Raw genomic sequence first — 144,179 nt, forward strand, 5'->3', positions numbered from 1 at the left:
AATCCAATAAAAAGTTACTTTTAAAAAAGCACCTGAAACTGTCATCAACGCCGGCAGCAGGTTGTGTCACCGTTCCGTTTTCTTCCAAAACAACTCTGATTCTGTGAACTCTCAAAAGGAATGTAGCACAAAGACCAGAGGACGATGACGAACAGCGGCGATTCCAATGAATTGAAAAAAATGTTGAAATATACATTTATCAAGAAACCAGAGGCCTTTCTTCTTGAATTAACAGGATTGGAAATGCCCAAGAAAGATGTTAGATTATTTTTGTATGCCACAATGGCTGCTCGAATTTTAATAGCCAAGAATTGGAAAACACAAGAAATACCAACAGTGGAAGATTGGCAGATGAAGATGATGGACTTCTCCGAGCTAGCTGACCTGACTGGAAGAATCCGTGACCAGAAAGAAGAGGAATACCAAGAAGACTGGAAGAAATTTAAGGACTATTTGAATAAATATTGTAATATAAATAATTAGAAATTACTTGAAAGTACCAAATTGGCTTAGGATCAAATTAGGATTTAATTTAATAAATGGGATTTACAACAGTAAGAAAAGTGAATAAGTTAGAGGACAATTGGAAGTATTTTTGCTTAATAATGATATTGGAAAGCTGTTACATCCAGATACAAGGAAACTCAGAAGGAAGGGACTAGGGGAAGTCAATAATATGTTTATAAGGTTGGATCTTTAAAGAACTAAGTTTGTTTTTATTGTTTATTTGTGTATTGTTTTCTTCCTTGATGTACTTTGTTGTCTTTTGTTTCTGTTTCTGTTTTTGTTTGTTAGTTTGTTTTTAGAAGATATTTGTTATAATTGTGGAAAACTTAAATTTATTTATTTTAAAAAAAGAGCGGCGATTCCAGACTAAACCCCTTGTGTGGAAGCACCCGGTTTAAAACACGAACTTGCAACCACAAAGCAGACAGGGTAGTTGCAGAAATAAAACAGGGGAAGCATATTCAAGGGACCACCACCAAAACCAAGATAAAGGTTGCCCTTTCGGAGGTCTGGGGGAGAAGCAGGCAGCGTGCTTGGACAGCACCAGTTTGGGATGGAAAATATCCTTGCCAAAAAGCTAGAAGATCTGCTACAGGCAGAGGAGACAATACAGTGGTACCTCTGGTTAAGAACTTAAATTCGTTCCGGAGGTCCGTTCTTAACCTGAAACTGTTCTTTACCTGAAGCACCACTTTAGCTAATGAGGCCTCCCGCTGCTGCTGCGCCGCCACACCGTGATTTCTGTTCTCATCCTGAAGCAAAGTTCTTAACCCGAGGTACTATTTCTGGGTTAGCGGAGTCTGTAACCTGAAGCATCTGTAACCTGAAGCGTCTGTAACCCGAGGTACCACTGTACTAAGCTAGGCAGATTTAAGAGACCACTTTTCGCCTCCAAAATGAGTAGCTCCTCTGCCCCACGGCACTTTAGTATTGTGTTCACCAACGGCACTTTTCTTATTTTGCTTTTTCAGACAGATGTGGTCTAGCTTAAAAAAAGGTAAAGGACCCCCGGACAGTTAAGTCAAAGGCGACTATGGGGTTGCAGCACTCAACTCGCTTTCAGGCCAAGGGATCTGGCATTTGTCCACAGACAGCTTTCCAGGTCATGTGGCCAGCATGACTAAACCGCTTCTGGCGCAACGGGACACTGTGATGGAAACCAGGGCGCACGGAAATGCCATTTACCTTCCCACCGCAGTGGTACCTATTTATCTACTTGCAGTGGCATGCTTTCGAACTGCTAGGTTGGCAGGAGCTGGGACAGAGCAACAGAAGCTCACTCCGTCACAAGGATTTGAACTGCCAACCTTCCGATCGGCAAGCCCAAGAGGCTCAGTGGTTTAGACCACAGCGCCACCTGCATCTACATTGTACAGTGGTACCACGGGTTAAGTACTTAATTCGTTCCGGGTGTCTGTTCTTAACCTGAAACTGTTCTTAACCTGAAGTACCACTTTAGCTAATGGGGCCTCCTGCTGCTGCCGTGCTGCCGGAGCCCAATTTCTGTTCTTATCCTGAAGCAAAGTTCTTAACCTGAAGCACTATTTCTAGGTTAGTGGAGTGTGTAACCTGAAGCATATGTAACCCGAGGTACCACTGTATATAGACTATATGGGTCAGTCACTGTCTCAGCCTCACCTACAACACAGAAATGTTGTGAGTATAAAGTGATTTGGGAGAACCACATGCACAACTATGAAATTCTTGGAGGTATGGACAAAAATAATGCAGTGAAGGCTTAGGATTTATTTTTAAATGGCCATGTATCAGGTGACATACTCTTTGACAGGGGTGGCTGGGTGGATGGAGAGGAAAGGGTGTTAAAAACAACTGCAAAGCCATTGCTTGCAACACAAGGCATGTAATCATCTAGCTCTTCTCAGCTAATAAAGCCAGTAATATCGTGTGGTTACCTCGCAATAAGCCCATTATCACCATTTTATTCATTAACAATAATGGAAGCCTGCCATTCACGACCAAAATCGAGTTTCTCCCGCATAGCAGGGAAGGGAATAAATTATGAAATGAAAATAAAAGCAGTAACAATGACCCCAGGGTACTTTTGTGCACTTTGCACAAAACCTCGATTTTTGTTAAGCGCAATGGGGAAATAGTATGTTAAGATAGCTAATATTTGAGAAAGGCTACACTTCAGTTTCACAGAATTTTAAAAGGATAAAAGCCACGATGATTTATGCAGCTGAACAGGATAAATACGCCTCCCTGCCTCCACGTTCCATAAAATGTTAGGTGCATTATTTTTTAGCATGAAAATGGCTTACCGTATTAGAGCTGGTGTAGAAAAGGGAGCATTTCGAGCTAGGAATTCTCCCAGAGTTTGCTCCAGCCACATAAGCGGCAAACAGGATAAAACAAGCTACTCTTGAAATAATACTGGCCTATATTTAAAGGTTATTAATAGGATTAGTAAAGGTAAAGGGACCCCTGACCATTAGGTCCAGTCGTGGCCGACTCTGGGGTTGCGGCGCTCATCTTGCTTTATTGGCCGGGGGGGCCGGCGTATAGCTTCCGGGTCATGTGGCCAGCATGACTAAGCCACTTCTGGCGAACCAGAGCAGTGCACGGAAACGCCGTTTACCTTCCCACTGGAGCGGTACCTATTTATCTACTTGCACTTTGGCGTGCTTTCAAACTGCTAGGTTGGCAGGAGCAGGGACCCAGCAACGGGAGCTCACCCCGTCGCGGGGATTCAAACCGCCGACCTTCAGATTGGCAAGTCCTAGGCTCTGTGGTTTAACCCACAGCGTCACCCGGTCCCTGCATTACTAGGTGAAAAATACATATGAATTGCTTTGATCACTTTAAAGTACTCTATAAATGTGTGTTATTCTAACATCACATTCACTGACTTCTCTGACCCCCCTTAGAAATATGAACATAGTGCCTTAAGATGCTGTTTAAAACATGTACCGTATATAGCCAAGAAAACTTAAGTGTAACTGTAGTGTATCAAGAATTCATGAGTACAATCACAGGCTGCTGGTGCCTATGTACTTTGTTGGCAAGACTATTACAAATGTGGCTTTGAACACATGGAATACCCACATGCTTTGAAATGTTTAAACCAGAAGAGAAACCCCACTGCCTGACCATTGATGGTTCTAGCAAGAAAAGACCAAAGTACAGTGGTACCTCGGGTTACATACGCTTCAGGTTACAGACTCTGCTAACCCAGAAATAGTGCTTCAGGTTAAGAACTTTGCTTCAGGATAAGAACAGAAATTGTGCTCCGGCAGCGTGGCAGCAGCAGGAGGCCCCATTAGCTAAAGTGATGCTTCAGGTCAAGAACAGTTTCAGGTTAAGAACGGACCTCCGGAATGAATTAAGTACTTAACCCGAGGTACCACTGTATTAGCAATGGCCAATGTTCCTCTGAGCAGCAGTAGCTAAGGTGCAAGATAGTTGTCATTTGCAGATGGAATTTGAATTATAAACTCTATTTAAACATTTAAAAAATGCTGAAAATAACTGTTTCTAAAAAAACACACCACCTGAAGCCTTTCTTTTAGGAATTTTAGGTGCCGAAATCACAATGGAGCAGAAAAGACTATTTTTGTGTGTGGCAACAGCTGTGTGGGTGTTATTGGCCCAGAGATATAAAGAAGACAAAGTCCCGACCGGAGAAGAATGGCAGATTAAATTGATGGATTATGCCGAAATGGCAAAAATGACTTGAAGAATTTTAATTCTTCTTATTAAATTTTAATAAGGAATGGGGAAATTTTTATAATTTACCTTGAAAACCATTGTAAACAGTTCAAATTGTTATCAGGATTGGAATAGCACTTGCAGTTTAATGGTGAATTTTGGATATAATGGAGATGTAAAAGATTTGGATTAGTATTAAAGATGCAGGAGGAAATGACTAACAATAGGACCCATAAAGGGTAGGAGGCAAGGCCAGGAGATTCTATGGAAGCTTGTTTTCATGTTGGATGTGTGACTGTCAAATTCTAATTTGAAACACCAAATAAATAAATAAATAAATACTCTTTAAAACATGGGTAAGGCAAACTAAGGCCCGGGGGCCGGATCTGGCCCAATCACCTTCTAAATCTGGCCCACAGACGGTCTGGGAATCAGTGTGTTTTTACATGAGTAGATTGTGTCCCTTTATTTAAAATGCATCTCTGGGTTATTTTTGGGACCTGCCTGGTGTTTTTACATGAGTAGAATGTGTGCTTTTATTTAAAATGCATCTCTGGGTTATTTGTGGGGCACAGGAATTCATTCATATTTTTTTCCTTTTCAAAATATAGTCCGCCCCCCCACAAGGCCTGAGAGACAGTAGATTGGCCCCCTGTTGAAAAAGTTTGCTGACCCCTGCTTTAAACTCTATGACCTAAAAGTGTGCATTTTACTCCTGCTATGCAAGCATGCCTAGAAAAAAACGTGTGTGTGTCAGGTGCTGATGGCTCAATTCCATCTTCAAGCAATCAAGTCTGACTGACAGGGAGCAAAGTGGAATGCAGTATTAATTGCATGTAAAAAGGTCAGGACTGACAGATTTCTGTACAGTGGTGCCCCGCAAGACGGAAAACCCGCTAGACGAAAGGGTTTTCCGTTTTTGAGCTGCTTCGCAAGACGATTTTCCCTATGGGCTTGCTTTGCAAGACGAAAACGTCTTGCGAGTGTTCCGATTTTTTTTCGCTCCCCCCCTTTTTCTAAGCCGCTAATCCGCTAAGCCTTTAATAGCCGCTAAGCCTTTAATAGCGCTAATCCGCTAATAGGGTTGCTTCGCAAGACGAAAAAACCGCTAGACGAAGAGACTCGCGGAACGGATTAATTTCGTCTTGCGAGGCACCACTGTATTATGTACCCAAGTGATTCTGTATAAAACACCAGAGGTCCCACAGTTCCTTTTCTAATTCCAGATCTTCATGCTGCCTTAGTTACAAATATGGACCCCCTTAAAAAAAGAAAAGAAAAAAAGCCAACCTTTTGAGAACAGGTTTCTGGGGTTTTAAAATCCCCCACAGTATGCAGACACAGCTGTTTGTATCCCAGCCACATGTTCAGAAAAAAATAGTTCCTTCAGGTTAATGATTGCACAGTGATACCTCTAGTTAATGAACTTAATTCGTTCTGGAGGTCTGTTCTTAACCTGAAACTGTTCTTAACTAGAGGCGTGCTTTTGCTCACGGGGCCTCTTGCTGCCGCTGTGCCACCGGCGCACAATTTCCGTTCTCATCCTGGGGCAAAGTTCTCAACTCCAGGTAACTGTTCCAGGTTAGCGGAGTTTGTAACCTGAAGCGTTTGTAACTCGAGGTACCACTGTATTCATTTCATAAATTACATTCCAAGGGGTTGATTAATTTCCCTTTCTGCATTATATCCGAACCAGAATTTCAAATGCAGTTGTTTTTTTAAAGTTACCATCTAAACCCAGACCAGAATTAAACCCAAGTTTTCTATGTTTCAACTATCTAAAGCCAACTTAATTAGCTATTAATTTAAATGAAATTAAACAGTTTGTTTTTTCCTTATTTAATAAATAATATCAAAAAGTGAACTAGTTCATATTTACAGTATTTGAATAAAAAAACAGTCTTGTCTAACTTCTGCAATTTTTTACAAGCTGTATGAAAAGAGATTCCATATCCAGTTTGAGTGGAGTCCAGAGTGCAGTTCCTCACAGAGTTGACTTCTTGCATGGGTATGTTCTGCTCTTCTGGTCACACAGATGACTTCACTGTCAACCAATCCCTTGTGTGCAGAAGCGCACCCAAATTTTAACAAGTTTGCAATCATCTCAGTGTCATACATTTTTTTTGATTAATTAGTCACAGGAAGAGTAACAGAACATTAAATTTAATCTTGACACAGTTGAGTGAAACGTTTTAAAATCAAATATTGAACAAGCTAATTACACACTCTGTACATGTGACAACACACTTGATGTGGCATACATTTCACTTTTATTTATTCCTGGAAACTGCTGATTATTTGCAGGCTTTAACTGATGAATTATAAAATCTGAGCAGATTCGTTTTCCTACAAAAGGTATAGCAAAGACTTGATCAGCCTTCTATCTTATTGCTACCAAGTTTTACAGGTGCACGGTTTGCAAAATAAAACCCTTTTGAGGACTGAATGGGCACATACATACACACATACAGATAAACATCACCACAAGAGGCCTGCAACCAATGTTTCGTCTCGGGAATTCCCCATTCCCTCAATCATATGCAATCTTACTCAGAAGTCTTATCAACAGGGGCTTTACTGCTGATGCGTGCTTGCAGCCCAAACTGTTTACTTTAAGACTGCATTCCCCGTCTAGGGAAAACTGTGCTCTTCCTGTCTACTGATGTATCTGGTCCTCAGCCGTACAAAAACTCTTTAACAGCAGCCAACATCAAGAGATTGCTGCCAGAAGAAATGGCTTCTTAGCAGAGAGCCACAAACAAGCACCAGAGAAGTTCTGACATTCTACACATAACGTTGAAAGAACATGAAGGGCATTGCGGGGAATGCACCGATGCCTTCAGCCAGAGGATGGAGGAGTTTGACACATGGAGTGTTTGGCTGCAGTGCAGGTCAGTAGGAAGCTGGGAGAGGGTTATCTACGGGGCTTTGACTGAGGAAGGGTGCACAAAATGCCAATTTCATTCACAGCGAGAAGAAACTCCCAACTCACTTCTAAATGCACACGTGTATAAACAGATTTCCAAGTAGACATGAGCTGTGAACAAATCTCTCTCCTTCCAGGATGCTGAATGTCCTGTTTGTGGTGATGCTCTAATTCCAAAAGCACAATACAACATAAGAAGAGTATCATATAAAGCTCCACAAAACAGAACAGAATATTGCGGGGGGGGGGGGGGCACACATTCACGATGTTGGAACAGCTACTCAGTACTGCAGTTTCCACAGAGAGAGAAAAACCTCAGTCCCAAAGGCGTTTAGGGAAACCCAAATTTTGCTTCTAACGCCAAGCTGCCACCCAGCCCCACATTTACAGTGTTTGAAAACAAGTTAAAACACCTGGCACAGGAAAAGTACAGACGCTCTACACTCACATAAACCAGTTTTCTAAAGAAAAAATAAATGCCACGATTCATAAGTTAAGTGTTTTGTTTCAGAATGGAAGCCGCTATGAAGCTATTTGGTCTGAAACGGGTTGCGCTAGTGTCAGAGGTGCAATCAAACACATTCTACTTAAGAGATGTATTGAGAGATTTGCAGACGACTTGTACAACCCCTCGAGACTGACCTGTAGCAAATATGTTCCGGAAGGTTTAATGGTGACCTAACATGTAACAGCAGCACTGAGCTGCTTTTTCCATACAAAACAGAGCATACTGCTTGTTCTCTCACATTGTTCGGAAAGCAATTTAAAGCAATTCAAAAAGTGGTCTGAATCAACTCAAAAATGTTACTTATCCTCCCCAAAGATGCAAGAATAAGGACCAGGTTAGAAAACCAAGTCATATTTCTGCGATGTTCCACTACAAGAGGGAAGGACTGCATGTCTGAATGCTGCCACAGAGGGTGGAGAACTCCTTGAATGCAGAAATTTAGTATGAGCATGGGAAAAGGCTGAACCCTCTCCCCTCCATAAGCTGGTTTTATAGGGACTTAAGGTATTTAAAAGCCAAAACAGTCCCTTCCACCTATAGTAGTGCAGTCTCAGAAAAATTATATTCTGATTGTATAACATGGCCCTTAACAGGGTTCAAAGACTATAGCATAACACTCTTATGCCAGCTATGATCATTTTGACCGGTTATTCTGAGGTAGCCCTGTTTAGGCCAGTGACCTTATTCCGAAAGCATTTTGTAGACCGCAGTTTCATTCCACCCCCCCCCCCAAAGTACTGCACATTAGCAGGCAAATTTAGCTCACTACGTTATGGAAGTTGAACAGCCAAACCCATTTATGAAAAAATAAGGATCCATCCATCAGCTGAAGAGATTTAGAAAATAAAATGTACTCAGAGCAATGAAAGATTATTTCTAATTTTAGTCTGGAAGACTATTTCCAATATACCAATTTTCCTACCTGAAGATAACAGGACAGCTAGTCCAGAAAAAAAAGGTTACAAAAGCCAAGTGTCCTAAGGCTACAAGGTACTGCTTAAAAGTGAATTTATCTCTCCCCCCCAAAAAAAAAACCACTCTCTCACTATCCTGTAGTGTAGAGAGAAAGGCAAAAAGTAGATATAATTCCTTCAGTTCAATTCCTTAAGAGATACAAATATTGGATATATGCCATTTGGGCAACGCAGGGCAAAGAGATTTAAAAGGATGAGATGCAGCTATATGCAAAAATGACGACACTCGGGGTACTGTGAAAGCTGATAAGCTTGTAACAGTTATCAACTGTGTATGCAATTATTAGTTTTGATTTTTCTGAAAACCTCAAACACTAGCACGTGTTGATCCCAAACACATTTAGCGAACAGTCCGTGAGCGAACGGCGCTGCGTAAGTCAATACCTCTTCAGCACACACCATGAAGCAATTTGCACTATGTTACAACCGGGAGAAAATTAAGAACAGACAACGTATACAGGCTTGCAAGTAAATGCCAGTAAACAGCCAGAGATAAGGCCACAGTGAATTCTGCCCTTGGTCACTAAAAAGAGAGAGAGAGAGATGAGGAGAGGCAGTAACTGGCAAAGTATTAAGAACCAACGGCTTGCGACAATGTTGTTGGGGGCAAGTTACACAGTATGAAAAGACAACACAGCGCACTTCAAGACAGTGGCACCGATTTAACTGGATGGGTTTAGAAGCTACAGCCTTGATGTGGAAAGAAATCTACTCAAAATAAGTAACAGTGCTGATTAAACTTGAGGACTATGTGGAAGTCACTAACATTGCTTACTTGTGTAGTCAAACACTTCCCTTGTGTTTATGGAAGAATGTAGTTTGAGGGAGGATGAGAAATGCACGCCAGGGCTATATCCTAGGAAGTGTAACGGTACTTCTGTGTGTGGAACAAATCAAGAGAGAAATCGCTTCAACACAACCCGTCAAAGTGTGGGTGGGGTAGAGAGAGAAGACACGACAACTTCCAAATTTAAGTACCGCCAATATCCAACTAGTGCAACTCAAGATCAACCACTTCTCCAGTCCGACTAGTGGGGCTTGGAAATCCTAGCCGTGGGCAGAAAGGCTTGTGACTGGGTCTACAATGTATTGGGTCTTCTTGGCCACCTCAGCCCAACAAATCTTCATCCAATAAACCTCAGTCACAAGGATTCCCAGGCATATGATGGCAGGGGGAAACCCTGTGGCCATATAAGACTGGGGCTTTTCGTCCCCTCCTTCCTGAGCAACTTTTGGTTCTCTCAAAAGCTGCTCCTAAAGGTTAGGACAGGCTCTGATGTGGCATGTTTGATGCAGACAGAAAGGGATACCCGCTGCCTCCCTATTGAGGGTGCAGAAATACTGCGCATGCACACTTTCCAGAGTGGTAGCCACGTTAGCCTATGTCAGCAAAGACAAGGATCCCTGTGGGACTCCATCTCCTGTTGCTTTGAACAAATGAACAGGTATTTAAGATCCTGGCTCTGCTCACAAAAGTCCCTCTGGAGCGTTCCACAAGAAGCTTTGGAAAAGGACTTTGGAGAGAAGCAGTAGTGTCAATTGGCCCTCCATTAACGTGCAATCGGGGAAAGATATGAACCTTGCAGTAGATTATTGGCAACGGAGAAAAGGAAGGAAGAAGGGTAGTCCATATCAGTGCTTTTGCAATTAGCCATTTCTAAGTACTATCATTTAACTGTACAATGACTTCACACTCAAAGAAAGTAATATCATACAAAAGAAGAAGCTCATTAGGTTGGCCTGACGTCTGAGGATATAGCCAGGCTGGTTTGTGATGGCTCCCAACTCGCAAGGAAGAGATGCACCGACCAATCCTGTTTGTGGCTAATGCTTCGGGGGGGGGGGATGTTGCCATATGCCAAAGAGACAGACAAACATGCTGCCAAATGAAGTTATTGGGAACAGTTCACTTAAAAAAAAAAAAGAATCACGCACACATTTAACTTACACTTAATAGCAAATTATGTACAAGATTAGCAAAAAATAAAAAAGCCAACCTGAATGCATGTATTGACCGTGAAAGGAAGAACCCTCCGAAACACCAACAGATGCCAGTAGCATGAGCAGTTAAGAAAAACTGCACGAGGCCACATTTGTAATGTAAAAAACCTCATGAATCAACACTATAAATACATAACAAAGGAACACATAGAAAGAGCTGTCCACAATGGCGGAAAGAGGAGCTCTAAAGTTAACATACATTGCATGTATTGCAGGCAAGGCAGAGGCATTTTTTTAAAGCTTTTGCACAAACTTCATATCATCTTAAAAAAAATATGCTGGCCTTTACAAGGTTCTACTTGGTGAAAATAAAAAAAAAATCAGTTCATAAAAAGTCACAAGACTTCAGTTTAAAAAAATGCAAGTTCCAGCCACAGACCAAAAATATATATATTTTTTAAAAACTGGAAGAGTATGGTGATTATACAAGAATGGTCAGGCTTGGAACCTGAGTATACTTCAGAGCAAACGCTCAGAGGAAAAAAAATAATATATAAACTATTTGGTAACAAAAGCATACTATATGTTGTGATACAAAAAGGTATGGTGAAAATGTACCTTTTATACTAAAGCGTTTCCTTGGTCCATAAAAACTATGTTATGTCCATGTTTTCGAGTTCAACTTGTATCCCAGCCACTTTTATTTTATTTATTTTAGTTTTGAGCCCATTTTTAAAAGAGACAACTAAAAATAGATTTTGAGTATGAATAGAAATGGGCCTTTCCTCCCCGCGATTTTTTTGTTGTGGCTTCTACTGAGATCAGCACTTGTAGGTGAAAGACGTTCAGAGAGCAGTGAAGAGGTTTTTCCACCCTACCGGGAAACCACAAAGGTTGTTCAGTTTCATTGTTCGAAGCACTTAAGTTTTTTTTTTAGAAGTTCCACATAAAAGAGCAGTGGTTAGGAAACTACTGTTGCCGTGGATGATGTGACGTTGGTTGGATTTGTGCTGACGTTTGTGTAGCTTCCCTCGCTGTTTGTGCTTGTTTCGCTGGATGCCAGGAGACTGGAGTTGGCTCTGAGGATTGCTCCAGCGGCACTACAGTGGGGTCGGGGTCCTGGCTCTGGCGTGTAGGTAAATGTAAGGCTGGTAGAGTAGATTATGCCATCATTGCGCACCAATGTGACTGGGACTTGGACCGGCTGGCGGACCCACCTCCAGCCTTCCCGGAATGCGGAAATGTCAGGAACGACACACAGCATGCTCTCTGCACACCTGGGGAAGAGGGAAGAGACATTAGCTGTCGGAATATGCAGAACTGGCAAATTCAATTATGGAAAGTAGGGATCAAGGAGAGGCAGCCTTTAAGGAGGACTGGAAACCTTTTGTAGATTACCGTATTTTTCGCTCTATAGGACGCACCGGACCATAGGAGGGGGAGAACAGGGGAAAAAAAATTCTCCCTCTCTCTGCTCAGCGCCCCTTCAGCGAAGCGGTAGGAGAAATGGAGCCCCTTCTATTTCTCCTCCCGCTTCGCTGAAGGGGCGCTGCGCAGAGAGGGAAAACTGTGCAGCGCCTCTCCAGCGAAGCGAAGCCTGGAGAGCAAGGGGGTTTGGTATGCACCTACCCCTCTCGCTCTCCAGGCTTCAGACGGCTATCCGCAAGCCTTCGGAGCACAGCGCGAACTCTTGCTGCGCTCCGAAGGCTTGTGGATAGCTGCCTGAAGCCCCAGGAGCGCGGCGGGAGTTCCCGCTGTGCTCTGGAGGCTTCAGCGAAAGCAATGCAAAGCCTCCGGAGCGCGGGGGGAGCTCTCCCTCTGCGCTTCGGAGGCTTCGCGTTGCTATCACTGAAGCCAAGGAGCCTGCATTCACTCCGTAAGACACACACACATTTCCCCTTAATTTTTGAAGGGGAAAAAGTGTGTCTTATAGAGCGAAAAATACGGTATTTAAAAAGTGATTGTAAACTTGTGAAAATGCAAGTGGGATTTGAATAAAAAACAGCAGGAACTATGCACCTGAGAATAAGCAGAAAGGATAGGGCATAGAATAATCAAAATACGCAACGGCATCAGAAATTATGGGGAAACCATGGAGGGCAAGTCAAATGGTAACTGAATATTAATAGGGAAGTGTGTATTTTGTATTAAATTTGTAATAATTATTGTTATTTTATTATTTATACCCCGCCCATCTGGCTGGGTTTCCCCAGCCACTTAAAAAATTTATAAATAAATATTAAGAGAGTTAGAGCGAGAGAGAGCGCATTAGCTGACAAACACTTTTATCTCCAAGAAAGAACTATGCAAAGTTGTGGATACTCCATACGAAGTAAAAAAAATAATAAAAAAATTCTGAAATTCCTCAACAGGAAAAATTTGATTCTGCAATCACCATACATTATACATAGAAAACCGATCTTTTTCTATTTCACTCTGTGTAAGAGAAATTGCAGATTCCCCCCCCCCCTTAATTTGTTCTGGCTTTGCTTGTACTGTGGAACAGGGGGCTGGAGTCACCCCCCCCCGAAAAAAACCACCTTAAAATAAAAATTCCAGCAGTTGTTTCCAACACAGTTGATGGATGCTTCTCCAAAGAAAAGTTATTCACCACTAACAAAGCCCTATGAGTCCAGAAAGTATCCGTTTGTTTAACTGATGTTTGGGGGAAGTACCTCCCCCCCAACTAACTTAATTAATTAATTAAGTTTTCGAAAAACTTTGGTGTGTTGGCATGGCAGCACAGATTACCAGTACACATGGAAAAGGATGATCACTGAGGACCAATGTAAATCATCTGTAAATCATCGGGAACACCACCATTCCTGCTATGAATATGAAGCTAACTTGTCTTTTTTAAGAGCCTTGAAAGGACTTTGCCAGAAAAGGCGGTATAAAAGTATTTCAAACAGATAAACGATGCTTTGGGCAAAATTTTAAGTGGCATGATGAAAGATAAAAGCATTTTTGGTTCCCTGTTTGCTATTGTAATGGGAAATGGAAAAGAATGTTGCAAAGATGGCCTCCTAAACTGTAATTTACTTCAAAAGCAGGCACCTATATTGAAGTTTTGGTAATATGCAAGTTAATTTAAAATTGATATATTATTCAAGGCTAAGTGGTTAATTAACTCTCACACTTACGGTACCTAAACAGATGACAGACTTATCTTTAGAGTCCACAAAAACAAAACAAAAAACACATTCTGAACTTGATGTGTGAAAAGAAATATCGTAAGTGTGATACCGCACCTGTACATTGTTTCCGCTTCCACATCTCCAAACCAGACGCGTAAATTTGGAGTGAAGTTCTGTCCAGTAAGTTCCAACATTGCTACATCCCCTCCTCCATTCAACTAGGGGGTGGGGTAGGGAAATGAGATATAAACTTATCAGATACTTGTGAGAAGTGCACAAATCACTCGAGAAATGCACAAAATGCAGCTATGTGCGATAAAATGCAACGTTTTTGAGACCAAGGAGGAAGTTAGCTGAAGTACCAATTAGACTCGTTAGAGTAATGCAATAAAGAAGCAAGAAGCAAAATGGTTACGGCCGATAACTAGTGGCGGCAGCCAAATTGTGCTAACCACCTTTCTATTCTGCTGGCCCTGCTTTTAGTTGTAGCACTACAACCCAAGCCAAAGGGTGTCTTGCACTTGCAAAAGACGCTGTGCAGCCCCTAGCACAACTACTGTTGTTATAATTTGGAAGCTACTCCCGTTCTACCACTCGCAGAAGGCCAACTCTTGCACTTAGCATGCTAATGTCAGGTGGGAACTAAATCCCACGATGAGCGCAGGGACGTCAACTCACCTGGAGACTTTCTACAACAGGCACAGGTGTTACTGGAGCGTGGACAGGTCCCATTCCCTCATAAAAGGTGTACTCTGCTTTATCTGTGCTAATGATTGTCCATGAAGCTCCGTCATTAATCATCTCTTTATTTGGTTCTTTTGGACATGGAGTGGCCTTTTAAAAAAACAGAGAAGTAATCAGGTGTCCAAGAATGCTTCATGTTAAAACAAAAACAGAGAATGAATCAACTGTAACACATCAAGCCACCTTTGTCTGGGGAGAGGGGCTCCCCCCCCCCACACCTATTGCAAAAGCATCATTCACATACTAGTTGCGCTCACTCGCAGAATTTGCAAGCTAGGATACTCAGGGAAGCCCCCTCTACTGTAGTTCCCAAATGTTAAAATTAGGCTGCTTAGCACTGCACTATACTGAAACCTAAGTTCAGTATAATGAATACCATGTTAATAATAATAATAATGATGATGATGATGATGATGATGATTTATTCTTTATACTCTGCCCATCTGGCTGGGTTTCCCCAGCCACTCTGGACGGCTCCCAACAGAATATATATATAAAAAAATCAAACATAAAAAATTTCCCTAAACAGAGTTGCCTTCAGATGTCTTCTAAAAGTCCTGAAGATAGTTGTTTATTTCCTTGATGGGAGGGCATTCCACAGGGCGGGTGCCACTACTGAGAAGGCCTTCTGCCTGTAACCTCACTTCTCACAGGGAAGGAACTGCCAGAAGGCCCTCGGAGCTGGACCTTATTAGGCCAGATATACAGAGGCTGCAGATAGCAAGTCTCTGGCCATCTAGATATTACTGGACTCCAGCCACTGCAACCAGTATGGCCCAGTGGTCAGGGGTGGTGGCTGTTGTCGTCCAGCAACATTTGGAGAGCCACAGTTATCCTACCACAGAAATCCACCTTCTCTTTGGTCCTTGCTTCTTACTGCAAAGTTTTCCCCAGCCCTTTGCCTCTCCCCGCCCCCTTCAAGTGCCCAGCGCGAAGCCTCTTCAGGGCAGTATTTTTCGCTCTATAAGACGCACTTTTTCCCTCCTAAAAAGTAAGGGGAAATGTGTGTGCGTCTTATGGAGCGAATGCAGGCTGCGCAGCTATCCCAGAAGCCAGAACAGCAAGAGGGATCGCTGCGCAGCGCTCCCTCTTACTGTTCTAGTTTCTGACTTAGCTGTGCGAAGCCTCTTCAGGGCAGGGGGAGCCTTCATCCCACTGAAGAGGTTTCGCACGGCTATCCCAGAAGCCAGAACAGCAAGAGGGATCACTTGCTGTTCTGAGATTCAGAATATTTTCCTCCTCCAAAAACTAGGTGTGTCTTATGGTCTGGTGCATCTTATAGAGCGAAAAATACGGTAGTTGCATCCATTTCAAGGCAGCTCTCCACCACACTCTAAGCTCCTAACATCTGCCATGCTATGCATCAATCTGCAGCTCCACAGCTAGTTCTAAAATACTTTGCAGGATGAGGCAAGCTTCTGAAACCTCAGCTAAACCTCAAAGGAAAGGTCTGATCTGCAACAAAGGTGTGCAGTGCTACGTACAATCTTTCCCGCTAGCAGCGAATCTGATCCAGGAATTGCTGAGCCCTGCCACCACGCTCCTTTCAACAGCTCCAGACCAGGAGCTGGAACTTTGTGTACTCTGTTCCCTTTGGATTGGCACTGCTGCAGTGTGAGATTATGCTGACGTGTAATATTACGCGTTTGTCAACTAACTCACTTGAAATTGGATGATTCGCTCCTGGGAAAGGCACAAGTACATTCGTTCGGTATCTTTAAGGTAGAACGCACACTTATGGAGCTGTGACACTGGATCGTCTGCATCTAGCAATGCGGTCTGTTTGTCCACTTTTCGAATTATCTGTAGATAAAAAAAGTGCACATAAGACACACTTGGAATCAAAATGCAACTTGTTTCTGGGCACTGAAAAGCGGCAGCAGCGAACTTGTATGTGAATATATTTGGTATCAAAAGAGTGCTTGAGGGATTCTAACTGTGGGAGGGATTCATCAAGTATCAGGAGCCAGTTAAACACATCATCCGTGTTCATGTGAAGCTTCTATAGCTCATCAAACCTAACAAACTACAGGAGGCACTTTAATTTAAGCACTAAGCATATTGTAGTAAATTGATTATATGGATTTGGACTTTGAAACAGCGCCTTATACTGTTCTACATTGGTATAGCTTGCACAAAAACAAATGTATATCAAAACATACTATAGTTTACAACCATTAACAGCTATGCATAACCAGCCTGGTAGCTTTTAAAGACTGATTATCAGTTAAAAACTATATTCTCAGTTCTCTATTCTTTAACAAGTGTGTGTGTGTGTGTGTGTGTGTGTGTGTGTGTGTATCAAAGGAGTAAAGATCCAGTGTGGTGTAGTGGTTAGTTTTTTTTTTTAATAAGATATTTATTAAGATTTTCAAAATATTACAAAAGAAAAATAGAAAAAAGAAAAATACAAAATAAAAATAATTAAAAACAACTCAGTCTTTTCATTACTTATTTTTCATTAGCTTGTTTCCCGGACCTCCTCACGCCTCCCTTTTTTGTATTCCAATTCAGTTTGTTGGTTCAGCAAATCCTTCCCCTCTTTGTTTATCCTAATCTTTAATCTTAAAACATTGTAACATTAAATCTTTACCTATTAGTAATCCATTTTTCATATTCCCTTATAGTATTGCAATTAAAAACCACTTAGTTTCTATCCAACATCATTCTAACATTCATTAATTTTACAATATTTCCGTAAATAGTCTTTAAATTTCTCCCAATCTTCTTCCACCGACTCTTCTCCCTGGTCTCGGATTCTGCCAGTCATTTCCGCCAGTTCCATATAGTCAATCACCTTCATCTGCCATTCTTCCAGAGTGGGTAAATCTTGTGTCTTCCAATACTTTGCAATGAGTATTCTTGCTGCTGTTGTAGCATACATGTAGTGGTTAGTTTGTTGGCCCAGGATCCGAAACCAGGATTCATATCCCTACACAACCATGAAACTCCCTGGGTGACCAGCCACTGTCTTAGCCTAAACTACCTCTTGGGGCTTTGTTAAGAGGGTAAAATGGAGAGAGGGAGAACCGTGTACCTTTCTTTGGAAGTAAGGTGGGATATAAATATAATACTAGATCTAAAAATTAAAAACAAATATACCAGTCTTGGGAGTGCCATGCCAGTGACGGAACAAACAAGTTTAACCGTCTGCCCATAATGAATGTAGCCATCTCGAACTGTGAATTCTTCACCTTCCGATTCATCATCATCCACTGCAGAGGAAAAGAAAAGGTCTTAGTATGCAAGGAGATCAATAGATTCCAAAAGCAATCACACAGCACAGACAAGTATGGCTTTACTTACAGAGGTGAATGTAAAATGCTCCCCACTGTTGCGAGCTGGCATGGAAGTTTCCTCCCTCCACGTGCAAGTATCTCGTGCTAACTGTTTGCGACCGAAGTCTATTGAATAGTGCCACTTTTGTCCCCGATGCAATGCACACTGCAAAAACAAACCAACAAGCCAGATATTTAAATATGTCAGTCTTTAGAACAGACTGTTAAGCTATAAAGATTTGCATGAAAAGCCCATGCATGCAAAAATAATCTAGGCAGCAACTCTAATAATCTATTGCTACATATTCCTTCCAAAAGTACTTAAATATTTTTAGTTGCAAAGCTAAAATCCAGAGAATGTGTACATATAAGAAAGCACATTCCTGATGGCAACCTACTTCAGAAATTTGGAATGTATGCTTCATTTTAAACATATATAAAATTAAAATTCCTTAAATGTGGCCATAGTAACAGATTCACAAGCCAACTGCAGCCGACTGTTTTTCTCCAAAGCAGCAAAAACAAAGCATTTCCTTCTAATTCCAGTGTTTGAAATTAATATGCCAGGTATCCCTTTCAACCATCCTCTGTAGGCCTTATTCCAAATCTTGGCACTGTTTCCCCTCCACCTCCTCCTCCTCCTCTTCCTCCTCCAAATACTAAAATTGTAAAATCAAGCGGCTTCTTTGTGTGCAGCTTTGCCTAGCTGTTTTATCAGAGTGTCTGGAACCAACCAAAATAGAGGTCAACATGGCCAATATTCTGCACCACACCACCATTCTAACACATCTGAGCACTAGCTTAGAAGTTACTACATTTAGTGGGAAGCAGAAGGGAAGTGACTGACACGTCTGCACTTCTCACTTGGGCTGCAATTTATGATGTAGGATAACAGATCTGATCATCTGCAAACGTTACGAGCTCCAGCTTTGCATTTTATAAGAGTAGCAGGGAAGGCAGCAATATTAGCTATGAGACAGCAACGTCCTATCCATCTCCCTGGCTGAAATGAAGTGTCACACTTGGCACTTACACCTCTTAAGAGGGTTTCCTACAGGGACTATTTCACCTGGTAATTATGTAGTGCTACAGGTAAAATTACATGCTGCCTTACAGGACATCTTCAGGAGAAGAAAATGCTTAGGAGTAAACGCTACACAAATCCAGAATGGAGTCCCTAAGATAGTTGGGTGGCGTTTTGTACGCTGCCTCCTGGCAACTCCTGCAGGCAAGCTGGTGCCAAAGAGGGGGGCATTGTCATCTGGGCAGCCCAGGATCTCCATTCACACTGCCCAGGCTTGTGCCCCAGAGGTCACTTTGGTGCTGCTAATGCAGCAAAAGCAACGCAGGAGGCAGCAATTACAGTGGTACCTTGGGTTACATAAGCTTCAGGTTACAGACTCCGCTAACCCAGAAATAGTGCTTCAGGTTAAGAACTTTGCTTCAGGATGAGAACAGAAATCGTGCTCCGGTGGTGTGGCGGCAGCAGGAGGCTCCATTAGCTAAAGTGGTGATTCAGGTTAAGAACAGTTTCAGGTTAAGAACGGACCTCCGGAACGACTTAAGTACTTAACCTGAGGTAAAGGTAAAGGGACCCCTGACCATTAGGTCCAGTCGTGACCGACTCTGGGGCTGCGGCGCTCATCTCGCTTTATTGGCCGAGGGAGCCGGCATACAGCTTCCGGGTCATGTGGCCAGCATGACTAAGCAGCTTCTGGCGAACCAGAGCAGCGCACGGAAACGCCGTTTACCTTCCCGCCAGAGCGGTACCTATTTATCTACTTGCACTTTGACGTGCTTTCGAACTGCTAGGTTGGCAGGAGTAACCTGAGGTACCACTGTACAATTAACTGGCTTCTGCAGCTACAGCAGTAGCTGTGATTCTCCAGCGGTTTGGCTTCATTCCCGGATGTGCACTCCATTGTCTGTTGAGAAAGATGGATGCCAACAGATGGACGAAGGCATCCACCAGTGGAATGAACACCACTGGTCCAATGGATTTCCCCTCCCCCTCCCCACACCATCGCCAGTCTGCCTGAGGGCAAGGTGATCTGCTCAAAGGCTGGGCATGTGGAAGGCTACCGGGGGTATGGGAATGACAGAAAATGAAAACCTGTTACGCAAGCAGTCATTCACTCACACAGCACTGGATATCACCCTTTGAAAGTCCCGAGTCTCTTAATTTGCTTTTTAAAAAGTTCATTCCAATAATTTCAAAGAGTGTAAACTGGTTTTTTGTGTGGTTTTTTTGGGAAACAGATAAAGTACTTTGAGTATTTTGGGGGTGGGGTGGGGGGTGGAAGCTATCTTACCAACTTACCCATGTAGTTTTGCATACATACATTGCAACATTCTCACATTTGACCCTCCCTATGGTCTGAATTGGGTTCTGCCCAGCAAACAATGCACTGCATGTTCCAGAATACTGTAGTGGCAAGTTGAAGAAATCACCCTTTCAAAAGTTAAAGGGTGTCATTGAGGTGTATAGCTCAGTTGGGATACAAGTGTCACTGTGGTCTAAACCACTTTTTTTTAAACCTTATTTATAGCTCAGTTGGTTAGACCACAGTACTGATAATGCTAAGGTTTCAAGTTTGATCCTCATTATGGGACAGCTCCATATCCCTGCATTGCAGGGGGTCCTCAGGGTCCTTTCCAACTCTGCAATTCTATGATGTATTTGTTATAAAGGTTCATGCCCTTCTAAATTGCTAGATCACGTTATCATATGGCAGCACTGCTGTTCCTACATACACACCCAATGCACGATTAAAGGCATTTTCTCATTTGAAAATTATGACATACAAATAAAGGTGGCACTGTGCTGTACAAAGCAGCTTGCAAAATCAATACTTACAATCTGCATTCTTCAGGGACTGTTTCTTTTTAGATGGTTTGGAAATTACTTTGATTCGTTTACTGAGGAACACACCAATATCATCGCTATTGCCATAGAACATTTTTACCGATAACATGAAGTGCTTTCGCTTGTCGGAGTCAGATATGTACAAGGTTTTAGCTGTGCAATAGTTCTGTGGATAAGAACAGGAATCAATTCATTAGAAGTTTTAAGTAGCAACAGAAGGACAAATTATGACTTCAAAGCATTACGTGCTAAGGCAATTTGTTAGCTGATATGTTCAGAGTTCTGACCGGGCTTTGTGCTCTTCTGAGGGCTTATACAAGACTGGGAGGACAGACTCCAAACGTCACGAGGTTTGTGGAATGGAGGAAATGATCAGTCATGTTCTATGGGATTGTTTGAAGCATATGGGACATATAGGTGGCAGTAACAGCGCAGTAACAGTAAGAGAACTGGGCTGTGGTACCCATGATTAAAGGAAAGCATGGACTTGACTTAAACTGGACTAAGGCATCTCCCTATAATGCAATCAATTAACAAACCCTAAGATTTAGGCAACTAACTACCTATAGGCACAGAACTCTGTTCAACCTTTTTTTCTCTCTGGTTGGTCAGGGAGTGAAATGCTTCTTCATAGAGAAAAGCTAGGACTATGATACTACAAGAGACTTCAATTAATCCCCCTTGACATCTAGGGATGTAAGCAATTTCCCCAGCATCCCAGGTTGCCGTAAATATACCAACATTATTATGAACTATCTGAGTAAGGTCTACGCATGCTGCTTTAAAAATCATACGAGGCTTTTCAAACACTTCAGGGAGCTGTATACTTCCTTAGCAAGCATCACAGATGTGTGGCTACTGAATTATGAGACGTCCAGTTTTTATGGACCCAAGTACACCATGCTTGGCTGCATTTTTGTTTGCACTAACAGCACTAGAAATGCTCATATGTGGAATCTTAATTTTAAACAGATCAGGTCCGTAAACGTTCACATTCTGAAATGCGCCCCCGATCCAAACAGGCTAGTGTCCCCTACTCCAGACAATCCTTACAACAAGTTTACACATAGGATGAATTCTTGTACACAGTCAGTATCTACTCGTTTTCCTGGGAACGAAAAGAGTGACCCAGTCAATGACTTACTCCCAAGAAGGAGCGCCACGTTCTATGTTTTATCTTCTTAAGCTGGTTTATTGCTCAGAAGGCCTTCAATACATCAGTGAGCTAGCATATAAAATACAGATTTGTACTCATCCTACCTTTCCTTCCAGATTTAACTGCTGCATTTCTTGGTCACTATTACCTATCCCAATAAAGGCGCATGGTTGAGACTCTTGTTCAGAGCAGCCATCCCGTTCCATCTGTTCTTTTTTTTTCTTCCACCCACTACCCATAAGATAGACACAGGGAGGGGGGCAAAAGAACCTGAAGGTGAAAAACAGAGTCTTGGGTTCAAGCTCAATGCATTTGGTTAAAGCTGTGTGCATTCTGTACAAAATACATACAATTCTGAACAAAATCTGAAGCAAGAGAAACTGGGTTCTGTGGTGCACTTGTAAAAGTGTAAAAGAGTATTGGAAAATGATCCATAATGAATTGAAATAAATGATTAAAAGTACCTTCCAAAAAACAACAACAACAGAGTCCTTTCTGCTGGGGATAATTCAGACTGAAATTCCCAGGTGTTAAAAAAGGTTATTTATGTATGCTACTACCGTGGCCCGTGTTTTGTTAGCCCCAAAATGGAAAACGAGCGACGTGCCAACCAAAGAAGAATGGCAACTTAAGTTGACAGAATATGCACCACTTGCAGACTTAATATATAGAACAAGAGAACAAGAAGAACATACGTTTAGAGAAGATCAGAAAACGTTTATTGAATATATGGGAAATAATTGTGTACAACTGAAAATGCTAGCAGCATTAAGATAAATTCAACAGTGTAAATAAGTTTTGATGGATGGAATAATGGAATACTGAATGGTATAGTTTTTGTAAAATATGCAGGGATTTATGATATGTAAAATGAACCATGGAAAGAGAAAAAGGGAAGTCATATCTTAAGGATGCAAAATGAGTATTTTAAATTGTAAAACAGAAAATTTAATAAAAATTATAGAAAGAGAGAGAGAGAAACTGGGTTCTGTGACCTACATAAATGACATGGCTTGCAGAGATTTACTAACTATACATAGTTTTATTTTGCTCCTGCTTAGCCATAAGGAACTAACTATGCAGGACACTAAAACTCATTTCCTACTTTGTAAGGATTTACGAGGCATTTCTCACATTTTCCAATATACTGTGCCAGCTATCAGTATAAGAATAACTATTCAAGAATCAATGTTCTGAGTTTGATTCCCCCCCCCCCCCGGCCACTTTCTCCATGTCTGTTTTCCCTTGTGTCTTTTTTATTATTATTGTAAGCCTGAGGGAAGGGTTTTGGTTTTTTTATTGACTGTATATAGTCATATGTTAATTGACTGGAAATAAGCCACTCTGGGGACACTTTTGGCTGAAGAGCTCTAAATGCTTTAAATAATGATGATAATATTTTTTCAAAGAGCAATCGCTACAGTTTTAGGATGAAGAAACACACTATTTTTAAAACGAAAACTGAAATTCCTGGATACTCTGTTTTCAGAATCAATAGGAGGCAACTGTGGAATTACAGAGCAACACAGCCTTGGCTCCATAACAATATAAAAGGTATCTGCACTACTGCTTATTGCATGCTTCTAAGCCTGACTGATTTCTATTAGAGACATCAAACATGTACTTAATTTTCCCATTGAAGAAAGACAAATGTAAGACAGGAGTAGGGAGTCTTTGCCATCCCCAGAACTGCATTTTCTTGGAGAAAATCAGTCAGGGGCAGCAGGTCCATAGGGGATGGGGCCAATGTCAAAAGTGGATCACTCCTCCCTCTCTCTAACATCCCACTCCCACCAAAACCATATTACCTTGGAAGGTGGCAGACTCTCTTTCACTGGAGGGTTTTAAGCAGAGTCTGGATGACCACCTATCAGGATGCTGTGGCAAATATGAGATTTGATGTCCTTTCCAATTCTTATGATTCTATGATTCATTCATTCATTCTATTCCAGTCTCTCTCTTCCCCCTTTCACTTTATCACCTTCTCTCTCTTTCTCTCCTCTCCTTGTCTCCCTGTGCAGCAAATTTATGCTTTAAAAAAAAACAGCTTCCATTGGGGATAATGCAAGCTGTTTAATTGATGCCAGGATGGAGGGTGGGGAGATTGGGGTCACAGCATAGAGTTGCAACACCTCCAATAATAATTTTTAAAAATCACCCCCAAAATCACAAAAAACACCTGCTTTTATTCTGTTTTGTTAGGCTGTTTTTGAGCCTAACTGCTGACTTTTAAAGCTATAGGAAAAAAAATTCCAGAGAAGTTAAGATTCTATCTAAAATATCAACTGATACTAAAAGTATCCCCAGAATAATCTCCACTCCAATTTTTCACTTCAGTATACTGAAAACATTTTTGTAAAAAAAACTAATATAGGTTTCATTAGCATTCCTCATTTGGCCAGTTGAAGAACGTCTAAACACCAAGCCAGCCTTTATGTGTACACTAGGTGGAGCTCCACCCAAAGCAAATTTCAGGATTTCGAAGAACCAAGGACACAAACTTACACTGTACAAGTATAACAATTTTAAACAACCTGGAACCAAGCTTACACTGTATTATAGAGCTTTTGTGATGGCACTACTGAAATCTGGAGAAAAGATACTGTGGATGCCTGAAGTTCTTCTAGATCAGCCAAAGATTGTTTTATGTGTGACATTTCCCATAATGTCTCAAAATGGCACAATAGAGAGCACACAGCACAACACTAACCTCTTTTCATTTCCATATGATTTCTGTGCAACCTTTGCATGAAGGATTAGGACTGTTTGATCACCACGCTCCTTTAAATAGTTTCTCATTGCTTCCCTGAGAATTAAAAAGGCACAATAAAATTAATAGAAATACTCTTCATTAAAAAAACAAGCTGTATGGCAAAGGTAGTCTCCAGGCGTTGCAGCTGTCATTGTCCCTGACCAGTGGCTATGCTGGCCAGGGCTGATGGGAGGTGGGAGTCCAAAAACTTAAGGAGGGCACCATGTTGGCTTTAAGTTTTGATATTTAAAAATATTCCGGCAAAATAAGCAGCCCAAGTGCGTGGAGTACAAGATATCTGCAAGCACATACCTTTATAACCTCAAGTAGCTCACTGGCGGGGCTTACAGAGTTGCCAAGGAGCGTGTAGGTGGCTTAACCTAGTTTCTGAGTCCGTCCTCCTGCAGAAAGCACCTCCCTGTCCTCAGGCAACAGTAGTGAAGTGAAAGTCTAAGAGTTACCACCACAAGGGTTATAATTAGTGGAATACATGATTTAAAGAAGGACTTGGGATCTGGCCCTTACTTTCTAGCAGAGCTGGAAAAGATATCAGCCTGCCTTTGGACAGTGGTGGATTTTGGGAGTAAACACTACTAAGATAGATGGATCAAGAGCCTAACACAGTTGAGGCACTTTCATTTGTTTTGTCTTCACAAGCAGTAGCCTATCTGCAAAATCTAGCTCTACTCGGAAAGGATAAACAGCCTCTTTCAAGAGTCGAATATAGTGGTACTTCTGGTTGCGGACGGGATCCGTTCCAGAGGTCCGGCTGGATCCCGACGTTTTCACAACCAGAGAGATCACTTCTGCACACACAGGCATGGTGGAAGAGTGCTTCTGCGCATGCGGCAAAATCCCAGAAATATACTTCCAGGTAGGCCGCTTACCGGGTTATCCCAAAGTTTACGTAACCAGAGGGATACGTAACTGGAGGTACGACTGTATTTTTAAACTGTATTTTTAAAAAAAACATTTTTTTTTAAAAAAAGGAGAAAAATGTTAAACTGTTAAATTGTTCAGCCTCAAAGTATACTCTGGTTGGAATTACATGCCTTTTAATGGCTTAACTACAGAGCAAGCAGGAACTCATTCCAAAATACATTCCTGGATGTATCCCTAATTCTGTATTTGCTAGAAATTTTTCTAAATGCACATGAACCAAAAGCAGCTAAGACAAACGTGTTAGGATGCTGACATCTGCCTACAGTTAGGGGATTTGCCGCTTAAGATTACCAGTACTTTCCCATTTCATTTCGAACAATATGCAGTTATCATATGGTAGAACCTGTTGAAATGATTACTTTTCAAAGGCTTCCCTAGTAGGCTACCAAGAGAGGGGAAGAAGCAATAACATGCATGTTCCACTGTCTTTCTGAAAATTATGACTAGCATTCCACACTGGTGCTCCAGGGAGTGGGAACAGCTTCTGTTCACAGAACAAAAGGCTGCTTCCATTCACAATATTGAATGCCACCCCATTGTCACGAACTGTAAACTTTAGCTTTGTCCTTGGCTACTAGGAGAGAACCCGCATTGCAAATAATGCTAACATACAGATAAAATAGAACATTTGTCTGCAGGAGGACTGTTTGGAGAATACAAACTAAAGCAACAGGAAAAAAGGATTCAAAATCTAGTGTTTTGCCAAGGAACAGGGTATGATTTAACACTGGAAAGACCAGACACAAAATGTACTAATAAAATTGTGAAAGTTACAACTTAAAAAAAGGGGTAGCTGAATGTTGTACCTTTGTACTGTTTTATTGTTGTTAGCCGCCCTGAGCCCGGCTTCGGCTGGGGAGGGCGGGATATAAATAAAATTTATTATTATTATTATTATTATTTCAACAACAGTAAAAGGCATCAAGAAAGTATATATTGTCCAATGGTAAGAAATTCTCATTCAGTTAAGCTCTTCAGCCCTTTATCAGTGAGTGGTCTAACCTAAGTACAGTGGTACCCCACAAGACAAACGCCTCGGAAGACGAAAAATTCGCTAGACGAAGGAGTTTTTTGTTTTCTTAGCCGCTTCGCAAGACGCATTTCCCTATGGGCTTGCTTCGCAAAACGAAGCTTGCCCCGCAAGCTCCGGGGATAGCGAGGAAGCGCAGCGCGTCTTCCCTGCTGTCCCCGGACCCCTTTTGAACCAAGGGGCGGCAACGGGGAGAAGCGATTCTCCCCGCTGCCCCTTCCCTTGCTTTAAAACAGGTCCGGGGACAGAGGGAAAGGCGCGCGCGCCTTCCCCTCTGTTCCCGGAGATTGCGGGGCAGGCAACGGGGAGAAGCAATCTTCTCCCCACCGCCCCTTGCTTTAAACAGGTCCGGGGACAGAGGGGAAGGCGCGTGGCGCTTCCCCTCTGTCCCCAGACGGTCTCCATAGGAACGCATTGATTGATGGGAAACCGTGCTTCGCAAGACGAAAAACTCGCAAGAAGAAAAAACTTGCGGAACGAATTAATTTCGTCTTGCGAGGCACCACTGTATAATGAGGGATACCTAGGCCACTCTGGAAGCTGTTTTAGATGAGGAGAAGGTCTACATAAATAACTAAATGCCTGGATTGTTGTGTGTTTAGAATTTCCATTATTTAAAAAGGTCAAAAAGGCAATCCACGGTGTGTAGGTGCATGCATTTGTGTAATCCAGTTGTAGTCAGGTGATCCAGCCCAGATTAACATGCCGTCACTGAATTCAGAACTCCCCCCAAAAAGGAGTGCTTTTACTGCGCTGGCCTACTGACTTTGGAAAAACCTGCATTTAAACAGAAGGGCTGCAAGACATTTTTTTGTTGTTGCAAACATTTCATAATTTTAGTACTTTATGGGCTGTGAACTACCTCGGGATCTTATGATGAAGGGTGGCATATAAATCTAATAAATAAATAGATAAATAAATATAAAAAATTATATGACTGCATCTTATTGTGCTGTTTAATAGCACACTCACTTTGAAGGCTGAAAAAGATGTCTATAAATATTGAAAATTAATAAATGTGGTACCTTTAGGTTGAAAACTGACCTAATAAAAATGTAGAGGTGAAGAATTATTCCATAGTTGGTTTGACTTGACTTCACCATTCTTTTTACAATACATTGTCATAAAATTTGTATTTTCAAGATGGGACAAGAAAGGAATCCAGTGTGTATTTAGGTCTAGTTCATTCCAATAACAGATGCAATAGTAAAACTGTTCTTAGAGTGTATCACTTCAAATTACAGCTAGGAATAGAGTTACATGGTCAAATGTAATTTCTCCAGGGGGGGGGGAACATACTTGCACAAACAAATTTAGCATATTGGGAAAAGGCTAAGCTACAACCTGTTTTTATGACAACTAGATCTTCATACATAGTTCAAAAAACCCATGAATTAACAACAGTGAACCATGCAACTGCCTGCCCAAAGTCTGAAGGAACTAAGACACTAATTGCATAAACTAGGATCTAGCAACACAAATAATTATGTCTTACCTGGTGAGCCGTTTAGGTTGAGGTCGCTCACCAAATTTCCTGTAAGCAGAAAAACACACAAAACAGTCATTTGTAACATTTCTTACTCAGAGGTATGGCTCACTGTGTTGAGTATATCTTCCTCCAAGGTATACATGTACAGATTGCAGTTTCAGTCTGTCCACCTAACAGAGTATATGAACTTTTAACTCGCTCTGCAAGCCTAACAGAGCAGCACAATCCTGCTAAAGAAGTGTTTAAAATATGCAGTTCTTTACGCTTTCCTGGGTCTCTCCAAACTTTAAAGCCCTATTAAAAATGGCAGATCTAACTTGTTCCAGTTAAGCCATTCATTAGAGCATGGATGTGCTATGCAGCATAAGTTTTTTTTTAAAGACATATGAAAATTCACATTGTTAATGATTTTTTTTTAATTGTGCTTTCTCGATGAATAAAAGAAATCAAAGTTTTATGCCTGTTAACATCAGTTAGCAGTTCAAAAAATAGTAACTGCAGTAGAAGAAAACCCAGGACTCAGCTACATTAGTAAAACAAAGTATTTTGAATGCATTATAAACACGCAACACCAGATGACACCAGAGAGCACAAACCTTTCTATAGTGTTTTTACATAGGGTTTTTCTTTTCTTTTCTTTTGTTATAACGATTTAATTTCTGACTTATTTATAGCAAGGGTTTCCCCACTGTGTGTAGAACCACCTCCAGATGCATGACTATTATCACACTATGGCAACAGAACAAACAAACCCCAAGACCAAATTTATACGAAAAATTATTGGGAAAACCTGTTTTCAATACATAGAATAAATATAATTTACAGAAATTCCTTTGCATTAACAAATCCATATCAGAAAAGTAAAGAGCACGAGAAATAAAAAGGAGAATATTTGCTTCACTCCGTAAGCAAGCAAGCAAATGTATGGAACTGTCACTTTGTTCCTTCCTTCACATGAGCAGGCAAGTAACTCAGAAAGCCACGACCCATTGCTTTCCACTACGTCCAAACCAGGAAAATGTGGTTAATGGCTGCCAGACATGGAGGCCCTGGCTCTTTTTATTTATAACCAGTGCTAGAAACTAAAGACATATAAGCTAGGTACAAAATTGCTCCTTAAAATAGGGTTACAGTCACCAAAACGGATTGTTTATTTGCCATTTTTGGATGAGATGGCTCAAATATCAAATTTCTCAATACAAGGTTTGGGTTTCTGAAATTCATTCTGATTGTACAGATAAAACATAACAGGATTCTACAGGATGTGTTGCTAATGTGTGAAAACAGTTAAGATTCAAGGATCCCCAGGCATGCACCTTCAAATGGTGGAGACTTCAGGCACCATCCTGGCACCCAGGCATCTTCACTTGGTCACAAGTGTCTGAAAGCCAGGAGCAAAATGCACCTGTCACCTTTTGAACACTGTTTATAACTATTAACCAAGTTGACCATGCTTTGGCTAACAGAGGTTCCTGGCTTATTTGCTAGCTTGAGTGAAGGACGATGGTAAACAGGTGTGTGGTGTTGCAACCTGTTTAGATCTTGGCTTCAAATATAAGATTTGATTGTCTGAATGCAGCCAATTATAGCCTCTGTTAAATCTTCAACTTTCCCTGTCATTAGGGTGTTTATTCGTCCTTATTCAGTGACTGCTGCTGCAGCCTGGGCTATGTCAGTCTTAATATCTGTGAACTAATTCCTGTATGTCAGCTATAATCCAATCTTTCTTAAGAAAAGCCTGTAACTTAACAAAAAGAAGATTATGGGGAATATTAAACACTAGTCCTACTCAGAGCAGACCCACTGAAGTTAATGGACATGACTTAGGTTCATTAATTTCAATCTGTCTATTCTACATAAGACTTAATACAACCCTATGCCTCAAACATTTAATTCTCAATCTCACTGAATTTTCAGAGAGCAAGTGTTCAGAAAGAGTTCTGGTGTAGATCTAGACAGATATGTTGATTTCTTACTCAAAGGTTCACAGTTAAGGAAGCTTATGCCTTATTATAGCTTACATAATATATAATGTATTATACCTTAATATAATATATTATACCTTATGACTTATTATTGCTTAAACTGAATCCCAACATTTAAGTATTAAGTGTATTCTACAACTATAGTCTGATCCAAATTTTAAATATCCTTTAAAAGGTGGTGTTCATCTTATGGGATTCTTGTTAATTTTAAGATATATCCTGGATCAAAATGTATTTTCGTTGTCCCTGAAGGGGGCAATGACAATAAAGATATTCTTATATTCTTATTCTTCTTATTCTTATTTTCTCTTCCTTTCATTAATGCTTCTATAGTAGCATAGTTTTCATTCTTCAATCAGCTTTCTCTCTCCTTTCACTCAAGCAGTCTACCTTTGAGGCTGAAGATTGTGTTCAGCTTTTAATAGTTTGTTTCCTAGTCTTAAATTTGCTCAGATGAAGTTTTATTTTCTAATTCTCTCCCTTTCATCCAGTTTCATTTGCTGCCTCCTTTCTCTCACACATAACTATTCTTCCACACCTTTTCTCTCTCTTCAACATCTCCTAAGGGGCTCTGGCCTTGGAAGCTTTTAATTTAATAATAATAAGATTCTACTCTGTTGAAAGTTTTCCCTTGATGATCCTCTTAGACAGTTATTTCTACCTTTTGGGTCATATTTCAATCACCTATTTGTCTCTGAGCTTTATATAGACATCGTTAATTCTAATAAATCAGTTCATAATTCAGATTTTTGACAACCAAGACAAATAATGCAGTTCTAATCAACTACATAAATTAAAACTAGAACTCTCTTAAATTAGCAATTTTAATGACTCCTCCATTTTCATGCATAATGAACTGATCAATTTCCTGACATTTTCTTAACCAAGTAAAAATTGGGAAAATAAAGTGTAAATTCAATTATCTTTATATAAATAATATGTATCCTACCAATTAATCTGTTACTCGTATCCTAGGATTCCTATGTACTTAAATACCACGAAACTCCAAAAATTATCTGTGGTGAAATAATCTATATATGCATACAATATGCAGACATACACCAGCTCAACATATTGACAGAACTTACTTCTACAACTTGCAGTCCTGTGTGCTAGAGACCACCTGTGTTAAAACGTACTTCTATAATGTTTGTATTTTTGATAATTTCTTGCAAACAGTTCTGACTGAGTTAAAAATCAGTCCAAATATTTTGGCTACCTCACCTACTTATTGTGACAAACAGATGACCTAAATAAATAAATAAATTTCCAGTTCACCAAAGCTTTCCAACTTGGTCACCTGAAGTAATCTGGAAAGTATCTTTGTCATCTCTAAGCAGTGTACAAAAAAGAAGCAACAACAGACAATTTAAACAAAACATTATAAGAATACAGTTACATATTTTAAGTTACATTAATAAAAAGTTGCCAATATATAAAAATCAGTATCAATTCATTTTCCTTCTGATACAACCATCCCCCCAGCTTTTAGAAGACAGCTGAAGGCAGCCCTGTTTAGGGAAGCTTTTAATGTTTGACCGACTACTGTATTTTAATATTTTGTTGGAAGCCACCCAGAGTGGCTGGGGAAACCCAGCCAGATGGGCGGGGTATAATTTTTTAAAATTATCATCATCATCATCATCACCACCACCACCACCTGTGGCTCCTAGAAGCTCTCAGTATGTAAGAGTAACTATACCCCAGGAAACGGCTCCAACTGGCCAGCTAAACCAGGTGAGGGTAACCAATGGGTCTCAAACCCTCAGATAGGATCTTTCCCTGCATGTAAAGACAGACTCTGGTGAACTGAGCAGACAAGACCGAACATTGGGTCCAATGGTTAAGAAGGCATTTTTTGAATGAGGGAAGTGAGGGGCAGGTGGGGCTTGCCAGACTGGGAAGGTAGCCCATCTAGGAGATGGAAAACTCTGATCCTAAACTTCCGCTGCCTTGCAGGATATCTTCCGAGAAAAGAAAAGGATAATAATAATAATTGTAAACCCTACACTAATCTGGAGAACAGTCTCCAAGATGGCTGGATGGCATCTTGTAGCCCTATTTCTGGCAACTACAGAGCCAAATTGGTTCCAAACACATTGTTCTGCTTTCCTTTGGACCACATCAGCGAGGCCAGGACCTCCATACATACTGCCCAGGCTTGCACCCCTTGGAGGTCACTTTAGTGCTGATAACGCAGCAATTTGACTTCACCCCTGGAGGCGAACTCCATTGCCTCTTGAGACAGAAGGATGCCAAGAACTTAAAAATCATTTTTGCATTTTAAATTTCCACCCCTTATTTCATTTTCCATGTGTAAATCAAATAACCATAGAATGAATATAGCAGTTTGAACATTGTTAATATGAGAAAACAAGAGTGATGATCAACAGTAAGGCCTTTATTTCAAAAGGCATTTTTGAGCATGGCTTGTAAAGAGGTCTTTTCATCATTTCTTTGTGGTTTCAAGTGAAAGTCAAGAGTTCACTGTTGTGTGATATTAATCAAATACTACACATACTGAGAGAGAAAGCTCTCTGTCTCATTTAAACCACAAAATTTTTTTAAAAATTGGACTACATGCCCATGTCTATCATAAGATCCACTACCATTTCTATTAAACTGCACTAACCTTTCTATGACCATGTCACCTCAGTCATTTTAGAAGTTCATGGACAGGCAAAATGTCACATCAGGGCACTATGTAAAGACAAAAGGACAACAACCGCCATGCCCCAGCAAACTTTTACTCTTACTACAAACAAGTTGAAAAGTCCAAGGCTCCATTTACGTAAATGGCTGCTGTTTTGCTGGAGAACATCAATGCAATAGTAGTGTGCTTTTCACCTTTATTTACGATGGTGTGTTTATTTTTTCTCTCATGGTCCAATTTATTTCTAATGCCACATATTCAAAGGCATTCACTTGTGCTTTAGAGAAGTCACTTATTCCTCTTCCTGGCATTTAGAAATTTGCCAAAGAGTTCACAACATGTGGTCGTAACGTCTAAAGTGCCCCAGTGGAATTGATCGTGCACCTGCGATCTTCTACAAAACTTAAATATTCTGCAGCAGGCATGGCAACATGGGAAAAGGTTAATCAAATGCAGAATAGTTTTTAAATTACTGCAAAAGGGAATGGAAAGATTAGCAATTGTCTTTTTGTCTTAACAAATGGTAACTAAAAATTCAAAATAAAAAAGTCTTACACATGCTTCCCTGTCTCAAAAAGGTGTATTATTTAAGGTTTGAGTAATATGCAGTGTACGCTTGAGCCCAAATGCCCCCCAAATTTTGAAGACCCATTCACTAGTGGTGAAATGGAGAAGCATTCCCCCAGGTTTTAAGAGATATACAGCAAAGTAACCGCCAATGAGAGAGGTGGGTTTTTTTTTTAACCTTTAACAGCTGCAGCAACTTTGTTGTTGTTTACATTATTTTACCACTGGCAGAGGTGGCAGGAAGAACCTAGCTCCAATCTCACTGTCTTAACCACAATTGTCTTTTGCCTACTATACCCTGGATTCACAAAATCAAAAGTCACCCAATAAACCTGAACTAGTTGGCCTAGATAACTGAATTGATTGATCTCCAGAGAAGCGGACACGGAGCAATGGATCCAAACTACAAGAAAGAAGATTCCACCTAAACATTAGGAAGAACTTCCTGACAGTAAGAGCTGTTCGACAGTGGAATTTGCTGCCAAGGAGTGTGGTGGAGTCTCCTTCTTTGGAGGTCTTTAAGCAGAGGCTTGACAACCATATGTCAGGAGTGCTCTGATGGTGTTTCCTGCTTGGCAGGGGGTTGGACTCGATGGCCCTTGTGGTCTCTTCCAACTCTATCTTCCAATTCTATCTGCAATAATATTGGCATCAGTGATGTGATGAATGTCCTCAAAGTGCTTAGCAAACATGATGCAGTGTGCCTCCAAGGGATGTCCAGGTTGCAAAAGGCCCCAAAACACTTGGAAGTGCTTCACTAGTGGTGGACAAAAACTGCTTCTTCACCTCCTTCATGACACAGAATAGGCAAATAGATAATGTGCTCTTGTTTTTGTCTGATTGAACTTATTAGTCCTTCTCCATGTGCATTCTTGCTGTCTCCCAAACTGCTTCCCTGCCCTCAGCTCAGGTGTATACTAAGGAGCTTAATGGGCTCTGCTCCTTGCAAAAGGGCACTTGGGAGCGATTATGCCCAAGTCCTCCATCTATATTCCAGAAAGTAATCAGGACTCTGACAAAAATACCAGCCACACTAGCTGAAAATCCCTCAGAATCCATTAGTCTCTGGGATTGACTATTCTAATAGGTTCCTCCAACCATGGAAGGGATAAAGCAACAAGCTAAACCTCCACAGAATGTGGTCCAGCCATAACAAGGGAGTCAATATAAAATCTACCTTCAGACCACCATCCTTCTGTCCAGGATGTGTTAGGCTGATGACATGTTGTAACAGCCCCACAACTGTCATGGCACTCATGAATTTTTCAGCCACCATAGACAAAGCACTTAGCATGGGTGCTGAGCTCCCCCCAGGCCAATCATCCCAGCAGTCCTCAACCCCAAATCTGAGATTATGACTCCCAGCTCAGCTAAAGAGACTGGTGAGCAGTGGAGTGGGTGATATTCTAATAGGATTCTAATGTTTCCTGAGTATGTAACATAATATATGAACACTCAAAACTGGCACTCAAAGCCAACAGGAAGACTGGAGAGGCAGGATTCTTGTAGAAGACAGCAACTGCTTCTCCCCAACCCTCTAATCTATGCTGATTCTGAAACAAGCACCCAGAAGACCAGAACTGAGAGAGAGCAACTCCATTCAGCTCACTCACCCACATCTTGGTAAAACAGCAACAAAAACCAGCAGATGAAAAAGGAATTTAATCCTAGACAAAGCACCCAGTGAATCACTCCAATAACTACTTAATTTTTTAAAAAAGTGGCAGTAGAAGTTCCAGTGAACTCCAAAAGCTTTGCCACCTCATTCATGCTACAATTCAGCCCAAGGCAGAGAGCGCACACTGCTCCAACCAGAAACAATTACATTTTTTTCAAGACAAAGCACCCGAGTTAATCAAATAATTCATCTACACTCAACTCATGACCCAAAAAAGTAAATGAATGTTTGAGTGAAATAATTAAAATTGGTCTGAAGTGGTAGTACTTGTACAAGCAAAGCAATATATCCGACAATAATTTCATTTAATTTCTAATCCATGTTGTTCAACCAGATAAATATTTTTAAATGCCAGAAATGTTTAAAATGACATTACTTATTTATTTTCCCATATTCAACTTTTGCTGTAGGTAACAGACTTTAGCACATAAAGGTAAATGGACCAATAATGACATGCCATGCTCAGTAATTCTAAATTCATTCAAAATATTGTGTAAAAACAGTGGCAATACAGCTCTTCTCTTTAGCTTCCCCCACCTGTCAACACACTTCCCCCAACTTTCCTGAATGCAGTATCATTCTAGGAATTTCGGGGGTGGGGGGGACAAGCTTTCACAAATAAGCAAGTGGCTAATGCATCCAGGACTTTCTGAAGAAGGAAACTAGCAGCCGCCACCTGCCAGCTACTGAGAGGAGCTCCACTTGTAGCAACTTGTAGCTGCAAAGTTTTTTTAAGCTAAAGAAAAAGGATCCACAGCAGCTGAAATGTTTCCACAAAATTCACCATTTTCAATGGAGCAGAGAATTGCGCTCAACCCTACCCTTCCCTCCCTGGGTGCAGGGCACCATTCTGATCAGCTGTTAATCACCTGCTTCCTACACCTTGTTGCTGTACCCAGCTGACTGGAAACCCAGGAATTGCATAGCAACAAGCAGTCACTAAGTACAGCTGGAACAAGACAGCACATGTCTCTATCTGAATGAGGGGTTAATGTCAACCCAGACAAACAGGAAGGGAATTCCAGTCTAAAAACAAAACGCCAGCTGTCCAGGGAAGTCTTAACACATGTTGCTGGCTGAAATTAATTGGAAATCAAAGAATCATACAATCATAGAGTTGGAAGGGATCCTGAGGATCATGTAGTCCAACCCCCTGCAGTATAGTAACACACAGCTGTCCCATACAGGGATAAAACCTGCAGCCGTGGCATTACAGTACAGTGGTACCTCGGGTTACATATGTTTCAGGTTACATACGCTTCAGGTTACAGACTCTGCTAACCCAGAAATAGTACCTCGGGTTAAGAACTTTGCTTCAAGAGGAGAACAGAAATCGTGCTCCGGCAGCGCAGCGGCAGGGGGAGGCCCCATTAGCTAAAGTGGTGCTTCAGGTTAAGAACAGTTTCAGGTTAAGAATGGACCTCCGTAACGAATTAAGTACGTAACCAGAGGTACCACTGTATCAGTACCACGCTTTAACCAACTGAGCTATCCAGACACAGGCCCCATTCTAGGACCAATACTTTAAACAAAAAATTCTGAACCAGACAGACAGACAGACACTAATTCCTGACTTCATCTACCTGCGACCTCCCCAGTACCACCTGAAGCAGGTCATTTCACCTTGCCGCATGACTAATCCAGCATTGGAGCAGCTCATCCTCTCACCCGAATCCAAATATTTCACTAAGCTCTTAAAAGTGCTTGGAAACCTAACAGGTTTCCTGTGGTCGTGGTGGTGCAGTAATGTAATATTATAGAAATGAATTTGCTACCAACCACTGTCAGATGCAGAAAGCCAAGAAAAGTGCAATGTGTTGCCAGATGGGGGAGCTTAGACACCAAAGGAAGACAGAATATCAGCAAAAGCAAGCTCCAATAAAAACCAAAAATTATTTTAACCTAAGCCTGTTTAACTTATTCTTCAAGATCCCACTACAGAAATGATTATAAATATTTTCCTAGCACTTTCAGAATAGTATTTAAAAATAAATAAATTTATTGTTAGTCACTCCAAGGCCTCTTAAGACATGAAGACAGTAGCAATTCGAAAAAAAAGTAAGTCCATTATGGCAAATAAAAGCCACCCAGGAACAACTTGAGAGTGGGTCTAAGGAGTGATTGATTCTCTGTGATGAAGAGCCAATTGCTCTGGAGATGGTAAGGCTCCTTCTCAGGAGGTCCTACATGGATATAGTGATATTAGGTAACTACCACACAGTCAAAAATGCCCTTTATGGGAGAAAGATGATTGAGAAGGTAGTGATTAGTCAGTCCCAGGTGTGTCTGGATGAAGCAGATTATCTAGACCCATTTCATTCTGGCTTCAGGCCTAGGTTCAGCATGGAAATGGCCTCGGTCACCCCGATTGGTGACCTTTTTATCAGAAGAGTGAGACCATGCTAGTTCTCCTTGACTTCTCATCAGCTTTTGCAAGAACCAACCATAATATTGACTGGCATGAGTTCTGTGGATTAGGAGCTGGAGGCACCACAATACAGGGCTCTACTCTTCTTATCTGCAGGATCAGTACCAGACTGTAGCAGCTCAGCTCCCCAGCACTTGTGCTGTGGGGTTCCATAGGGTACTATTTTGTCCCCAATGCTTTTTAAAGTTTGTCATCCCGGGATCTGAAGTACTATGTCATCAATAAAAATATAAAGGTAAAGGACCCCTGGATGGTTAAGTTCAGTCAAAGGTCACTATGGGGCTGTGGGGCTCGCTTTCAGGCTGAGGGAACAGGCGTTTGTCCACAGACAGCTTTCTGGGTCATGTGGCCAGCAGGACTAAATCACTTCTGGCGCAACGGAACACCATGACGGAAACCACAGCACACGAAAATGCTGTTTACCTTCCCACCGCAGAGGTACCTATTTATCTACTTGCACTGGTGTGCTTTTGAACTGCTGGGTTGGTGGGAGCTGGGACAAAGAAACGGGAGCACACCCTGTCACGGGGATTCGAACCACCGACTTTCTGATCAGCAATCCCAAGAGGCTCAGTGGTTTAGACCACAGCGCCACCCACATCTGGAGTTGGGTAGAGTGCCCTTTCTGGATTGAGTTGTACTCACCCTGAAGGAGCAGGTAAATAGCTCTTGGCAAAACACTGCTATCACTTGAAGCCCAGATAGCATCAAGGACTGCATATGTCCTTGAAGCCCAGATGGCAAGGACTGTGTATGTTCAGCTCTGACTTGTTCACCAGCTACAGTTGTTCCTGGACTTTGATAGCTCACCTATGTAAATACATGCTCAGGTAACCTCTCATTTAAGCTACTGCAATGTGCTATTTGTGAGACTTTCCTTGAAGTCTGTCCAAAAGCTGCAGGCGGTGCAGAAGAGGCTGCTGACTGCCTATTTGCTACCTGAACTACCGTATTTTTCGCCCTATAGGACGCACTTTTCCCCCTCCAAAAATGAAGGGGAAATCTGTGTGCGTCCTATGGGGCGAATACAGGCTTTCTCTGAAGCTTGGAGAGCGAGAGGAGTCGGTGCGCACCGACCACTCTTGCTCTCCAGGCTTCAGGAAGCTATCAGCAAGCCTGGGGAGCCTGCGGGAGTTCCCGCAGGGCTCCGCAGGCTGCGGATAGCAGCCTCGCGCCGGGCAGACATCCGCAGCGTGGGGAGCCCTGCGGGAGTTCCCGCAGGGCTCCTCACGCTGCAGATAGCAGCTTGCTGCCCAGCGCGCGGCGCGCCCGGAAGCAGAACGCCCCTCGCGCCGGGCAGACATCAGCCAGCCCCACAAGCTCGGGGGACAGCGGGGAGGCGCAGCGCAAAAAACTAGGTGCATCCTATGGGATGGAGCGTCCTATGGGACGAAAAATACGGTATTTGCTACCTGAACTGCCTATTTGCTACTGAGTCAAATTTAAGGTACTAACATTTGTCTATAAAATTCTATACAGCTCCCCTAGTACCTACCAACCAATGGCTTAAGATCTGGAAGAGACCCTACCCAATAGTTCTATTTACAGCTATTTTCTGCAGTGTAGTTATGAAGAGCAGGCCTTATCTGTTGTGGCACAAAAGGTATGGAATAAGATTGTTCCTTATGCTAGCTGATTTTAGGCATCATATTGTGATGCATTAGTATTCTTAGGCTTATAGAAATGATTACTCAAAGAGCTAGGCTGTTGCTGAATTATTATATTTTTAGTAACCTCCCGATATTCTGATCCTTGTTCTATGCATATTTTGGTTTTATGATTTTCTTGTATTAAAGTGTTATTTTAATGGATTGGTGTGTACCATCCCAGGTACACACCTGGAACCCTCTAATTTCTACAGCTTGTATTTAAAAACAGAGCAATGTAATAATCAGTAAATCAGAGTTGACATCCAGGTTCTACCATCCAATTATGACCAAAATCCTAAGGTGTCTTAGCTCTTGCGCATATTTCCACTCCTGCAACATAAAGTAATATCAATGTTGTACATATAACGGAATGTTTCAGGATCCCAATTAGCTAACACACTTCTTCAAAGACACACAACAGGCACGTTTTAAAGTGATGGTTTTAAGTTAAAAAGCTCTAAATAGCTTGTGCACTTTATACTTATAAGCATACTTCTTGCCCCAGTGTCTTAGAGTGATCACTACTTCAACATGGCACAAGGCAATACAGAAGAGTAATTTTTTTAAGGATTGCTTCACAATGGTGAATACATTTATTAGTACAAATTCTGAACAGTAAATTAGAGAATGTTTCCTGCCGGTTTTATGTGGTGTAACCTGCCTGAGCATTCCAGAAGCTATTTAAGTCAAACACTGAAGAGCTTTCCATAGCAGGTTACAAAACCTAGTCTCTAGTCACCAACTAAGATTACCAATCCAAAGAACAAGACAAAAGAAATAATAGTTCATTATGACAACACCTGCCAATCTAAATCACCAATGACAACAATAACTAGAAGCAGCAGAACAGGCAAGGTGATGTTAATTGTGTTTATGAATTACCAATCCACTTTTAAGTGCCCGAGATGATGTGCAACAATACACAAGAATGTGTATCACTTGAGTTCAAAAACTTTGTTCCAACAGCTGCCACCTTGCTTCTCAGATGCTAATGAAAAGCATACATATAGACTCTTGCCTGCTCCATTCATACCTGCTCTTTAATCAGGTAATCTAACAGTCTGTTCTGTTCTCTATTCCCTCAGGAAAGCTTTCCTTATAACGCTTCCTAGTTTTTACAGCATTTAATAAATATTAGTTCATAAAGAACTTTCTAAAAAGAATATCGTGATAACCAGCGTTCTAGGCACATTTTGCGACAAGGAATTTCATTAGCGTGAGCAGTTTCTGAGCTTTGGGCACAGTACTGTGCCTAAGATTTCAGATTAAAACTGCAGAGTGGAAAGAAAGGAGGATCTTTTTCTGCTTCCCCACTTCCAGTCACTCTCTGAAGACTATAGAAGAGACCCTCTTAAGAATATTAGTGGGGTGGACAGGGGAAGCATGGCTTTCTTTTTTGCAGTCTTCAGATCAGGACTAGAGCATGTGAAAAATGAATATTAAGATTTTAGCTGTTCATTCATTTTCAGCTTTGTATTCTTGTTGTAAAAGAAGTGTGCCTAGACATTCCATTGTTGCGCCCATAACCTAGGTTTAAGGTGCCATTTAGCTGCTAGCTTTCATATCTCAGTCTCTAACACTGATGATAACCTGTAAGATGCATATAAAGGTTACCGAGCTTCAGTGGGGAACTGAATCTACTTCATTTGACAATAGTTCAGTTATTTTTTCTAAAGCCACACTAGATCAGCCACAAACCCATTCTCCCGCTTTTGCTAATTCCTCCCCATTCTGTACTGTTTAATAGAAAGTGGGGAGGGAAGCCTATACCAAATTAACTGTCAAAGCAATGGCTCATGACTTATGCTACTGGGAAGAAGATTTAAGGTCAGAATTTCAAAGGATTATGTAAATATATTTTTGTTCACAAGGTTTTGTTCCAAATGCAGAAGCAAACAGGTAATACTATCATATTTTTCAATGATAAAAATTATCTACATTTGAAGACAGAAAAGGTAATAAGTTTGGTAGTAAGTTTATACTGTGGATCCCACAACTACTGCTGCTATCAAATCCACTCTTTAGCACATCATCTTATTTCATTCATTTGTTTTACTATTATTATATTCAGGAATATATTCAATAGCTTTACAGTACCTAACACAATAAGATACCAAGTAATCAACACTTGTAGTACTGTACAGCCAATTTCCTAACCATTCCCTTCGAATAAAAAACAGAGGTGCTTATTTGTTTATTCACATTTTTAGCATGACGAACTACAAATCTCAGTGGGTAGCCAAACGTAATTCACAGTCAATTCAACTTGTAATGGGGTTTTATAACAGAAAGAAAATACATGCAAATAAGATCTGTGCTACCTAAACTCAACTATCAAATAGCAGACACAATAATGATGAAGACTTACTTAGTATTTCTGAAAAATCCTCAGTTTAGGCTCCAATAAATGTCTAGGAAGAAGAGATTCCTAGTTAAGAGTCAAGCAATGAAACTCTTTATAAACACCCTGATTCCACGGCACAAAATTAATTCAGTCAGTAAAATACTCTTGATAAATCTTGGTGTGCAAGACAGAACATAAGGAAGGAGGATATTTCTTAGATACACTGGACACAAACCATTATAAAGGCTCGCAAACAACCCCACAAGAATTACAAGCCTACCTGCTTGCCTCCACATGGCAGTATAAGTAATCTGTGATGTATCAACAGCCTGAGAAAACACAGAACTACTGATCCAGATTATAGAAGCCTTCTTATCTCTTCACACAAAGGGAATTCATATTTGCCATGTAAGACATTTTTACAAATGTGGGTCAATACTTAAAAGGCTACAAAGCACTATCTATTCCACAAACTTGGCAGTCTCTAAAAAACTTTGAGACATTTTTGTATGAGTTTCATATAGATGTGTAAAGGATTAAGTGGCCTATAAATTAGTTAAATAAATAAGAAGAAACCAATGCCTTTTAAAAAAAACTGAACCAAGTCAAGATTTATTTGGAGGGAAGTAAACCAATTCAATACAGTATTCTGATCAGAGAGGCAACTTTTACAAGCAACACATCACAAGTTTACAGCTATATTTTTTTGTTCTAAGCAGTCTCTTACAAGCTTATCAGTATCAAACTTCCGTCACTTGGGCTATTTAGAAATTTGGTTACTCTTTCAGGTGTTAACTCTTCAAGCACAGTTGAGAGAGTCCAGTGCCCTTCATCTTTGTGTGCTGTCACCCCCTCTACCTGTATATATGCACAAGTTGTACTTTTATTTGGGGCAGGTAGTCAACTTGCCTGATGACAGATACAGGCAAGGAGAAGTAATACTTGCACTCTCATATTATTTCTTTGCTTCCAAATCCCCTTCCACTGAGGAAGCTGTTTCTTTGCTGATAAATGACTGATGGGCCACTAGAAAAGGACCACAGAAGAGTCCATCCTCAAATACACCATTTCTTCAAATACTTTAGAGCAGGAGTGGACAGACTTGAGGTTTGTTGGGTCTACTTTGTTCTCTGTTAGCGCCACAAGATCTACTCAAGAGAGACATAGGGTTGTGATTTTTTAAAAATTAGGGGGATGCTTCTGAGCACATTCTAAACCTAGGAACTGGTTTTCAGTCAAAAACAAAACTGATATTTTAACCCTTTCCTGCAAAAATACATTCCCGGTTACTTTTATTTATTTCAGCAGTCTTAATTTAGCAAAGAAACTAATTTCTTCTGGTACTGTTAAACAACTGAAAGTACAAAACCCTGACAATCAGTAGATCTACCAGTAGATCTTGATCTACCTTCAGCCCACCCTTGCTTTATAGGGTACAGTTGCCCTAGGAATATTTTGCCCCAGGAACCCCACATTGCAAAGCGGTTTTCTAAGCTTCCAAATGTCCCTCTTCTCTCTGCAACCTGTCCAAGTTCTTCACTGTTGTTTCCACAAGTTTACAGAGGGTACAGTATTCAAACAAACACTGATTAGAAAAAGGTAACGGTAAAGGGACCCTTGACCGTTAGGTCCCGTCGCGGACGACTCTGGGGTTGTGGGGCTCATCTTGCTTTACTGGCCGAGGGAGCCGGCGTACAGCTTCCGGGTCATGTAGCCAGCATGACTAAGCCACTTCTGGCGAACCAGAGCAGTGCACGGAAACACCATTTACCTTCCCACTGGAGCAGCACCTATTTATCTACTTGCACTTTGACATGCTTTCAAACTGCTAGGTGGGCAGGAGCTGGGACCAAACAACGGGAGCTCACCCTGTTGCAGGGATTTGAACCGCCAGCCTTCTGATTGGCAAACCCTAGGCTCTGTGGTTTAGACCACAGCGCCACCCATGTCCCTAGAAAAATGTGGTATCACCAAATTAAATCCTTAGATGCATCATATAAAAGCATGGCAATAATCCCTCCCCCCAAATATTCCTGCTGGTGTTCATCCTCCCTCTTAAGTGTGTATCTGCCATGCATTATTTTTCACTGGATGGAATTTCTCCTTATGTTTCAAAGTAAATTTCAAAGCCTCCCATCAATCAAATTTTCTCCAAATATGCTGCACTGCTGCTTAAGAAAATGATACCCATGTCTCTAATAATGGTCTCAGCCTAGAATCTGCACAATGAAAGTGTTACATAAAATATTAAATTATGTATGACAAAGTGCCCAATTATATGTAAGTTATTTTTACAGTGATAAAGCAGCAACTAAGATCCAGTCAGAAGAGGCCCAAAGTGTGAAGAACAGGGTGGGAAAGGAGTTAAATTCTGTCTGCACAAAGCAGTATCTCTCAATTAGCAAGGTACTACAATACTGTAACTCCTCTTTTTATGACTTTTCAATGTATTGACAGAAGAACATATTCCACAAGATTTTTGATGTTAACTTTGTATCAGAAATAGATTAAGGAATGTTAACTTCATAATAATTAGCTGTTCAGTGCAATACTCAATACTTATTCATGCAGAGAACTAGATCCTGAGGAACACATGTACCTTGCCTTCACTTACAAGCAATTGGAATTTGTAACAATCTAAAGCTAGAAGGAACTACTTTTCAAGTTCAGAATGTTAGCAGCAATTGATGCTCAACAGTAAAAAAGCGTAACCTGAATACAGGACCAGAATAAAAAGAATCTATAAACCACGGAAAAGCTGAATCAAATAGTCCAAGCCTATTTTCATCTTGACACCCCGACCCTAAAACCTTAAATAACTTGAAATTTGTAAGAAACAATTCCTGCCTTCTTTGCAGGGGAAGGGAGCAACATATTAGTTGCACACTGTGATACTAAAGCATATTAGAAAGTGACTTTATTGAAGGACTTTTCTGATATTTTCAACCAAGCTATCAGTGCACTAATTTTAAGATACTTTGTAGAAGTAAATTCCATAATTAATAGAGGTGGTATACTTTCACTTCGCAAATTATAGCGTAAGACTGCAGACACATTCGGAGTTTGGAACAGGATATTGTTTCTGTAATGTCTGAACAACAGAAATCTCTATACAACAAATTCCTACCCAATCACCAAAAAGCATTTGCTTTCAATGAAATCATGTGACCTAAATGACACCAGCTACCTTGAAGGCTAACTCTAAGCCCCAATGGACTGATGCTGTTGCCAGAAGACAACCCATAACTTAAGTCAAGTGTGATATGCTGCAGCAACCTTTAATAAAGACTGGAGGGCCTCATGAAGCAACACAAAAAGCTATCATCAGCTTCTGAGACAGAATCACAGAGTCCAACCCCCTGCAAGGCAGGAACCTTTGGCCCATTGTAGGGCTCAAAACCACAACCCTGAGAGTAAGAGTTAGGGCCCCTTCAAGGAAAACCGGAACATGCTCAGTATGTCACTAAGACCCAAAGCCCAACTCACCTAGGGGGACGTTCCCATTAACCGCACACCACAAAGCAAAGATACGGAAGCCTTTGCTTTCAATCCAACCAACTTCACGCAACAACCTCAGGCACTGCAAGGAAGCTGGGGAAGTTAGTTATGCAATGCAACACACAAGAGGACAGCTTAACCATGCAGGGCATTGGTGGGGGCTTGAAGTGACAGCTCTCACTTGAGGGGGGGGGCTGCGCCTCATTCCAGGCACCACCAACACGAGCACCACGCAAGTGTCAAGGCAACGCGATGCAATTCCTCCTTGCATAAGTCAGAAAGGCAGAGGGTAAGATGCACCCCCGAAATAAAAAGCAGTCAAGAGCGCGCAGACGTGCCAAGTTCCTCAGAGCCCCTGAAGTGACTTTTACTCCAGAGCGCTTTTTACCCCCTCTCCTTTTTTTTGGGGGGGGGGTGTTAACACCACTGAGCCGGAGACACGCAGGACCAGGCAGTTTTCACGTGTGGGGGTGTTTTGCCTCTTCTCCCCACAGAAGCCCCCCGCTTCTCCCCACAGCGACGAGCTCCGCGCGTCAAGAAGCGCTTCCCCACAGCGACGAGGCTCGAGGCGGGACTTTCCCGCCACCCGGACCCCCGGCCCTTCGAGGGCCCAGGCGACTCGGCCTCCCCACAACCACCGACCGACCGACCACCAGTACCACCACCGTTCCGGTTCCCCCGCAACCGGAGAAGCGGCAGCGGCCGTGAGAAGAAAGGAGACCCCACCCGAATCCGCAGCTCGAGGAACGGGCGGCGGAGGGGCGAGAGCCGGGCCGGCCGGCTGAGGGACGGGAAGGAAACGGGCCCCTGAGGAACTATGTCGAGAGAGCTACCCCCCCCCCGCACTCACCCTGTCACAACAGGCGCCATCTTCCACAAACTCTCGCTAAAACTCCTACTCTCGCGAGAAGGGAGCCGAGGTAGCCGTCGCGCGCGCCTCCCCGCGGAAACCAGCAGCGCGCACGCGCACGCGGGGGAGAGGACAAGCTTATCGCAACCGCAAAGGAGCGAAAGGGGCGGGGCGTGCGGGAAACCCCGCCCACTCGCTCACGTCACTTACACACACACACGCACTGACGGGGGTCTGTGTCGCTCTCGCGTCTCAGAAGTCAGACACAACAGGCGTGGGAACTCGGCCCGAAGACTCGCGAGAACTGTTCGAGGGAAAAGGAGAAAGGATATCGCGAGAAGGGCGGTCATAGGAAGGAGGAGGGGCAGGAGGGGGATTCCCTTTACGCCTGACCTAGCGAGCGCAGAGGCTTCGGCGTGGGAGAGAACGGACCGAACCATTCGCGTAGGGCCGCGGGCGAGACCATTTCATTCATTCATTAAAAAAAAAATTATATATACTTTTTAGGTTTATGGCATTTCACTGATTTTACAATCATTTTGACATTTCAAAACTTGACCTCCTTCCCCATCTTTCTGCTGTTCCTTAATTTTATTTTTAGTATCTTCTGCTTATTCCAAATTAACTTAATTTACTCATTTATTCATCTTCTTTAAATATATACTCTTAATAAAACTGCACGTTATTACAACAATCCTGCCAATGTTCTTATCTGTTTACAATTTATCTGTAAATATTCCATAAACCATTTCCATTCCTTTATAAAAAAAATTTTTATCTTGATTTATTATTATTCTGGTAAGTTTGCCATTTCTGCATATTCCATAAGTTTTTGTATCCATTCTTTTTAGGGACTTCTGCTTCTTTCCATTTTAGGGCGAGTCGCATTCTTGACGCTGTTGTCGCATACATGAATAAATTTTTATACAATTTTGGTAGTTCTGTCCCTATAATTTCCAAAAGAAAAGCTTCTGGGTTGGTTTGTTTTTTTTACAAACATTATTTTAAACATCCTTTTCATTTTATTATATATCATTTCCCAGTAAGCTTTAACCTTACTACAAGACCACCGCATAAGATAAAAAGAACCGTTTTTCTCTTTACATTTCCAACACTTGTTTGATTTAGATTTATACATTTTTTGCCCATTTACTCGGTGTTAGATACCATCGATGTATCATTTTCATATCATTTTCTCTTGGACCATAACATGCTGTAAATTTTATATCCATGTTCCACAATTGTTCCCATGCTTCCATGTCTATATTAGATGGGACCATTTCAGACAGCATGAAGGGGGGCAGGAAGGAGTGGACTCCAAATTGCGAGCAGGAATTGCGAGCAGGAAGGCAGCGGCCTGAGGTGTTTTAGGAGAGAGAAGGAAACCAACAATGAAAAGGAGCTTAAATAAACAAAAAGCTCCTTTGTGTGTGTTTCTTAAATCTGCATTTTGCATCCCTCCCCTCAGGTTACCACAGACTACCCTGGTGCATTTTTTAAAAAATGGATTAACTAGTTTTTAATTACATTTGGGTAAGCCTGCATGTGTTGTGCATCATTTGGGTCAGTGATGAATTGCCTCTAAGTCATCCTCGTTGGTTGCAGTAGGGAGAGTGAGCTCAGTTGGGCGTGGGCAGCGATCCTCAATATCTTCTTCTTTGGCAATCACTCTTGGCAAGTAAGATTGTCTTCCATGATCACAATCTTAACAGTGAGTCTGTAAGTGACTGCGGAGGCCAATTCTGGATCCACACGTCCTTCCACAGTGGGGAAATAGGTTTCCGGCTTGGTGTTGATCTTGGTGAGGGTTTGCTAAACGTACCTTCTTCCTATCAAGTTTCTCCCTTTCATCCTGAGTTCAAGCATCTTCAAAGTCCATGACACCTAGGTAAAGGCTGTTCTCCAATTGGAGCACTAACAGCCAGTGTTTCCCAATTGTCAGTGTTTATACTATATTTTTTTTAGATTTGCCTTGAGAGAGTCTTTAAACCTCTTTTGTTGGCCACCAGCATTACACTTTCCATTTTTAAGTTCGGAATAGAGTACCGTATTTTTTGCTCTATAAGACGCACCAGACCATAAGACGCACCTAGTTTTGGGGGGAGGAAAATAAGAAAAAAAATATTCTGAATCCCAGAAGCCAGAACAGCAAGAGGGATCACTGCGCATCAAAAGCAGTGATCCCTTTTGCTGTTCCTGGCTTCTGGGATAGCTGCGCAGCCTGCATTCGCTCCATAAGACGCACACACATTTCCCCTTACTTTTTAGGAGAGAAAAAGTGAGTCTTATAGAGAAAAAAATACGGTAGTTGCTTTGGAAGACGATGCTCAGGCATCCACACAACATGACCAGTCCAACAAAGTAGATGTAGAAGAAACATTGCTTCTTCCAAAAACCCACCCCAAACTCAACTCACTGGATCATCACCTTGTTGTGGTGAGTGGGCTTGCATGTTCCTATGACCCTTGTGAGCGAAGCCCTTGGGAGTCTCCCAGTAGGGTCACCCAAGGCGGTAAGGTCAAAGGGGAGGAGCTAGACAAAGAATGATCCAAGAAGTCCTCAATTGCAAGATAGGTGGAAGATAACAAGTGGTATATTACAATGGCTGGTAAGGCAGATGAAGACTGCAGCAGATAAGAATTTACTAGTTGTCATTATATTCATTCCATTGGACCCTCAATATAATTACCATTTCCACTTAAGGCGGAAGGACTTGACTTTCACTTTATTTTGCTATTACTATTATTTTTAGATTTGTTTGCCGCCCGTCATTTGAAAACCCTGGGGCGGTTCACAACAGAAAAATACAAAATGAGAACACAGGACACATCGTAAAACAAAACCAAACCAATAAGCTCCACAAACACATTTAAAAAGCCATAAATGTTCATCAGGCGAACGTCTGGTTGAAGGGAAACATTTTAGCCTGGCACCTACAGATATATAATGAAGACACCAGGTGAGCCTCTGGGGAGAAATTTCCCCAAGCTTAAGAGGAGCAGAAAATAACTTTTAATACTATTAATCGGGGAGAAAGTGAAAGGTGTGTGGGTTTGTGTTCAAATACATTTTTTAAAAACGGTTTTTTTGCATTCAAGTCTACTATCAATACACTTGTGTTTAAAAAAAAGATGCGCTAATTTGTGTAATGTCTGTGAAAAAACTTGTATTTCTCCTATATATGTGAACTGTGCTAAAACCAATTCTATTTATGGCAAGCTAACCAACCTCGATTTTCCCTCGATTTTAATTTAAGGGTGAGGTGTAAATAAATAAAATGAAGTTTTTCTCGCTCTTTGTCATATCTGCATTACTGAAGTTGGTTCCATTCAAGGAACATTTCCTGCATTCAGTGGACTTTTGCAATTCCTCTATTTAAAGTTCATGAAACAATCCATAATCCTTTTAAGTTCTCTTTTTGAAAATAGGTATCCCTCCCTCTGGGCTCATGCTGCTTCAGTTGAGCTATTAATGGCTTCTGGATTTTTGCCATAAACTGTCTCTAGGTGATAATTTTAAGGGGTCTTTAATTTATGTGCCTTAAATCCAACTGGGAGGAAAACAGGATAAAAAAAATAGGTCAGCCTTTAATACATTTCAAACATTACACACACACCCCAACACACACACACACACACTCACACACACACAAAAAAATACTAGCATTTATTCATTTGAATGTTTGCTTGTTATTGAAAAAAGCATTTGCCCTGGAAGAATTTCTCAAACTTCAGGGCACACAAAATAAATCTGATGCAAGCCCCAAATCTTTGTCTGCCAAGGAAAGTTCCTGCTGCATATATGCAGGATTCATTGCTCTAACTCTTTGAATGAGACTCAATGGGAAAAGCAGGTAGTAATTCTGCCTTATTGTTATGCTGGGTGTGATTGGATTTTTCAGTCACTCTCAGAGCAGGTATGCAACCTGGTTACTTGCTTAAAGGTAAGGAACGCAGGTAGTGCTGTAGTCTAAACCACCGAGCCTCTTGTGCTTGCTGATGGAAGGTCGGCGATTTGAATCCCCGCAACAGGGCGAGCTCCCGTTGCTTTGCCCCTGCTCCTGCCAACCTAGCAGTTCGAAAGCACACCAGTGCAAGTAGATAAATAGGTACCGCTGTAGCGGGAAGGTAAACGTCTTTTCTGTGCGCTCTGGTTTCTGTTGCTGTGTTTCCGTTGTGCCAGACGCGGTTTAGTCATTCTGGCCACATGACCCAGAAAGCTTTCTGTGGACAAACGCCAGCTCCCTTGGCCTGAAAGCAAAATGAGCACCGCACTCCATAGTTGCCTTTGACTGGACTTAACCATCCAGGGGTCCTTTTAAAATACTCATTTTACATCCTTAAGATATCAATGGCTCCCCTTCTTCTCTTTCCATGGTTCATTTTACATATCATAAATCCCTGCATATTTTACAAAAAACTATACCATTCAGTATTCCATTATTACATCCATCAAAACTTATTTACACTGTTGAATTTATCTTAATGCTGCCAAACGTTTCACAATCTTCTTTAAACATATGTTCTTCTTATTCTCTTACTCTATATGTTAAGTCTTCGAGTTGTGCATATTCTGTCAACTTGAGTTGCCATTCTTTGGTTGGGACCTCGCTCATTCTCCATTTTTGAGCTAACAAAACATGGGCCGCAGGAGTAGTATACATAAATAACCTTTTTGGACACCTAGGAATTTCAGCCTGAATTATCCCCAAAAGAAGGACTCTTGAGTTTTTTTGGGAAGGTAAAGGTAAAGGGACCCCTGACCATTAGGTCCAGTCGTGACTGACTCTGGGGTTGCGGTGCTCATCTCACTTTATTGGCCGAGGGAGTCAGCATACAGCTTCCGGGTCATGTGGCCAGCATGACTAAGCCGCTTCTGGCAAACCAGAGCAGTGCACGGAAACGCCGTTTATCTTCCCGTCGGAGCAGTACCTATTTATTCACTTGCACCTTGACGTGCTTTCAAACTGCTAGGTTGGCAGGAGCAGGGACCGAGCCATGGGAGCTCACCCCGTCGCGGGGATTCAAACTGCCGACCTTCTGATTGGCAAGTCCTAGGCTCTGTGGTTTAACCCACAGCGCCACCCACGTCCCTTTTTGAGAAGGTACTTTTAAACTTTTTTTTCAATTCATTATGGATCATTTCCCAATACTCTTACCCTTTTACAAGTCCCCCACATACGAAAGAATGTTTCCAATGGGTCTCAAACGTTTAGTGAGTCGGGGACTTCCCCTGCATGCAAAGACATGAGTCGACAAGACCAAGCGTTTGTCCAATGGTCAAGAAGGTGGTTTCTGCATGTGCTGTAGAAGGAAGCGAGTGGCAGATGGAACTCATCAACCTGGAAAGGTCACTCATCTAGGAGAAGGAAAACTCTGCTCCTAAACCTCTGCTACCTTGTGGAGAAGAAAAGGCTAAGGAGTTAACACTACACAAATCCAGAGTGGAGACCCAAAGACAGTTGGATGGTGCCTTAGAAGCCAGATGCCAGCATGGTGTAGTGGTTAAGAGCAGTGGACTGTAATCTGGTGAACTGGGTTCGCTTCCCCGCTCCTCCACATGCAGCTGCTGGGTGACCTTGGGCTAGTCACATGTCTCTGAAGTCTCTCAGCCCCACTCACTTCACAGAGTGTTTGTGAAAGGAGATTGTTAGCCGCTTTGAGACTCCTTAGGGTAGTGATAAAGCGGGATATCAAATCCAAACTCTTCTTCTTATCCTTCTCCTTCCAGCAACTCCTGCAACCAAGCTGGCACCAAACATCTTGCTCTGCTTTCCTTTGGACCCCATCAGCAAGGCCAAGAAGGAGTTCTTGTCTTCTGGGTAGCCAATGACCTCCATACAAACTGCCCAGGCGTGCACCTTGATGAGGTCACTTTGGTGCTGCTAACACAGCAGTTTGATTTCACGCCATTCTCTCTTGAGAACTATGGCAACCACTGCAGTTGGATAATCTTACTAGTGCAGCACTGCTCAAAGTGGTGGTCTGCAGAATGGGTCTGCCAGTCCTCAGTGACCCCACCACAGCCCAGGTTGGGCGGGAGGCTTCAGGGACCAAATGTGGTATTGGTCCTCTGCACATTGCAGGAGGGAAGATGGCTTCACTAGCCAGATAGTCTGAGAAGCACTGCGTTGAGGGGGAGAAGTTTAAAAAAGATTACTAGTTACCTCATTATGGTGCTGAATAAATTTTCCTGTAGCCAAGGGTGTTGTCAAATCTGTCACGCTCTGAGCACCCATTTGCAGTAATTATGGAGCCTTTGCTGCTGTCAACACACTTCCAGTTCAAATGCCCTTCTCTTCTGTGGTCCCCATATCCTTCTGTCAAACACAAACACACCAGCTGTCTAGAAAGAATCTGGAATTCACAGAGGTGCAGGTTTTTAACCTGGCATTTTATGGAATTTAACAATTGTAATTATTACATGTTATAGTGCTACAGAACAACAGATCATTATTCGTGATCAGAATCTTGTGGAAATTTAAGGCAAATCTAAGGCCAAGGCAGAGGACAGAGTTAGAGCAGATAGTCTGGAATACTAATCTCAGCACTGGTTAGCAGATCCACTGTATACATTTAAAGCATATTCAACACATTTAAAGCACATGCCCTCCCCCCCCAAAAATATGGGAAGTTTCCACCACACAGAGCTACCATTTCCAGCATTCTCAACAAATTACAGTCCTTAGGATTCTTCAGGGCGAGTTATGTGCTTTAAATGTGAATCAACTATTCCTTAAAGCCTACTGAGGGTTATGTGTATATATTTTAATTCCACTGATGTTTAATCGTTTTTTTGATTATTGCTTTTTAAATATATGTTTTTAGTTGTTTCTATTTTAGTTGTAAGACGCCTTGAGTCCTGCCGGGAAGTAAGGTGGGGAAACAACAACATCTGAAGTGAGATATGTATTGCTTTTCAAGAGAATCCTTCGTTTTGCGTTCTGGCAGGACTGTAATGGATTCGGTGCCTCAGGCTTTTCAAATAACTTCCCAAAGAGAAAGGGCACAGCTAAGGCTGAAACGGTTTATTGCGGTCTTCTAAAGCTGCGAAGAAATATTATGCAGGAAAGGGGAATGCGTGTGGTGGTTTTCATTTCTTTCTCCTTTTAACACCCGTCGGTTTGGACCTGAGTTGGGAAGCGATCCCCAGCCCCTTACCCCCTGTCCCAGCTCACGGTGTGAAGAACCACAAGCATCCACATCAAATTTGCTGGGACGAGATTTTGACTGTCCAGGAGTTGTTCTTAATGGCAGCAAAGACGCCCCTGAAGTGACAGTTAGCATTTTGCCAGCTTTTGCCATGTATACAGCTGTTGTCACAGAAAGGAGGGCAACTCACAGCCCGGCTTCTTTTCAGAAACAAAAAGAGAAGCAGCGCAGGCTATTAGTTCCAGCTCGATGGAGACCCTGTACCACCATCTGCTGGGGGTCTGAGCAGTTGTCCAGGTCAGCATCAGTCAGGCACAAACTTGATGGCTTCCGCTGAGCTGCACCCAGCAGTACAGATCCGCAAGAACAATAAAGCAAACCTGCTCCTGGGACACAAGCCGCACGTCTCCAACAAAGGAAACATAACCCCGAGTTAATATGCATCACAAAGGAGGTGCACAAAGCAGGGGAGGTAATTGTGGCCCGAACATTTCAGGCTCTAATGGGATGGAGAGAGGAGCAAAGTGTCAAGGTAGGGACGGAGAAGGGGGAAATGGTCCTCAGCTAGAAATTGGTGGTCACAGCCATATATACATATATAGGGCCGTCGTGAGAGATGTCTTACCCTAATGATAAGGCTGGCTCTGCAAAAAGAAAAGAAAAAAGGCTGGTTCTGCTGACACCCAGATTAGATGCCACTGGGAATGCACCCCCAATTTCAGCATATGAACTTAACCCAGACAGACATAACTGAAATTGCAAATATTCGAATGGTTGTTACAGTGGTGCCTCGCAAGACGAAATTAATTCGTTCCGCAAGTTTTTTCACCTAGCGAATTTTTCGTCTTGCGAAGCACGGAATCCCATAGGAATGTATTGAAATTCAATTAATGCGTTCCTATGGTCAAAAAAAGTCCAAACAAAGTCAAATTTGGTACAACAGGAGTTTATTAAGTGCTCTTTAAAGTCACACATACTGTAAAGAGCATTTCAAAAATTGAAGGAACAATAAATTAAGTTTCTAAACATGACAGAAAAACATTTAAAAATCAACAAAGTGTACAGTACATTTTCTAAGACTCTGGGGGACAACTCAAAGAAGGTTCCTCTTCCACTCTTTGCTTCTTGCTGAAGAACCCCCTCCCCAACTGTTCCCCCAGCCGCCCACCACACAGAAATTCAAATCCAGATTTTTTTTTTAAAAAAAACAGCAGAGTGGCCCAATGGTCACAGAAAATCATAAAAATGCAAAAAAAAAAACCCACACAAGCTTCCAGATTCTTGCAAACCCCTCCCCAACACCAAGTCCTTGAATTCCAAACACCCCAACCCAAAATCCCCCCAAAAGTTTTAAAAGTTTAAAAGAAGTTTTGGAAAAGCTTCAAAAATCACCAAAGTCTTCAAAAACCTCAAAAAAGGCTACCACACCGCGTTCTATGAGTTGCTCCTCGAAGTCAAGTCGCAACTGTATTAACAGTGTTAAGAAAAAGGAAACAAACTTGCAAGACGTTTCTGTCTTGCGAAGCAAGCCCATAGGGAAAATCGTCTTGCGAAGCAACTCAAAAAACCAAAAACCCTTTCGTCTAGCGAGTTTTCCGTCTTGCGAGGCATTCGTCTTGCGGGGCACCACTGTATTTCATGAGTCCCTATTGGGTTTTCTATACATTGCTGTTCAAATTCTCTTGTAGCTAGGTAAAGGTAAAGGGACCCCTGACCATTAGGTCCAGTCGTGGCCGACTCTGGGGTTGCGGCACTCATCTCACTTTATTGGCTGAGGGAGCTGGCGTACAGCTTCCGGATCATGCGGCCAGCATGACTAAGCTGCTTCTGGCGAACCAGAGCAGCGCATGGAAACGCCGTTTACCTTCCTGCCTATTTATCTACTTGCATTTTGATGTGCTTTCGAACTGCTAGGTTGGCAGGAGCAGGGACTGAGCAAGGGGAGCTCACCCCGTCGCGGGGATTTGAACCGCTGACCTTCTGATCAGCAAGTCCTAGGCTCTGTGGTTTAACCCACAGTGCCACCCGCGTCCCTCTTGTAGCTGCCATGCAGCTAATGCTGTGTTTCCTTTTTTGTGTGTGTAGTGATTTTTATGTGATTTTGCAAGTGTAGAGTTATAACAATACAAAATACATATCCACATTTAGAGATTTCTAGAATCTCTGGACTTCCCACCATCAACTCCATGGGTCCTTTTGTCAACCTTTTCAACTGCATATTATTTCATAATCCATGTTTTATATCTCTCCATATTGTCCATGATAATTGCTACATTACAAGTTACAAACATTACTGCTAATGTTTTCATCTGCTTACAGTGGCCTCCCTAACAAATTATAATTTTTTTCCCATTCTTTCTTGAAGTTTTGGTCTTCTTGGTTCCTGAGCTTTCCGGTCAGTTTTGCCATTTTGGCATAGTCCAACAGCTTAGTTTGCCACTCAGTCCAAATCTGAAGGTTCGGTTCCTGCCCCTGCCCCAAGTTCTGATCCTGTTCCCGAAGATGCACTCCCTGAACCAATTCCTGCTCCTGTGTCAAATCCAAAATCCCTAGCTTTCTTTTCCAAGAATCTTCTCTTTTCTTCAATTGACCTGATTCGATATTTCCTTTGCTGGTACAGTGGTGCCCCGCAAGACGAATGCCTCGCAAGACGGAAAACCTGCTAGACGAAAGGGTTTTCCGTTTTTCAATGCGCTTCGCAGGACGAATTTCCCTATGGGCTTGCTTTGCAAGACAAAAATGTCTTGTGAGTCTTGAGATTTTTTCCCAACCCCCCCTTTTTCTAAGCCGCTAAGTCTTTAATAGCCTTTTAGCCGCTAAGCCGCTAAGCCTTTAATAGCCGCTAAACCGCTAATAGCGCTAATCCGCTAAGCCGCTAATAGGGTTGCTTCGCAAGACGAAAAAACTGCTAGACGAAGATACTCGCGGAACGGATTAATTTCGTCTTGCGAGGCACCACTGTATTTAAATGAAAGGCTTGTGGAAATTCCCATCGAGAAAAGAAGTTTTTTCTTCTCAAAGCACTTGTAAGAGAACCTAGGGCTTGCCGATTAGAAGGTGGGCAGTTCGAATCCCCGTGACGGGGTGAGCTCCTGTTGCTGGGTCCCTGCTCCTGCCAACCTAGCAGTTCGAAAGCACGTCTAAGTGCAAGTAGATAAATAGGTAAAGGCAAACAGCGTTTCCGTGCGTTGCTCTGGTTTGCCAGAAGCGGCTTAGTCATGCTGGCCACATGACCCAGAAGCTGTACGCTGGCTCCCTAGGCCAATAAAGCGAGATGAGCACCACAACCCCAGAGTCGGTCACGACTGGACCTAATAGTCAGGGGTCCCTTTACCTTTATAAACAAAGCAATTGAGTGTTGTTGTACTTCAAAATTCTTCTTGTAATGCAATCCCAGAATTTTATCTCTTTGATCCTTTGTTTGGAAGACTACCATGCAATCATTCAAAATTTTTGAGTCCTTTTTACCTCTAGGTCCAAATCTATAGGCCTTTACAATTGTAGATTCCACCTCCTCCTTTGTTAGATCCCAAAAGGACACAAATTCCTGGACCAAACACTCTTTCAAATCATAAAAAGTCTTTTCTACTCCTTCGGGATAACAGTACCTACAATTCCTAATAAAAACGCTTCTGGTTTATTTTTATAAATGTTATTTTAAATATTTTAAAAATTCATTATATATCATTTCCCAAAATGCTTTTATTACCTTACACATCCACCATTTACATTTTCATGTACATGTACTTTACATTTCCAGCAGGTATTTGTACCCCTAATACTGTGTTTCCTTGCATCTACCCAGTATGTGTTGCCTTAGTAAAGAGCATCTGCCCAGTTTTCAAGTTCATTTGCTGCTCTTGCTGAGGCTGCTGCGAATTGCATAAATTATATTACCGATCGACTGTAATGATTTTCTCTGTCACGGCCACCTGGCCACTTGGAAGGACTCTGAGAGAACAATGAGTCCTACCTCAGAGGCGACTGAACAGACATAAGATGGTAATGACTTTCAGCCGCTGTGCATTCTGGCCACATTAAGATCAGTGACCTAGAGGTGAAAGGCCCTTTATCCTATTACCAGTCCCCAGGGAGAGTCCGTCTGCAAGGCTACCCCCTTCCCTGCTCCTGTTCAAAAGGAACTATCAAATTTCTTAATTTCCATTCAGAGCACCAGCCTATGCAGGGTAAAAATCTATGAGCACTTAATTTTTTAAAAATTTGATTTTACAAGTATAAAATTATAACAATACAACCATAAACATCCAAATCTCTGGACTTACCACCTTCCCCTCTGTGGGTCCTATTATTAAACCTTTTCTACTGCATTTTTTTCAGTTGTCCATGTTTTATATAACGCCATTATCCCCATAGTACTTGCTACATTATGAGTGTTATTGCAGTCCTGCTAATGTTTTCATCTGCTTACTGTGGTCTCCAAGGTAAATTATAAAATTTCCCCATTCTTTGTTAAAGTTTTGGTCTTCTTGGTCGCTGAGCTTTCCTGTCAGTTTTGCCATTTCAGCATAGTCCAACAGTTTAATTTGCTCCCTTGGAATATCAGCACCTAGAATTTCTAATAGAAAAGCCTCTGGTGTGTTTTAAATAAAAGTCTTTTCCAGCTCATTATATATCATTTCCCAGGATGCTTTTATTACCTTACAAGACCACCACATATGATAAAAGGTGCCTTCTTTTTCTTTACATTTCCAGCAGATATTTGTATCTGTCTTACACATTTTGCGAACTTACTGGGAGTCAAGTACCATCAGTACATCATTTTTATATAGTTTTCTTTCAGCACGCTGAGAATTTCAAATCAGTTTTCCATAACCTTTCCCAATCTGAAAGTTGGATATTAAGCCAAAAATCTCTCACCCAGTGTATCATTACAGATTTAGCCTGTTCATCCTTTGTATGCCATTCCAGAAGCAATCTACAGTGGTACCTCGGGTTAAGTACTTAATTCGTTCCGGAGGTCCGTTCTTAACCTGAAACTGTTCTTAACCTGAAGCACCACTTTAGCTAATGGGGCCTCCCACTGCCGCCACGCCGCCGGAGCATGATTTCTGTTCTCATCCTGAAGCAAAGTTCTTAACCTGAAGCACTATTTCTGGATTAGCAGAGTCTGTAACCTGAAGCGTATGTAACCCAAGGTACCACTGTATACATTTTCGACCAAAAATCTACAGGCACTTTGATATCACCTCAAGCCTTTCTGTTCAAAATGGGCTCTGGATGTTTTGGATTAATCTAATCTATTCTACATCCAAATTTAAAAAAGGCAACTAAACAAACATTTCCCCTCCTTTGCAGACATCTTAACCCTCCATAAAGTCTCTCCAAAGGTTTGGAAGATCCTTCTGAATCAGGGGTCAGTAAACCTTTTGAGGAGGGGGCCGGTCCACTGTCCCTCATACCTTGTGGGCAGCTTAACTATATATTTTTTTTGGGGGGGGGAGAATGAACAAATTCCTCTGCCCCACAAATAATCCAGAGATGCATTTTAAATAAAAGTACACATTCTACTCATGTAAAAACACGCTGATTCCCGGACTGTCCGCAGGCCAGATTTAGAAGGCGATTGGGCTGGATCCGGCCCCCGGACCTTAGTTTGCCTGCCCATGTTCTGAACCATGTGGGATAAGGTGAAGAGGAAGGGAAGAATGGCTCAGGCTGGGTAATCCTACTTGATTTGGGACAATTCAGCCCCAACTTTTACCCCCACTGCTCAGAAGAGCCCCTAAACTCCCAAAAGGTTTCTTGGTGGTGCAAAGGGAGAGGAGGTGAAACTTTCCTCTTTGAATTTCCTGGAGTTGACATCTTTCCATAAACTGCCCTTTAAAACCCATTTCCACCTCTACGTAAGGGAATTAATATTTACCACGCAGCTGTGTAACTAACTGTAGAAACTATTGCATGCTTTAAAAAGGCACGCCAAGAAAATCCCAGGATATCTGGGCATCCATATAGTGCACAGTTCCATCTGAATGGTGCTCAGTCCCACTCCACCCGCTCGGTTATCAAAGAGAAGCTTGCCTTCTGTTATAATGCAACTTATACAGGGTAACTAAAAATACAGGCAGAATAAGGCCCATGTCTGAGGCATTACATCATTTCCTTGCATCTTCCCTAAGGGCAAAAGACTGGAGAATATGAGTCAGCCTACAGAAAAATAATAATATTGAGCTGAAAACAGCAAAATGCGCTTTTCTCGGCTCAGATAAAGTAAGGAAAGTCAGTTGAATCTTTATCCCAGAGAGCTCAGACGTTACAAAATAATGTATTTTTGAAAATTACCATCCTTGGTTTCTATTATTATTTATTGCTGTTGTCATACGTAATTTTTAAAAAATGTAATAAACCACTGATGCAAAAAAGTGAATAAATGGGTCCCACTGGGGTGCATGGGATGTTAAAGGAGGGATAGCACTTCTAGCGGGAGTCACAAAGTGCTCCCTCTGAGGTAGATTGTCCAGGTTTGGTACCCACCCTGCACTTAGCAGCTCTCACCTGTGTCTCCTAGAAGCTGTTAGCATGCAGTGGGTCTCAACTTGTAGGTCAGAGGTCTGGTTTAACCAGTGGCATGTGGTGAATTTTTTTGCAGGAAAACAGTCAGGGGGCAACTTGAGAGGGCAATGGGGGGGGGGGAGTGCCACATCGCCTGCATGATGTCTTGCCAAAGAAGAGAAGAAGATATGATATGAGCATAGTTCCTCCTCCCATCAGCTGGGCAGAAGCTTCCCAGGCTTTAGGAATGACTACTCCCCACATTAAATGGGGGGCGCCCTTTGCGTGGTTGCGTGCAGCCCCTTGGACCCTATGGCTTCCCCTTCCCCTTCCCCAGGTGGGATACCTGGAAGTCTCCGCCTACCTCAGCCAGTTGCCCAATCCCGCCTGGGGAGGCGTTGCCAAGGTGATCAGGCCAGGTAGGGGGAGGGACTACCTGCCCACACAATAGAGGGAGGATCTTACCTGGGAATCGTCAGTTTGCTCCAGAGCTTCTCCCACCCTACCCACCCTCAGTTAAGACTTCTTTTGCAGGTTAGCCTTTTCTTCACAGGTATGCAGGCACTGCTACATTAAGGTCGTTGCGTGTTGAGGACCCCCAAGACACCCCTGAATAAAAACACGTTCACACATCATTTGGTTTTTGGTTTTTGGCATAATTTTGGCCACAACTTTATTGAATTACAGTAAGCGAGTGGTTGCTTAGGCATTGGTTAGTGACTATCTGTTCCACTAGGAGGTAGGAACAGAACTGACAACGACACCCGGGTGGAAGTCAGTAAAGGTAAATAAACCCCTGATCATTAGGTCCAGTCGTGGCCGACTCTGGGGTTGCGGTGCTCATCTTGCTTTATTGGCCAAGGGAGCTGGCGTACAGCTTCTGGGTCATGTGGCCAGCATGACTAAGCCGCTTCTGGCGAACCAGAGCAGCGCACGGAAACGCCGTTTACCTTCCCGCTGGAGCGGTACCTATTTATCTACTTGCACTTTGATGTGCTTTCGAACTGCTAGGTTGGCGGGAGCAGGGACCGAGCAATGGGAGCTCACCCCATCGCAGGGATCCAAACCGCCGACCTTCTGATCAGCAAGTCCTAGGCTCTGTGGTTTAACCCACAGCGCCACCCGCGTCCCGCGGAAGTCAGTAAGGGTAATCAATTTTGGGGAGAGAAAAGGCTGGGTGCCAGGCTCACACCTCTCCCCAAATGCTCCCTGGGGCTCTCGCATGGCCCTAGCCCTTTGTCAGGGATACGGACAAAAGCATGGCGAGCCCTTGGATTCCTTTAACAGAATACCCTTGCAGGAACGTTTAGACTAGCTTAGTCCCTCCAATCCACTAAACGACATGCCACTGGTTTCCACCTCTAAAGTCCTAAATGTCCCAGATTAACCAATGGGCTGGCTTTTCCTTTATCGCCTGCATTGGAAGCAGGAGGAATGACATCAAACAGAACTCTCTCTCCACCGATTGCATTCCTATGGTCTATCTCCGCCTATCTAAAAATTTATAGCTCTATGGTCGTTAGCCCCTATACTTACTAATTGACAAGAATCCCCATGACAGGGTGAGCTCCCCGTTGCTCGGTCCCAGCTCCTGCCAACCTGACGTTCGAAAGCACGTCAAAATGCAAGTAGATAAATAGGTAAGCTGGCCACATGACCCAGAAGCTGTCTGCGAACAAACATTGGCTCCCTCAGGCTATAGAGTGAGATGAGCGCCACAACCCCAGAGTCGGCCACGACTGGACCTAACGGTCAGGGGTCCCTTTACCTTTACTATGCATTGTTAGATTTGACTGCAAATATCCCACTTCCATGTGTATCATGGAACTTCTTCTTCCTTTCCTGATCCCTCCAGCACCATCAAAATCAGCTTTGGAGGGTTGAGGGGCCCTCCAAAGCAGACTTAGGACATGTGGTGGAGGAAGAGGAAATGTAAGTCCCACTGGGAAAACAGAACTCCACTCTCACAGCTTTGGATACAACCCAGCGTATATATTACTTCCAAGTTGAACCAAGCCTTGCAAAACAAGCTTTGAATAGCTCTCATTGTTTTTACAAGCATGGGACACAAAAATAGATTTTACAAATGCCGGAACAGAAAAGCTAATGGTAACAGTCAAGGCTAGTGTGGGATCCTCATACTAGATTAGGTGAGACGTCGGTCTGATTCAACTGGATTCTTCTCATGTTCATCTGCTAGTTTCTTCCTGGGTAAATAATCTCCAGTGGTTAATAGGAGGTCTCTCATTGGGTTTTAATTTTTTTGCTAGTTAGTGAGATTCCCACAGATGGTGAGAATGCTCGTGGAAATGTGACTTGTGGATGGATGAGATCTTGTACAATTATCAAAATGTATGCCCTGCCCCTCCCTGCTGCTTCCCAGGTTGTTGTTGTTGTTGTTGTTGTTGTTGTTGTTATTATTATTATTATTATTATTATTATTATTATTATTGCAGTGGTACCTCAGGTTACATATGCTTCAGGTTACATACACTTCAGGTTACAGGCTCCGCTTACCCAGAAATAGTACCTTGGGTTAAGAACTTTGCTTCAGGATGAGAACAGAAATCGCACGGTGGCGGCGTGGCAGCAGCAGGAGGCCCCATTAGCTAAAGTGGTGCTTCAAGTTAAGAACAGTTTCAGGTTAAGAACGGAGCCCCAGAATGAACTAAGTATGTAACCAGAGGTACCACTGTATTATTATTATTAATTCAACTTATACACCGCCCTGTACCCAGAGGTCTCAGGGCGGTTCACAACAAGACCACAACTTATAAAATCAAACCAAAAGCAGTAACCCAATAACCCCTCCCTCCAAAAAAGCCACATTCTAAAAGGGTGTTGGATGTCAGTACAGTGGTACCTCGGGTTAAGTACTTCATTCGTTCCGGAGGTCCGTTCTTAAACTGAAACTGTTCTTAACCTGAAGCAACACATTAGCTAATGGGGCCTCCCGCTGCTGCTGCACCGCCGGAGCATGATTTCTGTTCTCATCCTGAAGCAAAGTTCTTAACCCGAGGTACTATTTCTGGGTTAGCGGAGTCTGTAACCTGAAGCATATGTAACCCGAGGTACCACTGTAAGATTCAGTTGCGTCCACATGGTAGCTGTGTGATGGTTACAATGCATGGATTTATTGGTGGTCATTCATGGGGAGACGGTGGCACAGGGCAAATGGTTCTCTCAGAGCTTCAAAACTGGCTGCAGTTCATGTGAGCATCTAAGTTTGAGGTGAGGGCTGATCAGTCGCTAGGCAACTTGATGTGAGTTAGCAGCATGGAATGCGCAGCAGCTACCTGTCGAAGATCAAATAGGTGCGAAAAGAAGGGAAAGGCTGTCATGATGTCACACCGGTAGCCCTGGAGCGATTTCCTGCTCGGTCACTCCAAGTGAGGAGAAGAAGAGGCTTTGAGGAGAACCTGCCATCGATGGAAAGTCGCAGGCAAACCAAACCCGGCTTCTAAACCCCAACGCGGAACTTCACTGCCTAAGTCAGCAAACAGGTCAGGAGGAGAAGGTGGACAAACAAATTTACGGAAGTCGAGTATCATATGGGAAGAAAGAGCCCCACCCACCTTGGCTGGCTCAAGCTGAAAAAATGGCTCAAGATGCAATCCTTCATCTAGCCAGACTATAATTATACAAAGCAGTACACACCCGGATTATCTGTATCCCAGCGGGACTAATATCATTCTGGAGATTATGTATTTGTACCTCTCTCATATAAGACAACATAGAGCCTAAGTAAGATAGCAATCCTATACAGGTGAAACTCGGAAAATTAGAATATTGTGGAAAAGTTCATTTATTTCAGTAATTCAACTTCAAAGGTGAAACTAAAATATGAGATAGACTCATGACATGCAAAACGAGATATGTCGAGCCTTTATTTGTTATAATTGTGATGTTTATGGCGTACAGCTGGTGAAAACCCCAAATTAATAATCTCAGAAAATTAGAATATTAAATGAAATCAGCAAAACAAGGACTGCAAATAGAGCAATATCGGACCTCTGAGAAGTAGAAGCATGCATATGTACTCAGTACTTGGTTTGGGCCCCTTTTGCATCAATTACTGCCTCAATGCGGTGTGGCATGGATGCTATCAGTCTGTGGCACTGCTGAGGTGTTATGGAAGACCAGGAAGCTTCACTAGCAGCCTTCATAAAAAATTCCTTCCAGTAGCACCTTAAAGACCAACTAAGTTAGTTCTTGGTATGAGCTTTCGTGTGCATGCACACTTCTTCAGATACGCTTCGTATCTGAAGAAGTGTGCATGCACACGAAAGCTCATACCAAGAACTAACTTAGTTGGTCTTTAAGGTGCTACTGGAAGGAATTTTTTATTTTGACTATGGCAGACCAACACGGCTACCTATCTGTAACTAGCAGCCTTCAGCTCTTCTGCATTGCTCGGTCTCATGTCTCATCTTTTTCTTGGCAATGCCCCATAGATTCTCTATGGGGTTCAGGTCAGGCAAGTTTGCTGGCCAATTCAGCACAGTAATCCCATGGGCAATGAACCAGGTTTTGGTACTTTTGGCAGTGTGGGCAGGTGCCAAAGTCCTGCTGGAAAATGAAATCAGCATCCCCATAAAGCTGGTCTGCGGAAGGAAGCATGAAGTGCTCCAAAATCTCTTGGTAGATGGCTGCGTTGACCCTGGACTTAATGAAGCACAGTGGACCAACACCAGCTGATGACATGGCTCTTTAGTTTCACCTTTTAAGTTCCACAATATTCTAATTTTCTGAGTTTCGCCTGTACCATAGGAGCCAACTCCTAGGGGCCGAAGTCCCTTTGCGCTCCTCATAAAATATTTGAGGGAGCTGCTCTCCAAGTTAAGGGGCACTACCATTCAATTGGTGTGCATGTGTCGCATTTTGTCAGCGATTATGGGGAGCGAGGCTTACCTGCCCCCACCCCAGTATCTTATTCAAGTTGGCACCCCATATGAATCAGAATGAATGAATTTGAAGAAACTGAACTCAGTCAAGGAACAAACTGGAAGCTTCTCCCAAGTACTCAACACAGCAGCTAGATCCATCTCAGGATAGTGAACCATGATGTGAAGTACTCCCATCTTTTATTTCTTGCTTTCTGAAAGAACTCCTGTATACAACATTTTCCAGCCTTGATGACCCATATTTCCTTTTGAGTTCTGTTCTGTCTGTTCAGCTGCTCTATGCAAGAGAGGCTCTTTACGTAAGAATCAATGTCTTCTTTTGCCTCCCAGTCGAACCAAGTTTCGACTGCTTTTGTTTGACTCCATTAGCTAGAATAGCTAATACTCAGGGATGATGGGATTTGTAGTCCAAAACCATCTGGAGAGCCACAGTTTCTCATCCTTGCTTAGGAACAGAGTTCCAAATACATATATTCCAAATACATATACGTATAAATACATATATTCTTATTCTTTTAGGAACTCTCTATACCAGAAACTGCAAGCAGTGGGAGAAGATCTGGGTCTCCCATTGAACTCAGTGAAAATGATGACAGCTGGTGAAATTTTGTGATAAAAATTAATATCATTCTAACAAATTTAAAGTTAAGCAAACTCAGGTTTTAGTATCCCGGAAGGCTTGTCTATAAAATTTATACACAATGTGATTGTTAAAAAAAAAAGAAAAACCCTCAAAGCTATTTACAAAAAGAAAGACAACTATTTACAACCTTAAACAAATTAAAATCAGTGATTAAAAAAATAGATTAAAACATCAACATTCTACATAATGGGTGGAAAACAGAAAAACAAGACATTTTGCTGATGCATCAAACATCTGTTTCAGAAAATTAAGAACATTTAAACTAAGGGGCTTCCAAATGCTTATTTATTGTGATTTGTTGCTGCTCATACACGCAGGTTTTCACCAGCATCCACACACCATCATGGGCATCAAAATGCCAGCCAGTATTTCCTACTGCCATTTAATCCAGATTAACCCATCTCTGCAGAAAACCCAGTGATTTTTTAAAAAAGAAAACCTCTAGCTTCCAATATCCAAATAACCCATTTGCAATATTAAGAAGTCTCCATCACGAGGCAGACAAATTGTTTGACTAAAGGTGTAATCCTGATTTTTAAAAATGAGATTGCCTAACTGATGTACATTTCAGGCAGACTGTAAAACATGAGAAGACCTTGGCTATGGATTAAATCAAGATGGGACAGGCAATGATGTCCAGTGCAGTCAGGCAGTCTATAGGATATTATATGCAATAGCATATAGTCTCATTGACTTCTATGAATACAAAGTACAACACACTTAGGCCAGATCCAACCTATTGTCCACCATTACTGATCTTCCTGATATACAGTAATGTTGGTCTCACTCAGTTTGCATGTAGAGATAGGTAGCCATCAGAGTTGTAACCCACAAAAAGGGTGTTTGAACCCTGGAAGGCATTCCAGTGCTGTCTGCAATGGGCATGTGTTTCATATAACAAATTGCTATTAGGATTAAGACCAGGGATCTAAATTACATTGTTGCACTGGTCCATAGGGGTTTGTCCAGCCTCCCCCCCACCCCCCGCAAAAAACCCCTCTTTCTCGAGTTATATTGTGCTAAGAATGCTGAGACATCTAAAAACTAGATAAGAAATGGGAAAATTAATGCCAGCAACCATTAGGTTGATTTACCGGAAAAGAATTTTGCCTAGAATGTTTGGGAATTGAAGAATGCAAGAACAAGCACAAAAGTAATGCTTTGGCCAAGAATGTCTGAGCAGCGTGGAAGAATCAGCCAAATGTCAGCATAGCGCATATTGTTTAAATGTCAGCTACGATATTAAAAAAATAAATAAATGCAGCCCTCGGCAAGAATGGACACTAAGTTTGTTAGTTTCCATGTCACCTACAACTAGTTCTGAAAAATACGTCTGTAGGGAAGGCAGCGAAATAGATCAGCAACAGATGGGTACGGCTGAGCATTGTCTGAAGCAGTTTCCCAAAGGAGAAGGACTGATAGTCAGGGAGGGAGCCATTTTTCAGTGGTAAAGCACCAATTTTGCACGTTGAAGGTCACAGGTTCATTCCCTACCTGCGTCTCTAGCATAGCTGTCAACCGTCCCTTATTTGGCGGGAAAGTCCCTTATCCCAGCGCCGTGTCCCGCTGCTGTCCCTTATTGATGATGTCCCTTAAATTTCCCGGGTTTCAAAGGAAGCAGCACCTCTCCCTCCCTTCCTGCCGGCCAGGGAGGAGGGAGGCTCCAACTGTGTTGCTTGGCTGCGTTGCTCACCCAATAAGGAGTCTAAGAACGACTGGGGGGGGGTGGAGCTTGCATGCCTTGTGCCGATCAAATAGGCCGCGTTGCCTGGGGACTCGCCTTTGCTCAGTGCTTCCCAGCGAAGAGGTGACGGTGGTTTTCCTTGCTGCATCCCCTTTGCCGGGTTGCTGCACTGTGGGAACCACCACTTGAGGCTTCGTTTGGCTGTTGGCTGGGCTTTCTGCCTTTGGCTCTGAGGGGCTCAGAAGTTGCCCAGAAAATCCCTTATTCTGGCTTCTGATCCCTTATTTTCGAGGCTGCTGGTCCCTTATTTTCAAATCTGTAAGTTGACAGCTATGGTCTCTAGAGTTAAACGCATTGCATAAACCAGGGGTGGAGAAAGATCCTCTGCCCAAGATCTTGGAGAGCCACTGCTAGTAAAAGGTAAAAAAAGGTAAATGATCCCTGGTTGGTTAAGTCCAGTCAAAGGTGACTATGGGGTTGCGGCGCTCATCTCGCTTTCAGGCCAAGGGAGACGGCATTTGTCCACAGACAGCTTTCCGGGTTGTGTGGCCAGCATGACTAAACCGCTTCTGGTGCAATGGAACACCATGATGGAAACCAGAGCTCATGGAAACGCCATTTACCTTCCCGTCGCAGCGATACCTATTTATCTACTTATACTGGTGTGCTTTCAAACTGCTAGGTTGGCAGGAGCTGGGACTGAGCAACAAGAGCTCACCCAGTCATGAGGATTTGAACTGCCGACCTTCTGATCTGCAAGCCCAAAAGGCTCAGTGGTTTAGACCACAGCACCACCCGCGTCCCTAAACCTTTGCCACTTTACCTTTGCCACTGCTAGTCACTCACAATAGACACCCCTGGGACAGACCAACCATTCACAAGCTGAGTTTTGGAGCACATTAGTGTGACACAAAGGAGAATTGCTAGTATGCTGTGTGGGCAAAAAAAAAAAAAACTCCCTACAAATAACCCCACAGTCAATTATTTAAACACTTCTGCAAGCTGGCTGTGTATGCACACTAATATATTTTGCATCCAGTGCACTTCCACTGGTTGTTTGGGAAGAATCGTGCTTATGCCATTAGCCACAATCCATAGCTTTCCTGCATCTCTCTTGTTTTTTCTTGAGAAATGCTGTGTTTTGATGCCTTTCCCCCCAACCCACGAAAGTCTCTTGACTTTCCCCCCTTTTGCTCTCTGCTTCAACTGCCCCAAGGCTTTCATGGTTAAGAAAGGGCAGCGATAAGGTGGAAGCAAACATACAGCACAAACACAGGTTTCGCTTGCAACGCAAATGTGATGTGGGGGCTCTGAGACGACTGGCTCTCCCCGACAAATACCTCCTGCTCCCTTCAGCAAACATGAGTTTAGGTCTGGGATCACGTGTTCATTGAAGCAATGTAGTTCTGCCTTAGTACAAGCTTGTGGGGATTATATTTTTTAATGGAGTAATGGGAGAAACTTTAACCAAAGCTGTACTACCATTCTGGCTCTAGCAACACATTGACAGCTTGATAAACTACTGTAACAAAGGAGACAGTCGTGCTGCCTTGTTTGCTATTATTATTATTATTATTATTATTATTATTATTATTATTATTATTAACAGAGATTGACACTTTAGTGATAAACCCATATGTCTAGTCAGAACATCTAGACACTTATTTATTGGAGAACTGAACGGAGTTTGAAAAAGCCACCGATTCCTACAGCTGACAATTTTGTCTTATTTGTACTTATAGTTAAGCAGGGTTTTTTTTTGTGGGGGGGATACAGCAACTTGCAAATCCTGTTTAGGTGAAAGGAGGGGCTGTCTTTCAAGCTGCCTTTAGTTCTTATGGGGGGGTCTGTTTTCACGTATGCTGCTTTCAACCTGCTGCAACCATATTTCTTTATGCTCTTTATCTTTTATTTTTGTTTGTTTGCTAATAAAATAAAATTTATTTCAAAAGTTGGTAAATAAAGAGATGACCTGGGTTCACTTCAGGAATAGCTTCCTACCATTTAGCTGCTTCCGGATGCCAGAGAGAGAGAGAGGTTTGTGCCTAACCAAATCAGAACGGAGGGTTGCTCTTGATAAATTAGTTCTGCCAGGGGTGTTTTTTGGTGGAAGAGGGAGGCAATTTCCATCCTATATGCCAGGGGTCAGCAAACTTTTTCAGCAGGGGGCCGGTCCACTGTCCCTCAGACCTTGTGGGGGGCCGGACTATATTTTGAAAAAAAATATATGAATGAATTCCTATGCCCCACAAATAACCCAGAGATGTATTTTAAATAAAAGCACACTTTCTACTCATGTAAAAACACGCTGATTCCTGGACCGTCTGCGGGCCAGATTTAGAAGGCAATTGGGCCGGATCTGGCCCCCGGGCCTTAGTTTGCCTACCCATGCTATATGCTTATAGCTGGTTCATTCTCCAAATGTGCGTCCTCATGCCATCAAAACAGCACCATCTGTATGGAAGAAGGAGGAGGCACTGATGTGTGTTGGGCAATCCCATCGTTTGCAGCTGTAAAACAAATATTTAGAGGGGGGAAATGCTGATGGGGACTCTTATGTACTGAGCTTAGGTCTTAGATCAGTAGGCAAGTAGGATCCTAGAAGACAGCAACCTGATTGGCTTGCAGAACCCATCAGGCCACAATAGGAAGTGAATCAGCCTATCACTAGAACAATAGGCAGGTTGGATACATACTAGAATGCTACATCCAATTGGCCTGCAGGAGCAGCCCAATCAGGCTCCAGGAGGGGAGCAGAATCAACCAATCACACGGGACCCCGTCACGGGGATTTGAACAGCCGACCTTCTGATTGGCAAGCCCGAGGCTCTGTGGTTTAGACCACAGCGCCACCCGCGTCCCATGATGAGCTGAAATAGAGAGCATGAAATCACTACTCAACTCTGAGTATATTTCAGGGACCCAGCAGCTACCACCACAAAAACCAGACCAAGACATGCTCGGTGACCACAGAATGCTGGTTGTTTGCTGGAGAGAACAGGGTAATGACAGCAGAAACCTGGAGTGGAGAAATGGAATGGTGTATCCTGGAAAAGGGGATGTCTGTCTGGCTAGAACTCTGAAACTGAGCACTCCACCCTGCCGCAAGCACCACTTAGAGATGACAGCTAATTCGGTAACTGGGAGAGGGTGTGCCCATTGCCTCTCAGCTGCATTTGCTGCCGTGGCCTTGTCTGTTTCCAATTATCTCTGCATCGCGGGATAATTGGATCACGCAGCAGAATTACCTGCTCTCAGAGGAGGAGGCTGTGTGTGGCATCACTGCATGAGTCACCGCTGTGAGCTTGCTGCCTTCTAAATCAGGACAGACACATGCTCAGAAGAGACTTCGGCAGAGAAAGAGGCAGTAGCTTTCTCCAAAGTCACACCTGAAAGCTAAATCGTCACTGGGCTCCAGAGTGACAGGCAGACCTAATTTTCATTCGGATAGAATGGCTCAGCTATCAGATGTATGGAGAGAAAAGTACTTCTGATTTATCATGAAAACAACCATTCAAATATCAGCTGAACGCTATGACGAAAGAAAGGATTGCCTTCCATTCAGAGATGGAAAAATCTGGCTATTTCTGTTTCTCTCAGTTCCTGTCCCTGTCCCACCATCTTCAATTCAGAAACATTACACAGTTCACTATTGTTGTTGCTGTTGTTTGTTGTTGTTTAGTCGTGTCTGACTCTTCGTGACCCCATGGACCAGAGCACGCCAGGCACTCCTGTCTTCTACTGCCTGCCACAGTTTGGTCAAACTCATGCTGGTAGCTTCGAGAACACTATTCAGCCATCTCGTCCTCTGTCGTCCCCTTCTCTTTGTGCCCTCCATCTTTCCCAACATCAGGGTCTTTTCCAAGGAGTCTTCTCTTCTCATGAGGTGGCCAAAGTATTGGAGCCTCAGCTTCAGGATCTGTCCTTCCAGTGAGCCCTCAGGGCTGATTTCCTTCAGAATGGATAGGTTTGATCTTCTTGCAGTCCATGGGACTCTCAAGAGTCTCCTCCAGCACCATAATTCAAAAGCATCAGTTCTTCAGCGATCAGCCTTCTTTATGGTCCAGCTCTCACTTCCATACATCACTACTGGGAAAACAGTTCACTATATTACATTTTAAAAAAACTTTTACAAAACATTTCTGAGCATTTTAGTTTTGTACTGGATACACATTTCAATGCAATTTTGCTTAATGTATGATATTTACTAATTACTGCAGTTTTAGGTACACTTTCTACCCACCTTTGGCTGCAGAAGTGTGAGTTTCAAAACATAGATGTGCTTCAGTTTATGTTATTTAGAAAAGTAGAAGAATCAAACTGATTTTCTCCTTCGATCCTACATTGAATTGCAGATGCAGGAAATGTGAAAAGCAATGCAAACATAACAGGGTTGCATTCTGCTCAGTCCTGCTCAAAGTAGACCCATTGAAATAAATGAACATAAATTACTTGTATCTACTAACTTCAGTGGGTCTATCCTGATTAAGACTACCATCCCATGTGAAGAAGCATACTAGTTTCAGGACAGAATCAGCTACACAGCAGTGTCTTAGAATCATAGAATCATAGAATCATAGAATCATAGAGTTGGAAGAGACCACAAGGGCCATCGAGTCCAACCCCCTGCCAAGCAGGAAACACCATCAGAGCACTCCTGACATATGGTTGTCAAGCCTCTGCTTAAAGACCTCCAAAGTAGGAGACTCCACCACACTCCTTGGCAGCAAATTCCACTGTCGAACAGCTCTTACTGTCAGGAAGTTCTTCCTAATGTTTAGGTGGAATCTTCTTTCTTGTAGTTTGGATCCATTGCTCCGTGTCCGCTTCTCTGGACACGTCTTAATTCAGAACCATACAATTTCAGGACTCGATACAACTGTGGAGGAAAATGAATGTATAGAACTGAAAAGGTTATCTGAATGTTTACTTGCAGTGACCTAGTGTTCCCATTGCAACCAAAAGCGAGGCATGGTTTTTTCTGGAAAGCTAAATCCTCTCATTATTATAGTTTTGAAAATCCTTGGAGCTTTGCTTTGAACTTCAACCAAGAAAAACCCAGTCTTATAAATAATAGCGTTTGTTGATTGGATGAAGGACTGGGTCAATATTGGTTTTGGCAAGTGGTTCTGGCTGGATTTGCTTGGAGAAATATGTTGGTCACAGTGCTAAAAAGTTATGTCAGTATGTGCCTCTTTTCCTTGGAGCTCTGCTGCGAAGGGGGGCGGAAATAGTTTCCAAAGTAACTTCCAGAATTTAACCTAGTGTTTGGACACTCACATATATGAATGAGATGCCTTGGACAAAAGTAAATTTTACAGGGGTGAGAGAGGAGAATTCAGTGCAGGATATTCAGTTTTCAGCAGCAGTCCCATATTTATTTATTCATGCTTGCTCTCCCATATTTTGCCTTTTGGAGAGACTTTGGAGTTGCCAGGCTAAGGAGCTCAAGGCTGTTGGTTAAAAAAATCCAACAACCTAAGTTACACATCATGGCAGGGAGGAAAGGACAGTGGTATAGCCCTCATTGAGGCTGGAGTCACAGGGAGGCAAGCTGTGCCCAGGCTGGGCCTTCAGTGCTTGGGTGACAGCGGTGCCTCCTTCTCATGGCTGGCCAAAGGAGATCTGTGTGTGCCCCAACCCTGGGCCAGCTGAGAGGGACGTACCGTATTTTTTGCTCTATAAGACGCACCCGGCCATAAGACGCACCTAGTTTTTAGAGGAGGAAAACAAGAAACAAGAAAGCAATGCAAAGCCTCTTGAGCAAAGAGCTAGGAGCGCTCCAGCTGCACTCCAGAGGTTTTGCATTGCTTTCACTGAAGCCAGGAGAGCAAGAGAGATCGGTGTGCACCGATCCCTCTCGCTCTCCTGGCTTCAGCGATAGCTGCACAGCCTGCATTCACTCCATAAGACACACACACATTTCCCCTTACTTTTTAGGAGGGGGAAAGTGTGTCTTATAGAGCGAAAAATACGGTAAATAACTCCCATATTTATTGGTTGGTGGAAGGAGGGAATGGAAGGGATGTGACTACAGTCATTTGCGTGTTGAGTTCCGCAGTGCCACCCCCCAAAAATTCACACAGCACACGTTAATTTTTGTTTAAGGTTTTTGGCATAATTTTGGCCACAACTTTATTTAAATACAGAAAATGTGAGTGGTTGCTTAGGCATTGGTTATGACTATCTGTCCTTGCCCCCCAAGGACAGAGCTGGCACTTCCGGACACCACCGGAAGCCAGCGTGGGAAACAAGTATTGGGGAGAAATGAGGCTGGGTAAATGCAGTCCAACACCTCTCACCCTCATGTTCCGGTGGGGTCTTGCCCGGCCCAAGTCCGGCTCCACGGACAAGGACGAAAGGATGGCAAGCCCCTGGATTCCTTTAACGGAATTCCCATTCGCATCATTTGGAGGGATAGGCACCTTACCCCTCCAAGCACCAATTTAACCAATGCCTAACCGCCAACCTTACAAGTTGTGACGATTTGCTACGCAGTAGGCAAAAACCAAGTGGCAAGAGCCAATCAGCCAAATGGCAAAATTCCTACCAGGCCCCCGCTCAAAGGCGAACGACCCCATGACAGGCATAGCAAGGTCAAATGAACCCAAGAACCACCCTATAAAAGGGAGGGGGGCGGGTGATCCGATGCAAAACGGCCAAGAGGAAGTCCCCTAGTCTAGCTCCTCAATTTATAGACTCTAAACCCCTCCTCCAATTTTGCAACACCCAAAATTCCCCAGCGACCCAATTAACCCTTTTTTCATCTTGGGTTCCCAAATTTGCCTAGTCATGATGGTGGCCTGCTCCCCAACCGCAACACGTGCTCTCTGCTAGTGAGAACACGCTATCTCGGGTTACAGATGCTTCAGGTTGCGCGTTTTTGGGTTGCGCACCACACAGAACCCGGAAGTACCAGAACAGTTACCTCCGGGTTTCGGTGCTCGAGCATGCACAGAAGTGCTAAATCGTGACCCGCGCAGGCGCTGCGCGGCGCTGCAGGTTGCAAATGCTGCGGGTTGCGAACATGCCTCCCGCATGGATCACGTGCGCAACCCAAGCATCCACTGTACAGGCACAAAACCTTTCTCATTCTAAGTGCATCCCACCTTTGGTGTGGATAGGAAAAAGCACAATCGTCCTCCTAAAAACAGTGACCAGTGGTGTGGATAATCCTATTCACTCCCAAAACATTACAATGGCCCCCTAGACTCCTTTTAGCACAGTCCTATGCCAAATGCAGTCCTATACATGCATGTTGCTTTCCCCCCTCCATGTTTAGTAAATCGGTAAGGATTCAGGTATGATATCAATGGAAGATCCAGTTGCAACTTTGGTAGGGCAACTGAAAGGATGTTCTCCAGGGAGTAAGAAGAGAATTGACTGGTAATTTATGGCTGGGGTGACTTTTGAGAAACAAGAACTGTGCCTGGAATGCAAGTTTGGCTAACATCTGGGAAAGCTCAATTATGCTAAACATTTCCAGTTATATAAGACTGAGTTCAAAACTCACTGAGGGGAAGGAGAATTAGAAGGAAAATGGAAACCTTCCAGAGCTTCTTAAGTTTATGGCAGTGAAGTGTAGGAAATGAGTTTAATATGTTCAAATTTAACGCTACTTTTAAATTTCTTAAGGTGAATAAGATGGGATCCAAGAAGCTACTTTATGTTGCTTACATCCTCCACAAATGCTCAGGGCACCATTTGTAGGTTTTGTCCTCAAAACAACCCAGATGACAGATAGCAAATAGCCAAGGTCACCTTCTGTGCTTCATGGCTTAGTAAAGCCTGAACCTTTGTCTCCTTTCAGTACTGTACTATTTTCCTCCTGCTTCACTTCCAGTCAGCGCATATCCCATAACATTCTCCTGAAATTCCATAATTTTTCAATACCACAAATATTCTGATTTATTTTGGTCCTGTTTTTGTTGTGCTGGGCAGCAATAATGTGGTAGCTTTGGGAAGCATTTTGCGATGAACTAAAGCAGAATTAATCCACCACTCGTCCACCATTGCTGTCTCAAGAATTTACTTGTTGATCCGATAAAGTTACAAACTGTATTGAAAGTGGGGTTGCATGTGACAAACCTGAAATACATCAAGAAATAAGGCATTCAGGGGAAACGAACTGAAAAGCATTTTGGTACACAGAAGAATCCGAAACATAACATTTTAGGGGAAGTATAGTTGTTGTGTTGGTCACGGAGTGTTTATTTTCCTTGATCTGTGATGTTAACCTCTGGAGTGCTTTGAGGCCTGGCACAGGCTGAGAGAAAGGATATTTTTGAAAGCAATTGGCTTTCCGTGTGGAACACTGCGCTTGGCTTCGACTCTTTACGCCATAGTGAAGCACACTACGCTATGGTAACTAATTAGCATAGAAATCCAAATATTGTGAGCATTCCTTAGGGCAAAACTACATGTCAACAGAAAACCATAGATTTCCTGGAGCTAAGTTATCCTCATAAGTCAAATGCTGTGGTGGGAATGCTTGCAGGGAAAATCACTAGGTAGGAACATGCAGGCCAATTCTGAGTCAGGCTCCCTTTGGCTATGTACACGTTGGCAGCTTAAAATGGAGCGAAGTTGTCGTTGTCCTGTGTCCCCCCCCCCCCGCATTTCAAGTCATATTGTTGCATTGCTGTGCATACCAGGGAGAGGCTGAGGATGGCTTCATCCGATGTGTGTTACCTGCTCAGTAAGAAATATTCACTGTTATCCATAAAACAGAATGCACTTCCATATAAAATGAGGAGCAAGGTGGCTGAACGAGGGTGTGCCAATGATGATGTTACTGTTACAGACCCTCCAAGTGTCCCTATTTACCAGGGACAGTCCTGGATTTACAGAAGCCATCCCAGTTTCTGATTTGATCCTGGAATGCCCCACTTTTCCTTAGGCCATCCCTATTTTCATCAGAGAAATGTTGGATGGAATGGAGTTATACAACCCCTGAGCCAAGGAGATGAGTATATAGCTTTTAAAGGTAAAGGTAAAGGGACCCCTGACCATTAGGTCCTGTCGTGGCTGACTCTGGGGTTGCGGCACTCATCTCGCTTTACTGGCCGAGGGAGCCGGCGTACAGCTTCCGTGTCATGTGGCCAGCATGACTAAGCCGCTTCTGGCGAACCAGAGCAGCGCACGGAAACACTGTTTACCTTCCCGCCAGAGCTGTACCTGTTTATCTACTTGCACTTTGATGTGCTTTCGAACTGCTAGGTTGGCAGGAGCAGGGACCAAGCAACGGGAGCTCACCCCGTCACGGGGATTTGAACCGCCGACCTTCTGATTGGCAAGCCCTAGGCTCTGTGGTTTAACCCACAGCACCACCCGCGTCCCCTATCTTTTAGAAGACATCTAAAGGCAGCCCTGTATAGGGAAGTTGTTTAATGTTTAATGTTTTATTATGTTTTTAAATATGTTGGAAGCTACCCAGAATGGCTGGGCAACCCCATCAGATGGGCAGGCTATTATTATTATTATTATTATTATTATTATTATTATTACTACTACTATTTTATTATTATTATTATTATTATTATTATTATTATTATTATTATTATTATTATTATTATACAGGATGTCCCCGTTTTCTTTCATAGAATTCTACTCAGTATTGATCCAGAGTAGATTCCAATGTATAGTTAGTAGAGTAAAAACTTAAACACGTTGCAGGATTCCCTCCAAAACAGACCAGAGGCAATTGTATTTCATCCAGCAGAGCTTTACTGCTACTGAAGGCAAATGAGCATCATGGTCACAAATCCAATACATTCAGGAATGGCACTGTCCATAAGAAAACCAGTTGCAGCAGACTTAACTTAAACTTACAATAACTTACAATAAGTCTAAACCTTAACACTCAGCATATTATGTACAGTATGACCTTGACAGAAAGAGATAACAGAGTCAGTTTAATCAAGCTGTACTCAGCTTCTCTAAAGGTATAACCCAAACATCATGAACCTTCTGCTTGTTTCTTTCACACAGAGAAGCTTCCTGAACCCTCTTGAATTAATTAGAATAGGAAAGATCACCTCAGATCAATACTTTCTGTACTAAGAAATGCAACTGGCATTTTCCTCAGAGAAATGCTGGAGGGTATGGTTTGGTTTTTAAAGTGCTTTGCGGGTTTTGTTTCGCTTTCTTTACAACCAAGTCATATGCTAGTGGTTTCGTATGCCCATACCTGCACCCACCCACCCCAAACTCTCACTGTCGTCAATACATGCGTTGTCATTTGCATATGCACAATGGCAGTCTGGAATGTGCACACCTCAGCTGGAATACAAACTGAACTTAGCTCAAATCGGATGGAAGCCAGTTTGAGGGGAAATACGTACACTGAACGGCAGCATTTCTCAAGAAAGTACAGGCTAGATAGGGATTGTGGATTGTGCCTATATGGTTTCAGACGCCAGCAGTGGCAGTGCACTGGAGCCAGAATAAATTGGTAATGTGCACACAGCCTTGGCGTTTGCACAAGATAATTAGGAGGATCCATGATGTTAGATTTCTGAAATTTTAGGCATCTTTTGCTAGACTGGAGACTTCAGTTACAAATATATTTTTAATGCCTTCGAAGTGCTTTTAAAAGAAAAAGCTTGTGGGATTTGTGGAATTAGAGTACCTTAATAATAATGAGCTGAAAGGATCTGTGAATTTGCACCCCTGAGCTGAATAATCTATTTTTATCTAGCAGAGAATTCTCTGCAGAGAATTCTGTAGAGAACATCAGGCACCAGAATGAAAGTTTTTAAAGCAATTTTCAAAAAATTATATTTGTTTATTTGAGCTGTGGATGTTCTCCAGGTAATTAGTTACACATGTTTTGGTTGTGCCCCAGGGTTAGTAAGTTCTTGGATGAGGTAATAAATAGATGGTGTGGCTTTGGAAACTGACAACTGCAATACCCCAAACATCCAGTAAGTAAGAACATTTGAATCTTTAAGAACTTTGAAATCCAAAGAAACCACAGAGGGGAAAAGGAAAATCCAGCCATCGCATTACATAGCTGTTCTGTGAAGGAGAAAAATACTATAAAAAATGGAAATCAGAACCAAACATTCTTTCACCATCCTGAAGAGCTGAAAACAAGAAGGAGACTATTTGCCGGGGGCAATTTACCCCAGCATTTCTGCATAAATCATTGTGTGCAGCGATGACAGTTTGGTTCCTGCCTGGACTTTTGTGGGGTAGGGACTCAAAGGGTTCTCAAGGCTTGGCTAAGCTAGGCTGCCTAGGTCTCTCCTGACGCATCTTTCCCAGGACAAATACCTTGGGGTGATCCAGGTCAGGGAGCTTCCCAGTGGCAGCGAATCCATGACCATTAGAAAAATTGTTGTTGCTGTTGTTTAGTCGTTTAGTCGTCTCCGACTCTTCGTGACCCCATGGACCAGAGCACGCCAGGCACCTCTGTCTTCCACTGCCTCCCGCAGTTTGGTCAAACTCATGCTGGTAGCTTCGAGAACACTGTCCAACCATCTCGTCCTCTGTCGTCCCCTTCTCCTTGTGCCCTCCATCTTTCCCAACATCAGGGTCTTTTCCAGGGAGTCTTCTCTTCTCATGAGGTGGCCAAAATATTGGTGTCTCAGCTTTAGGATCTGTCCTTCCAGTGAGCACTCAGGGCTGATTTCCTTCAGAATGGATAGGTTTGATCTTCTTGCAGTCCATGGGACTATCAAGAGTCTCCTCCAGCACCATAGTTCAAAAGCATCAATTCTTCGGCGATCAGCCTTCTTTATGGTCCAGCTCTCACTTCCATACATCACTACTGGGAAAACCATAGCTTTAACTATACGGACCTTTGTTGGCAAGGTGATGTCTTTGCTTTTTAAGATGCTGTCTAGGTTTGTCATTGCTTTTCTCCCAAGGAGCAGGCGTCTTTTAATTTCGTGACTGCTGTCACCATCTGCAGTGATCATGGAGCCCAAGAAAGTAAAATCTCTCACTGCCTCCATTTCTTCCCCTTCTATTGGCCAGGAGGTGATGGGCCCAGTGGCCACGATCTTCGTTTTTTTGATGTTGAGCTTCAAACCATATTTTGCACTCTCCTCTTTCACCCTCATTAAAAGGTTCTTTAATTCCTCCTCAGTTTCTGCCATCAAGGTTGTGTCATTTGAATATCTGAGGTTGTTGATATTTCTTCCGGCAATCTTAATTCCAGCTAGGGATTCATCCAGCCCAGCCTTTCGCATGATGAATTCATGCGCAGTTTCTACTTGCTGCCCGGGAGATGAGCTATGCACTTGGTCCCACTCTGCACCTCCGCATGAATTCTTAGCCATGGCATTGAGCAGAGGGCATAGATTGGCTCCTAATTCTTTCTCCCGCTTTGAGCTGGGCTGTGAGTGTCAGTTTGCATTTCTTAGTACAGAAAGCATTGATCTGAGGTGTAGAGATCTTTCCTATTCTAATTAATTCAAGAGGGTTTTGGAAGCTTCTCTGTGTGAAAGATACAAGCAGAAGGTTCAAGATGTTTGGGTTATTCCTTCAGAGAAGCTGAGTACAGCTGGCTTAAACTGGTTCTCTTATCTCTTCTGACAAGGTCATGCTGACTCTAATAAGAGGCCAGAAGGAGCCCGGGTTTCACTTTTCTCTTTCTATCTCTTTTCCTTCTGGTGTGCTGCTCTGTACATAGTATGCTTAGTGTTAAAGTTTAGACTTATTATAAGTTATTGTAAGTTTAAGTGTGCTGCAACTGGTTTTCTTATGGACAGTGCCATTCCTGAATGTACAGTGGGACCTAAGGTTACATACACTTCTGGTTACATACGCTTCAGGTTGCAGACTCCGCTAACCCAGAAATAGTGCTTCAGGATAAGAACAGAAATCGTGCTCCGGCGGCACGGCAGCAGCAGGAGGCTCTATTAGCTAAAGTGGTGCTTCAGGATAAGAACAGTTTCAGGTTAAGTACGGACCTCCGGAACGAATTAAGTACTTAACCTGAGGTACCACTGTATTGGATTTGTGACCATGATGCTCATTTGCCTTCAGTAGCAGTAAAGCTCTGCTGGATGAAATATTAATTGCCTCTGGTCTTATTTCTTGGGAATCCTGCAACCTGTCTACGTTTTTACTCTGCTAAGTATACATTGGAATATGCTCTGGATCAATACTGAGTAGAATTCCATGACAGTGAGTTCACAGCATACTAAGCGAGGGCTGGGGGAAACTAATTTGCTTCTCAGAATCTCCTCCACTGAACACTCAACCTTAAAGACATCTACATTTCATTGGGTGTAAAACAAATTATTGTTTTAACGGGGATGGGGTTTTCAACTTGGGTGGGTGCTGTTTTGTTTGGAGGGTGGGGCTGTTTTAAACTGTTAAATGTTATAGGTTAATTTTTGTACTTGTGTGCTGGAGTATTGTTTAGGGACGTTTGTTACATGTGCATTGTTTATTAGCATGTATACATTAGTATTATTGTTTTGATTGTTTTGATTATTTTTATTAACCTGTGTGGAAGACTTGCAACGTATCAGCATGTGGCTAGGGCTTGTTACCCAACATAACTTTGACTAGCATGGATTTTTTGAAGTAAAATAACAGCACATAATTCTCAGGGGAAGAAACAAGACCTTTTAACTGCTATGATCACACCCATTTTATCGTGTCCTAACAGATCTTGCACAGAAAAGCGCCAAAAAATTAGTCACATTTAATAAACAAAGTGCAAAGATGGAAGGGGTGTGCGTGAAATATCATTCTTTTCCCCTGGCTATACGCATATTCTTGCATGATTTGTACTGTGCTGCTAAATGCATAAATATTTTGGGGGAGGGGATTACCTCACACTAGATGTCAAAGCAGCATTTCCCCAGCGAATTTTCCCATAACTTGTTGCTGTTCCTTCCCTCACTTTTGCTGGAGTAATTTGCAGCTACTTCTGTTTCCACATGGGACGCGGGTGGTGCTGTGGGTTTAAACCACAGAGCCTAGGACTTGCCGATCAGAAGGTCGGCGGTTCGAATCCCCGTGACGGGGTGAGCTCCCGTTGCTCGGTCCCTGCTCCTGCCAACCTAGCAGTTCGAAAGCACGTCAAAATGCAAGTAGATAAACAGGTACCGCACTGGGTGAATTTGATCCCACAGCAAGGACACCGTAAGGAGTCTCGCCGTGGCATTCTGCACCCGCTGGAGTTTCTGGGTCAGTCTCAAGGGCAGCCCCACGTAGAGCGAGTTACAATAATCAAGTCTGGAGGTGACCGTCACGTGGATCACAGTGGCTAGGTCAGGGCGAGAGAGGTAAGGAGCCAACTGCTTAGCTTGGCGGAGATGAAAAAATGCTGCCTTTGTTATAGCTGCAATCTGCGCCTCCATGGAAAGGGAGGTGTCAAATATTACACCCAAACTCTTAACGGACGGTGCTGGCACTAATTGTGCCCCCGCAAGAGATGGGAGTTGCCCCCCCAATCCCATATCGTCCCGACCCAGCCAAAGGACCTCTGTCTTCGAAGGATTTAACTTCAACCGGCTCCCACGTAACCATCCAGCCATAGCTTCCAAACATCTGATCAGTGTGTTTGGGGCCGAGTCAGTATGTTCGATATGTGACTAAAAGGTTTTAATCTGAAAAACCAAATAAATAAACATTTGGGGGACTCAGCGAAAGCCGTTCAACTTCCCAGGCATGTTCAAAAATGGAAGCATTTACTTCAGGGTTTTCGGTTTTCGAAAACCGAAACACGTGGCTTCCGAGATGTTCAACAACTGAGGTACCACTGTACAGTGGTACCTCGCAAGACGAATGCCTCGCAAGACAAAAAACTCGCTAGACGAAAGGTTTTTCCGTTTTCGATTTGCCTCGCAAGACGAATTTCACCTATGGGCTTGCTTCGCAAGACGAAAAGTCTCGCGACTTTGTTTCCTTTGTCTAAAAACAAAGACATGTTTTGTTTATAAAGTTAATTTATTTTCCCTTCAATTTTTGAACTGCTCTTTACAGTATGTGTGACTTTAAAGAGCAGTTAATAAACTGTTGTTGTACCAAATTTGGCTTTGTTTGGACTTTTTTTGACCATAGGAACGCATTAATTGATTTTCAATGCATTCCTATGGGATTTCGTGATTCGCAAGACGAAAAATTCGCTAGACGACAAAACTTGCGGAACGAATTAATTTCGTCTTGCGGGGCACCACTGTAATCCCAATTACACACACCTGGTGCTGTATAGAAACATGTTTAGGGGATTGTGGCGTGAAAATCTTTAAAGACTGAAAGCGTTAGGATGACAAACCACAGTCGTCTTCTTTTGTAGACTGGCATTAGCAGCGATTCTGACTAATATGCAATCACTCAACGAATGGTGAAAAGCCTTTGTTGAAATAAATGCAGCCAAATGTTTCATCACAATGCACTTGCAAGCCACGGTTATGCAAGCATAGACCACATGTGATATATTTTACATAGCTTTACAGTGGAAGAATTCCTTGTTATGAATGTCAAAGTCAGTTGATTTTATTTTTTATTTTTGAAAAGGATTCCCGGCATTTCGTTCTGGCTTCAGACTTATTCTGTTTCAAAAATAAAATGGTTCCCAACCGATTCTATTGCTCAGGACCACAATACCTCAAAGACTGCCTCTTTCCATATGAATCTACCCAGACCCTGAATTCATCAACTGAGGCCCTTATTTGTTTGCCTAAATGTAAACAGAGAAACTAACCTGGTAATTGCCTAACTGTGGCTCGTTCCATCACAAGCCTTTGCAGTTTTATCCAAAGGGAACATAGCAGTGTCGTGTTAGCCATGTCATTTTTGTGTGAATACTGTGAATACTGAAGAAGACATTTGACCCCGGTGCTCTGCAATGTCAACTCCTCCTTGCTCGGCAAATTTTTCTTCCAGTAACATCACCTATTCTGCCATTCAGCATGCTAAGGTCTCTGGAAATGGACTTTTCTAACTGCCTTCTTTGGTAGTTCTCATGGCTACTGCTGCCACTCTCAAAGTTCATTTCTTTAGGCTTTCAAGTCAACGTTTGAAGTTAGTGCTGGCATCATAGGGTTGTCAAGTCTGAGTTTTCAGGTTCTCCCAGTCCTCTAGGATATATGTAAAGGTAAAGAACCCCTGGATGTTTAAGCCCAAAAGCGACTATGGGGTTGCGGCGCTCATCTTGCTTTCAGGCCAAGGGAGCCGGTGTTTGTCCACAGACACCTTTCTGGGTCATATGGCAGGCATGACTAAACTGCTTCTGGCACAACGGGACACTGTGATGGAAACCAGAGTGCACGGAATCACCGTTTAGCTTCCTGCTGCAGCGGTACCTATTTATCTACTTGCACTGGTGTGCTTTCGAACTGCTAGGTTTAGAGAAGCTGGGACAGAGCAACGGAAGCTCACTCCATCATGGGGATTCGAACTGTCGACCTTCTGATCGGCAAGCCCAAGAGGCTCAGCGGTTTAGACCATAGCGCCACCTGATATACAAGATGCCAAAGACAGAGGAGCCAAAAAACTACTTTGCCTCTCTCACTTCTTTCTGCATTTCAGATCTGCTCCAGTGAATGCATGCAGAAGAGGCTGCAAAGGAATTGCTTAGCCCTCCTTCCACTTCCTCAGTCCTCATCCTGTATCATCTACGAAGTGACAAAGGGGGTTTTGTGTGTCTGTGTGTCTGCATTAAAAAGAAGACGCCCAGGTTCAGGACTGTGTCTGCTTTTTAATGCTGAACAGTCAGCCTTAAGACTCACATTAGCTGCAGTTGATCAGCGGTAAGGGGGAAAGCGCCATGCACCTGCTTAAAATAGAAGAAGAGGAGTTTGGATTTGATATCCCGCTTTATCACTACCTGAAGGAGTCTCAAAGCGGCTAACAATCTCCTTTCCCTTCCTCCCCCACAACAAACACTCTGTGAGGTGAGTGGGGCTGAGAGACTTCAGAGAAGTGTGACTGGCCCAAGATCACCCAGCAGCTGCATGTGGAGGAGCGGAGACGCGAACCCGGTTCCCCAGATTACGAGTCTACCGCTCTTAACCACTACACCACAATAGTTCTCAAAATGGCATTTCATATCTGTTTCTGCCAACGAATAGCATGACTGCAAATAGGAGAGGCATACTTAAAGGAGGACAGGAGAGGCTACAGACCAAGAGCAAAAGCTGTGAGTTATTTCTGTTTTAAACTTACACAAATGTTTATATGTACAGTATTTGAATTACAGAGATTTTAGCAATCTGGTCCTCTCAGTACAAAGCACTGTATATATATGTGTGTGTGTGTGTGTGTGTGTGTGTGTTGTTGTTGTTGTTGTTGTTGTTGTTGTTATTTAGTCGTTTAGTCATGTTCTGACTCTTCGTGACCCCATGGACCAGAGCATGCCAGGCACCTCTGTCTTCCACTGCCTCCCGCAGTTTTGTCAAACTCATGTTAGTAGCTTTGAGAACACTGTCCAACCATCTCGTCCTCTGTTGTCCCCTTCTCCTCGTGCCCTCCATCTTTCCCAACATCAGGGTCTTTTCCAGGGAGTCTTCTCTTCTTATGAGGTGGCCAAAGTATTAGAGCCTCAGCTTCAGAATCTGTCCTTCCAGTGAGCACTCAGGGCTGATTTCCTTCAGAATGGAGAGGTTTGATCTTCTTGCCGTCCATGGGACTCTCAAGAGTCTCCTCCAGCACTGTAAGTTTCCAGCGTCATAACTTTTATATGCCTGTTGTTTTTTCCCATGGAGTTTTCTTGGCAGGGATACTGGAGTGGCTTGCTGGTTCCTGCTCCAGGTGGATCATATTTAGTCAAAACTCTTCCCTATGACCTGTCTGTCTTGGGTGGCCCTGCACGGCATAGCTCATAGCTTATCCAAGCCCCTTCGCCATGACAAGGCAGTGATCCATGAACGATATCGTGCCACCACTGTGCTCGCTTCCCCGCTGCCACCAACCAGTTACTCTCTGGTAAAACACTGAGTCCAGTCAGTTGTTAAAAGTGAACCAAAAAAACAAGTTTATTTTACAATCATTGACAAGTTTATGATTTCTAAGATAATATTCCTGTCAGTATCTTAACTTTAGTTTCTTTACTGGCCTATACCTTCCTAAAACCTTCTGACTGATCATCTCAACTGTTGACTGACTCCTCTTAACAAATTTTCTCACTCTCTCACACCGGACTAGTCCAACCCACAGACTTATCTTCTCTCTCTCATCTAACTCCAGGCTGTCTTCTCAACCACTCTAACTCTAACTCTCCCCCCAGAAAAAACCTCTGTGCTTAAACCTCATACACAGTTAACTCTGCCCCTTGGGTTCCCATTGGTTAGTCATTTTACAATTAGTTAACCCTTTCCCTATGGACCCAGTATGATGTCACACACTTACGAGGGCAAACGCCACAGATATATATACACACACATATATAATTCTTTATTAAATTTTCTGTTTTACAATTTAAAATACTCATTTTACATCCTTATCTGAAGAAGTGTGCAGGCACACGAAAACTCATACCATTAACAAACTTAGTTGGTCTCTAAGGTGCTACTGCAAGGAATTTTTTTATTTTACATCCTTAAGATATCAATGACTTCCCTTCTTCTCTTTCATTTTACATATGATAAATCCCTGCATATGTTACAAAAACTACAGCATTCAGTATTTCATTATTACATCCATCAAAACTTGTTTACACTGTTGAATTTATCTTAATGCTGCCAGCATTTTCAGCTGTACACAGATATTTCCCATATATTCAACAAACGTTTTCCAATCTTCTCTAAACGTACGTTCTCCTTGTTCTCTTATTCTATATGTTAAGCCAGAAGCGGACACGGAGCAATGGATCCAAACTACAAGAAAGAAGATTCCACCTAAACATTAGGAAGAACTTCCTGACAGTAAGAGCTGTTCGACAGTGGAATTTGCTGCCAAGGAGTGTGGTGGAGTCTCCTACTTTGGAGGTCTTTAAGCAGAGGCTTGACAACCATATGTCAGGAGTGCTCTGATGGTGTTTCCTGCTTGGCTGGGGGTTGGACTCGATGGCCCTTGTGGTCTCTTCCAACTCTATGATTCTATGATTCTATGATTAAGTTGTGCATATTCTGTCAACCTAAGTTGCCGTTCTTCTTTGGTTGGGACCTCGCTTGTTTTCCATTTTACCCTTTTACAAGTCTACCACATATGAAAAAACGTTCCCTCCACCTCTTTGCATCTCCAGTACTTATCCAATTCAATCTTATACATCTTACAATTTTTGCATTTTGAATACTGGCAGAAGAAATAAACAGTCTGGCTTTGGAGGCTATGGGGGAAATAATGCTAGTGCCAAGAGATTTCTGGCTATCAAAAGCAACTTCTGGGATGCTGGGATACTTGAGCTGATGCAACCTGAGCATAGCTGTCAACCATCCCTTATTTGGCGGGAAAGTCCCTTATCCCAGCGCCCTGTCCCGCTGCTGTCCCTTATTGATGATGTCCCTTAAATTTCCCGGGTTTCAAAGGAAGCAGCTCCTCTCCCTCCCTCCCTGCCGGCCAGGGAGGAGGGAGGCTCCAACTGTGTTGCTTGGCTGCATTGCTCACCCAATAAGGAGTCTAAGAACGACCGGGGGGGTGGAGCTTGCATGCCTTGTGCCGATCAAATCGGCTGCGTTGCCTGGGGACTCGCCTTTGCTCAGCGCTTCCCAGCGGAGAGGTGACGGTGGTTTTCCTTGCTGCATCCCCTTTGCCGGGTTGCTGCGCTGTGGGACTACCACTTGAGGCTTCGTTTGGCTGTTGGCTGGGCTTGGGCTTGGGCTTTCTGCCTTTGTCTCGGAGGGGCTCAGAAGTTGAACATACCTGTTCTCTGAAAATCCCTTATTTTGGCTGCTGATCCCTTATTTTCAAATATGTAAGTTGACAGCTATGAACCTGAGACCTGGTACTGATGGCATGAGTACTTGTTTTCCATTTGTTCAAATTGTGTATTTGCAAATGAGCTGCTTATCTGAAAAAGAACCACACATCTCCAGTGCTCTCTCCTAGCAAGGAGGCTAGCTCTGCAATTTCCCAGCTTTGGGGGCAGATTGACGTGAAAAACGCTAATATTATTATTACCATTATTACCATTTATTAAATTTGTGTACTGCCCTGCATCTGAAGAACTCGGGGCAGTTCACAGCATAAAAATACAAGATAAAAACACAAAATACATAATAAAAACAAGAAAAAACCAAACCAAACCAATAATGTCCCCTTCCACAAACACATTTAAAAGGATATAGGATGCTAATAAACTTTAATTCTCTTAATTTGAGTTCCCTTTTAAAGAAAACAACATGTTTGATGCACTAAATGCGGGCATAATATGTCAGACATATGACTCACGTAAAAGCTGAGAGGAATTCCAAGAAAAATGACTGTGAAATTGAATGACATCAAGAATGCTGCAGCTTGTTTACGCTTGCAAGAAAACAGAAGTGAGGGAATAAAATCACACTGCTGGCCACGAGGGTCCATTGACTGGTTTTACTTGTGCTAGAGTCCAAGCCACTTGGTGAAGACTTTTGCCTTGAAAATCAAGATATAACTCCTTGAATAAGTAATTTTAAAAAAGCAGAGAGAGAAGCACAAGCCAAGAGTGAATTTGAATCTACGCAAAGCACTGGAAGACTCAAGATCTACCCACTCTGGAAGAATGGCAGATGAAGGTGATAGACTATATGACACTGGCTGAGATGACCGGCAGAATCCGTGATCAGGGGAAAGAGATGGCGGAGGAGGATTGGAAGAAATTTAAAATTTATCTTAAGAAATATTACAAAATTGATGAATGCTAAAATGTTGAGGTTTTTAGAAAAAAAGGAGATTACAGCGACAAAAGATTAAGTAAAAGAAAAGAATAAATAAGGAACAAAGTTGATAAAATTAAGTTTAGAATTTGCTGAAATAATTTTGGAAATTGGGATGTAGAAAGGGGAGGTTTGGGGGAGTCGGAGGAAGAGAGGTTTATGAAAAAAAGGATATGAAATGATACATGTTTGTTTGTTTCTTTATTTGTTTGTATTGTCTATAAAAAATCTGTAAAACCAATAAAAAAATTTATATATATAAATCTACGAAAGCAAATATATATATATAAAACAAGAGTGCATTTGAATATATATTGTCTGCATGAGCCTTTGCACTGGCTCTTAAATAGGTGTCTGCACCTAAGAAGGAGAACAGAGCATCGCTTTGCCACATTTACTAGGCTTGGAAATATGAGAGAGTTACGCTGAGCTGCCTCTCCCCTCGCACTGCCCACTGAGGGAAGCTGATGTGACTCTTCTCAGCACCCCTCAGTGAGGGAAGCCACCTTTGCCTTCACAGCACTTTATATGTGAAGATGCTTAATTTATTTTTGGCTGCTATTCTGTTAATGTTGTTAATATTGTTTGCTGATTATATATTCTGTATTGATTTGTTAATCATGTAATATGACTTTTGCTTAGGTTGTGATGTTTGCCTTATTTTTTAGTTGTTGCTCTGTTAACACTGTTTTATAGATTGCAATTGTTTCGCTGAGTGAAAAATGAGATCCCAGAATTTCCTATGTGGGTGGTGAAATAGGGGGCGGGGGGGGGAGCAATTTACTGATTTTTTTGAGGTAGGGGGAGATGGTAATTCTCCTGACATTTGGATGGAGACAAACGAAATAATCAGAAAATTAGCTAGAACACTCCCTAGGCGCATGGGATTTATGAAGGTGAAATAATCAAGGAGCATCTTTAAAAACTGCCCAAGGGGTGGAGGGAAGAACAAGGCTTCAGAATGTCTCCCCTCTTACCTTATCTTCTGTGGCAGCAGGGGAGGCAGAAGACCATTCTCTGGGCTTTCAACTGAGCCAAAGATACTTGTCTGAAGGAGACAGATGTTTCCAGTGTCAACTGATCAAAAAAAAAAGATAGTTCTCTGAAGACAGACATCTGCAGTGTCAACCGATCTGAAGGGAAACAGCTGAAGGAGCTTTTAACTGATCTCAGGATCCTTTCAAAAAACTCACCTGGTTTCCTGGGAAACAAAACAATCCTCAGCCCATTGTGAAGTCAGATCTTGGCCAAGGCCTCACCCAATGGACTGTGGGCTATCTCTCTCCATCTCAGGCCCATGTCAACACTTGGTATCTTCATCCAGCTTCCAAGCCTGCTCGCCCCTTGATTTACCCCTCACTAGGGGGGCCAGGGCATCTGGAGCTGGGCTTCCCATAGTTTCCCACCCCCTGCCTCACATTCCTATGGGAATCAAGGCGAATAAGATGGGCCCTGACTGTGATCCAGTTTCCAACACCTCATGAAATTTCACCTGACTGCCCAGGGTGTTGGGTGACCAGCTGTTCCTCATTTTTGTCATTGTGTATTATCGGTTCCAGTGGTTTGAAAGTTCTTGCCTTTTCATTTTAGTGTGTGGGCTACAACTTCTCTTTCCACCTGGCTAACTCACCACCTCTAGGCAGCTTTCAAAAAACACATTTGTACTTTCAGGGGTTTTTACTTGGTGCTTTATTTTCACTTGAAAACCCACCTTTCCTCCAACGAACTCAAAGTGGTATATATGGTGTGCTTTCCCTGTCCAAATTATCCTCGCAATAACCCTCTGAGGTAAGATAGGAAAGTTTTTAATGTTTGAAATTGTATTCTGTTTTTAATCTTCTGTTTAAAGCCCCCCAGAGTAGCTGGGGAAACCCAGCCAGATGGGTGGGGTAGAAATAACAAAATAATAATAATAATAATAATAATAATAATAATAATAATTCTCGGTTCAAATAACCAATTACAACTGGGGAGGTGGAGCCAGGGGGCTGCGGAGGGGCCACGTGGGGGCATCGGGGACAAAGATAAGTCGTCTTCGCACAGCCTGCTCATTCCCCTCACTTCTGTGCTTGGCGCTTCCCGCACTCCCGGCAGCTATGTGGGCCAGGGGGAAGAGCCATGCCACCTCGCGCAGCCGCCTCCTTCCCCTGTGCCTGCTGCCCGGGAGGGAGGGAAGGCGGTCTGGCATGCTGCCCAAAGACACTGAGTCTGTCAGCTGTCTCTCCCCTGATGCTGCTTCTTTCTGCTGTTCCTCTCCCAATATTTCCCATCTTCTGCCCTCTGCAGTCTCTGAGTAAAATATACTCGGAGTCGAGAGTGGATTTCATGCAGACCTTTTAACATCACTGTAATCCAAGTTTATGCACCAACTACTGGTGCTGAAGAAACTGGAATTGACCAGTTCTATGAAGACTTACAAAACCTTATGGAAGTGACACCAAAGAAGGATGTTCTGCTCATTATAGGGGATTGGAATGCTAAAGTAGGGAATCAAGAGATAAAAGGAACAACTGGCAAGTTTGGCCTTGGAGATCAAAATGAAGCAGGGCAAAGGCTAATAGAGTTCTGTCAAGAGAACAAGCTGGTCATCACAAACACGCTTTTCCAACAACACAAGAGACGACTCTACACATGGACATCCCCAGATGGGCAACATCGAAATCAGATTGATTATATTCTCTGCAGCCAAAGATGGATAAGCTCTATACAGTCAGCAAAAACAAGACCTGGAGCTGACTGTGGCTCAGATCATCAGCTCCTTATAGCAAAATTCAAGCTTAAACTGAAGAAAGTAGGAAAAACCACTGGACAGGTAAGATACAATCTAAACCAAATCCCTTATGAATACACAGTGGAAGTGAGGAACAGGTTTAAGGATTTAGATTTGCTGGACAGAGTGCCTGAAGAACTATGGATGGAGGCTCGCAACATTATACAGGAGGCAGCAACTAAAACCATCCCAATGAAAAAGAAATGCAAGAAAGCAAAGTGGCTGTCCAACGAGGCCTTACAAATAGCGGAGGAGAGAAGGCAAGCAAAATGCGAGGGAGATAGTGAAAGATACAGGAAATTGAATGCAGATTTCCAAAGAACAGCAAGGAGAGACAAGAAGGCCTTCTTAAACGAGCAATGCAAAGAAATAGAGGAAAGCAACAGAATGGGAAGAACCAGAGATCTGTTCAAGAAAATCGGAAATATGAAAGGAACATTTCGTACAAAGATTACCATAATAAAGGACAAAAGTGGTAAAGATCTAACTGAAGCAGAAGACATCAAGAAGAGGTGGCAAGAATACACAGAGGAATTATACCAGAAAGATATGGATGTCTCGTACACCCCAGGTAGTGTGGTTGCTGACCTTGAGCCAGACATCCTGGAGAGTGAAGTCAAATGGGCCTTAGAAAGCACTGCAAATAACAAGGCCAGTGGAAGTGATGGTATTCCAGCTGAACTGTTTAAAATTTTAAAAGATGATGCTGTTAAGGTGCTACACTCAATATGCCAGCAAGTTTGGAAAACTCAGCAGTGGCCAGAGGATTGGAGAAGATCAGTCTACATCCCAATCCCAAAGAAAGGCAGTGCCAAAGAATGCTCCAACTACCGCACAATTTCACTCATTTCACATGCTAGCAAGGTTATGCTTAAAATTCTACAAGGAAGGCTAAAGCAGTATGTGGACCGAGAACTCAAGCTGGATTTAGAAGAGGCAGAGGAACCAGAGACCAAATTGCAAACATGCGCTGGATTATGGAGAAAGCTAGAGAGTTCCAGAAAGACATCTACTTCTGCTTCATTGAATATGCAAAAGCCTTTGACTGTGTTGACCACAGCAAACTATGGCAAGTTCTTAAAGAAATGGGAGTGCCTGATCACCTCATCTGTCTCCTGCGAAATCTCTATGTGGGACAAGAAGCTACAGTTAGAACTGGATATGGAACAACTGATTGGTTCCAAATTGGGAAAGGAGTACGGCAAGGCTGTATATTGTCTCCCTGCTTATTTAACTTATATGCAGAATTCATCATGCGAAAGGCTGGGCTGGATGAATCCCAAGCCGGAATTAAGATTGCCGGAAGAAATATCAACAACCTCAGATATGCAGATGACACAACTTTGATGGCAGAAAGTGAGGAGGAATTAAAGAACCTTTTAATGAGGGTGAAAGAGGAGAGCGCAAAATATGGTCTGAAGCTCAACATCAAAAAAACGAAGATCATGGCCACTGGGCCCATCACCTCCTGGCAAATAGATGGGGAAGAAATGGAGGCAGTGAGAGATTTTACTTTCTTGGGCTCCATGATCAGTGCAGATGGTGACAGCAGTCACAAAATTAAAAGACGCCTGCTCCTTGGGAGAAAGGCGATGGCAAGCCTAGACAACATCTTAAAAAGCAGAGACATCACCTTGCCAACAAAGGTCCATATAGTAAAAGCCATGGTTTTCCCAGTAGTGATGTATGGAAGTGAGAGCTGGACCATAAAGAAGGCTGATCGCCGAAGAATTGATGCTTTTGAATTATGGTGCTGGAGGAGACTCTTGAGAGTCCCATGGACTGCAAGAAGATCAAACCTCTCCATTCTGAAGGAAATCAGCCCTGAGTGCTCACTGGAAGGACAGATCGTGAAGCTGAGGCTCCAATACTTTGGCCACCTCATGAGAAGAGAGGACCCCCTGGAAAAGACCCTGATGTTGGGAAAGATGGAGGGCACAAGGAGAAGGGGACGACAGAGAATGAGATGGTTGGATGGTGTTTTTGAAGCTACTAGCATGAGTTTGATCAAACTGCGGGAGGCAGTGGAGGACAGAAGTGCCTGGCGTGCTCTGGTCCATGGGGTCACGAAGAGTCGGACACGACTAAACGACTAAACAACAACATTCAGCTCACAGTGATGAGGAGGAATGGAAGTTCCCCCTGAATGTCTGCTTTATATACATTATTTACACAAGGGGCCCCACGTGATTGGCTAATTGCGGGATTCTCCTGTAGGCCAATCAGGTTGCGGATTCACTTCCACCTGGAGTGGATTGGGTGGCTCCTGTGGACCAATCAGACTGCTGCATTCTGGATCCTATTGTTCTAGGACCAATAAGACTGCTGCATTCTGAATCCTATTGTTCCAGGACCAATCAGACTGCTGCATTCTGAATCCTATTCAACTCAGTACATAACACTGAACTATGGCCTTCTGCAAACCACTCTTCTAAATCTATACTGCTGTTATGTACTAAGCTTGGATCCTAGAACAATAGGCAGGTAGGATCCTAGATTGCAACAACTGATTGGCCTGCAGTAGCAGTCCAATCAGGCTCTAGGAGGGAAGTAGAATCAGCCAATCAGATGAGGCCCATTGTGTAAATAACATATATAAAGCCTGAGGTTTAGGGGGAACATCATCCACTGTTTACGAGCTGCAATAAAGAGCATGAAATCACTATGCGATTCCAAGTATATTTCAACTGCCCTCCTGTTTTTGGAAGGGTTCAGGAGAAGGAGGAAGCCCCCCACCATTCTTCCTCAGTCCAGTCCCTGACAGTAGGCCAGCACACACACAGGGCTGCTTTGCATGCATCTGGGGGGTTGTGTGTGCGTTATCAACAGCAGAGGGATGCAAACCCACGCCATCAATGCATGAGGGATATGCACATAAATTCTCCCATTGCATTCAAAGTAAGTGGGAATGTAGCTGAAAAGTAAACACTTTGTTGTTGTCACTTAGTTGTTTAGTCGTGTCCGACTCTTTGTGACCCCATGGACCAGAGCACGCCAGGCACTTCTGTCTTCCACTGCCTCCCGCAGTTTGGTCAAACTCATGCTGGTAGCTTCAAGAACACTGTCCAACCATCTCGTCCTCTGTCGTCTCCCCCTCCTTGTGCCCTCCATCTTTCCCAGCATCAGGGTCTTTTCCAAGGAGTCTTCTCTTCTCATGAGGTGGCCAAAGTATTGGAGCCTCAGCTTCAGGATCTGTCCTTCCAGTGAGCCCTCAGGGCTGATTTCCTTCAGAATGGATAGGTTTGATCTTCTTGCAGTCCATGGGACTCTCAAGGGTCTCCTCCAGCACCATAATTCAAAAGCATCAATTCTTCGACGACCAGTCTGCTTTATGGTCCAGCTCTCACTTCCATACATCAGTAAACACTTAGCTATCTAAATAAGCTTGTGTGGATAGTGAATGCTGAATTGGACTGGATCCAGGAAGATGTAAGTCTACCTGTAATACCTGGTTAGAAAGTTCATTATCTCTCAGCTTAATGTACCTCAATAGGTTGATGGGAAGATACAACTAGGAACACTCCCATGCTATGCTGTCCTGAACTCCCTGAAGGAAGGGTGGGTTATAAGAAATCCTTACAGGGCTGCCATGAATTCTTCTTTTAAAACGACAGACTTCTAAGCTGTGTACCTGTTTTATATGGGATTTTCCCTCTGGTTTTCCAAGTAAGCAGCCTCCCTATTAGTCATGATGTATGAACATGAGCCAAGCTGGAAGGAAGACTAAAATCAACTCATAAAAATAGGCTATTCCTTCCTGTCATTTGTAATACTTTTAGTCATCAGAGGAAGAAATAGAAATGCAAATTATTTCCAAATGGGTATATTCTCCAGTGAGCACTGCATAGGGCCCTTTAAATGTGCAATTGGATGTAAAGGCTATTAATCTATTAGCTGTTATTCCAAAAATAATAATGCATCACTCTAAACAAATTTATTCCACCAATTAATTCTGTTGTGCATGACTTGGAATCTGTTTGTCTAAATTCTTATTTGCTGAGCTTCCTAAAGAGGGGTGGCGTGGTTTGGCCCCCTGGAAATAGGAAATATTTTAGGCTGTTGATACTAATGGAAGAGTATTTGATCCTTGAAACACAGTTTGGATTTCTGTTGGAACTGAGCCTTCTTCAAAATGCAGTAGGGTGGAATTCCAATAAATGCAGAAAAAATATGAACTGTCATTGGATAAAAGGGTGGGCTCAGATTTTCCACAGCTGGTAAGGATATTTGGATCATGTGCTATAGCTCTGGTATTTCCATTTGGAACATAACTTTGAAATGAAAAATGCTACCCGTTGACTTTATCATGCTCTCAATACTGCTTATTCTTAGACTTAAATGCAATGCCAATCGGTACAGAATATTTAGGAGGCGGGACAATCACAGAACCACCAGGGGACCCCTGAGCAACGTCCTGTGATCCGTTTTAGTGAAAAGGACAAAATCATTGTATGAGTTGTGATAGTACTCCATCATCTGGAAACTAATAAAACAGTCGCTCCCTAACAAGGGCTACGATGTAAACTCTGTAACCCTTGTTACTGAAAATGGCCTTCCAAGGAAAACTGGGAACAATTTTACAGATGGTATTTATCACCACAAATCTTGCAGTGTTCATCCCCTTTTGCCAAGGTAAAAATTTGACTTTGTTCAGGACTTAACTGGTTGTTCTAAGATCTTAATTTAAAAGTGATGTCTCTTTACTAAGTACTAAATACTCCCTTAAGTTGGGGACGTGGGTGGCGCTGTGGGTTAAACCACAGAGCCTAGGACTTGCCGATCAGAATGTTGGCAGTTCGAATCCCCGCGACAGAGTGAGCTCCCGTCACTCTGTCCCAGCCAAAGGAATGCACATGGCAGATAGCGGGTCTAAACCACTGAGCCTCTTGGGCTTGCCGATCGGAAGGTCGGCGGTTTGAATCCCTTGCCGATCGGAAGATCGGCGGTTTGAATCCCGTTGTTTGGTCCCTGCTCCTGCCAACCTAGCAGTTCAAAAGCACGTCAAAGTGCAAGTAGATAAATAGGTACCGCTCTGGCGGGAAGGTAAACGGCGTTTCCGTGCGCTGCTCTGGTTCTCCAGAAGCGGCTTAGTCCTGCTGGCCACATGACCCGGAAGCTGTAAGCCGGCTCCCTCGGCCAATAAAGCGAGATGAGCGCCGCAACCCCAGAGTCGGTCACGACTGGATCTAATGGTCAGGGGTCCCTTTACCTTTTTACTCCCTTAAGTTAGATCAGGGCCTGCAAACCAGTTCCACATGTTAATATTACTTTTGTCTGTATGAAACAACACACATTTATATGCTATGCAATGGGTCCCTGAGGCATGTTTGGAAATCTAATGAGCTGTTGCGGGCACCACAAAACACCCATTTCACAGAAGATAACTGGAGACACTCAGAAAGCACACAGAAGAAGAGGCACAATGCCTGGGCACAATTGATAGCAGACAAAAACAAGAACCAGGGAACCACCCCCCAAAAAGCAGTCAGTCTGCACAAGCAAGCACACTTACAACATACAAACAAGCAGGCCAACAAATGGTTGATGCTGGGAAGATGCTTCTGGTGCCCACACCATGTTGGCAGGGGGCAGAGTAATGCCATGGCTGAGCTCACATGCTCCACTACCGCTCCAAATTACTGAAGTGACATTACAGATAATGCCAGATGATTCATTGTGAAGCTGACAGCTTGCAGTCCCAACCCACTGTCTGGAGAACGAAGACTTCTTCCTACACACACTCTGGTCCTCTAAGACTGCAGCACAGAGCAGAGCTTTCCAATTACTCATGTTGGTGACACACTTTTTTTTAGATGTACATCATTTTGTGACACAGTAATTCAGTTTTACCAGCAAACCAGAGGTTAAACTAACACCTTTCCACACACACACACACACACACACACACACACACACACACACATGCTTTTCAGGTTTATACATTTCACTAATTTTACAAACATTTTAACATTTCAAAACTTGACTTCCTTCCCCTCTTTCTGCGGTTCCTTCAATTTTTAAAAAATATATTCTGCATATCCTAATTAACTTAATTTGCTTATTTATTCATCTACTTTAAATATATACAGTACTTTTATAAAACTGCAGATTATTACAGTAATCCTGCCAATGTTTTTTTATCTATTTACAATTTACAATATATATTTTTATCTTGATTTCTTAATCTTCCACTAAGTTTTGCCATTTCTGCATATTCCATCAGTTTTGTGTCCATTCTTCCTTTGCTGGGACTTCTGCCTCTTTCCATTTTGTGGTGAGAAGTGTTCTTGCTGCTGTAGTAGCATGCATGCATAATCTTCTATACAGTTTTGGTAGTTCTGTCCCTATAATTCCCAAAAGAAAAGTTTCTGGGTTGTTGTTTTTTACAAACGTTATTTTAAACACCCTTTTCAATTCATTATATATCATTTCCCAGAAATGATAAACTAACCCTTTTCCAGCCCCGGGAGGAGCGCTGGGAGCATTCATGCGACACACCACCGTAGCCGACACTAACGTGTCACAACACAGTTTGGAAAGATGTGGTTCACTAACCTCCTGTTTTCGGCTTACACACCAGCTACGGTCAAATCTGCAAACTAGTCAACAAGAGTCCATGGGTCTCTATTGGATGATGATGGTGTCTCTCAGAATTGCCATGCTACTGCCTACAGTGCTTGTCTGATTTCAACAAATAAGAGGACTGTACTGACCAAGCTGACAAGGGACGTGGGTGGCGATGTGGGTTAAACCACAGAGCCTAGGACTTGCCGATCAGAAGGTCGGCGGTTCGAATCCCTGCGACATGATGAGCTCCCGTTGCTCGGTCCCTGCTCCTGCCAACCTAGCAGTTCGAAAGCACGTCAAAGTGCAAGTAGATAAATAGGTACCGCTCTGGCGGGAAGGTAAATGGCATTTCTGTGCGCTGCTCTGGTTCGCCAGAAGCGGATTATAGTCATGCTGGCCGCATGACCCGGAAGCTGTACGCCGGCTCCCTCGGCCAGTAAAGCAAGATGAGCGCCGCAACCCCAGAGTCGGTCACGACTGGACCTAATGGTCAGGGGTCCCTTTACCTTTATCTTTTACTGACCAAGCTGTTGTGTGTCATTCTACTCTAGTTTGAGTGCTATATTTAACCCTGGAAGCCCTCACACTGTCACTGGCCTTAAGAAAGCCGGTAAGTGGAAGGGGCAAACAGAATATAAAATGGAAGAATGGTATAAAAAGGTGTGGGATATGGCTATTGATGAAAAATTAACATGTGCCATTAAGGCAAGACGGGGAATATGCAGGAAAAATGATTTTGAGGAGATATGGAGGGTGTTTGTAGAATTTGTACTGTTAAAATGGAAAGGGGTCAAACCATCGTGAGAGGTGTTGGAATTTTGGGAGGTTGAATCAGGGGCGTCTTGCCCATAGAGGCAAGTGGTGCGGGGCGCCAGGGAAGAGGTGGAGGCTGGGTATGGCGCCTCCCGGCAGCAGCTTGCCGCCCTCGCCTGCCTCACTGAAGCAGCACTGCGCCCGGAGCCTCTGCCTTTTCCCCACCAGAGGAGCTGCCCTCCAGCTGCTGCCCGCCTCCTCCAGTCCCGCAAAGCTGCTGGAAGCGCAGTAAAAAGGTCGACAACTCTGGGAAACGGGGGCAGTGGCGTAGCGTGGGTTGTCAGCACCCGGGGCAAGGCAAGTAATTTGCGCCCCCTAACCCGATAGGGGCAGAGAGCTGCGAGTGCGAGCGCGTCCCCCCCAGATGTTGCGCCCGGTGCGCCCGGCCCCCCCTGCACCCCCCATGCTACGCCACTGAACGGGGGGGGGGAGGGATCTTTGCACCACGGCACCGGATATACTTAAGACAGCCCTGGGTTGAATAGTTACAATGGAATGGTCTCAGGGGTGGGGTGCACATTTTTATTTCTATTTATTTATTATCATTACTTTGTCAAAACAAAAATAAAAATAAAGACCCAGATGCTACAAGACAAACACATTTTGCTGAGAACAGGAGAAGCTTTTCAGAGAGGCCGGACACAGCACCACTGGGAACTGTCAAGGGCCATATTTTTGATATATCCTACTAAGGGAGGAGCCTTTTTTTTTTTTTTTTTTGCCTGAGGATGTTTAATTCAGTATATGTATTCTTGTGGAGGTCACACATCACTAGGAAATGAATACGAAAACTGTCTGAAACATGCTTTGTATACAGAGTGGAATGGAAGCATATTTTGTTGCTATTTATCACAGAAAACAGATGTCATTAAAAACTCTTATGCCTTGCCCTCCCCCCCCCAAAAAAAGTGAGAGGGGATAATTTTTCTAGTGGTTTGAATACCAGAACAAACATTGTGTTGGCCAAAGCCAACGCTCTGTGAGTCTGCCACAGTGCACAGCAAGATTAGCCTTCTCTGCAAAGAAGGGTCGTTCCCCCCCCCCCCAATAGCAACATCTGCACTGTTGAATTTCTTCTCTGAAATTCATGAGACCAGCTCTACTGCAATCTCTAGGAGGTCTGGGCATTTTTTATTCAGCAATGCTTCCTGATAACTGCTCATTTTACTGTTTGTGTTTTTTGTCTTCATGCATTCATGATTTTATTGTACAGTGGTACCTCAGGTTACATACGAGGTACCACTGTACGGCAACTTGCTTTGAGGGCCTGTGAGACAAGAAAAGGCTTCAAATGCTAATTATGGGAGAAAGTAAATACCCCTTAGAACATGTAGCAAGCTATTAATTGAATTAATTAACGTATAGCCATCATGACTGGTAGTCATTGACATTGACTGGTGCACAACACATTAAGCCATCATATGCACGACTCCTCAGAAGTAAGCCCTACTGAGTTCGGTGAGACTTACTCCCAAGTATCAGACTGCAGTCTTATGCACATTTACCTAGAAGCAGGCTCCACTGACCACATTTATGGTTACATCTAAAAAAAATGTGTAGGATGAATCTGTTTAGTCTACGCTTATCTGGGAGTAAGTCTCACTGAACTCATTGGGTCTTACTTTCAAGGGGTTGTGCATAGGACTGCACGATTGGTTACCAGCACTTATTCCAGGGAGACCTGGCAATTTACACACACACAGCAATGTAAGCAACTGCACATGCATTTGCCATTTAAATTCAGACGTTTTCATATCTGTGTTTCACATCTAAAGCGTGATTCATTTCTTACTGAAAAGCTTTAAAGTGGAATGAATAACCTGAAAGTTAGTAGCATCACAGGAAATGCCAACATATCATGCCACCTTGCAAGTAAACTTGTGAGTCCCTTTGTCTCTAGGGGGGAAAAGCAAGAATGTATTTATTTTATTTTTATTTTATTATTTTATTTTATAAGAGGATGTCTGCTCTTTTTAAACCCCAAAAGTAAGGATCACAACCTAGGAAGAGTGGGAAGCAAAATCTCCCTCTGTCGAAGGCAGAGATGGTTTCTAGTTACCAAAGCAATTCAGTTAAATCATAATTAACTATAATTACCCTTAAATGAGGGGCACGAGTGGTGCTGTGGTCTAAACCTAGAGCCTAGGGCTCGCCGATAGAAAGGTTGGCGGTTCGAATTCCCGCAATGGGGTGAGCTCCCGTTGCTCGGTCCCAGCTCCTGCCAACCTAGCAGTTCGAAAGCACGTCAAAGTGCAAGTAGATAAATAGGTAGCGCTCCGGCAGGAAGGTAAACAGTGTTTCCGTGCACTGCTCTGGTTTCGCCAGAAGCAGCTTAGTCATGCTGGCCACATGACCCGGAAAAACTGTCTGTGGACAAATGCCGGCTCCCTCGGCCAGTAAAGCGAGATGAGCGCTGCAACCCCAGTCGTTCACGACTGGACTTAACTGTCAGGGGTCCTTTACCTTTACCCTTAAATGATCCGTCAATATTTTACCAGGAGCCGACTGGTTCAGAAAACACCAACAAATGCAGTCTTAGCCAACATGGATAGCTAACTCTTTGCAGGTGTGAGGCAGGCACCCCAGGGCTTCTGCCTGGCTTCAAGGGCATTTCCCAGCCAAAGGAATGCACATGGCAGATAGTAAACTCTTTATTGTCAAAGGGACGCAGGTGGCGCTGTGGTCTAAACCACTGAGCCTCTTGGGCTTGCCGATTGGGAGGTCGGAGGTTCGAATCCCTGCAACTGGGTAAGCTCCCGTTGCTCAGTCCCTGCTCCTGCCAACCTAGCAGTTCAAAACCATGCCAGTGCAAGTAGATAAATAGGTACCACTGTGACGGGAAGGTAAACAGTGTTTCTGTGCACTCTGGTTTCTGTCACGGTGTTCCATTGTGCCAGAAGCGGTTTAGTCATGCTGGCCACACGACCCGGAAAGCTGTCTGGACAAACGCCGGTTCCCTCAGCCTGAAAGCAAGATGAGTGCCGCAACCCCATAGTCACCTTTGACTGGACTTAACCATCCAGGGGTCCTTTACCTTTTACCTTTATTGTCAAAGACAATCTGCACAGTCGCAGATGCCTATGCACACCGATCTAGCGTCCAGGCAGCTATTCCCAGGTCCCAGGTCCACGCTGTACAGTTGCAGCAACATTCCCCCTTCACCAGTTTATGTACCTTCCCCTGACAGGCTGCATGCATACAACCTGAGACTGTGCCTACGTGGAAACGTCCTCTGCTCATCCCTTTTTAATCCCCTCCTGGTACTGGGAGACACCGATGCAGTGGTGCAAGCCCTTCGCTTGCCTAACCTGCCACTTTTTCCTCTCCTTCCGATCCATCCTGTGCTCCACCAACTTTTGGGGTTCCCCCCCAAAAAAGGTGTGGGGGACAGATGTGAATGAAATTGTGCATAGTGCGCAGGACCGCATTTAGGTTTGATGAGGCCCTAAGCTCCTGAAGGTAATGGGGTCCTTTATATGTCCAGCTGTCCTTTGTCGACAACAAATTGTCGCTGTTTTGTGTGTTGAATATATTCTATATGGTAATTTATGGACCTAATGGGTATCTAAAGCCATTTGCACATAACGAAATATGTATTTTATCAAAGTTATTGATATAGAAATGAGCAAACCAGTGATATTTTAGGGAGCAGGCTAGCAGGCAGGGCCCATTACTTACATCATAGGAGCCTACACAACACAAAACACTGTTGATGTATGTAGGTTTTATTTTATTTTATTTAATCTTATATTTTGGAAATGTACATCCAGTTTTTTTCCCCTATAATTTTTTTTGGAGCCCCCAAGAGAGTGGGGCCTTGAGCTATAGCTTGTTTAGCTTATACGTCAATCCGGCGCTGATAGTGTGGAATGAATCTATGGGGAGAATTGTAAATAATAATACAAAACCCAGTGTCCCCTTCATCTCTTCCTCCATGCCTTAATTGGAAGAAGGACCACAAGGGTCCTTTCTCAGAGTGAGACATTCCCTGCATGATAGCCAGGATAGGGCTTGCACTTCTGCCCTGTGGCCCTTCCTCAGAACAAGGCACTGAGGCAGAGAGAGGCGACAGCTGAGAAACTGTCCACTACTGTAGAGGGGGGAAGAGGGGAAGTAATGAGGCAGTGGCAGGGAAGAATACAGTGGTACCTCGGGTTAAGAACTTAATTCGTTCCAGAGGTCCATTCTTAACCTGAAACTGTTCTTAACCTGAAGCATCACTTTAGCTAATGGGGCCTCCTGCTGCCGCCATGCTGCCAGAGCACAATTTCTGTTCTCATCCTGAAGCAAAGTTCTTAACCCGAGGTACTATTTCTGGATTAGCAGAGTCTGTAACCTGAAGCGTCTGTAACCTGAGGTACCACTGTAGTACCAACCCAGTGAAGAGGACACTGGGAGGCGGCAGGAATAAGAGTGGGGTGAATGCAAAGCCATCGTCTGCCGCAGGCACTGTGCAATCCCTCGCACCAACCCTGCTGCCTGCTCCCCCGGTGCAAAGTTAGCCAATTCACAAATAGCACTTTTGAAACCACAATCATTTTCCAGTCCTCCCTCCTCACGGAGGAACTGACCCCGTAAATAGCTGCCCCTGAAACTTCCTACCCATGGAGGAAGTGGGAACAGCAAAATAATATTTTCCACAGGAGGGTGAATGAGAAGAGCAGTCGGAGAAAGACAAAAAAAGGCAGGTCTGTTTTGTGCGAGTGCAAAGTTAACCTTGACATTTTTCATTCTTTAACAAACATTCCAACTTCATCCATAGCCGTCTAGAAATGTTCTGAATTTGTCCATGCCTTAATAAGGCCAGAATTACAAGAGAGATAGATGACTTTAACATTTCCTACCGGACATTTACCTCTCACTTATTCTGAAAGGAAGAAAACAGAGTTTATTATTGTTTCCTCACCCACCCGTGGTAAAATGAACGTTAGAATGACTGGACCATTAGAAATGCATTAGAACTATGGCTTTTTTAAAAAAATGATATTTATTACTTTTTGAACAATTTCAACACAACACTACAAATAAAAAAAGAAAAGAAAAACAACAATACAAATACAATACAAAAACACCACATAACACCAACAAATTAAACTAACAAAACAAAGCAAAAGCAAACAAAAACAGTTTAAAAACACCTCAAACATTTTCAATATCTCATCTTTCATTCGCTTATTTCCAGCGACCTCCTCACACCTCCCTTTTTGTATTCCACTTCTATTAATTGTTTCAGCAATTCCTTTCCATCTTCCTCTGTTTTCTATCCTATAATTATCTTAACACATTCTTGTCTTATTTTTTCCTTTAATTTTCTATTAATCTATTTATACTTAATTCCTTATAACATTTCTACTAAAGCCATATAATTTCATTCCAACATTCTTCTAACATTCATTAATTTTACAATATTTCTATAAATAGTCTTTAAACTTTTTCCAGTCTTCTTCCACCGACTCTTCTCCCTGGTCTCGGATCTTGCCAGTCATTTCTGCCAATTCCATATAGTCCATCAACTTCATCTACCATTATCCAACACTTCAGTGCTTTCAAGAAGCAGCCATTCTCTCAGCCAGCAAAAAGCAGATGATTCGCAACAAAGTTTAGGGGTCTGGCAGGGCAAGTCCACCTCCTTCTTTGGCATCCGTCAATATCTTACATTTTACTTGAGGCTTCCTGCCCTGTCAAACAAATCTAGAAACATCCCTCTGCCACCTCCTGAAGCAATCCATCCCATCCAAAGCTTGCAATGTTTGAAACAAAAGCAACATCCCCGACAACATAGCAACCCTCATCCCCACCACAGCAACTCGGCCCAACAATAACAACTTCAGATTTGTCCATATTTCCAAATCCCCCTTCTCTTCAATCCAACGTCCTTCACAGTTATCCTTGAATAGATTCACATTTTTGGCGGTCATACTAACCCCCAAATACCTATCTTTCTCAACCGATGTTAGTCCTGTCTCCTCCTGAAACTCTGTCAAGCTTTCCTTTTCCAATTCAGGTAGGGCTCTGGTCCTCAAATTCGTCTGTTTTTCTTTAAGTTCAATCATAACAAATGTCAGCTTATGTTCATTAAGTTGTCTTTGTATGGATGGGACTCTCTCTCTCTCTCCAGTTGTATTGCTTTACATTCAGCAGCAAGGGTTTTCTCCCTGACTTCATCTGCAGTTTGCCGTATCAGAGTAGATTCCTGTATCAATTTCTGGATGGTTTCTGTATTGGTATTCACCTTTTGTCCCAGATTATTTAAACTTTCTACAATTAAGTCGATTTTAATATTTGTATTATCCACTTTCACATTTATCACGTCTGTTTTCTTGTGAAGCTGTTCCAGCGAATCGTTTATTTTCACTAATGCGACTGCTAAGGCCTCTTCTGTCGACATTCCGTCTGTTTTTCCCTTTCCATTTGCCATAACACTTAAGAGATTCAAGGTCAATTCCAAAGTCTCACACTTTTTTATCTTGCAGCTGGAAATTCCCCTAGCCCAGCTCCTGTAGAGCAACCAATTTCAAAAGCTTCCACTAGGGGAAAAACAGTTTCTATTTGTATTAGTCAGTAAAGTCCTCTTTTAAACACAGTTCCAATAATCCAAAGTTAGTTTCAATTTTCAGTTACTTTTACTCCTTTTTTTATAAAAACAGCTGGAGACAGTAGAAACAATGTATTCTCTTGTTTAGCTACCTGTCAATGAATGTTCTAAACGCTGTCAATGAACATTCCAAAAGACATCAATCCTGCTAGCAGCCCGTTTCCAGGGTCAGAGCGGCAGTATTTTAACTCTCTTGACTCTCTCCTACAGGCATATTCAGTCCACCACTCCCCCCCCTCTCCTGTCTCCAAAGGGGGGGTTTAGTTCTTTGCCGATGGAGATTTAGTCTTTTACAAAAGGCTTTCCAAGATTTCAGCTTGCAGCCTCATTGCTTCAGTTTATTTACAAAAGGGGGAGGCGGACTTCCTGTATTGAACCTCCCCGTTTCGATACCAAATTAAACGTTTAAAAATCCAATTCTCCCACTTCAGCTCTACTCACGGGTAATTACTTTAGAGTCAGATTGTCCACAGGAAAAAGTCAGTGTTCTCTGGCAACAGCTATGCAGCTTCGCTCCATGGAAGAAGCAAATGATTCGAAGCACCGCACCGCTCACCCCACGTCGCTCCGGATCCCCGAAACTGGGTTTCCCCACGAGTAGGGGAGGTGCAAAAGGTGCCCGCCGAATCCCACGTTCACAGGCTTCTCCTGCCTATGATTTTTACGGGTCTCCGCCTTTGCCATGGCGGTACAGACACGAATTCCCACGGGGTGAATTCCTCCCAATCAGAGGAATTCCGCCATTGCCGGAGGCACCAACCCGGAAGTCTAGAACTATGGCTAAAATGCTGCACATTCATTGAAAACTATCGGTTCTAATGAATAACACTCAACAAAAATTCTGACTATTTGGCTTAATCTAGTGGTTTTGATTAGGGTTGCTATCTGTCCCTAGAAAAATGGGATTGCCCCTATTTGGACAAAAGTGTCTCCTGTCCTATTCAAACGGGAGGCCTCCCCCCACCCATTCAAGTTTGGCTGGCCCAAAATGGCGACCATTATTCTGGCCTTTATTTTGCCCGACACGTCACATATTTTGCCCAACCAAAGGTGGCAACCCTAGTTCTGATCCAACTAAAGTTAGTTACAATGTGCAGCCCTCTCCTAGGAATGTGCATTCAGAAGTGTCATTGAATTCAGTGGTACGTATCATGGCCACTGGGCCCATCACCTCCCGGCAAAGAGAAGGGGAAGAAATGGAGGCAGTGAGAGATTTTACATTCTTGGGCTCCAAGATCACAGCAGATGGTGACAGCAGTTACGAAATTAAAAGACGCCTGCTTCTTGGGAGAAAAGCGATGACAAACCTAGACAGCATCTTGAAAAGCAGAGACATCACCTTGAAACAAATATCCGTATAGTTAAAGCTATGGTTTTCCCAGTAGAGATGTATGGAAGCGAGAGAACAATTTCTGCAAAAAACTGACGTTCTCCAATTCACTCAAAAATGGTGCCAAACGGTTGCAAATGTTCCCCTGAAAGCTTCGGCAGTCGAAACAGAAGGCTTTTTATCACAGGACAAGAAATGAGCCCTCCACAACTTGACCTGCGGAAAAAGATTTTTTTGAAAAAATCCCTAAGCCCCAAGGTCACAATTTCAGCAAAAACCTCAATTTCTCCAATTCACTCAAAAAAGGTGCCAAATGGTTGCAAATGCTCCCCTGAAAGGTTTGGCGGTCGAAACAAAAGGCTTTTTATCACAGGACAAGAAATCAGCCCTCCACAACTTCACCTGCAGAAAAAGATTTTTTTGAAAAAATCCCTATGCCCCGGGGTCACAATGTTCGCAAAAACCTCATATAATGGGAATTGGGGTTGCTTGTGCGTAAACTGCAAACTGCTCCAAGCTGGTTTTATAGCTAAACCTTTCCCTGGTTTGACAGCCCTTACAACGCGACTGTCTCAGTCACTGGCAGAATCCATCAGTGGGCGTTTCCTAAATTTCTTCCAACATAAAAATTCCTTGACTCCAAGTCTCCTCCTAGATTCTCTACGTGGAAGCTTTCTGCACAGCGTAGGCATGCCAAGTGGAGGTCCTGTGCTCTCCCCGCTAATCTCACTGGAAGAGTCTCGGAGCCTTCCCTCCACAGTACTCTCAGCCTCCCCTTTCTTCCTGGTGTCACCTTGATTTCCTTCCCCAGCGGAAGCTCTCTCTCTCTCCTTGCTAGTTCCCTCCCCTGCATCATTGGGGAGCCTTACCTCTCCTCTTGGCTCTGATGGCAGTTCCCTGACATCCACCTCCCTCCCAGGGCCCTCCCCCTCCCCCGTCCGTTCCTTGGACGGTCATGCGGGGAACCCCGGGAAGGAGCTATCCCCTTCTTCAGATGATTCAAACACTGCTCTCCACCTGCTGCTGTCTCTTTCCGCTGCCCAATCTCCCCAGTCGGATCCCTCTCCCTCGGATACCCCTCCTTCTTCCTCTTCGGAGGCGTGCCATCCCATAAACTCTTCTTCATCATCTGTGGTGCCAAATTGCTCCTCCCAGAACCTCCCTAGTGGTTTTGGCTTCCTTGGGAACCTGCGATGAAACTCCTCCTGCAGATACTCATCCCTGATCTCTTCTGCAGGCACCCAAGTGTTCTCCGACTCGGGCTCCCCCTCCCAAGCCACCAAATATTCCACCCGTCTCCCTCTCCACCTTGAATCTAGAATTTCCGCTGTGTGACCACTAAGTTCCCTTTCCTCCACCCATGGATGCATGGGGATTTCTCTTTCTTGCCCCAGAAATTCCCTTCCTTCCCGGTACGGTGAGAGTAAGGACCTGTGGAACACCGGGTGCAGTTTCATGTTGGTTGGCAATTTGAGTCTAAAGGTCACAGGATTCACCTGTTGTGTTACCTCGAAGGGTCCCAGTCGCCTTGGCCGTAATTTCTTACACCCCCCTTTGAACGGTAGTGCTTGGGTTGACAACCACACCTGGTCCCCAACCCTTATTGTCTCCCCTTCTCTGCGGTGCTTGTCTGCCTGCCTCTTGTACGCTTCCTTAGCCCTCTCCAGGTTAACCTTAAGTTGTTGGTGTAAAGCTTCCATTTCTTCCACAAATTGTTCGGCCGCCGGCACACTCCCCCTCCCCTCCCCCTCCCCTGGGAAGGCCCTGGGGTGACACCCGTAATTGGCCATGAATGGACTCATCCCTGTGGACACATGTTCAGCGTTATTGTATGCAAATTCGGCCAGCGCTAGTTTTTCCACCCAATCGTTCTCCCTTTCGTTGACATAGCAGCGTAGGTACTGTTGAAGTACGCTATTAGCTCTTTCTGCTTGTCCGTTGGTCTCCGGGTGTCTGGCCGTCGAGAAGCTCACCTCGACGTCCAGCAGGCTCATGAGCTTCCTCCAGAATCTGGAAGTAAATTGCCTCCCTCTGTCGGACAAAACCCTCAAGGGGGCGCCATGCAACCTGAAGACGTGATCTACAAACAGCCTAGCTGTTTCCTCTGCCATCACTGCATGCGAGCAAGCAATAAAATGGCACATTTTGGTCATCAAGTCAACTACCACCATGACTGCTGTTTTCCCCATGGACTTGGGTAAATCGGTCATAAAATCAATGGATACCACCTCCCATGGCCTTTCCGGGGTGGGTAAGGGTTCCAGTAACCCCACGGGTGCTGCCTTCTCCCCTTTAGCCCGCTGGCAGCGTTCGCACCCCCGTACGTATTCCCGCACATCTTCCCTCACCCTTGGCCACCAGAACTGCCTGGTGACAAGCAACATGGTTTTGTGTTGACCAAAATGTCCCGCCATGGGGTTATCATGTAGTTGTTTGAGTACTCTTCTCCTCAAATCCCCTTCTGGTATGTACAATTTTCCCTTATAGTACAGAGCCCCCTCCTTTTCTTCAAACCCCCCCTGATTTTCTTCTGCGTCTCAGATCTCCCTGATTTTAGTTTGGGCGTACTCATTATTCCTCGTCAACCCGGCTAGTTCTTGTCTCTCTACCAACACTCCCCCACACACCCATCGGTCCTCGGGTATAACATGTCGTACTTCCGGCGCTCCCTCTCCTTCCAAGTACTCCGGTTTATGGGAGAGAGCGTCTGCTCTGACGTTATCCTTCCCCGGCACCCCGAATTTCAAAAAAGAACTTGGAAAACTCCTGTGCCCATCACCCCTGTCTTTGGTTGAGGACTCGTGCAGTCCTCCATTTTTCCAGGTTCTTATGGTCCGTGCACACCTGGATCCTGTGCTGCGCGCCTATTAGAAAATGTCTCCAGCGTCGAAAGGCTTCATGAATTGCAAGCAGTTCCCGGTCATACACCGTGTAGTTCTGTTCTGACTTGTTCAGCTTCCTTGGAAAAAAGGCGCACGACTTCCACTCTGACCGATTTCCCGGCTGGAGCAGTACGGCTCCCACCGCTCTGTCTGACGCGTCTGTCTCAAGCCTCATCGGCTTCTGCAGATCCACATGTAAAAGCTGCTCTTCCGAAGCGAATGCCCTCTTTAGCCTTTCAAGACTGCTGAGCCTCTTCTGTCCATTCAAACTTCTTCTTCTGCTGAGACAATTGGTTATGGGTGCTGTTAAGTGGGCGAAGTTCTTGATAAACTTCCTATAGAAGTTTCCAAACCCCAGGAACCTCTGCACGTCCTTCCAGTTCTTGGGAGTCTTCCATTCTAGCACCGCCTGCACCTTGCCTGGGTCCATGGCTAAGCCTTTGTCCGACAACCTGTAGCCCAGGAACTCAACCTCTCAGGCGTGGAATTGGCATTTCTCCAGTTTGACCCACAGCTGGTGATCCTGCAGCCTTTTCAGCACTTCCCTGACATCCTTAACATGCTGCTCCTCGTTCTCCGAGTAGATTAGCACGTCGTCTAGGAAAGCCACGCAATTCTTGTACAGCAGGGACCCCAACACGTGGTGCATGAAAGCTTGCAAGCAGCTCGAGCCTGATTGTAATCCGAAGGGCATAACTAAATACTCAAAGGCCCCCAGAGGGGTGAACATAATGGTTTTCCATTCGTCCCCCCTCTCTCATCCTTATCAAATTGTACGCCCCCCGCAGATCCAGCATGGTAAAAAAATTTCCCTTCCTCACCCGGGTTAAAATATCGTCAATCCTGGGCATTGGGAAGGTCACGGGTTCCGATACAAGGTTCAAGGCCCTGAAATCTACGACCAATCTGGGCTTTTTGGAGTCTCTTTTGTCCACAAAGAACACTGGACTGCCCCCCACCGCCCTTGATTCTGGTATGAAACCCCTCTTCAGGTTCTTGTCAATAAACTTCCGCAACTCCTGCATCTTTTGAAATTTTTTGAAAAAATCCCTAAGCCCCGGGGTCACAATTTCAGCAAAAATCTGACTTTTGGCAATTCACTCAAAAATGGAGCCAACCGGTTGCAAATGCTCCCCTAAAGGGTTTGGCAGTCGAAACAGAAGGCTTTTTATCACAGGACAAGAAATCAGCCCTCAACAACTTAACCGGCGGAAAAGATTTTTTTTGAAAAAATCCCTAAGCCCCGGGGTCACAATTTCAGCAAAAATCTGACTTTTGGCAATTCACTCAAAAATGGTGCCAACCGGTTGCAAATGCTCCCCTGAAAGATTTGGCGATGGAAACAGAAGGCTTTTTATCACAGGACAAGAAATCAGCCCTCAACAACTTAACAGGTGGAAAAGATTTTTTTAAAAAAAATTCCTAAGCCCCGAAGTCACAATTTCAGCAAAAATCTGACTTATTTCTATTCACTCAAAAATGGTGCCAGCCGGTTGCAAATGCTCCCCTGAAAGCTAAGGCGATGGAAAGAGAAGGCTTTTTCTCACAGGACAAGAAATCAGCCCTCAACAACTTAACCGGCGGAAAAAGATTTTTTTCAGCAAAAATCAGACTTTTGGCAATTCACTCAAAAATGGTGCCAAACACTTGCAAATGCTTCCCTGTAAGCTTTGGCGATGGAAACAGAAGGCTTTTTAACACAGGACAAAAAATCAGCCCTCAACATCTTAACCGGCGGAAAAGATTTTTTTGAAAAAATCCCTAAGCCCCGGGGTCACAATTTCAGCATAAATCTGACTTTTGGCAATTCACTCAAAAATGGTGCCAACGGGTTGCAAATGCTCCCCTGAAAGCTTTGGCGATGAAAACAGAAGGCTTTTTATCACAGGACAAGAAATCAGCCCTCAGCAACTTAACCGGCGGAAAATATTTTTTTGAAAAAATCCCTAAGCCCCGTGGTCACAATTTCAGCAAAAATCTGGCTTTTGGCAATTCACTCAAAAATGGTTGGAAAAGCTTGAAAATGCTCTTTTGAAAGGTTTGGCAGTCGAAACAGAAGGCTTTTTATCACAGGACAAGAAATCAACCCTCAACAACTTAGCCGGCGGAAAAGATTTTTTTTGAAAAAATCCCTAAGCCCCGGGGTCACAATTTCAGCAAAAATCTCACTTTTGGCAATTCACTCAAAAATGGTGCCAACCGGTTGCAAATGCTCCCCTGAAAGATTTGGCGATGGAAACAGAAAGCTTTTTATCATTGGACAAGAAATCAGCCCTCAATAACTTAACCGGTGGAAAATATTTTTTTGAAAAAATCCCTAAGCCCCGGGGTCACAATTTCAGCAAAAATCTGACTTTTGGCAATTCACTCAAAGATGCAGCCAAACACTGGGAACTTCTCCCCTGAAAGCTTTGGCGATGGAAACAGAAGGCTTTTTATTACAGGACAAGAAATCAGCCCTCAACAACTTAACCGACGGAAAAGATTTTTTTTGTAAAAATCCCTAAGCCCCGGGGTCATAATTTCAGCAAAAATCTGAGTTTTGGCAATTCAATCAAAAATGGTTCAAAAAGTTTGAAAATGCTCTCTTGAAATGTTTGGAAGTGGAAAGAGAAGGCTTTTTAACACAGGACTAGAAATCAACCCTCAACAACTTAACCGGCGGAAAATATTTTTTAAAAAAAATTCCTAAGCCCCGGGGTCACAATTTCAGCAAAAATCTGACTTTTTTCAATTCACTCAAAAATGGAGCCAACCGGTTGCAAATGCTCCCCTAAAGGGTTTTGCAGTCGAAACAGAAGGCTTTTTACCACAGGACAAGAAATCAGCCCTCAACAACTTAACGGGCGGAAAAGATTTTTTTTGAATAAAATTCCTAAGCCCCGAAGTCACAATTTCAGCAAAAATCTTACTTATTTCTATTCACTCAAAAATGGTGCCATCCGGTTGCAAATGCTCCCCTGAAAGCTAAGGCGATGGAAACAGAAGGCTTTTTCTCACAGGACAAGAAATCAGCCCTCAACAACTAAACCGGCGGAAAAAGATTTTTTTCAGCAAAAATCTGACTTTTGGCAATTCACTCAAAAATGGTGCCAAACACTTGCAAATGCTCCCCTGAAAGCTTTGGCGATGGAAACAGAAGGCTTTTTATCACAGGACAAGAAATCAGCCCTCAACAACATAACCGGCGGTAAATTTTTTTTTGAAAAAATCCGTAAGCCCCGGGGTCACAATTTCAGCAAAAATCTGACTTTTGGCAATTCACTCAAAAATGTTTCAAAAAGCTTGAAAATGCTCTTTTGAAAAGTTTGGCAGTCGAAACAGAAGGCTTTTTATCACAGGACAAGAAATCAACCCTCAACAACTTAACCGGCGGAAAAGATTTTTTTGAAAAAATTCCTAAGCCCCGGTGTCACAATTTCAGCAAAAATCTGACTTTTGGCAATTCACTCAAAAATGGTGCCAACCGGTTGCAAATAATCCCCTGAAAGGTTTGGCAGTTGAAACAGAAGGCTTTTTATCACAGGACAAGAAATCAGCCCTCAACAACTTAACTGGCGGAAAAAGATTTTTTTGAAAAAATCCCTAAGCCCCGGGGTCACAATTTCAGCAAAAATCTGACTTTTGGCAATTCACTCAAAAATGGTTCAAAAAGCTTGAAAATGCTCCCCTGAAAGCTAAGGCGATGGAAACAGAAGGCTTTTTCTCACAGGACAAGAAATCAGCCCTCAACAACTAAACCGGCGGAAAAAGATTTTTTTCAGCAAAAATCTGACTTTTGGCAATTTACTCGAAAATGGTGCCAACCAGTTCCAAATAATCCCCTGAAAGGTTTGGCAGTCGAAACAGAAGGCTTTTTATCACAGGACAAGAAATCAGCCCTCAACAACTTAACCGGCGGAAAAAGATTTTTTTCAGCAAAAATCTGACTTTTGGCAATTCTCTCAAAAATGGTGTCAACCGGTTGCAAATGCTTCTCTGAAAGATTTGGCGATGGAAACAGAAGGTTTTTTATCACAGGACAAGAAATCAGCCCTCAACAACTTAACCGGCGGGAAAAGATTTTTTTCAGCAATAATCTGACTTTTGGCAATTCTCTCAAAAATGGTGTCAACCGGTTGCAGATGCTCCCCTGAAAGATTTTTCGATGGAAACAGAAGGCTTTTTATCACAGGACAAGAAATCGGCCCTCAACAATTTAACCGGCGGAAAATATTTTTTTGAAAAAATCCCTAAGCCCCGGGGTCACAATTTCAACAAAAATCTCACTTTTGGCAATTCACTCAAAAATGGTGCCAACCGGTTGCAATAAACTTCCGCAACTCCTGCATCTTTTGAAATTTTTTGAAAAAATCCCTAAGCCCCGGGGTCACAATTTCAGCAAAAATCTGACTTTTGGCAATTCACTCAAAAATGGAGCCAACCGGTTGCAAATGCTCCCCTAAAGGGTTTGGCAGTCGAAACAGAAGGCTTTTTATCACAGGACAAGAAATCAGCCCTCAACAACTTAACCGGCGGAAAAGATTTTTTTTGAAAAAATCCCTAAGCCCCGGGGTCACAATTTCAGCAAAAATCTGACTTTTGGCAATTCACTCAAAAATGGTGCCAACCGGTTGCAAATGCTCCCCTGAAAGATTTGGCGATGGAAACAGAAGGCTTTTTATCACAGGACAAGAAATCAGCCCTCAACAACTTAACAGGTGGAAAAGATTTTTTTAAAAAAAAATTCCTAAGCCCCGAAGTCACAATTTCAGCAAAAATCTGACTTATTTCTATTCACTCAAAAATGGTGCCAGCCGGTTGCAAATGCTCCCCTGAAAGCTAAGGCGATGGAAAGAGAAGGCTTTTTCTCACAGGACAAGAAATCAGCCCTCAACAACTTAACCGGCGGAAAAAGATTTTTTTCAGCAAAAATCAGACTTTTGGCAATTCACTCAAAAATGGTGCCAAACACTTGCAAATGCTTCCCTGTAAGCTTTGGCGATGGAAACAGAAGGCTTTTTAACACAGGACAAAAAATCAGCCCTCAACATCTTAACCGGCGGAAAAGATTTTTTTGAAAAAATCCCTAAGCCCCGGGGTCACAATTTCAGCATAAATCTGACTTTTGGCAATTCACTCAAAAATGGTGCCAACGGGTTGCAAATGCTCCCCTGAAAGCTTTGGCGATGAAAACAGAAGGCTTTTTATCACAGGACAAGAAATCAGCCCTCAGCAACTTAACCGGCGGAAAATATTTTTTTGAAAAAATCCCTAAGCCCCGTGGTCACAATTTCAGCAAAAATCTGGCTTTTGGCAATTCACTCAAAAATGGTTGGAAAAGCTTGAAAATGCTCTTTTGAAAGGTTTGGCAGTCGAAACAGAAGGCTTTTTATCACAGGACAAGAAATCAACCCTCAACAACTTAGCCGGCGGAAAAGATTTTTTTTGAAAAAATCCCTAAGCCCCGGGGTCACAATTTCAGCAAAAATCTCACTTTTGGCAATTCACTCAAAAATGGTGCCAACCGGTTGCAAATGCTCCCCTGAAAGATTTGGCGATGGAAACAGAAAGCTTTTTATCATTGGACAAGAAATCAGCCCTCAATAACTTAACCGGTGGTAAATATTTTTTTGAAAAAATCCCTAAGCCCCGGGGTCACAATTTCAGCAAAAATCTGACTTTTGGCAATTCACTCAAAGATGCAGCCAAACACTGGGAACTTCTCCCCTGAAAGCTTTGGCGATGGAAACAGAAGGCTTTTTATTACAGGACAAGAAATCAGCCCTCAACAACTTAACCGACGGAAAAGATTTTTTTTGTAAAAATCCCTAAGCCCCGGGGTCATAATTTCAGCAAAAATCTGAGTTTTGGCAATTCAATCAAAAATGGTTCAAAAAGTTTGAAAATGCTCTCTTGAAATGTTTGGAAGTGGAAAGAGAAGGCTTTTTAACACAGGACTAGAAATCAACCCTCAACAACTTAACCGGCGGAAAATATTTTTTAAAAAAAATTCCTAAGCCCCGGGGTCACAATTTCAGCAAAAATCTGACTTTTTTCAATTCACTCAAAAATGGAGCCAACCGGTTGCAAATGCTCCCCTAAAGGGTTTTGCAGTCGAAACAGAAGGCTTTTTACCACAGGACAAGAAATCAGCCCTCAACAACTTAACGGGCGGAAAAGATTTTTTTTGAATAAAATTCCTAAGCCCCGAAGTCACAATTTCAGCAAAAATCTTACTTATTTCTATTCACTCAAAAATGGTGCCATCCGGTTGCAAATGCTCCCCTGAAAGCTAAGGCGATGGAAACAGAAGGCTTTTTCTCACAGGACAAGAAATCAGCCCTCAACAACTAAACCGGCGGAAAAAGATTTTTTTCAGCAAAAATCTGACTTTTGGCAATTCACTCAAAAATGGTGCCAAACACTTGCAAATGCTCCCCTGAAAGCTTTGGCGATGGAAACAGAAGGCTTTTTATCACAGGACAAGAAATCAGCCCTCAACAACATAACCGGCGGTAAATTTTTTTTTGAAAAAATCCGTAAGCCCCGGGGTCACAATTTCAGCAAAAATCTGACTTTTGGCAATTCACTCAAAAATGTTTCAAAAAGCTTGAAAATGCTCTTTTGAAAAGTTTGGCAGTCGAAACAGAAGGCTTTTTATCACAGGACAAGAAATCAACCCTCAACAACTTAACCGGCGGAAAAGATTTTTTTGAAAAAATTCCTAAGCCCCGGTGTCACAATTTCAGCAAAAATCTGACTTTTGGCAATTCACTCAAAAATGGTGCCAACCGGTTGCAAATAATCCCCTGAAAGGTTTGGCAGTTGAAACAGAAGGCTTTTTATCACAGGACAAGAAATCAGCCCTCAACAACTTAACTGGCGGAAAAAGATTTTTTTGAAAAAATCCCTAAGCCCCGGGGTCACAATTTCAGCAAAAATCTGACTTTTGGCAATTCACTCAAAAATGGTTCAAAAAGCTTGAAAATGCTCCCCTGAAAGCTAAGGCGATGGAAACAGAAGGCTTTTTCTCACAGGACAAGAAATCAGCCCTCAACAACTAAACCGGCGGAAAAAGATTTTTTTCAGCAAAAATCTGACTTTTGGCAATTTACTCGAAAATGGTGCCAACCAGTTCCAAATAATCCCCTGAAAGGTTTGGCAGTCGAAACAGAAGGCTTTTTATCACAGGACAAGAAATCAGCCCTCAACAACTTAACCGGCGGAAAAAGATTTTTTTCAGCAAAAATCTGACTTTTGGCAATTCTCTCAAAAATGGTGTCAACCGGTTGCAAATGCTTCTCTGAAAGATTTGGCGATGGAAACAGAAGGTTTTTTATCACAGGACAAGAAATCAGCCCTCAACAACTTAACCGGCGGGAAAAGATTTTTTTCAGCAATAATCTGACTTTTGGCAATTCTCTCAAAAATGGTGTCAACCGGTTGCAGATGCTCCCCTGAAAGATTTTTCGATGGAAACAGAAGGCTTTTTATCACAGGACAAGAAATCGGCCCTCAACAATTTAACCGGCGGAAAATATTTTTTTGAAAAAATCCCTAAGCCCCGGGGTCACAATTTCAACAAAAATCTCACTTTTGGCAATTCACTCAAAAATGGTGCCAACCGGTTGCAAATGCTCCACTGAAAGATTTGGCGATGGAAACAGAAAGCTTTTTATCATTGGACAAGAAATCAGCCCTCAATAACTTAACCGGTGGAAAATATTTTTTTGAAAAAATCCCTAAGCCCCGGGGTCACAATTTCAGCAAAAATCTGACTTTTGGCAATTCACTCAAAGATGCAGCCAAACACTGGGAACTTCTCCCCTGAAAGCTTTGGCGATGGAAACAGAAGGCTTTTTATTACAGGACAAGAAATCAGCCCTCAACAACTTAACCGACGGAAAAGATTTTTTTTGTAAAAATCCCTAAGCCCCGGGGTCATAATTTCAGCAAAAATCTGAGTTTTGGCAATTCAATCAAAAATGGTTCAAAAAGTTTGAAAATGCTCTCTTGAAATGTTTGGAAGTGGAAAGAGAAGGCTTTTTAACACAGGACTAGAAATCAACCCTCAACAACTTAACCGGCGGAAAATATTTTTTTAAAAAAATCCCTAAGCCCCGGGGTCACAATTTCAGCAAAAATCTGACTTTTGGCAATTCACTCAAAAATGGTTCAAAAAGCTTGAAAATGCTCCCCTGAAAGCTAAGGCGATGGAAACAGAAGGCTTTTTCTCAAAGGACAAGAAATCAGCCCTCAACAACTAAACCGGCGGAAAAAGATTTTTTTCAGCAAAAATCTGACTTTTGGCAATTTACTCGAAAATGGTGCCAACCAGTTCCAAATAATCCCCTGAAAGGTTTGGCAGTCGAAACAGAAGGCTTTTTATCACAGGACAAGAAATCAGCCCTCAGCAACTTAACCGGCGGAAAAAGATTTTTTTCAGCAAAAATCTGACTTTTGGCAATTCTCTCAAAAATGGTGTCAACCGGTTGCAAATGCTTCTCTGAAAGATTTGGCGATGGAAACAGAAGGTTTTTTATCACAGGACAAGAAATCAGCCCTCAACAACTTAACCGGCGGGAAAAGATTTTTTTCAGCAATAATCTGACTTTTGGCAATTCTCTCAAAAATGGTGTCAACCGGTTGCAGATGCTCCCCTGAAAGATTTTTCGATGGAAACAGAAGGCTTTTTATCACAGGACAAGAAATCGGCCCTCAACAATTTAACCGGCGGAAAATATTTTTTTGAAAAAATCCCTAAGCCCCGGGGTCACAATTTCAACAAAAATCTCACTTTTGGCAATTCACTCAAAAATGGTGCCAACCGGTTGCAAATGCTCCCCTGAAAGATTTGGCGATGGAAACAGAAAGCTTTTTATCATTGGACAAGAAATCAGCCCTCAATAACTTAACCGGTGGAAAATATTTTTTTGAAAAAATCCCTAAGCCCCGGGGTCACAATTTCAGCAAAAATCTGACTTTTGGCAATTCACTCAAAGATGCAGCCAAACACTGGGAACTTCTCCCCTGAAAGCTTTGGCGATGGAAACAGAAGGCTTTTTATTACAGGACAAGAAATCAGCCCTCAACAACTTAACCGACGGAAAAGATTTTTTTTGTAAAAATCCCTAAGCCCCGGGGTCATAATTTCAGCAAAAATCTGAGTTTTGGCAATTCAATCAAAAATGGTTCAAAAAGTTTGAAAATGCTCTCTTGAAATGTTTGGAAGTGGAAAGAGAAGGCTTTTTAACACAGGACTAGAAATCAACCCTCAACAACTTAACCGGCGGAAAATATTTTTTTAAAAAAATTCCTAAGCCCCGGGGTCACAATTTCAGCAAAAATCTGACTTTTTTCAATTCACTCAAAAATGGAGCCAACCGGTTGCAAATGCTCCCCTAAAGGGTTTTGCAGTCGAAACAGAAGGCTTTTTACCACAGGACAAGAAATCAGCCCTCAACAACTTAACGGGCGGAAAAGATTTTTTTTGAATAAAATTCCTAAGCCCCGAAGTCACAATTTCAGCAAAAATCTTACTTATTTCTATTCACTCAAAAATGGTGCCATCCGGTTGCAAATGCTCCCCTGAAAGCTAAGGCGATGGAAACAGAAGGCTTTTTCTCACAGGACAAGAAATCAGCCCTCAACAACTAAACCGGCGGAAAAAGATTTTTTTCAGCAAAAATCTGACTTTTGGCAATTCACTCAAAAATGGTGCCAAACACTTGCAAATGCTCCCCTGAAAGCTTTGGCGATGGAAACAGAAGGCTTTTTATCATAGGACAAGAAATCAGCCCTCAACAACATAACCGGCGGCAAATTTTTTTTTGAAAAAATCCGTAAGCCCCGGGGTCACAATTTCAGCAAAAATCTGACTTTTGGCAATTCACTCAAAAATGTTTCAAAAAGCTTGAAAATGCTCTTTTGAAAAGTTTGGCAGTCGAAACAGAAGGCTTTTTATCACAGGACAAGAAATCAACCCTCAACAACTTAACCGGCGGAAAAGATTTTTTTGAAAAAATTCCTAAGCCCCGGTGTCACAATTTCAGCAAAAATCTGACTTTTGGCAATTCACTCAAAAATGGTGCCAACCGGTTGCAAATAATCCCCTGAAAGGTTTGGCAGTTGAAACAGAAGGCTTTTTATCACAGGACAAGAAATCAGCCCTCAACAACTTAACTGGCGGAAAAAGATTTTTTTGAAAAAATCCCTAAGCCCCGGGGTCACAATTTCAGCAAAAATCTGACTTTTGGCAATTCACTCAAAAATGGTTCAAAAAGCTTGAAAATGCTCCCCTGAAAGCTAAGGCGATGGCAACAGAAGGCTTTTTCTCACAGGACAAGAAATCAGCCCTCAACAACTAAACCGGCGGAAAAAGATTTTTTTCAGCAAAAATCTGACTTTTGGCAATTTACTCGAAAATGGTGCCAACCAGTTCCAAATAATCCCCTGAAAGGTTTGGCAGTCGAAACAGAAGGCTTTTTATCACAGGACAAGAAATCAGCCCTCAACAACTTAATCGGCGGAAAAAGATTTTTTTCAGCAAAAATCTGACTTTTGGCAATTCTCTCAAAAATGGTGTCAACCGGTTGCAAATGCTTCTCTGAAAGATTTGGCGATGGAAACAGAAGGTTTTTTATCACAGGACAAGAAATCAGCCCTCAACAACTTAACCGGCGGGAAAAGATTTTTTTCAGCAATAATCTGACTTTTGGCAATTCTCTCAAAAATGGTGTCAACCGGTTGCAGATGCTCCCCTGAAAGATTTTTCGATGGAAACAGAAGGCTTTTTATCACAGGACAAGAAATCGGCCCTCAACAATTTAACCGGCGGAAAATATTTTTTTGAAAAAATCCCTAAGCCCCGGGGTCACAATTTCAGCAAAAATCTCACTTTTGGCAATTCACTCAAAAATGGTGCCAACCGGTTGCAAATGCTCCCCTGAAAGATTTGGCGATGGAAACAGAAAGCTTTTTATCATTGGACAAGAAATCAGCCCTCAATAACTTAACCGGTGGAAAATATTTTTTTGAAAAAATCCCTAAGCCCCGGGGTCACAATTTCAGCAAAAATCTGACTTTTGGCAATTCACTCAAAGATGCAGCCAAACACTGGGAACTTCTCCCCTGAAAGCTTTGGCGATGGAAACAGAAGGCTTTTTATTACAGGACAAGAAATCAGCCCTCAACAACTTAACCGACGGAAAAGATTTTTTTTGTAAAAATCCCTAAGCCCCGGGGTCATAATTTCAGCAAAAATCTGAGTTTTGGCAATTCAATCAAAAATGGTTCAAAAAGTTTGAAAATGCTCTCTTGAAATGTTTGGAAGTGGAAAGAGAAGGCTTTTTAACACAGGACTAGAAATCAACCCTCAACAACTTAACCGGCGGAAAATATTTTTTTAAAAAAATTCCTAAGCCCCGGGGTCACAATTTCAGCAAAAATCTGACTTTTGGCAATTCACTCAAAAATGGTGCCAACCGGTTGCAAATGCTCCCCTAAAGGGTTTCGCAGTCGAAACAGAAGGCTTTTTACCACAGGACAAGAAATCAGCCCTCAACAACTTAACGGGCCGAAAAGATTTTTTTTTGAATAAAATTCCTATGCCCCGAAGTCACAATTTCAGCAAAAATCTTACTTATTTCTATTCACTCAAAAATGGTGCCATCCGGTTGCAAATGCTCCCCTGAAAGCTAAGGCGATGGAAACAGAAGGCTTTTTCTCACAGGACAAGAAATCAGCCCTCAACAACTAAACCGGCGGAAAAAGATTTTTTTCAGCAATAATCTGACTTTTGGCAATTCAACCAAAAATGGTGCCAACCGGTTGCAAATGCTCCCCTGAAAGATTTGGCGATGGAAATAGAAGGCTTTTTATCACAGGACAAGAAATCAACCCTCAACATCTTAACCGGCGGAAAAGATTTTTTTGAAAAAATCCCTAAGCCCCGGGGTCACAATTTCAGCAAAAATCTGACTTTTGGCAATTCACTCAAAAATGGTGCCAACCGGTTGCAAATGCTTCCCTAAAGGGTTTGGCAGTCGAAACAGAAGGCTTTTTATCACAGGACAAGAAATCAGCCCTCAACAACATAACAGCCGAAAAAGGTTTATTTGAAAAAATCCCTAAGCCCCGGGGTCACAATTTCAGCAAAAATCTGACTTTTGGCAATTCACTCAAAAATGGTGCCAACCGGTTGCAAATGCTTCCCTAAAGGGTTTGGCAGTCGAAACAGAAGGCTTTTTATCACAGGACAAGAAACCAACCCTGAACAACTTATCCGGCGGAAAAGATTTTTTTGAAAAAATTCCTAAGCCCCGGTGTCACAATTTCAGCAAAATCTGACTTTTGGCAATTTACTCGAAAATGGTGCCAACCAGTTGTAAATAATCCCCTGAAAGGTTTGGCAGTTAAAACAGAAGGCTTTTTCTCACAGGACAAGAAATCAGCCCTCAACAACTTAACTGGCGGAAAAGATTTTTTTGAAAAAATTCCTAAGCCCCGGGGTCACAATTTCAGCAAAAATCTGACTTTTGGCAATTCACTCAAAAAGGGTTCGAAAAGCTTGAAAATGCTCTCTTGAAAGGTTTGGCAGTCGAAACAGAAGGCTTTTTATCACAGGACAAGAAATCAGCCCTCAACAACTTAACCGGCGGAAAATATTTTTTTGAAAAAATCCCTAAGCCCCGAGGTCACAATTTCAGCAAAAATCTGACTTTTCGCAATTCACTCAAAAATCGTTCCGAAAACTTGCAAATGCTCCCCTGATAGCTTCGGCAGTTGAAACAGAATGCTTTTTATCACAGTGGAAGAAATCAGCCCTCAACAACTTAACCGGCGGAAAAAGATTTTTTTCAGCAAAAATCTGACTTTTGGCAATTCACTCAAAAATGGTGCCAACCGGTTGCAAATGCTCCCCTGAAAGATTTGGCGATGGAAACAGAAGGCTTTTTATCACAGGACAAAAAATCAGCCCTCAACAACTTAACCGGCGGAAAATATTTTTTTGAAAAAATCCCTAAGCCCCGAGGTCACAATTTCAGCAAAAATCTTACTTTTCGCAATTCACACAAAAATCGTTCCAAACACTTGCAAAAGCTGCCCTGAAAGCTTCGGCAGTCGAAACAGAAAGCTTTTTATCACAGGAGAAGAAATCAGCCCTCAACAACTTAACCGGCGGAAAAAGATTTTTTTCAGCAATAATCTGACTTTTGGCAACTCACTAAAAAATGGTGCCAACCGGTTGCAAATGCTCCCCTGAAAGATTTTTCGATGGAAACAGAAGGCTTTTTATCACAGGACAAGAAATCGGCCCTCAACAATTTAACCGGCGGAAAATATTTTTTTGAAAAAATCCCTAAGCCCTGGGGTCACAATTTCAGCAAAAATCTGACTTTTGGCTATTCACTCAAAGATGCTGCCAAACACTTGGAAATTCTCCCCTGAAAGCTTTGGCGATGGAAACAGAAGGCTTTTTATTACAGGACAAGAAATCAGGCCTCAACAACTAAACCGGCGGAAAAGATTTTTTTTGAAAAAATCCCTAAGCCCTGGGGTCACAATTTCAGCAAAAATCTGACTTTTGGCAATTCACTCAAAAATGGTGCGAACCGGTTGCAAATGCTCCCCTGAAAGCTTTGGCGATGGAAACAGAAGGCTTTTTATCACAGGGCAAGAAATCAGTCCTCAACAACTTAACCGGCGGAAAAAGATTTTTTTCAGCAAAAATCTGACTTTTGGCAATTCACTCAAAAATGATGCCAACCGGTTGCAAATAATCCCCTGAAAGGTTTGGCAGTCAAAACAGAAGGCTTTTTATCACAGGATAAGAAATCAGCCCTCAACAACTTAACCGGCGGAAAATATTTTTTTGAAAAAATCCCTAAACCCCGGGGTCACCATTTCAGCAAAAATCTTACTTTTCGCAATTCACTCAAAAATCGTTCCAAACACTTTCAAATGCTCCCCTGAAAGCTTCGGCAGTTGAAACAGAAGGCTTTTTGTCACAGGAGAAGAAATCAGCCCTCAACAACTTAACCGGCGGAAAAAGATTTTTTTCAGCAATAATCTGACTTTTGGCAATTCACTCAAAAATCATTCCAAACACTTGCAAATGCTCCCCTGAAAGCTGCGGCAGTTGAAACAGAAGGCTTTTTATCACAGTGGAAGAAATCAGCCCTCAACAACTTAACCGGCGGAAAAAGATTTTTTTCAGCAATAATCTGACTTTTGGCAACTCACTAAAAAATGGTGCCAACCGGTTGCAAATGCTCCCCTGAAAGATTTTTTGATGGAAACAGAAGGCTTTTTATCACAGGACAAGAAATCGGCCCTCAACAATTTAACCGGCAGAAAATATTTTTTTGAAAAAATCCCTAAGACCCGGTCGGGGTCACAATTTCAGCAAAAATCTGACTTTTGGCTATTCACTCAAAGATGCTGCCAAACACTTGGAAAGTCTCCCCTGAAAGCTTTGGCGATGGAAACAGAAGGCTTTTTATTACAGGACAAGAAATCAGGCCTCAACAACTAAACCGGCGGAAAAGATTTTTTTTGAAAAAATCCCTAAGCCCTGGGGTCACAATTTCAGCAAAAATCTGACTTTTGGCAATTCACCGGCGGAAAAAGATTTTTTTCAGCAATAATCTGACTTTTGGCAATTCACTAAAAAATGGTGGCAACCGGTTGCAAATGCTCCCCTGAAAGATTTGGCGATGGAAACAGAAGGCTTTTTATCACAGGACAAGAAATCAGCCCTCAACAACTTAACCGGCGGAAAAGATTTTTTTGAAAAAATTCCTAAGCCCGGTGTCACAATTTCAGCAAAAATCTGACTTTTGGCAATTCACTCAAAAATGGTTAGAAAAGCTTGAAAATGCTCTCTTGAAAGGTTTGGCTGTCAAAACAGAAGGCTTTTTATCACAGGACAAGAAATCAGCCCTAAACAACTTAACCGGCGGAAAAGATTTTTTTTGAAAAAATTCCTAAGCCCCGGGGTCACAATTTCAGGAAAAATCTGACTTTTGGCAATTCACCGGCGGAAAAAGATTTTTTTCAGCAATAATCTGACTTTTGGCAATTCACTCAAAAATCATTCCAAACACTTGCAAATGCTCCCCTGAAAGCTTTGGCAGTTGAAACAGAAGGCTTTTTATCACAGGACAAGAAATCAGCCCTCAACAACTTAACCGGCGGAAAATATTTTTTTGAAAAAATCCCTAAGCCCCGAGGTCACAATTTCAGCAAAAATCTTACTTTTCGCAATTCACTCAAAAATCGTTCCAAAAACTTGCAAATGCTCCCCTGAAAGCTTCGGCAAACGAAACAGAAAGCTTTTTGTCACAGGAGAAGAAATCAGCCCTCAACAACTTAACCGGCGGAAAAAGATTTTTTTCAGCAATAATCTGACTTTTGGCAATTCACTAAAAAATGGTGGCAACCGGTTGCAAATACTCCCCTGAAAGATTTGGCGATGAAAACAGAAGGCTTTTTATCACAGGACAAGAAATCAGCCCTCAACAACTTAACAGGCGGAAAATATTTTTTTGAAAAAATCCCTAAGCCCTGGGGTCACAATTTCAGCAAAAATCTGACTTTTCGCAATTCACTCAAAAATCGTTTCAAACACTTGCAAATGCTCCCCTGAAAGCTTCGGCAGTTGAAACAGAAGGCTTTTTATCACAGGAGCAGAAATCAGCCCTCAACAACTTAGCCGGCGGAAAAATATTTTTTTCAGCAATAATCTGACTTTTGCAAATCACTCAAAAATCATTCCAAACACTTGCAAATGCTCCCCTGAAAGCTTCGGCAGTTGAAACAGAAGGCTTTTTATCACAGTGGAAGAAATCAGCCCTCAACAACTTAACCGGCGGAAAAAGATTTTTTTTGAAAAAATCCCTAAGCCCCGAGGTCACAATTTCAGCAAAAATCTTACTTTTCGCAATTCACACAAAAATCGTTCCAAACACTTGCAAAAGCTGCCCTGAAAGCTTCGGCAGTCGAAACAGAAAGCTTTTTATCACAGGAGAAGAAATCAGCCCTCAACAACTTAACCGGCGGAAAAAGATTTTTTTCAGCAATAATCTGACTTTTGGCAACTCACTAAAAAATGGTGCCAACCGGTTGCAAATGCTCCCCTGAAAGATTTTTCGATGGAAACAGAAGGCTTTTTATCACAGGACAAGAAATCGGCCCTCAACAATTTAACCGGCGGAAAATATTTTTTTGAAAAAATCCCTAAGCCCTGGGGTCACAATTTCAGCAAAAATCTGACTTTTGGCTATTCACTCAAAGATGCTGCCAAACACTTGGAAATTCTCCCCTGAAAGCTTTGGCGATGGAAACAGAAGGCTTTTTATTACAGGACAAGAAATCAGGCCTCAACAACTAAACCGGCGGAAAAGATTTTTTTTGAAAAAATCCCTAAGCCCTGGGGTCACAATTTCAGCAAAAATCTGACTTTTGGCAATTCACTCAAAAATGGTGCGAACCGGTTGCAAATGCTCCCCTGAAAGCTTTGGCGATGGAAACAGAAGGCTTTTTATCACAGGGCAAGAAATCAGTCCTCAACAACTTAACCGGCGGAAAAAGATTTTTTTCAGCAAAAATTTGACTTTTGGCAATTCACTCAAAAATGATGCCAACCGGTTGCAAATAATCCCCTGAAAGGTTTGGCAGTCAAAACAGAAGGCTTTCTATCACAGGATAAGAAATCAGCCCTCAACAACTTAACCGGCGGAAAATATTTTTTTGAAAAAATCCCTAAACCCCGGGGTCACCATTTCAGCAAAAATCTTACTTTTCGCAATTCACTCAAAAATCGTTCCAAACACTTTCAAATGCTCCCCTGAAAGCTTCGGCAGTTGAAACAGAAGGCTTTTTGTCACAGGAGAAGAAATCAGCCCTCAACAACTTAACCGGCGGAAAAAGATTTTTTTCAGCAATAATCTGACTTTTGGCAATTCACTCAAAAATCATTCCAAACACTTGCAAATGCTCCCCTGAAAGCTGCGGCAGTTGAAACAGAAGGCTTTTTATCACAGTGGAAGAAATCAGCCCTCAACAACTTAACCGGCGGAAAAAGATTTTTTTCAGCAATAATCTGACTTTTGGCAACTCACTAAAAAATGGTGCCAACCGGTTGCAAATGCTCCCCTGAAAGATTTTTTGATGGAAACAGAAGGCTTTTTATCACAGGACAAGAAATCGGCCCTCAACAATTTAACCGGCAGAAAATATTTTTTTGAAAAAATCCCTAAGACCCGGTCGGGGTCACAATTTCAGCAAAAATCTGACTTTTGGCTATTCACTCAAAGATGCTGCCAAACACTTGGAAAGTCTCCCCTGAAAGCTTTGGCGATGGAAACAGAAGGCTTTTTATTACAGGACAAGAAATCAGGCCTCAACAACTAAACCGGCGGAAAAGATTTTTTTTGAAAAAATCCCTAAGCCCTGGGGTCACAATTTCAGCAAAAATCTGACTTTTGGCAATTCACCGGCGGAAAAAGATTTTTTTCAGCAATAATCTGACTTTTGGCAATTCACTAAAAAATGGTGGCAACCGGTTGCAAATGCTCCCCTGAAAGATTTGGCGATGGAAACAGAAGGCTTTTTATCACAGGACAAGAAATCAGCCCTCAACAACTTAACCGGCGGAAAAGATTTTTTTGAAAAAATTCCTAAGCCCGGTGTCACAATTTCAGCAAAAATCTGACTTTTGGCAATTCACTCAAAAATGGTTAGAAAAGCTTGAAAATGCTCTCTTGAAAGGTTTGGCTGTCGAAACAGAAGGCTTTTTATCACAGGACAAGAAATCAGCCCTAAACAACTTAACCGGCGGAAAAGATTTTTTTTGAAAAAATTCCTAAGCCCCGGGGTCACAATTTCAGGAAAAATCTGACTTTTGGCAATTCACCGGCGGAAAAAGATTTTTTTCAGCAATAATCTGACTTTTGGCAATTCACTCAAAAATCATTCCAAACACTTGCAAATGCTCCCCTGAAAGCTTCGGCAGTTGAAACAGAAGGCTTTTTATCACAGGACAAGAAATCAGCCCTCTACAACTAAACCGGCGGAAAAGTTTTTTTTGAAAAAATTCCTATGCCCCGGGGTCACAATTTTAGAAAAAATCTGACTTTTGGCAATTCAGTCAAAAATGGTGCGAACCGGTTGCAAATGCTCCCCTGAAAGCTTTGGCGATGGAAACAGAAGGCTTTTTATCACAGGAGAAGAAATCAGCCCTCAACAACTTAACCGGCGGAAAAAGATTTTTTTGAAAAAATCCCTAAGCCCCGGGGTCACAATTTCAGCAAAAATCTGACTTTTGGCAATTCACTCAAAAATGGTGCCAGAAGCTTGCAAATGATGCCCTGAAAGCTTTGGCGATGGAAACAGAAGGCTTTTTATCACAGGACAAGAAATCAGCCCTCAAAAACGTAACCGGCAGAAAATATTTTTTTGAAAAAATCCCTAAGCCCCGGGGTCACAATTTCAGCAAAAATCTGACTTTTGGCAATTCACTCAAAAATGGTGCCAGAAGCTTGCAAATGATGCCCTGAAAGCTTTGGGGATGGAAACAGAAGGCTTTTTATCACAGGACAAGAAATCAGCCCTCAAAAACTTAACCGGCAGCAAATATTTTTTTGAAAAAATCCCTAAGCCCCGGGGTCACAATTTCAGCAAAAATCTGACTTTTGGCAATTCACTCAAAAATGGTGCCAGAAGCTTGCAAATGATGCCCTGAAAGCTTTGGCGATGGAAACAGAAGGCTTTTTATCACAGGACAAGAAATCAGCCCTCAAAAACGTAACCGGCAGAAAATATTTTTTTGAAAAAATCCCTAAGCCCCGGGGTCACAATTTCAGCAAAAATCTGACTTTTGGCAATTCACTCAAAAATGGTGCCAGAAGCTTGCAAATGATGCCCTGAAAGCTTTGGGGATGGAAACAGAAGGCTTTTTATCACAGGACAAGAAATCAGCCCTCAAAAACTTAACCGGCAGCAAATATTTTTTTGAAAAAATCCCTAAGCCCCGGGGTCACAATTTCAGCAAAAATCTGACTTTTGGCAATTCACTCAAAAATGGTGCCAGAAGCTTGCAAATGATGCCCTGAAAGCTTTGGGGATGGAAACAGAAGGCTTTTTATCACAGGACAAGAAATCAGCCCTCAAAAACTTAACCGGCAGAAAATATTTTTTTGAAAAAATCCCTAAGCCCCGGGGTCACAATTTCAGCAAAAATCTGACTTTTGGCAATTCACTCAAAAATGGTGCCAGAAGCTTGCAAATGATGCCCTGAAAGCTTTGGGGATGGAAACAGAAGGCTTTTTATCACAGGACAAGAAATCAGCCCTCAAAAACTTAACCGGCAGCAAATATTTTTTTGAAAAAATCCATAAGCCCCGGGGTCACAATTTCAGCAAAAATCTGACTTTTGGCAATTCACTCAAAAATGGTGCCAGAAGCTTGCAAATGATGCCCTGAAAGCTTTGGCGATGGAAACAGAAGGCTTTTTATCACAGGACAAGAAATCAGCCCTCAAAAACGTAACCGGCAGAAAATATTTTTTTGAAAAAATCCCTAAGCCCCGGTCGGGGTCACAATTTCAGCAAAAATCTGACTTTTGGCAATTCACTCAAAAATGGTGCCAGAAGCTTGCAAATGATCCCCTGAAAGCTTTGGCGATGGAAACAGAAGGCTTTTTATCACAGGACAAGAAATCAGCCCTCAAAAACGTAACCGGCAGAAAATATTTTTCTGAAAAAATCCCTAAGCCCCGGGGTCACAATTTCAGCAAAAATCTGACTTTTGGCAATTCACTCAAAAATGGTGCCAGAAGCTTGCAAATGATCCCCTGAAAGCTTTGGCGATGGAAACAGAAGGCTTTTTATCACAGGACAAGAAATCAGCCCTCAAAAACGTAACCGGCAGAAAATATTTTTCTGAAAAAATCCCTAAGCCCCGGGGTCACAATTTCAGCAAAAATCTGACTTTTGGCAATTCACTCAAAAATGGTGCCAGAAGCTTGCAAATGATGCCCTGAAAGCTTTGGGGATGGAAACAGAAGGCTTTTTATCACAGGACAAGAAATCAGCCCTCAAAAACTTAACCGGCAGCAAATATTTTTTTGAAAAAATCCCTAAGCCCCGGGGTCACAATTTTAGCAAAAATCTGACTTTTGGCAATTCACTCAAAAATGGTGCCAGAAGCTTGCAAATGATGCCCTGAAAGCTTTGGCGATGGAAACAGAAGGCTTTTTATCACAGGACAAGAAATCAGCCCTCAAAAACTTAACCGGCAGAAAATATTTTTTTGAAAAAATCCCTAAGCCCCGGGGTCACAATTTCAGCAAAAATCTGACTTTGGGCAATTCACTCAAAAATGGTGCCAGAAGCTTGCAAATGATCCCCTGAAAGCTTTGGCGATGGAAACAGAAGGCTTTTTATCACAGGACAAGAAATCAGCCCTCAAAAACTTAACCGGCAGCAAATATTTTTTTGAAAAAATCCCTAAGTCCCGGGGTCACAATTTCTGCAAAAATCTGACTTTTGGCAATTCACTCAAAAATGGTGCCAGAAGCTTGCAAATGATGCCCTGAAAGCTTTGGCGATGGAAACAGAAGGCTTTTTATCACAGGACAAGAAATCAGCCCTCAAAAACGTAACCGGCAGAAAATATTTTTTTGAAAAAATCCCTAAGCCCCGGGGTCACAATTTCAGCAAAAATCTGACTTTTGGCAATTCACTCAAAAATGGTGCCAGAAGCTTGCAAATGATGCCCTGAAAGCTTTGGGGATGGAAACAGAAGGCTTTTTATCACAGGACAAGAAATCAGCCCTCAAAAACTTAACCGGCAGCAAATATTTTTTTGAAAAAATCCCTAAGCCCCGGGGTCACAATTTCAGCAAAAATCTGACTTTTGGCAATTCACTCAAAAATGGTGCCAGAAGCTTGCAAATGATGCCCTGAAAGCTTTGGGGATGGAAACAGAAGGCTTTTTATCACAGGACAAGAAATCAGCCCTCAAAAACTTAACCGGCAGAAAATATTTTTTTTTAAAAAATCCCTAAGCCCCGGGGGCCCCAATTTCAGCAAAAATCTGACTTTGGGCAATTCACTCAAAAATGGTGCCAGAAGCTTGCAAATGATCCCCTGAAAGCTTTGGCGATGGAAACAGAAGGCCTTTTATCACAGGACAAGAAATCAGCACTCAAAAACTTAACCGGCAGAAAATATTTTTTTGAAAAAATCCCTAAGCCCCGGGGTCACAATTTCAGCAAAAATCTGACTTTTGGCAATTCACTCAAAAATGGTGCCAGAAGCTTGCAAATGATGCCCTGAAAGCTTTGGCGATGGAAACAGAAGGCTTTTTATCACAGGACAAGAAATCAGCCCTCAAAAACGTAACCGGCAGAAAATATTTTTTTGAAAAAATCCCTAAGCCCCGGGGTCACAATTTCAGCCAAAATCTGACTTTTGGCAATTCACTCAAAAATGGTGCCAGAAGCTTGCAAATGATGCCCTGAAAGCTTTGGGGATGGAAACAGAAGGCTTTTTAACACAGGACAAGAAATCAGCCCTCAAAAACTTAACCGGCAGAAAATATTTTTTTGAAAAAATCCCTAAGCCCCGGGGTCACAATTTCAGCAAAAATCTGACTTTTGGCAATTCACTCAAAAATGGTGCCAGAAGCTTGCAAATGATGCCCTGAAAGCTTTGGCGATGGAAACAGAAGGCTTTTTATCACAGGACAAGAAATCAGCCCTCAAAAACGTAACCGGCAGAAAATATTTTTTTGAAAAAATCCCTAAGCCCCGGGGTCACAATTTCAGCAAAAATCTGACTTTTGGCAATTCACTCAAAAATGGTGCCAGAAGCTTGCAAATGATGCCCTGAAAGCTTTGGCGATGGAAACAGAAGGCTTTTTATCACAGGACAAGAAATCAGCCCTCAAAAACGTAACCGGCAGCAAATATTTTTTTGAAAAAATCCCTAAGCCCCGGGGTCACAATTTCAGCAAAAATCTGACTTTTGGCAATTCACTCAAAAATGGTGCCAAAAGCTTGAAAATGCTCTCCTGAAAGGTTTGGCACTCGAAACAGAAGGCTTTTTATCACAGGACAAGAAATCAGCCCTCAAAAACTTAACGGGCAGAAAATATTTTTTTGACAAAATCCCTAAGCCCCGGGGTCACAATTTCAGCAAAAATCTGACTTTTGGCAATTCACTCAAAAATGATGCCAGAAGCTTGCAAATGATCCCCTGAAAGCTTTGGCGATGGAAACAGAAGGCTTTTTATCACAGGACAAGAAATCAGCCCTCAAAAACGTAACCGGCAAAAAATATTTTTTTGAAAAAATCCCTAAGCCCCGGGGTCACAATTTCAGCAAAAATCTGACTTTTGGCAATTCACTCAAAAATGGTGCCAGAAGCTTGCAAATGATGCCCTGAAAGCTTTGGGGATGGAAACAGAAGGCTTTTTATCACAGGACAAGAAATCAGCCCTCAAAAACTTAACGGGCAGAAAATATTTTTTTGAAAAAATCCTTAAGCCCCGGGGTCACAATTTCAGCAAAAATCTGACTTTTGGCAATTCACTCAAAAATGGTGCCAGAAGCTTGCAAATGATCCCCTGAAAGCTTTGGCGATGGAAACAGAAGGCTTTTTATCACAGGACAAGAAATCAGCCCTCAACAACTTAACCGGCGGAAAAAGATTTTTTTGAAAAAATCCCTAAGCCCCGGGGTCACAATTTCAGCAAAAATCTGACTTTTGGCAATTCACTCAAAAATGGTGCCAGAAGCTTGCAAATGATGCCCTGAAAGCTTTGGCGATGGAAACAGAAGGCTTTTTATCACAGGACAAGAAATCAGCCCTCAAAAACGTAACCGGCAGAAAATATTTTTTTTGAAAAAATCCCTAAGCCCCGGGGTCACAATTTCAGCAAAAATCTGACTTTTGGCAATTCACTCAAAAATGGTGCCAGAAGCTTGCAAATGATGCCCTGAAAGCTTTGGGGATGGAAACAGAAGGCTTTTTATCACAGTACAAGAAATCAGCCCTCAAAAACTTAACCGGCAGAAAATATTTTTTTGAAAAAATCCCTAAGCCCCGGGGTCACAATTTCAGCAAAAATCTGACTTTTGGCAATTCACTCAAAAATGGTGCCAAAAGCTTGAAAATGCTCTCCTGAAAGGTTTGGCACTCGAAACAGAAGGCTTTTTATCACAGGACAAGAAATCAGCCCTCAAAAACGTAACCGGCAGAAAATATTTTTTTGAAAAAATCCCTAAGTCCCGGGGTCACAATTTCAGCAAAAATCTGACTTTTGGCAATTCACTCAAAAATGGTGCCAAAAGCTTGAAAATGCTCTCCTGAAAGGTTTGGCACTCGAAACAGAAGGCTTTTTATCACAGGAGAAGAAATCAGCCCTCAAAAACTTAACGGGCAGAAAATATTTTTTTGAAAAAATCCCTATGCCCCGGGGTCACAATTTCAGCAAAAATCTGACTTTTGGCAATTCACTCAAAAATGATGCCAGAAGCTTGCAAATGATCCCCTGAAAGCTTTGGCGATGGAAACAGAAGGCTTTTTATCACAGGACAAGAAATCAGCCCTCAAAAACGTAACCGGCAAAAAATATTTTTTTGAAAAAATCCCTAAGCCCCGGGGTCACAATTTCAGTAAAAATCTGACTTTTGGCAATTCACTCAAAAATGGTGCCTGAAGCTTGCAAATGATGCCCTGAAAGCTTTGGGGATGGAAACAGAAGGCTTTTTATCACAGGACAAGAAATCAGCCCTCAAAAACGTAACCGGCAGAAAATATTTTTTTGAAAAAATCCCTAAGCCCCGGGGTCACAATTTCAGCAAAAATCTGACTTTGGGCAATTCACTCAAAAATGGTGCCAGAAGCTTGCAAATGATCCCCTGAAAGCTTTGGCGATGGAAACAGAAGGCTTTTTATCACAGGACAAGAAATCAGCCCTCAAAAACGTAACCGGCAGAAAATATTTTTTTGAAAAAATCCCTAAGCCCCGGGGTCACAATTTCAGCAAAAATCTGACTTTTGGCAATTCACTCAAAAATGGTGCCAGAAGCTTGCAAATGATGCCCTGAAAGCTTTGGCGATGGAAACAGAAGGCTTTTTATCACAGGACAAGAAATCAGCCCTCAAAAACTTAACCGGCAGAAAATATTTTTTTGAAAAAATCCCTAAGCCCCGGGGTCACAATTTCAGCAAAAATCTGACTTTGGGCAATTCACTTAAAAATGGTGCCATAAGCTTGCAAATGATCCCCTGAAAGCTTTGGCGATGTAAACAGAAGGCTTTTTATCACAGGACAAGAAATCAGCCCTCAAAAACTTAACCGGCAGAAAATATTTTTTTGAAAAAATCCCTAAGTCCCGGGGTCACAATTTCAGCCAAAATCTGACTTTTGGCAATTCACTCAAAAATGGTGCCAGAAGCTTGCAAATGATGCCCTGAAAGCTTTGGCGATGGAAACAGAAGGCTTTTTATCACAGGACAAGAAATCAGCCCTCAAAAACGTAACCGGCAGAAAATATTTTTTTGAAAAAATCCCTAAGCCCCGGGGTCACAATTTCAGCCAAAATCTGACTTTTGGCAATTCACTCAAAAATGGTGCAATAAGCTTGCAAATGATGCCCTGAAAGCTTTGGCGATGGAAACAGAAGGCTTTTTATCACAGGACAAGAAATCAGCCCTCAAAAACGTAACCGGCAGAAAATATTTTTTTGAAAAAATCCTAAGCCCCGGGGTCACAATTTCAGCCAAAATCTGACTTTTGGCAATTCACTCAAAAATGGTGCCAGAAGCTTGCAAATGATGCCCTGAAAGCTTTGGCGATGGAAACAGAAGGCTTTTTATCACAGGACAAGAAATCAGCCCTCAAAAACGTAACCGGCAGAAAATATTTTTTTGAAAAAATCCCTAAGCCCCGGGGTCACAATTTCAGCCAAAATCTGACTTTTGGCAATTCACTCAAAAATGGTGCAATAAGCTTGCAAATGATGCCCTGAAAGCTTTGGCGATGGAAACAGAAGGCTTTTTATCACAGGACAAGAAATCAGCCCTCAAAAACGTAACCGGCAGAAAATATTTTTTTGAAAAAATCCTAAGCCCCGGGGTCACAATTTCAGCCAAAATCTGACTTTTGGCAATTCACTCAAAAATGGTGCCAGAAGCTTGCAAATGATGCCCTGAAAGCTTTGGCGATGGAAACAGAAGGCTTTTTATCACAGGACAAGAAATCAGCCCTCAAAAACGTAACCGGCAGAAAATATTTTTTTGAAAAAATCCCTAAGCCCCGGGGTCACAATTTCAGCCAAAATCTGACTTTTGGCAATTCACTCAAAAATGGTGCAATAAGCTTGCAAATGATGCCCTGAAAGCTTTGGCGATGGAAACAGAAGGCTTTTTATCACAGGACAAGAAATCAGCCCTCAAAAACTTAACCGGCAGAAAAAATTTCAGCCAAAATCTGACTTTTGGCAATTCACTCAAAAATGGTGCAATAAGCTTGCAAATGATGCCCTGAAAGCTTTGGCGATGGAAACAGAAGTCTTTTTATCACAGGACAAGAAATCAGCCCTCAAAAACTTAACCGGCAGCAAATATTTTGGCAATTCACTCAAAAATGGTGCAATAAGCTTGCAAATGATGCCCTGAAAGCTTTGGCGATGGAAACAGAAGTCTTTTTATCACAGGACAAGAAATCAGCCCTCAAAAACTTAACCGGCAGCAAATATTTTTTTGAAAAAATCCCTAAGCCCCGGGGTCACAATTTCAGCAAAAATCTGACTTTTGGCAATTCACTCAAAAATGGTGCCAAAAGCTTGAAAATGCTCTCCTGAAAGGTTTGGCACTCGAAACAGAAGGCTTTTTATCACAGGACAAGAAATCAGCCCTCAAAAACATAACGGGCAGAAAATATTTTTTTGAAAAAATCCCTAAGCCCCGGGGTCACAATTTCAGCAAAAATCTGACTTTTGGCAATTCACTCAAAAATGATGCCAGAAGCTTGCAAATGATCCCCTGAAAGCTTTGGCGATGGAAACAGACGGCTTTTTATCACAGGACAAGAAATCAGCCCTCAAAAACGTAACCGGCAAAAAATATTTTTTTGTAAAAATCCCTAAGCCCCGGGGTCACAATTTCAGCCAAAATCTGACTTTTGGCAATTCACTCAAAAATGGTGCCAGAAGCTTGCAAATGATGCCCTGAAAGCTTTGGCGATGGAAACAGAAGGCTTTTTATCACAGGACAAGAAATCAGCCCTCAAAAACGTAACCGGCAGAAAATATTTTTTTGAAAAAATCCCTAAGCCCCGGGGTCACAATTTCAGCAAAAATCTGACTTTTGGCAATTCACTCAAAAATGGTGCCAGAAGCTTGCAAATGATGCCCTGAAAGCTTTGGGGATGGAAACAGAAGGCTTTTTATCACAGGACAAGAAATCAGCCCTCAAAAACTTAACCGGCAGAAAATTTTTTTTTGAAAAAATCCCTAAGCCCCGCACAATTTCTGCAAAAATCTGACTTTGGGCAATTCACTCAAAAATGGTGCCAGAAGCTTGCAAATGATCCCCTGAAAGCTTTCGCGATGGAAACAGAAGGCTTTTTATCACAGGACAAGAAATCAGCCCTCAAAAACGTAACCGGCAGAAAATATTTTTTTGAAAAAATCCCTAAGCCCCGGGGTCACAATTTCAGCAAAAATCTGACTTTTGGCAATTCACTCAAAAATGGTGCCAGAAGCTTGCAAATGATGCCCTGAAAGGTTTGGCACTCGAAACAGAAGGCTTTTTATCACAGTACAAGAAATCAGCCCTCAAAAACTTAACCGGCAGCAAATATTTTTTTGAAAAAATCCCTAAGCCCCGGCCCGGGGTCACAATTTCAGCAAAAATCTGACTTTTGGCAATTCACTCAAAAATGGTGCCAGAAGCTTGCAAATGATGCCCTGAAAGCTTTGGGGATGGAAACAGAAGGCTTTTTATCACAGGACAAGAAATCAGCCCTCAAAAACTTAACCGGCAGAAAATATTTTTTTGAAAAAATCCCTAAGCCCCGGGGTCACAATTTCAGCAAAAATCTGACTTTTGGCAATTCACTCAAAAATGGTGCCAGAAGCTTGCAAATGATCCCCTGAAAGCTTTGGCGATGGAAACAGAAGGCTTTTTATCACAGGACAAGAAATCAGCCCTCAAAAACGTAACCGGCAGAAAATATTTTTTTGAAATAATCCCTAAGCCCCGGGGTCACAATTTCAGCAAAAATCTGACTTTTGGCAATTCACTCAAAAATGGTGCCAAAAGCTTGAAAATGCTCTCCTGAAAGGTTTGGCACTCGAAACAGAAGGCTTTTTATCACAGGACAAGAAATCAGCCCTCAAAAACTTAACGGGCAGAAAATATTTTTTTGAAAAAATCCTTAAGCCCCGGGGTCACAATTTCAGCAAAAATCTGACTTTTGGCAATTCACTCAAAAATGATGCCAGAAGCTTGCAAATGATCCCCTGAAAGTTTTGGCGATGGAAACAGAAGGCTTTTTATCACAGGACAAGAAATCAGCCCTCAAAAACTTAACCGGCAGAAAATATTTTTTTGAAAAAATCCCTAAGCCCCGGGGTCACAATTTCAGCAAAAATCTGACTTTTGGCAATTCACTCAAAAATGGTGCCAGAAGCTTGCAAATGATCCCCTGAAAGCTTTGGCGATGGAAACAGAAGGCTTTTTATCACAGGACAAGAAATCAGCCCTCAAAAACGTAACCGGCAGAAAATATTTTTTTGAAAAAATCCCTAAGCCCCGGGGTCACAATTTCAGCAAAAATCTGACTTTTGGCAATTCACTCAAAAATGGTGCCAGAAGCTTGCAAATGATGCCCTGAAAGCTTTGGGGATGGAAACAGAAGGCTTTTTATCACAGGACAAGAAATCAGCCCTCAAAAACTTAACTGGCAGCAAATATTTTTTTGAAAAAATCCCTAAGCCCCGGGGTCACAATTTCAGCAAAAATCTGACTTTGGGCAATTCACTTAAAAATGGTGCCAGAAGCTTGCAAATGATCCCCTGAAAGCTTTGGCGATGGAAACAGAAGTCTTTTTATCACAGGACAAGAAATCAGCCCTCAAAAACTTAACCGGCAGCAAATATTTTTTTGAAAAAATCCCTAAGCCCCGGGGTCACAATTTCAGCAAAAATCTGACTTTTGGCAATTCACTCAAAAATGGTGCCAGAAGCTTGCAAATGATGCCCTGAAAGCTTTGGCGATGGAAACAGAAGGCTTTTTATCACAGGACAAGAAATCAGCCCTCAAAAACTTAACCGGCAGAAAATATTTTTTTGAAAAAATCCCTAAGCCCCGGGGTCACAATTTCAGCAAAAATCTGACTTATGGCAATTCACTCAAAAATGGTGCCAGAAGCTTGCAAATGATGCCCTGAAAGCTTTGGCGATGGAAACAGAAGGCTTTTTATCACAGGACAAGAAATCAGCCCTCAAAAACGTAACCGGCAGAAAATATTTTTTTTGAAAAATTCCCTAAGCCACGGGGTCACAATTTCAGCAAAAATCTGACTTTTGGCAATTCACTCAAAAATGGTGCCAGAAGCTTGCAAATGATGCCCTGAAAGCTTTGGGGATGGAAACAGAAGGCTTTTTATCACAGGACAAGAAATCAGCCCTCAAAAACTTAACCGGCAGAAAATATTTTTTTGAAAAAATCCCTAAGCCCCGGGGTCACAATTTCAGCAAAAATCTGACTTTTGGCAATTCACTCAAAAATGATGCCAGAAGCTTGCAAATGATCCCCTGAAAGTTTTGGCGATGGAAACAGAAGGCTTTTTATCACAGGACAAGAAATCAGCCCTCAAAAAGTTAACGGGCAGAAAATATTTTTTTGAAAAAATCCCTAAGCCCCGGGGTCACAATTTCAGCAAAAATCTGACTTTTGGCAATTCACTCAAAAATGGTGCCAAAAGCTTGAAAATGCTCTCCTGAAAGGTTTGGCACTCGAAACAGAAGGCTTTTTATCACAGGACAAGAAATCAGCCCTCAAAAACTTAACGGGTAGAAAATATTTTTTTGAAAAAATCCCTAAGCCCCGGTCGGGGTCACAATTTCAGCAAAAATCTGACTTTTGGCAATTCACTCAAAAATGGTGCCAGAAGCTTGCAAATGATGCCCTGAAAGCTTTGGGGATGGAAACAGAAGGCTTTTTATCACAGGACAAGAAATCAGCCCTCAAAAACTTAACCGGCAGAAAATATTTTTTTGAAAAAATCCCTAAGCCCCGGGGTCACAATTTCAGCAAAAATCTGACTTTTGGCAATTCACTCAAAAATGGTGCCAGAAGCTTGCAAATGATCCCCTGAAAGCTTTGGCGATGGAAACAGAAGGCTTTTTATCACAGGACAAGAAATCAGCCCTCAAAAACGTAACCGGCAGAAAATATTTTTTTGAAAAAATCCCTAAGCCCCGGGGTCACAATTTCAGCAAAAATCTGACTTTTGGCAATTCACTCAAAAATGGTGCCAAAAGCTTGAAAATGCTCTCCTGAAAGGTTTGGCACTCGAAACAGAAGGCTTTTTATCACAGGACAAGAAATCAGCCCTCAAAAACTTAACGGGCAGAAAATATTTTTTTGAAAAAATCCTTAAGCCCCGGGGTCACAATTTCAGCAAAAATCTGACTTTTGGCAATTCACTCAAAAATGATGCCAGAAGCTTGCAAATGATCCCCTGAAAGTTTTGGCGATGGAAACAGAAGGCTTTTTATCACAGGACAAGAAATCAGCCCTCAAAAACTTAACCGGCAGAAAATATTTTTTTTGAAAAAATCCCTAAGCCCCGGGGTCACAATTTCAGCAAAAATCTGACTTTTGGCAATTCACTCAAAAATGGTGCCAGAAGCTTGCAAATGATCCCCTGAAAGCTTTGGCGATGGAAACAGAAGGCTTTTTATCACAGGACAAGAAATCAGCCCTCAAAAAGTTAACCGGCAGAAAATATTTTTTTGAAAAAATCCCTAAGCCCCGGCCCGGGGTCACAATTTCAGCAAAAATCTGACTTTTGGCAATTCACTCAAAAATGGTGCCAGAAGCTTGCAAATGATGCCCTGAAAGCTTTGGCGATGGAAACAGAAGGCTTTTTATCACAGGACAAGAAATCAGCCCTCAAAAACTTAACCGGCAGAAAATATTTTTTTGAAAAAATCCCTAAGCCCCGGGGTCACAATTTCAGCAAAAATCTGACTTTTGGCAATTCACTCAAAAATGGTACCAGAAGCTTGCAAATGATCCCCTGAAAGCTTTGGCGATGGAAACAGAAGGCTTTTTATCACAGGACAAGAAATCAGCCCTCAAAAAGTTAACCGGCAGAAAATATTTTTTTGAAAAAATCCCTAAGCCCCGGGGTCACAATTTCAGCAAAAATCTGACTTATGGCAATTCACTCAAAAATGGTGCCAGAAGCTTGCAAATGATGCCCTGAAAGCTTTGGCGATGGAAACAGAAGGCTTTTTATCACAGGACAAGAAATCAGCCCTCAAAAACGTAACCGGCAGCAAATATTTTTTTTGAAAAATTCCCTAAGCCACGGGGTCACAATTTCAGCAAAAATCTGACTTTTGGCAATTCACTCAAAAATGGTGCCAGAAGCTTGCAAATGATGCCCTGAAAGCTTTGGGGATGGAAACAGAAGGCTTTTTATCACAGGACAAGAAATCAGCCCTCAAAAACTTAACCGGCAGAAAATATTTTTTTGAAAAAATCCCTAAGCCCCGGGGTCACAATTTCAGCAAAAATCTGACTTTTGGCAATTCACTCAAAAATGATGCCAGAAGCTTGCAAATGATCCCCTGAAAGTTTTGGCGATGGAAACAGAAGGCTTTTTATCACAGGACAAGAAATCAGCCCTCAAAAAGTTAACGGGCAGAACATATTTTTTTGAAAAAAATCCCTAAGCCCCGGGGTCACAATTTCAGCAAAAATCTGACTTTTGGCAATTTACTCAAAAATGGTGCCAAAAGCTTGAAAATGCTCTCCTGAAAGGTTTGGCACTCGAAACAGAAGGCTTTTTATCACAGGACAAGAAATCAGCCCTCAAAAACTTAACGGGCAGAAAATATTTTTTTGAAAAAATCCCTAAGCCCCGGGGTCACAATTTCAGCAAAAATCTGACTTTTGGCAATTCACTCAAAAATGATGCCAGAAGCTTGCAAATGATCCCCTGAAAGCTTTGGCGATGGAAACAGAAGGCTTTTTATCACAGGACAAGAAATCAGCCCTCAAAAACGTAACCGGCAAAAAATATTTTTTTGAAAAAATCCCTAAGCCCCGGGGTCACAATTTCAGCCAAAATCTGACTTTTGGCAATTCACTCAAAAATGGTGCCAGAAGCTTGCAAATGATGCCCTGAAAGCTTTGGCGATGGAAACAGAAGGCTTTTTATCACAGGACAAGAAATCAGCCCTCAAAAACGTAACCGGCAGAAAATATTTTTTTGAAAAAATCCCTAAGCCCCGGGGTCACAATTTCAGTAAAAATCTGACTTTTGGCAATTCACTCAAAAATGGTGCCAGAAGCTTGCAAATGATGCCCTGAAAGCTTTGGGGATGGAAACAGAAGGCTTTTTATCACAGGACAAGAAATCAGCCCTCAAAAACTTAACCGGCAGAAAATATTTTTTTGAAAAAATCCCTAAGCCCCGGGGTCACAATTTCAGCAAAAATCTGACTTTGGGCAATTCACTTAAAAATGGTGCCAGAAGCTTGCAAATGATCCCCTGAAAGCTTTGGCGATGTAAACAGAAGGCTTTTTATCACAGGACAAGAAATCAGCCCTCAAAAACTTAACCGGCAGAAAATATTTTTTTGAAAAAATCCCTAAGTCCCGGGGTCACAATTTCTGCAAAAATCTGACTTTTGGCAATTCACTCAAAAATGGTGCAATAAGCTTGCAAATGATGCCCTGAAAGCTTTGGCGATGGAAACAGAAGTCTTTTTATCACAGGACAAGAAATCAGCCCTCAAAAACTTAACCGGCAGCAAATATTTTTTTGAAAAAATCCCTAAGCCCCGGGGTCACAATTTCAGCAAAAATCTGACTTTTGGCAATTCACTCAAAAATGGTGCCAGAAGCTTGCAAATGATGCCCTGAAAGCTTTGGCGATGGAAACAGAAGGCTTTTTATCACAGGACAAGAAATCAGCCCTCAAAAACGTAACCGGCAGAAAATATTTTTTTGAAAAAATCCCTAAGCCCCGGGGTCACAATTTCAGCAAAAATCTGACTTTTGGCAATTCACTCAAAAATGGTGCCAGAAGCTTGCAAATGATGCCCTGAAAGCTTTGGCGATGGAAACAGAAGGCTTTTTATCACAGGACAAGAAATCAGCCCTCAAAAACGTAACCGGCAGAAAATATTTTTTTGAAAAAATCCCTAAGCCCCGGGGTCACAATTTCAGCAAAAATCTGACTTTTGGCAATTCACTCAAAAATGGTGCCAGAAGCTTGCAAATGATGCCCTGAAAGCTTTGGGGATGGAAACAGAAGGCTTTTTATCACAGGACAAGAAATCAGCCCTCAAAAAATTAACTGGCAGCAAATATTTTTTTGAAAAAATCCCTAAGCCCCGGGGTCACAATTTCAGCAAAAATCTGACTTTGGGCAATTCACTTAAAAATGGTGCCAGAAGCTTGCAAATGATCCCCTGAAAGCTTTGGCGATGTAAACAGAAGGCTTTTTATCACAGGACAAGAAATCAGCCCTCAAAAACTTAACCGGCAGAAAATATTTTTTTGAAAAAATCCCTAAGTCCCGGGGTCACAATTTCTGCAAAAATCTGACTTTTGGCAATTCACTCAAAAATGGTGCAATAAGCTTGCAAATGATGCCCTGAAAGCTTTGGCGATGGAAACAGAAGTCTTTTTATCACAGGACAAGAAATCAGCCCTCAAAAACTTAACCGGCAGCAAATATTTTTTTGAAAAAATCCCTAAGCCCCGGGGTCACAATTTCAGCAAAAATCTGACTTTTGGCAATTCACTCAAAAATGGTGCCAGAAGCTTGCAAATGATCCCCTGAAAGCTTTGGCGATGGAAACAGAAGGCTTTTTATCACAGGACAAGAAATCAGCCCTCAAAAACGTAACCGGCAGAAAATATTTTTTTGAAAAAATCCCTAAGCCCCGGGGTCACAATTTCAGCAAAAATCTGACTTTTGGCAATTCACTCAAAAATGGTGCCAAAAGCTTGAAAATGCTCTCCTGAAAGGTTTGGCACTCGAAACAGAAGGCTTTTTATCACAGGACAAGAAATCAGCCCTCAAAAACTTAACGGGCAGAAAATATTTTTTTGAAAAAATCCTTAAGCCCCGGGGTCACAATTTCAGCAAAAATCTGACTTTTGGCAATTCACTCAAAAATGATGCCAGAAGCTTGCAAATGATCCCCTGAAAGTTTTGGCGATGGAAACAGAAGGCTTTTTATCACAGGACAAGAAATCAGCCCTCAAAAACTTAACCGGCAGAAAATATTTTTTTTGAAAAAATCCCTAAGCCCCGGGGTCACAATTTCAGCAAAAATCTGACTTTTGGCAATTCACTCAAAAATGGTGCCAGAAGCTTGCAAATGATCCCCTGAAAGCTTTGGCGATGGAAACAGAAGGCTTTTTATCACAGGACAAGAAATCAGCCCTCAAAAAGTTAACCGGCAGAAAATATTTTTTTGAAAAAATCCCTAAGCCCCGGCCCGGGGTCACAATTTCAGCAAAAATCTGACTTTTGGCAATTCACTCAAAAATGGTGCCAGAAGCTTGCAAATGATGCCCTGAAAGCTTTGGCGATGGAAACAGAAGGCTTTTTATCACAGGACAAGAAATCAGCCCTCAAAAACTTAACCGGCAGAAAATATTTTTTTGAAAAAATCCCTAAGCCCCGGGGTCACAATTTCAGCAAAAATCTGACTTTTGGCAATTCACTCAAAAATGGTACCAGAAGCTTGCAAATGATCCCCTGAAAGCTTTGGCGATGGAAACAGAAGGCTTTTTATCACAGGACAAGAAATCAGCCCTCAAAAAGTTAACCGGCAGAAAATATTTTTTTGAAAAAATCCCTAAGCCCCGGGGTCACAATTTCAGCAAAAATCTGACTTATGGCAATTCACTCAAAAATGGTGCCAGAAGCTTGCAAATGATGCCCTGAAAGCTTTGGCGATGGAAACAGAAGGCTTTTTATCACAGGACAAGAAATCAGCCCTCAAAAACGTAACCGGCAGCAAATATTTTTTTTGAAAAATTCCCTAAGCCACGGGGTCACAATTTCAGCAAAAATCTGACTTTTGGCAATTCACTCAAAAATGGTGCCAGAAGCTTGCAAATGATGCCCTGAAAGCTTTGGGGATGGAAACAGAAGGCTTTTTATCACAGGACAAGAAATCAGCCCTCAAAAACTTAACCGGCAGAAAATATTTTTTTGAAAAAATCCCTAAGCCCCGGGGTCACAATTTCAGCAAAAATCTGACTTTTGGCAATTCACTCAAAAATGATGCCAGAAGCTTGCAAATGATCCCCTGAAAGTTTTGGCGATGGAAACAGAAGGCTTTTTATCACAGGACAAGAAATCAGCCCTCAAAAAGTTAACGGGCAGAACATATTTTTTTGAAAAAAATCCCTAAGCCCCGGGGTCACAATTTCAGCAAAAATCTGACTTTTGGCAATTTACTCAAAAATGGTGCCAAAAGCTTGAAAATGCTCTCCTGAAAGGTTTGGCACTCGAAACAGAAGGCTTTTTATCACAGGACAAGAAATCAGCCCTCAAAAACTTAACGGGCAGAAAATATTTTTTTGAAAAAATCCCTAAGCCCCGGGGTCACAATTTCAGCAAAAATCTGACTTTTGGCAATTCACTCAAAAATGATGCCAGAAGCTTGCAAATGATCCCCTGAAAGCTTTGGCGATGGAAACAGAAGGCTTTTTATCACAGGACAAGAAATCAGCCCTCAAAAACGTAACCGGCAAAAAATATTTTTTTGAAAAAATCCCTAAGCCCCGGGGTCACAATTTCAGCCAAAATCTGACTTTTGGCAATTCACTCAAAAATGGTGCCAGAAGCTTGCAAATGATGCCCTGAAAGCTTTGGCGATGGAAACAGAAGGCTTTTTATCACAGGACAAGAAATCAGCCCTCAAAAACGTAACCGGCAGAAAATATTTTTTTGAAAAAATCCCTAAGCCCCGGGGTCACAATTTCAGTAAAAATCTGACTTTTGGCAATTCACTCAAAAATGGTGCCAGAAGCTTGCAAATGATGCCCTGAAAGCTTTGGGGATGGAAACAGAAGGCTTTTTATCACAGGACAAGAAATCAGCCCTCAAAAACTTAACCGGCAGAAAATATTTTTTTGAAAAAATCCCTAAGCCCCGGGGTCACAATTTCAGCAAAAATCTGACTTTGGGCAATTCACTTAAAAATGGTGCCAGAAGCTTGCAAATGATCCCCTGAAAGCTTTGGCGATGTAAACAGAAGGCTTTTTATCACAGGACAAGAAATCAGCCCTCAAAAACTTAACCGGCAGAAAATATTTTTTTGAAAAAATCCCTAAGTCCCGGGGTCACAATTTCTGCAAAAATCTGACTTTTGGCAATTCACTCAAAAATGGTGCAATAAGCTTGCAAATGATGCCCTGAAAGCTTTGGCGATGGAAACAGAAGTCTTTTTATCACAGGACAAGAAATCAGCCCTCAAAAACTTAACCGGCAGCAAATATTTTTTTGAAAAAATCCCTAAGCCCCGGGGTCACAATTTCAGCAAAAATCTGACTTTTGGCAATTCACTCAAAAATGGTGCCAGAAGCTTGCAAATGATGCCCTGAAAGCTTTGGCGATGGAAACAGAAGGCTTTTTATCACAGGACAAGAAATCAGCCCTCAAAAACGTAACCGGCAGAAAATATTTTTTTGAAAAAATCCCTAAGCCCCGGGGTCACAATTTCAGCAAAAATCT

General features: G+C 42.5%; 1 protein-coding gene across 5 annotated transcripts; it reads right to left on the reverse strand.

Moving 5' to 3' along the window:
• Positions 1-5,999: 5,999 nt before the first annotated feature.
• Positions 6,000-88,292, reverse strand: RBPJ (recombination signal binding protein for immunoglobulin kappa J region). 5 transcript variants are annotated; one of them, XM_082238224.1, is made up of 12 exons: positions 88,200-88,265; positions 51,738-51,890; positions 27,926-27,964; positions 24,417-24,512; positions 21,811-21,976; positions 20,542-20,716; positions 17,713-17,850; positions 17,509-17,621; positions 16,069-16,209; positions 14,341-14,496; positions 13,777-13,880; positions 6,000-11,802 (listed from the first exon to the last, which is right to left on the reverse strand). In XM_082238224.1, exons 2-12 carry the CDS (start codon positions 51,740-51,742, stop codon positions 11,487-11,489), a joined length of 1,449 nt encoding a protein of 482 aa, XP_082094350.1. In that variant the 5' UTR covers positions 51,743-51,890; positions 88,200-88,265; the 3' UTR covers positions 6,000-11,486. The 5 variants fall into 5 exon arrangements, with proteins under 5 accessions (XP_082094350.1, XP_082094351.1, XP_082094352.1 ...); XM_082238225.1 differs by lacking the exons at positions 51,738-51,890; positions 88,200-88,265 and adding exons at positions 41,248-41,290; positions 45,572-45,591; XM_082238226.1 differs by lacking the exon at positions 51,738-51,890 and having other exon boundaries at positions 88,200-88,292.
• Between the last annotated feature and the right edge of the window lie 55,887 nt (positions 88,293-144,179).

Source organism: Podarcis vaucheri (genome assembly GCF_965113315.1).
Source record: "Podarcis vaucheri genome assembly, chromosome: 9".
In the NCBI taxonomy this organism is placed as follows: domain Eukaryota; kingdom Metazoa; phylum Chordata; class Lepidosauria; order Squamata; family Lacertidae; genus Podarcis; species Podarcis vaucheri.

Excerpts from the sequence above, each read along its gene's own strand:
- RBPJ (XM_082238223.1), bottom strand. The coding sequence starts at position 45,591 with ATGGCGCCTGTTGTGACAGG. Across the intron at positions 21,977-24,416 it reads TCATATGGAAATGAAAAGAG|GTTCTTTTGCCCCCCTCCCT; the intron begins GTTAGTGTTGTG and ends TTTCACCTTCAG. Across the intron at positions 17,851-20,541 it reads GTCCCTGAAGAATGCAGATT|TGTGCATTGCATCGGGGACA; the intron begins GTAAGTATTGAT and ends TTGTTTTTGCAG.